At 40.7% G+C, this 144,179-nt stretch overlaps 3 protein-coding genes across 3 annotated transcripts in view; 1 reads left to right on the forward strand and 2 right to left on the reverse strand.

The window, feature by feature from the left end:
* Positions 1 to 25,352: 25,352 nt before the first annotated feature.
* On the reverse strand, positions 25,353 to 73,929 carry LOC122690072 (odorant-binding protein-like). The gene is made up of 8 exons (XM_043897021.1): positions 73,807 to 73,929; positions 38,106 to 38,177; positions 37,494 to 37,633; positions 34,019 to 34,086; positions 30,078 to 30,188; positions 28,409 to 28,510; positions 28,153 to 28,195; positions 25,353 to 25,564 (listed from the first exon to the last, which is right to left on the reverse strand). Exons 3-7 carry the CDS (start codon positions 37,550 to 37,552, stop codon positions 28,176 to 28,178), a joined length of 360 nt encoding a protein of 119 aa, XP_043752956.1. The 5' UTR covers positions 37,553 to 37,633; positions 38,106 to 38,177; positions 73,807 to 73,929; the 3' UTR covers positions 25,353 to 25,564; positions 28,153 to 28,175.
* Positions 73,797 to 85,421, forward strand: LOC122690068 (odorant-binding protein-like). The gene is made up of 7 exons (XM_043897018.1): positions 73,797 to 73,935; positions 74,403 to 74,542; positions 76,616 to 76,683; positions 80,502 to 80,612; positions 82,177 to 82,278; positions 82,518 to 82,562; positions 85,210 to 85,421. The coding sequence occupies exons 1-6, from the start codon at positions 73,858 to 73,860 to the stop codon at positions 82,547 to 82,549; spliced, it is 531 nt and encodes a 176-aa protein (XP_043752953.1). The 5' UTR covers positions 73,797 to 73,857; the 3' UTR covers positions 82,550 to 82,562; positions 85,210 to 85,421.
* Positions 85,422 to 141,628: 56,207 nt separating this feature from the next.
* Positions 141,629 to 144,179, reverse strand: part of LOC122690071 (odorant-binding protein-like) — a 10,809-nt gene continuing 8,258 nt past the window's right edge. Inside the window, exon 7 of the mRNA XM_043897020.1 lies at positions 141,629 to 141,842. The gene's annotated coding sequence lies outside the window, so the exon portion shown is untranslated. The remainder of the gene's footprint in view (positions 141,843 to 144,179) is intronic.

A 144,179-nucleotide genomic window follows, 5' to 3' on the forward strand; every position in this document is an offset into this window, starting at 1 on the left:
ATCTGCAGTTTCATTGTACTGGCCATGCACATTTATACATGGCTTAGTCGTTGAGACAAGCATATGTTACTGGCAGGACCAGGTAGGTAGGGAGAAAAAGATAAATGTTTCCACTTTACTCACAGAAGGCATAACTTACCAAGGTACTAGCTATTTGATGCGGTTTTTCTTATACCTGGAAAACATAGGTTTAAACCAGTAATTTTTTTGGATAGAAACCATAAAAATTATAACCATATTTGCTCATTATTCAGTCCTATGCAACAAATTCTTTATGTTAGCAGCTTTGTGAAGCCATCCGGTTTCCCGTGAGAGTTATTTATTTAATTATTTTTCCTCAGTTCAGCATTATAGTCTGAAAGTCAGCAACTTGCATTTATCCAAAGGCTTTTTTTTTCTTTTCTTTTCTTTTCTTTTTTTTTAAATCAATGTTCTTGAAGAGGAGGCATTTGTAGAAAGATATCAGAGTGGAACTATACCTAAACTTAGTGACAAAAGTCTCAAAAAGGCAAGTTTAAATCCTACTACAATGCAATTTACAAAGAACCTGGTTAGTGAAGTGACATGCAACACTTTCAGATAATAACTAGAAATATGACTAATATTCTACCAGGACATATCATGGTTTTAGGAACCCCATATAATCTCTGGAATATCTCCATCTTTTAGAATATAACTTAAGATCTATTTCTCATCTGAAAACTCCTCCCACCTAATTTATCACACCACATGAAACTAGCTTAATGTCTTTCTTTCAGTTCTTCTAGGGACCCTTCCATGCATCCCAAAGTCAGCTAGAGGTAATTTGATGTTACAAGACTTGTTAAAAGTGCATTCAGAAAAAAATGAAGTGTTTTAAAACACAGTAGATTCCTAGGTCACTGTGAAAAATACTTATTTACTTAGCCAAAATGACAGTACAAAATTTCAAGGCAAAAACAGATCAGCTGAAAAGGGAGAAAAAGTTAAAACACCTTATCAAAGGAAAAATAAATTTTATGAAAGCTTGAGGTTTTTTAAAAGAGACAAAAGTTAAATTTACATTTTGCCTCTGCTTGGTTTAAAGGTTCATTTACTCAGTTAAAGTTGTTTTAGACTCAGTCAGAACTGACTGATCATGTAAAAAACACTTTTTGGGGTCATTTTCTACAAACACTTCATCAGAATGTATTTTATCATAATTTTAACTTTCAAGTTCCAGAATATTTAGAGAGATCCTTAAACACTTAATTATTTCCAAACGTTCAATGAAAGCTCATATCGCATTTGCACTCTTTCCTCACGGGTTTTTTCACACTGAGTTACTATCCTCGTAACAGACATCATAAGATCTTCTTTAGCTTATATTAAACCCCAGTTCAGTTCAGTTCAGTCACTAAGTCGTGTCCAACTCTTTGAGACCCCATGAACCCCAGCACGCCAGGCCTCCCTGTCCATCACCAACTCCCAGAGTTCACCCAAACCCATGTCCATTGAGTCAGTGATGCTATCCAACCACATCATCCTCTGTTGTCCCCTTCTCCTCCTGCCCTCAATCTTTCCCAGCATCAGGGTCTTTTCCAATGAGTCAGCTCTTCACATCAGGTGGCCAAAGTACTGGAGTTTTAGCTTCAGCATCAGTCCTTCCAGTGAATATTCAGGACTGATTTCCTTTAAGATGGACTGGTTGGATTTCCTTGCATTCCAAGGGACCATCAAGAGTCTTCTCCAACACCACAGTTCAAAAGCATTAATTCTTCGGTGCTCAGCTTTCTTTACAGTCCAACCCTCACATCCATTCATGACCACTGGAAAAACCATATCCTTGACAAGAGGGACATTTGTTGACAACATAATGTCTCTGCTTTTCAATATGCTGTCTAGGAAGGTCATCATGTTCCTTACAAGGAGTAAGCGTCTTTTAATTTCATGGCTGCAATCACAACATAGGCACAATGAAAATATTCTGCCTAATATTATGTTTTATGTTGTGACCTAAGGCGTGTATATTACTTGGATCAACAAATTTAAACATTAATACCAGATACTAGTTTAATGCTATTTCCCAGTTCACAGTGAGAGGGTAACAGGCAGGAAGGCCAGGGGTCTCCAAACGGAGGAAATAGGCTGCAAGTGCCAGACATTTTTATCTCTCTTAAGCGGCAGGAGGAAACAAACCAGTGATATGGTTTTCCTTCTCTATACAAATTTAAAAGGAGGTTTCTCTTAAAATGCTGTGTTGCCATGACACCGGGTTTCACCTGAAGCTAACTATTCTCAAACCTTGAGTTAACCAATACATTTTTTAATGGAAATGTTTATCGTAAAGCTATGTTAATTTACTCCAAACTCAGTAAGTTCCGCCAAACAGCCCAACCTACTTACTCAGGTACTGTTCCCCTAATCTATGTAAACGAAACTATTTGTTGGTAATCTGCCCTTCTACAAGATTCAAGTCAATCGTTTTATGGCCAGGGATGAATTATCTGGTGCCATTCTAAATTCTAAGACATTCCTTTCTTTTCATTAACAGACTGTGAGTGACGATATAATTTACAGCTAAAGACTAGGAGGGGGGTACTCTTTTGCCCCCTTCTGATGCCTATGTTAGAAGCTTTCTCTATCTCCTTTATGCTTTAATAAAACTTTATTACACAAAAGCTCTGAGCAATCCAGCCTCGTCTCTGGCCCCAGATTGAATTTGTCTCCTATGGAGGTCAACAATCCCGGCGTCTTATTGTTCAGCAACAACCTTTCAACAGGAACCTGAAATTCATTGAGCTTAATTTCTCTTATATTTCGAATTGTTGAGCTTGTAAGTTTATAAACACTTATTTTTTTAAGCCAATTACATAGAATTCTTCTACAAATCAACCATGGCATTGTAATCCAAAGACAAAGATGCATACAAAGAAACATTCTCATTTCAAGATTTCAGTACTGGCAGGTAAGGCATTGTGAAACACATCAGTTTTCAAACAGGTTGGATTTAAATTGGGTTTCTGACAGGTGGAACAAGTCAAGCTCTCTTGACGAGGCGGCCGGATATTTACAGGAAAAAAAAAAGTTTCTAATTACCTTGGACAAGCCAACATCAAAATTACATTGCACTCTCTAAAATTCACATGTAAAAAAGGCATCACAGATGAGTGTTGCTGAGAAGACCAATAGGAGATTTTCGAATCAAAAATATAAGCGTCTTCTGCCTAGAATGACTCCCCCGCCCCTTTTTTTTTTAATGTTGACAAGCATCTCAAGATAAACAGCTGAGGTTTTTGGAGTCTAAAGAATATTTGGAGCTAATCTTGTGGTGCTATAAAGACTATGGTTGTGAAAAAGCATAGGCTTGTTTCTCTTTTTGAAAGAATTTGGTGCCCACCTCAGTATACGGAAGGACTTGACATACCCGTTTACCTGTGTTGGAAAGCTTCACTTTTCCTCATCTAGCTTAGGAGAGAAGAACTCTTGGGAAGATTCAGAGGCAACACCTTGGCTCCTGTAAGTCAGCCTGAAATGACAGGGAAGGAGGTGAAGGTACCAGGAGAGAGAGACGGAGGAATCTGCCTCTTTCTGCCCCGAGGGGAGCAGCCACGGGACGTGGGCTCAGTGTTCTCCTGAACCAACTTTTACCTAATTTGCCCAGAGAACGTCTGGCCTGTTCCCTTACTCCTTATGAGGTCACAGGAAACTTCAAGTGCTGGATGACCTAATGGCTTTTACTTGCCTCACTCATGCCTGCAGGATACTAGTTGACCAGGTTCTCAGCTCAAGGGAAGAAGCGTAAATGAGAGCCCTCACTTGTTTGGGTGACAGCTCCTACTGGGGCAGAGTGGGCTATATGGCTCCGACATACAAGAGAGAATAACTGTAGCCAGATTTCCTCAATTGCTTCCATAGTCAATAGCTTGTTCGCAGAGGATTCAAGATGAGAGAAACGCAAGAGTGTGGGCAGGGGGACGTTAGAAGAAACACTTCTGATTTCAGCTCGAGCAGTTAGTCAGAAAGGAGGTGATTAATGAATAATTATGGCTGATTTGCATTGTTGTATGGCAGAAGCCAAGAAAACATTGTAAGACATTCTCCACCACTTAAAAGAGAGAATAGAAAGGAAAAACGTTTTCATGCTTAAGGTAATTGATAAAAAAACAAAAAACCTTATAGGTTTTTACTGAAAGGACTCATATGCCCTTTCATGCCAACTCTCATTAATATTGGTCAAAATGTAGGCAATAGAGTAATAAATAAAAGCAGAACCATCTTACAAAAACATTACTGCTCTTCAGTTCAGTTAGGTCGCTTAGTCATTTCCGACTCTTTGCGACCCCATGAATCTCCCTCCAAATAACACTAAGCTCTGCTTGGTACGTCTTCCTGTTTTCCCCTCAAATTTGTTCAGGTTTTTGTAACTGAGAAGTCTCTAACAACAGGTTATTAATTTTGTTTTACTTATTTGTATTTTTTTTTTTTCTGTAACCACTGCTTTTACATCTTAGATTGTGCAACTCCTAACTAAACATTGCAAGGAGGCTATTGATCTTGGCCACTCAAGATTTCAGTTTCCCTCAGTGATTCATGGCAAAGGTTGCAATGATGTTAGAGTCTAAAGTTGAGACAATAAAACACAAGCCCACTATTTTAAAGAAAGTCATTCTGTATATGACAAAAACTTTTATGACAAAAATATATTTTTGTATTTATTTATTAATGCATTTATATATTTGTATGCACTAGGTTTTAGTTGCAGCACACAATATGTTTGTTTCGTCATAGCTGGGATCTTTAGTTATGGCACATGGACTCTCTAGTTGTGTTACTGACAGACCAGTGAATCCGAAAAAGGAGGTGGGGAGGCAAGGAATACGACTTTCTTTGGACATTCCACTGAGAAGATGGCAGACTAATGTCTCAGAGTTAGCATCTTGTCCGGGTCTGGATGGTAGGTTCTTTTATAGGGACAGAGGGAGAGAAATTATGAGAAACAATAGAGAGCTGGAGACAGCGAGGAAGTAAAGTAAAAATGGTCTTCAGTCTTGCAGAACATCTCAGGATGGGCCAGCCTTTGAAATGTCTGTGTTAATTTCTTCTTTTCACAGCTGGACAGGGTCAGATTATCTCCCTGTGAGCTGAGAAAAGGCACTTTAACAGTCAGGCAGGAGGGTAAGGTCTTCTGAGGCAGGTCATTATTTATGATTATAATAACAATGGCAACAAAAAGCAAGTCAAAGAAACAGTTCCAACATGGAGTCAGCTGTGGTTCTTCACTACAGTTCCCCACTGTCAAAGTCCATTCCACAGTCTTATGGAAAAAGAGGGCAGTGACCATTCTGCTTCATGAGAAGGATCATTCTGGGAGTGTTCACCATTGGTGTCAGTGTTTCATAGGCTACGATTTTTCTTCTTGTTTTCCTTTTTGGAATGTGTCTACTCTACACCTACTGTCAACTTGAAATTTCTACACTTGAAATCCAGGAGAAAATAACTCAAGTTAAGGAACTGAGCACTTTTCCATGCATGGGAAGACACAAGAGTCAGGGCTCATTAAAATGACTTCCTTGGTATATACTTCACATCTCTGAGGGCATGGGACCTATATTCTCAGCATTTCTTCAGGGTTCACCATAGGAAGTGGCTGTAGAGTGATGATCCTAGATAACAGATATTCTCCTTCTTCTCTGACCAGCTCATGTTGGAGGGTTGCGATTGCTGGTTCCAATTTTCAGGCTTCCCCTTCTTGGTAATGAATGTGACCAAATATTTGGGCAACATTTCATTATCAACACTTGTCCCATGGCACTGGGAGGCTGCATCCAGTTTAGGCAAAAAATTTTGATGTGCCACTCCAGGTGCTAAGTTTTGGACCAGGCCCCATCAGTAATTAAAAATTCTCTGTGGATTCTGGCTAACTACAATCCAGGAGACATTTTCCCTTATTGCTTCCTCCCATACTTAGAATCTCAATGTTGCAAGTATTTTATGTTATACATGTGATTTTTCTCAATGTTTAGCCATGGAAGTATTGTTGGAGGCCTGATTACCCTTTGGGTACTGCAAGAGGCAACAGTCCTTAAAATGAGACTGTATTTAAGAAATGAAGCTAGTGACATTGACAGTGACATAGTTCAGCACAGAGATACAAAGCACAATTTGAAAACAAAGAACAAATGTAAACAATGATCACTATAACTGATTGTAATCCAGTTGCTGTGCTGCTGGAACAGTGATCGGTGCCTGAATAAGATGGAAATACCAGACCACCTGACCTGCCTCTTGAGAAACCTGCATGCAGGTCAGGAAGTAACAGTTAGAACTGGACATGGAACAACAGACTGGTTCCAAATAGGAAAAAGAGTATGTCAAGGCTGTATACTGTCACCCTGCTTATTTAACTTATATGCAGAGTACATCATAAGAAACGCTGGGCTGGATGAAGCACAAGCTGGAATCAAGATTGCCAGGGGAAATATCAATAACCTCAGCTATGCAGATGACACCAACCTTATGGCAGAATGAAGAAGAACTAAAGAGCCTCTTGAGGACAGTGAAGAACACCTATAGAGCGTCTTGATGAAAATGAAAAAGGAGAGTGAAAAAATTGGCTTAAAATCAACATTCAGAAAACTAAGCTCATGGAATATGCTCCCATCACTTCATGGCAAATAAATTGGGAAACAGTGGCTGAATTTATTTTTGGGTGTTCTAAAATCACTGCAGATGGTGACTGCAGCCATGAAATTAAAAGATGCTTACTCCTGGGAAGGAAAGTTATGACTAAATTAGACAGCATATAAAAAAGCAGACACATAACTTTGCCAACAAAGGTCCATCTAGTCAAAACTATGGTTTCTCCATTAGTCATGTATGGATGTGAGAGTTGGACTGTAAGGACAGTCGAGCACTGAAGAATTGATGTTTTGGAACTGTGGCATTGGAGGAGACTCTTGAGAGTCCCTTGAAATGCAAGGGGATCCAACCAGTCCATCCTAAAGGAGATCAAGCCTGAGTACACATTGGAAGGACTGATGTTGAGGGTGAAAGTCCAATACTTTGGCCACCTGATGCAAAGAGCTGATTCATTTGAAAATACCCTGATGCTAGGAAAGATTGAAGTCAGGAGAAGGGGCCGACAGAGGATGAGATGGTTGGATGGCGTCACTGACTCAATGGACATGAGTTTGGGTAAACTCCAAGAGTTGGTGACGGACAGGGAAGCCTGGCAGCTGTGGCCCATGGGGTCGCCAAGATTTGGACACGACAGAGTGACTGAACTGAACTGTATCGAGTTGTAGTTATCAAGTGACCCTGGGAGGGGAATAACCTATTTAATGAGCCATCTGCAGTTTCATTGTAGTGGCCATGCACAATTATGTATGGCTTAATCTTTGAGACAAGTGTATGTTACTGGTAGGCTCAGGTATGTAGGGAGAAAAAGTTAAATGTTTCCATTTTACTCACAGAAGGCATAACTTACCAAGGTACTAGCTGTCGTCATTAGTTTGATGTGGTTTGTCTTATGCCTGGAAAAGATAGGTTTAAACTAGTCATTTTTTTTGGATAGAAACCATGAAAATTATAACCATATTTGCTCGTTATCCAGTCATATGTAACTAATTCTTAACGTTAGCAGCTTTATGAAGCCATCCGGTTTCCCATTATAATTAATTATTTATTTGTTTTTACTGAGTTCAGCATTTTGGTCTGAACGTCAGCAAGTTGCATTTATCCAAAGGCTTTTTTTTTTGTTTGTTTTTGTTTTTGTTTTAAATCAATCTTCTTGAGGAGGAGGCATTTTTACAAAGTTATCAGAGTGGAACTGAACCTGACCTTAATGACAAAAGTCTCAAGAAGGCAAGTTTAAATCCTACTACAATGCAATTTACAAAGAACTTGGTTAGTGCAGTGACATGCAACACTTTCAGATAATAACTAGAAATATGACTAATATTCTACCAGGACATATCATGGTTTTAGGAACCCCATATAATCTCTAGAATATCTAAAACATTTAGAATATAACTTAAGATCTATTTCTCATCTTAAAATCATCCCACCTAATTTATCATACAACATGAAACTAATTAGCTTAATGTCTTTCATTCAGTTCTCTTAGGGACACTTCCATGCATCCCAAAGTCAGCTAGTGGTAATTTGATTTTATAAGTTTTGTTAAAAGTGCATTCAGGAAAAAAAAATGAAGTGTTTTAAAACAGGAGATTCCTAGGTCACTGTGAAAAATAGTTATTTACTTAGCCAAAATGGCAATACAAAATTTCAAAGGCAAAAACAGATCAGATAAAAGGGAAAACAAGTTAAAAAACCTTATCAAAGGAAAAATATATTTTTTGAAAGCTTGAGATTTTTTAAAAGAGACAAAAGTTAAAATTACATTTTACATTTTACTATGCAATCCAACCATCTCATCCTCTGTTGTCCCCTTCTCCTCCTGCCCTCAATCTTTCCCAACATTAGGGTCTCTTCAAATGAGTCAGTTCTTCACATCAGGTGGCCAAATATTGGAGCTTCAGCTTCAGCATCAGTCCTTCCAATGAACACTCAGGACTGATTTCCTTTAGGATAGACTGGTTGGATCTCCTTGCATTCCAACGGACCATCAAGATGCTTCTTCAACACCATTGTTCAAAAGCATCAATTCTTCGGTGCTCAGCTTTCTTTATAGTTCAACTCTCACATCCATTCATGACCACTGGAAAAACCATAGCCTTGACAAGACGGACACTTGTTGACAACGTAATGTCTCTGCTTTTCAATATGCTGTCTAGGAAGGTCATCATTTTCCTTACAAGGGGTAAGCGTCTTTTAATTTTATGGCTGCAATCACCACATAGGCACAATGAAAATATTCTGCATAATATTATGTTTTATGTTGTGACCTAAGTAGTGTATATTATGCAGATCAACAAATTTAAACATTAATACCAGATACTAGTTTAATGCTATTTCCCAGTTCACAGGAACCTGAAATTCATTGAGCTTAATTTCTCTTATATTTAGAATTGTTGAGTTTATACGTTCATAAGCACTTATTCTTTTTAAGCCAATTAGATAGAATTCTTTTACAAATCAACCACAGCATTGTAATCCAAAGACAAAGATGAATACAAAGAGAGATTCTCATTTCAAGATTTCAGTATTAAGTCAGGTAAGGCACTGTGAAACCCATCAGTTCTCAAAGAGGTTGGACTAAAGTTGGGTTTCTGACAGGTGGAACAAGTCAAGCTCTCTTGACGAAACGGCAGGATATTTGCAGAAAATAGCTTCTAATTACCTCCTAAATTACGTTATACTCTCTAAAATTTGCATGTAAAAAAGGCATCACAGATGAGTGTTGCTGAGAAGACCAACTGGACATTTTCGTCTCAAAAATATAAGTGTGTTTTGCCTAGAATGCGCCCCCCCCCCCCCACCACACACACACACACGCTTTGTTTAATGTTCAAAAGCATCTCAAGATAAACGGGAAAGGTTTTTGGAGTGGTAAAGGATTTCTGGAGCCCCTCTTGTGGTGCTATAAAGACTATGGTTGTGAGACAGGATAGGCTTGTTTTTCTTTTTGAAAGAATTTGGTGGCCACCTCAGTGAAACTGAAGGACTTGACATACCTGTTTATCTGTGTTGGAAAGATTTACTTTTCCTCATCTAGCTTAGGAGAGAACTCTTGGGAAGGCTCAGAGGCAAAACCTTGGCTCCTGTGAGTCAGCCTGAAATGACAGGGAAAGAGGTGAAGGTAATAGGAAAGAGACGGAGGAATCTGCCTCTTTCTGCCCTGAGGGGAGCGGCCAGGGGGAAGTGGGCTCAGCGTTTTCCTGAACCAACATTTACCTAATCTGCCTAGAGGTTGTCCTGCTGGGGGCAGACACTGATAGTCTGGCCTGTTCCCTTACTCTTTATGAGGTCACAGGAAAATTCAACTGGCAGATGGCCTAAGGGCTTTTAAGTGCCTGACTCATGCCCACAAGATACTAGCTGACCTGGTTCTTGGCTCAAGGGAGGGAGAGGAAATGAGGGCCTTAACTTGCTTGGGTGGCAGCTCCTACTGGGGCACAGTGGGCTATGTGGCTCAGAACACAAGAGAGAATAACTGTAGCCAGATTTCCTCAATTGCTTCCATAGTCAATAGCTTGTTCACAGAGGATTCAAGCAGAGAGAAATACAAAGTGTGGGTGTGGGGCGGGGGGGGGGATGTTAGAAGAAACACTTCTCATTTCAGCTCGAGCAGTTAGTACCAGATGCCTGCGTGTTTCCAAAGTAGCCAGAATAAACCCAAACCTAGGCAGCTGAAAAGGAACAGTAACATGATTTCCCAGCCCCTTAAGACCTTTGAACTTTGTCCAAAAGGTTGGAGTTTTCCTTCGCAGGGGGTGCTCCCCAAACTGGAGCTGAAGCTCCCCACTGTCAGGGCTCCTCTAGGGAAATTAGAATCAGACTACTCGATTCTGTGGCACTATGTGGGAGTCCCTGGGCCTCATACATTATGACCAGTGTGTTACTCTTCTTTGAACAGTGCTTCAAATTCCCAGATTCTCAAAGCGGGAGTCATTCAGGGGTCATTGCTCTTTTGGTCTTAACATATGTTATGTACATCCCAAAGAACTTTCCTTTGGAATAAATTTAATGTCTCCCATTTTTATAAGTATAATAACACCAGGACACAAAGGCATGTAAGCTAACTCCAACAAAGAAGGCACAAGCAAAGTCCAACATCAATGCACAGAGGAGCTGTGTTGTGTCAGTCAGTCAGTTGAGTCTGACTCTTTGTGACCCTGTGGACTGCAGCCCACCAGGCTCCCCAGTCCATGGGATACTCCAGGCAAGAACACTGGAGTGGCTTGCCATTCCTTTCTCCAGGAGATCTTCCCAAACTAGTTATTGAACCTGGGTCTTTTGCTTTGCAGGCAGATTCTTTACTGTCTAAGCCACCAAGGAGGCCCTTTTAATAAAGTAAAGTGTTAGTTACTCCGCCGTGCCCCACTCTTTGTGACCCCATGGTCTGTAGTCCACCCATCTCTCCTGTCCGTGGGATCCTCCTGCCAAGAATGCTGGTGTGGGTTGCCAAACCACATCACAAATTATGTAAATAAATTTACCCTACAAAACATGAACTAATTCCAATTAGGCTACCCACCTCCCCTGGCACTAGTTTCCTAATGAACCAGTTCCAATTGAACCAGTTCTCGGGTAAATAAACTTTGCCCTACCAAAACAAATGATGAGGGGAGCCCTCCACTCCTGGGTAACAGATCAGTGTCAGGGTCACCAGGGGCGGCAGTGAGACCAGGGAGCTCTCCACTCCAGGGCGTCCTACAACCGTGGTTCCAGCCTTCCTCACACCCCCTTCGTGGTGACATCAGCAGGGTCTTTGTCCCAGCCTCCAGGCAGCACTTTCATCAACACTCAGTGGCCTGTGAAGCTTTCCAAGCTCAACGAAGACCTGCAGTGGAACATCCAGGGTACCAGGCATGCCGGCTGGCTATGTAGAGTGGCTGAAGGGCATGCCCCTGAGAGTCAGCACCTGACAAGATGTGGTCCACTGGAGGAGGGAATGGCAAACCACTTCAGTATTCAGTCCTTGAGAACCCCATGAACAGTATGAAAAGGCAAAAAGATATGACACTGGAAGATGAGCCTGCCAGGTTAGTAGGTGTCCAATACACTACTAGGGAAGAGTGGAGAAACAAGTTCCATAAGGAATCAAGTTCAGTTCAATTCAGTCGCTCAGTTGTGTCCGACTCTTTGTGACCCCATGAACCGCGGCACGCCAGGGCTCCCTGTCCATCACAAACTCCCAGAGTCCACCCAAACTCATGCCCATTGTGTCGGTGATGCCATCCAATCATCTCATCCTTTGTCATCCCCTCCTCCTTCTGCCCTCAATCTTTCCCAACATCAGGGTCTTTTCAAATGGGTCAGCTCTTCACATCAGGTGGCCAAATATTGGAGCTTCAGCTTCAACATCAGCCCTTCCAATGAACACTCAGGACTGATCTCCTTTAAGATGGAGTGGTTGGATCTCCTTGCAGTCCAAGGGACTCTCAAAAGTCTTCTGCAACACCACAGTTCAAAAGCACCAATTCTTCTGTGCTCAGCTTTCTTTATAGTCCAACTCTCATATCCATATATGACCACTGGGAAAACCATAGCCTTGACTCGACGGACTTATGTTGACAAAGTAATGTCTCTGCTTTTTAATATGCTGTCTAGGTTGGTCATAACTTTCCCTCTAAGGAGTAAGTGTCTTAATTTCATGGTTGCATCACCATGTGCAGTGATTTTGGAGCCACAAAAAAATAAAGTCAGCCACTGTTTCCCCATTAAAGGCCGAGCTAAAGCAGAAACATTGTTCAGTTGTGCATGGGTCTGGTGCTGAAAGTAAATCCCAATTCTGTAAAGAACAATATTGCATTGGAACCTGGAGAATTAAGTCCATGAATCAAGGTAAATTGGGAGTGGTTAAACAAGAGATGACAAGAGTGAACACTGACATTTTAGGAATCAGTGAACTTAAATGGACTGGAATGTGTGAATTTATTCAGATGACATTATATCTATTACTGTGGGCAATAATCCCTTAGAAGAATTGGAACAGTTCTCATAGTCAGCAAGTCCAGTGCTGGGTGGCAAACTCAGAGATGAGAGAATGATCTCTGTTCATTTCCAAGACAATTCAAAATCACAGTTATCCAAGTCTATGGCCGAACAATTAATGTTGAAGAAACTGAAGTTGAATGATTTTATGAAGATCTACAAGACCTTTTAGAACTGAAACCATAAAAGATGTCCTTTTTGTCATACGGGACTAGAATGCAAAAGAAGGAAGTCAAGAGATAACTGGAGTAGAAGACAAGTTTGGCCTTGGAGTACAACACGATGCAGGACAAAGGCTAACATGGTTTTGGCAAGAGAATGCATAGCAAGCAGCTTCTTTTAATAGCACAAGAGGTGACTCTACACATGGATGTCACCAGGTGGTCAGTACCAAAATCAGACTGGTTATATTCTTTGCAGTTGATGAAGAAGAAGCAATATACAGTCAGCAAATGTAAGACCAAGTGCTGACTGTGGCTTAGATCACCAGCACCTTATTGCAAAATTCAGACTTAATTGAAGAAAATAGGGAAAACCACTAGACCATCCAGGTATGACCTAAATCAGAACCCCTATGATTATATAGGGCTTCCATGAGCTGTCAGTTGGTAAAGAATCAGCCTGCATTGCTGGAGACCCTGGACCGATCCTGGGTCGGAAAGATATTCTGGAGAAGGGATAGGCTACCTACTGAAGTATTGTTGGGCTTCCCTTGTGGCTCAGCTGGTAAAGAATCTGCTTGCACTGTGGGAGACTTGAGTTCGATCCCTGGGTTGCAATGATCCCCTGAAGAAGGGAAAGGCTACCCACTCCTGTATTCTCACCTGGAGAATTCCATGGACTCTATAGTCATGGAGTCACACATAGTCAGACACGACTGAGTGGCTTTCACTTTCATAGAATTTTCAGGAAGGGAAAATAGTTTAATATGATTCATACGATCATATATTAATGAATGACTTTCTCCAAGTTTAGTGATATTTCTTGTTTACTTCTTGGGTTTGAATGAAACATTCTTGACCTGCAAATTTATGGAGCATTCTCCTCAGTGCCCTTGATAGAGAAAGGACAGCACAATTTTCCTGCTTTATCATGCATTAGTTGCCGTGACACATCTTTCAAGTAATGTGTCCATTTCAATGGAATGTTAATTTCAATAACATAAATCTGTTTATAGTTTTGTCATGTTCTTTACTTGTGTAATTTGAAGTGATAATCCATTTTTAATACATACAGTTATGAAAAGACATACAAACACATATGTGCAGGTATGTATGTAAATGAGTGTAATTTGCTCAGCTGTATCTGACTCTTTGTGACCCCATAGACCATATAGTCCATGGAATTCTCCAGGCCAGAATACTGGAGTACTGGAGTAGGTAGCCTGTCCTAGTGAGGGAATGCTACCAAATATCAGTCCTTCCGCTCAGTTGCAGAAGTCCTGGTGTGGTGGGAATATGCATGTTTCCTCGGCTGTGGCCCATGGCATCTTCCACTTTCTCTGCATGAACCTGAGAGAGTGGAACACAAGTTCCTTTCCCTGTGATGAATACAATGCTTTCTAGGGACATCTTTGTGGAGCATGTTGCCCTCTCCCACTGCAGTAAGAGGATCCATACCTCTGTCCCATGCCCCATGATGGCTTAGTCTTTTTATTTTTTTCCTTCTCTCCTCAATGCTTCTAGGACATCTCTATTTACCCATCCTCAGAATTGTCTCTGATGGAACACCTATACTTTAAAAGGAAAATGTTTCTGGATGGATAAATTTAGTATGCATATTTGTGTTTTATTTTTTTAAATTTTTTAATTTTTCCCAAATATTTTTATTAGTTGGAGCCCAATTACTTTACAATATTGTAGTGGTTTTTGCCATACATTGACATGAATCAGCCATGGATTTACATGTGTTCCCCATCCTGAATCCCCCTCCCACCTCCCTCCCCATCCCATCCCTCTGGGTCACCCCAGTTCACCAGCCCTGAGCACTTGTCTCATGCATCCAACCTGGACTGGCAATCTGTTTCACACTTGATAATATACATGTTTCGATGCTGTTTTCTCAGATCATCCCACCCTCGCCTTCTCCCATAGAGTCCAAAAGTCTGTTCTATATATCTGTGTCTCTTTTTCTGTCTTGCATATAGGGTCATTGTTACCATCTTTCTAAATTCCATATATATACGTTAGTATACTGTACTGGTGTTTTTCTTTCTGGCCTACTTCACTTTGTATGATGGGCTCCATTTTCATCCACCTCATTAGAACTAATTCAAATGTATTCTTTTTAATGGCTGAGTAATATTCCATTGTGTATATGTACCACAGCTTCCTTATCCATTCATCTGCTGATGGGCATCTAGGTTGCCTCCATGTCCTGGCTATTATAAACAGTGCTGTGATGAACATTGGGGTGCACGTGTCTCTTTCAGATCTGGTTTCCTCGGTGTGTATGCCCAGGAGTGAGATTGCTGGGTCATATGGCAGTTCTATTTCCAGTTTTTTAAGGAATCTCCACACTGTTCTCCATAGCGTCTGTACTAGTTTGCATTCCCACCAACAGTGTAAGAGGGTTCCCTTTTCTCCACACCCTCTCCAGCATTTATTGCTTGTAGACTTTTGGATAGCAGCCATCCTGACTGGCGTGTAATGGTACCTCGTTGTGGTTTTGCTTTGCATTTCTCTGATAATGAGTGATGTTGAGCATCTTTTCATGTGTTTGTTAGCCATCTGTATGTCTTCTTTGGAGAAATGTCTGTTTAGATCTTTGGCCCATTTTTTGATTGGGTCATTTATTTTCCTGGAATTGAGCTGCAGGAGTTGCTTGTATATTTTTGAGATTAATCCTTTGTCTGTTTCTTCATTTGCTATTAGTTTCTCCCAATCTGAGGGCTGTCTTTTCACCTTGCTTATAGTTTCCTTTGTTGTGCAAAAGCTTTTAGATCAATGGAACAAAATAGAAAGCCCAGAGATAAATCCACGTACCTATGGACACCTTATCTTCGACAAAGGAGAAAGAAAAGCAGGTGAGACTTTTCCATTCCCAAATTTTCATACACTTGATTGGATACACTTAAATTGTAATGAAATAAGTACCACTTATGCCATGTAAAATTAGGAATATATTTTGGGGCTGTTATTAAAGACCTAGGGATATAAATGTTAGCCAGCACTCCCAATCTTTCAACAGAAGCTGACTTTGTAGTTGAACTCAGGATGATTTATTTGGATTTAAGTTTATTCACTGAGCCTTGAGTGGATTAAGATGTGTTAATATTGTTTTTTTAAAAAAAGTGAATGATATTGATGTGCAAAATTGACTCTCTTGCAATGTCAGTTCAAAAGGCTGTTGTAAATTATCTGTGAAAACCATATGAAATAGAGTTCTCCACATGCTATATGATTGGGTAACACTCTTAATTGGTTGGAGACCTCTAAGCCATGTGTTTGAACATTTATATCATGACAAAATAAACTGATTGGAGATCTTATAGACTAGAGGCTGCTCACCACTCTGATTGCTCATAGCAGTAGAATTCGGCTGCGTGGGATTTCTGAAGGAAATTGTGCCAAGATTCCCAGCCAAGCATACTCTGACCAGAGAAATACTCATACTTACAGTCAACAGCATAAGCGCCATCATCTTGCTTTATTCCCGTGACTTGTTTATGTTCCCATTTTCCCTTGTGTCTTAAAGACAAAACACATTTAAGCAGATTGATTAAAGTCATGAAAAAATTTTATATGTAATTTGGATTTTCTTTATTTCTCCCCAAAGATTAAGTGTGGCATGTAAGCTTAGTGCCGGTAACAATGTGAACTTGAAAAGAGAAGAAACATGGTCTCTAAGGACAAGTCACTATCAAGTGACAAGGAGGGCTTGTCTATTAAACGTGAGCTGTAGTGCCAAAGATAAACTGCAAATACAAAATAAATCATGTTTAAAGCTGAATATGGAAGAACCTAGAATTTTGGGGAAATAAAAGTATACCTGTTTTTAAGAAATACTTCTTGCAAACAGTGAATTGTGGCCCTCATGACACACCTTGGGGTACTGACAACCCTGGCAATGATTCATTAAGTAATATGATAGGAAAAGAAAATCACCAACTTAGGAAAATAAATATTTAATTTTACCTAAACACATACTCTTCTTCCATCACAGTACCATTAAGAGGATTAAACCCTGAAAGACACAAACATTGAGATGTACACACACACACACAAGGAATCACTCAAGTACACATTTTATGTATATTTGACATACGGAGATTATATCTGTGTCTCTCTTTGCTGTAATGAATTGATGCCAGTGTAGCTTCTGGGACCATCTCTCAAGCAAGGGCTCCAGGATGTTCCCTGGAGTATCAGAGTGGAAGTCCCCCGGTCAGCTGAGAGACCCTGCTCAGTCCCATAACTCAGGGGGTAATGCTCTCGACATCATCTAGAGAGTTCTCTGCAGAAGGGGAAGACACTCTCCCTGAGGCTCGAACTTTACCTGTGCTTTCCTTCTGCATGATTTTTACTTGCTTGACATAAAAGTAGAAGTCTACTCTGTCCTTTTCATCATCAAACAGAGGTTTTGGAAGGTAAACCCTGAATGGTTCATTGGTCTTGATCTTGTCCAGGTTACTGGATGCAATGTATGCGGTTTTCCATTGTCCTGAAAGCTAATAGCAAAATTCCCCTTCAAACGTGTAGTCCTTGTGTTTTTATTTCATCCAGCATCATCCATCATGAGTTTCCCACCATTTGTGCAAATCAGAGATGCTATCAAAATGGACAGTAATGTAAAACTGAAGTCAGAGTGAAAGAAGGAATTGAGATTTCTCTGAGATAACTTGACCTCTGATGTCAAATGCAGGAACCCCAACAACTGTTTGACTGACCCTCTTTCTTTTTTTTCTTTCCATTCATTTTTATTAGTTGGAGGCTAATTACTTTACAACATACACACCGAGGAAACCAGAGTTGAAAGAGACAGGTGCACCTCAATGTTCATCACAGCACTGTTTATAATAGTCAGGACATGGAAGCAACCTAGATGCCCATCAGCAGACGAATGGATAAGGAAGCTGTGGTACATATACACCATGGAATATTACTCAGTCATTAAAAAGAATTCATTTGGATCAGTTCTAATGAGATGGATGAAACTGGAGCCCATTATATGCCTGACCCTCTTTCTATGTCACAAGAGCAGGAAAAATGCAAAAGAGGCAACACAGTAAATGCAAAAGAGGCAACACAGTAAAGATGATACACAGACCAAACAGAACAGGTACAGAGCCAGTAAATGGAGCAGTGTTGAGTTGGAGGGAGATGGATCAGCTCATGGATCCACATAACAAAACCACAAAAGGATTGCACACACACACACACACACACCCATACCTGCTGCCAGATCAGGCCATCCCTGGTACCTCTGAGAGACTTGGCTGAGCTTCCTCTTCTTGGGTGGCACAAACCACAATAAATAGTAAACTCAGGAACACAACCTTCATTTTGACACTCCTGTAGTCTTTCTTTGGTCAAAACTGAGGTTGCCCCAGTAGTTGGAGAGGTTGTGACTTGCCACCTTTTACATGATCATTATGTTGGTGTGATGCATCATGAATCCATGGTTGTTCCTCCTAAACCAAGGTTACACAGACGTCATCTTCAATATCCTGCTTGGCAGGAATCATCTTTCATGTCATTTTGTCATTTTTATCATGGTGATTGTTTTAGAGGAAGCTTGAGGGAATCTGGACATTTGACCTTTAGAGTGAATGAGAAATCACAAAACACATGTGATATTTCCAGGTCAGGAATATTTATTTTCCTTTATATCCTGAAATCAAACTGGGATACACTGTCCAAGTTACATACCCCCCACGTCTGTATTGTTTCCTTAATATTTAGGAGATAGTTTACAATTTATTTTCTAAAAGTGAAGATTCACTGTGTGGATTAGCCAGGGTAAAATGATTTTCTAAGAGACCTTTGGAAAACCTCCTGTTTCCCTGAGGTGATGATGATAAGAGCACAAAGTGTTCACCACCTCCTTCTGCCCCTCAGTGGAATCTGTCCTCCTTGTAACTAAGAGGTGAAAGTGAAGTTGCTAAGTCATGTCTGACTCTTTGCCACCCCACGGACTGACTATAGGCCACCAGGCTCCTCTGTCCATGGGATTTTCCAGACAAGAATACTGAATATATATGTACTGAATTCAGTAAGTTCAGATTTAGTGTTAACGAGAGCCTATTCTCAGAATTCAGCAGGAAGCCGATTGAGTTCATCATACATGGAGCAGTCTTCCTGAGAAAGGAGATAGGAGGGGGTTTTAAACAGAGGGGATATTGGTATACCTATGGCTGACTCGCATCACTGACTTGATGGGCATGAGTTTGAGTAAACTCTGGGAGTTGGTGATGGACAGGGAGGCCTGGCTTGCTGTGATTCTGAGAGGGTAACAGGCAGGAAGGCCAGGGTTCTCCAAACGGAGGAAATAGGCTGCAAGTGTCAGACATTCTTATCTCTCTTAAGCAGCAGGGGGAAACAAACTAGAGATTTTTTTTTTTTTTCCTTCTCTATACAAATTTAAAAGGAGGTTTCTCTTAAAATGCTGTGTTGCCGTGACACCTGGTTTCACCTAAAGCTAACTATCCTCAAAACCTTGAGTTAACCGATACAATTTCTCTTATGGAAATGTGTGTCTTAAGTTATGTTAATGTACCCCAGACTCTGTCTTCAAGTTGGTTCCGTCAAATGGCTCAGAAACTACTTGAAAGACCGTTATATTATACTCAGATGTTGTTCCCCTAATCTATGTAAACGAAACCATTTTGTTTGGTAATCTGCCCTTCTACAAGATTCAAGTCAGTTGTTTTACGGCCTGGAAAGAATTATCTGGTGCCGTTCTGAGTTTTAAGATATTCCTTTCTTTTCATTAACAGACTACCAGTGACTCTATAACATCCAGCTGAAGACTAGCAGGGGGGTACTCTTTCTGCCCCCTTCTGATGCCTATGTTAGGAGCTTCCTCTGTCTCCTTTATACTTGAATAAAAGTTTATTACACAAAAGCTCTGAGCGATCCAGCCTCGTCTCTAGCCCTGGATTGAATTCATCTTCTCCGGAGGCCAAGAATCCTGGCGTCTTATCAGCAACAACCTTTCATCTTGGGGGCTTGTCCAGGATCCTTCAGGACAAGGTAAGGATGCTTGGAGTTCTAGTTCTTTGTTCTCTGAGCGAACACGTTTTCCGATGTACTTTACTAACTCTATGGTGTGCTTGTGTGAATGAATGAAACGCTCTGTTTGAAGCAATTGAGAAGCCCTGCTCTGCGGTTCCATGGCAACCTCATAAGGCTTGTGGCAAAAACCTGTCAAGGGTTTATACCGGCCTGCCAATGCCAAGAGGCAGCCAATGTCTCTTTTCGGAACAGACCAGAAATGGGCAAAGCGTGTGAACCGAACTCCTTTCTTGGTCAAACTTTTCGGTCTCTTTGACCATTTCATAAGTCTTTGGGAATTAGAAGTACAACCTAAACTATCAGATAATACACTTTCAAGGGACTTGTAATCTATGTTGCTATTGTACTGTGGTCTAGGTCCCAAACTGGGATTGGTAGTCAGGAAGCACCTAGCCTCGCTAGGACTCAAAATTCTGGAAGCTAGATGGAGCTCTAACTCTAAGAGCATCTCTGAGGTTAAAGGTTACTCGGATTGAAACTTCAATTTTTTTTTTTTTTTTTCCTTTGATAACACTGGCTGTTAGTGGACCAGAGGAGGTTCTTATACTGGTGTGGTGATGCTTGGAAGAAACATCTCAGTTTAAAGTTTGTGCAGGTCTTATTGTGGTCAGGAATATGCTCAGTGTTGTGCACAGGCACTCAGGTGACGAATGTTTCCCCCAGAGGTCTTAGCTTGGGAGGCATTCTGGAAGGTTACTCTGATTGCACCCCGGGTGGCATCCGAGGCAAGTGAGGTAAAGAGCTGGACGTCGGTCAGGGATGCCATCAGGTCTACCCCTGGGGCATCCCCACCCGATCTCGGTGGTAGAGCTGGGAGGGAGGCGTGTGACACCTGTGTCGGTAAGGGACAGACTAAGTCCAACCAGGAAGGAAAAGCTTTTAGTGTAAAGTTTGTCTACAACCCCATCTAGGGCAGGGAGGGACACCTCCAGTAGAAAAAATGTCTCTGGTCGCTTTTTTTCTCTTACAGATGGGAGCTAACAATTCCAGCCTCACTCCTTTGAACCATATCCTGAAAAACTGGGATAGATTTGATCCCCAGGGCTTAAAGAAGACACACCTGGTCTTCCTATGTGACACTGCATGGCCACAGTACCCACTGGAAGTCAGGCGGTCCCAGCTACAGAACCAGACTGGGACTATAACACTGCTAAAGGAAGCTGGGATCAGAGTCATTTTGTCAGACGCATTCTTGAAGGACTCAGTCATGCACGTTCTAAGCCTTTAAGCTACGGCAAACTGGCAGACATAGAACAGGAGGAGAAGGAATCACCTGGTAAACAGAATCCAACATTTTACAAAGATCATACATCGTGACCAAGTGAGCTTTATCCCAGGGAGGCAAGGATTCTTCAATACTTGCAAAGCAATCAGTGTGACATACCACATTAGCAAATTGAAAGTTACAAACCATATGATTATCTCCATAGATGCACAGAAAGCCTTTGACAAAATTCAACACCCACTTATGATAAAAAGTCCTCAGAAAGCAGGCATCAGAAGAACATACCTCAGCATACTAAATACCATATATGATAAACCCACAACAAACCTTATCCTAAATGGTGAAAAATTGAAATCATTTCCTCTAAAGTCAGGAACAAGACAAGGGTGCCCACTATCACCACTACTATTCGACATACTTTTGGAAGTTTTAGCCACAGCAATCAGAGAAGAAACTGAAATAAAAGGAATCCAGATTGGAAAGGAAGAAATAATACTCTCACCATTTGCAGATAACATGATCCTCTACATAGAAAACCCTAGAGACACCACCAGAAAATTATTAGAGCTAATCAATGAATATAGTGAAGTTGCAGGATATAAAATTAACACACAAAAATCCCTTGCAATCCTATACCCCAACAATGAGAAACAGAAAGAGAATTTAAGGAAACAATTCCTTTCAGCATTGTGATGAAAAGAATAAAATAATCAGGAATAAATCTACCTAAAGAAACAAAAGACATATATATAGAAAACTGTAAAACACTGATGAAAGAAATCAAAGAGGACACAAATAGATGGAGAAATATACAGTGTTCATGGATTGGAAGAATCAATATTGTGAAAATGAGTATACTACGCAAAACAATCTAGAGATTCATTGCAACTCCTATCAAGCTACCGACGGTATTTTTAGAAAACTAGACAAACAATTTCACAATTGGTATGGAAACACACACACAAAAAAACCTCGAATAGCCAAAGTAATTTCAAGAAAGAAGAATGGAATTGGAGGAATAAATCTGCCTGTCTTCAGATGATAGTACAAAGCTACAGTCATCAAAACAGTGTGGTACTTGCACAAAGACAGAAATATAGATCAAAGGAACAAAATAGAAAGCTCAGAGATAAATCCACGCACCTATGGACACCTTATCTTTGACAAAGGAGGCAAAAGTATGCAATAGAGAAAAGACAACCTCTTTAATAAGTGGTACTGGGAAAACTGGTCCACCACCTGTAGAGGAATGAAACTAGAACAGTTTCTAACACCATACAGAAAGATAAGCTCAAAATGGAATAAAAATCTCAATATAAGACAGAAACTATAAAACTCCTAGAGGAATACAGAGGTAGAACACACAACAGAAATCCAGGCAAGATACTCTATGAGTCACCTCCCAGAGCAATGGAGATAAAAGGAAAAATCAACAAATGGGACCTAATTGAACTTAAAAGCTTCTGCACAATGAAGGAAACTCTAAGAAAGGTGAAAAGACAGCCTTCAGGGTGGGAGAAAATAATAGCAAACAAAGCAACAGAGAAAAATTAATCTCAAAAATATACAAGCAGCTCATGAAGCTCAATTCCAGAAAAATCAGCAGACCAATCAAAAAATGGGCCAAAGCACCAAACAGACATTTCTCCAAAGAAGACATAGAAATGGCTAACAAACACATGAAAAGATGCTCAACATCACTCATTATCAGAGAAATGCAAATCAAAACCACAATGAGTACTCTCTCATGCTGGTCAGAATGGCTGCTATCCAAATGTCTACAAACAATAAATGCTGGAAAGGGTGTGGAGCAAAGGAACCCTCGAATACTACTGGTGGGAATGCAAAGTTTTACAGCCTCTGTGGGGAACAGTTTGGAAACTCTTTAAAAAAAAACTGGAGATAGAACAGCCTTTTGACTAGCAATCCCATTGCTGGGCACACACACCAAGGAAACCAGAATTGAAAGAGACACGTGTACCCCAATGTTCATCACAGCACTGTTTCCAATAGCTAGGACATGGAGGCAACCTAGATGTCCATCAGCAGACGAATGCATAAGAAGCTGTGGTACATACAACAATGAAATATTACTAGGCTATTAAAGTTTTAATCAGTTCTAGTGAGGTGGAAGAAACTGGAACCTATTATATAAAGTAGGTCAGAAAGAAAGACACCAATACAGTATATTAATGCATATAAATGGAATTTACAATGGTGAAAACAGTAACCCTATATGAGAGACAGAAAAGAGACACAGATGTAAAGAACAGACTTTTGGAATCTCTGGGTGAAAATAGCGTGGGATGATTTGAGAGAGTAGCACTGGAACATGTATATTACCACGTGTTAAGTAGATGACCAGTCCAAGTTCAATGCATGAGAAAGAGCACTCAAAGCCAGTGCACTGGGACAACCCAGAAGGATGGAATGTGGAGGAAGCTGGGAGGGGTGTTTGGACAGGGGAACACGTGTACACCCATGGGAGATTCATCTCAATATATGGCAAATACCTCAATATCACAAAGTAATTAGCCACCACTTATAAAAATAAATTTAAAAGAAAAATTTTAAGTAAATTTAAAGAAAATAATAAGAGGAAAGAAGAAAAAAATTATTTTTTCTTGTTAATACTAATGTTATAAATATACACAGGAACACATATGTTTGTACTAATATATATATGTGTGTGTGTGTGTACATATGGATGTATACACATACATGTGTATATGATATTTCAGTTTTTGACTTGGTTATGCTAGTTCAAACTTTTAAGTGTTTCTTAAGTTGCTAAGCCTCTTATTTTGTGTGCAATTGTGTCTGTGTGTATCCACCCATCTAATCAAGCATTTGTGGACATTCTGTGAGGACGAGTCAGAACTCCAACTGCATACACTCTGCTATAGAAGGGGGAGAACTTAAACATTGTCCCTGACATCCATGACTCGCCACTAACCCATGGAAACATTCATTGCTGTTGCTTTGTCACTGGCCACCTGTAGCCCATTTGGAGGCCGTGTCTATGTGGGAACTAAGACATTTATTCTGTTACATATCGCTTAGGGCTAGTATTATTTTCCTAGGACTTGGACCAGATGTCTGAGTTTTGGCCCAACCCTTGGAATAAGTTCTACAGCATTTTTTCTTAAAGAGTTATCTGTTTACTTTCGCTATGTTGGGTCTCCTCTCCTAATGCAAACTTTCTCTAATTGTGGCCAGCAGTGCCTACTGTCTAGTTGCCATGTGCGGGCTTCTCATTGCAGTGGCTTCTCTTGTTATGGAGCAGAGGCTCTGGAGCACAAGGTCAGTAGCTCTGTGTCATGGACTCAGCTGCATCCTGGCACGTGGAATCTTCCTGGACCAGGAATCAAAGCCCCATCTCCTGCCCTGGATTGTGGATTCTTAACCCATGGACCACCAGGGAAGCCGCATAACTATCTCTGTATCTTGAGTGTTTGCTAGACCTTTGGATTCAAAACACCCTGAGTACTGTAGGGGTGCTGATCAGCGTGCTCTGCCCATTATCAAGGGAATGGACAGTCCTTGGGAATGCAAGTATCCACTGCCATTTGAAGCATAAGAGGCTGGAAGACCATCTTTAGGTCCAGTGAACTGTGGTTCAGTAACAGCTACCTCATTTGGCTCTCAAGTGTTAGCTGCCACCCAATTTTGATTCCTTCTGTCTCACTTGTTCATAAGTATGAATCCTTCAGCTCAACTGCAGAAGTCCTGGGGATGTCAGACTACACATTTCCCCCCAGTTAAGCTAATGTCATCCTGTGCTTTCCGCACATATGTCTTAGTGAGTGGAACATACATTGCTTTCTCAGGAATGAAGAAAATGCTTTTTAGGGGATTTTTCTTGACCAGACTCCCCCTTCCGTACAGTAGACTGAAAGTGAAAGTGTTAGTTGCTCAGGCGTGTCCAACTCTTTACGATCCTATGGATTGTAGCCAACCAGATTCCTCTGTCATTGGCATTTTTCAGGAAATACTGGAGTGGTTTCATGTTTCCTCATCCAGAGGATCTTCCTGACCCAAGGGTAGAACCTGGGTCTTCTGCATTGCAGGCAGATTTTTTACTTCATGAGTCACCAGGGAAGCCTCTACCATAAGAGGATCCATAATCCTGTCACATGATGGTTTGGTCTATTTTCTTATTCTTCCCTGGACACATGAGGGCACGTCTACCAAATTGTCATAAGGATTGTCACTGATGAACACCTGTCCGATGAAAGGCATAGTTTCCTGTTTACTTATTGTGGACATTTGTGTGTTTTAAATGAAGTGACTTTTGCACAGACATGTGTGTGCAGGGCAAATATTTAATCAATTTATTTAAACCTTCAGAAATCAAGTAACACCAACCAGGACATGATTTAGTCACCAGGAGAGATGAGACAGGAGAGGGAGTATGAATGTGAAGAGAGCACGATCATGTTAATCAGGAACCAGGAGAGTCGTCTTCGTGTTGTTGATCTTGATTCCATTGAGACAAGGATGTGTCTCATCTCAGTTACTCTTTCTGTAGGTGAAGAAAACAGAACAAAAGGTTTAGTAGATTCGACTGTGTGACGGCTGACAGGGGTGAGTCTCTGGCAATAGGCTTCCCAGGGTACAGGGAGCTGGTAGCTGATCCAACGTCCAATTTCAGGTGGACCTCAACACTGCACATCTCTGTGATGGCAGCTTCCCTGTGGAATTGTCCCCAGGATGTCCAATGCTTGGAGATTTCCCACTGGGGATCGATTCTAGGAGTAATGATTTCAGAATGCATGTACATGGTGGTGTTTCATCTAAAGATGAGTTTCAGGCTCTGTAATTGGATCAGGAAACTGTAATAGTCCAACTCATGTCTTCAGGGTCCTCAATAATTTACTTTTTTGCTTTTTTTAAATATTACAGTAGAGTTGATTATCAATGTTGCATGAATTTCAGGTGTACAGCCAAGTGATTATACACACAAAAACTAGTATCTATTCTTTTTCTGACTCTTTTCCCATTTGGGTTTTTACAGAGTATTGCGTATAGTCCCTTGTGCTATGCAGTTGGACCTTGTTCTCTATCCATCTTGTACTTAAGTGTTTGCATCTACTAACCCCAAACTTCTCAGACAGTAAGGAGTCTGCTTGCAATTCAGAGGACCCAGGTTTGATCCCTTTATTGGTAAGATCCTCTATAGAACAGAATGATACCCACACCAGTATTTTTTCCTGGAGAAACCAATGGTCAGAGGAGCCTGTAGGGCTATGGTCCATGGGGTCGCAGAGAGTCGGACCCGACTGAGCAACTAACCTTTTCTTTCACTTTCTCTTTTCAACAGCAAACATCCCAATACTTCTTTTCCACAATCCCCTCCCATTTGTCAACCACAAGTGTGTTCTCCACGTTGTGAGTCTGTTTCTGCTTTGTAAATAAGTCCTTCCGTGTCGTGTTTTAGATTCCATGCAGAAGTGATATCTATGTGAAAGTGAAATTCTCTCCGTCTTGTCCAACTCTTTGTCACCCCATGGACTATAGCCCACCAGGTTTCCCTGTCCATGGAGATGCTCCAGGCAAGAATACTGGAGTGTGTTGCCATTTCTCTCTCCAGGGGATCTTCCCAACCCAGGGATTGAATGCGGGTCTCCTGCATAGTTGGCGGATTCTTTACCATCTGAGCCACAACATTTACCTACACTAAAGTGAGAGTTTGACTATTAAGAAAGCTGAGTGTAAAAAACTTGATGCTTTTGAACTGTGGTGTTGGAGAAGACCCTTGAGTGTCCCTTAGACTGCAAGGAGATCCAACCAGTCCATCCTAAAGGAAATTAGTCCTGCATATTCACTGGAAGGGTTAAGCTGAATCTCCAATCCTTTGGCCACCTGATGTGAAGAACTGACTCACTAGAAAAGATACTGATGCTGGGAAAGATTGAGGACAGGAGGAGAAGGGGACAACAGAGGTCAGATGGTTGGATGGCATCACCAACTCCGTGGACATGAATTTGAGTCAATCCTGGTGTACTACAGCCTTTGGAGTCACAAAGAGTTGGACATGACTGAGCAACTGAACTGAACTGAAAACTCTAAGTGACATTTATGGTATTTGTCTTTCTCATTCTGGCTTATTTTACCTAGCATGACAAATATCTAGGTCCATCCATGTTGCTGCAAAGGAGTTATTTGCTTCTTGTTATGGCTGTACAATGTTCCACAGAATATACGTACCACGTCTTTGTTTTCATATTCACCTGGAAGCCTGTGCTTTTCCTTGCTTTGTTTCTTAATTTTCTTTCTCAACAACAATTTAAAGACCATATTTTGGTCTAGAGCAGTGTCATTTCCTGAGGCTGTCTTAGTTTAGAAAGTTTAAACATCTCACTTTTGGAACATCTTCTGAGTGGGAATGTAAAGCAAATACATGTTTCAGACAGTGTGGTTGGAAGGCACTTAGTGGTTCTGTCAGGATCATATGAGATTAAACTGTGTTCTTGCACAAAGCATGAAAGTGGAAGTTGCTCAGTCGTGTCCAGTTCCTTGTAGTCCCATGGACCATGACAGCCCATGGAATTCTCCAGGCCAGAATAATGGAGAAACTTTTCCCTTCTCCAGGGAATCTTCCCAACCCAGGGATCAAACCCAAGTCTCCCCAGCTGAGCCACAAGGGCAAGAATACTGAAATGGGTAGCCTATTCCTTCTCCAGCAGATCTGTCCAACCCAGGAATTGAACCAGGGTCTCCTGCATTGCAGGCGGATTCTTTAGCAACTGAGCTATCAGAAGCAGGGCTCTCTTTAACACCGATTCTCTTGGAGGAGGAATGTGCGAGGACAACCACGAGGTCCAGACTGACGGGAACACTAACAATTTCCACCAACTCGTGGGGATTCCTGCTTCTCTCCGATAACTCTGGTCTGCAAGATTCCGACAGGATGAGACTCTCTGGCCACAGCTGCTCAGCGTTAACCAAACTGCTTGCAATTTTATATGCCTCAAGGGCAGTGAAATTATGGAACAAAACAATGCTTTAGTGACACATGTAAATGGTTGGGACAAACATTTCACACATATGAAATAACATTGTGTCATTGCTTCATCTGGAAGGGTCATCATTAGGACTGTGTGTACTTACAAAAGTGTCAGAGTCACTTTTTTTCACTCCTCTGGACAGGTATCTGGGGAAAAACAAAATGGGAGAAAGAAAAGAGCCACTGATTACTAACATTCCCGGGAATTTTCAAGGATTCTTTCTTTCTTTCTTTTTTAAAATAACGGTTCTTAAAAGAGATTACTTATGGAAGAAGAAATTTTGAATAAGCTGACTTGTTTCCTGATATTTACACACCAGGTGAATGATATGTCTAGGGAAAAAAGTTTAAGTCCATTACCATTATCGATGATATTCTGGATATTTTCTTCTGGAATCCCTTTTTCTCTCACTGCATTGTTGAACTTCTCTATGTTTTCCGAGTTAACACTATCTCCTGAACCTGTAAAATGAGACCATGCAGAAAGCAGAATTGTTGACCCCTGGGAAGCCACAGAAATGTCTGAATTTACAGAACAAGAAATGCAATGGGCCAATCAGTTGTTCACTTGTATAATCTAAAAGCTTCAAACAATTTCCATGACAAAGACATGTGCTTTCTGTCCTAAGAATTGACCCCAGTCCCACTTGGTGAGTAGGACACTCTACCCCTCAGCATCAGGAGCTGGATCGCAAATACTTGCCAGGATCTCCATGAATTTGGGGTTCATGTCATCTTAATATGCAATCTACTTGCTTCTCACACCTTCCTTGAATATGTAACTGCCACTCATATCTCTTTGTACACCAAGCTTAGTAGTAAAAATCTTTGTTCCCTTCCACGTACACATTCACCTCATCACACGTAATAACCGGGGGTGACTTACTCTTTCATGAACCTACCATTCTACCCAATAACCTTTTCTGAAATAGACTACTGTTGTCTCCATGACACACACACCTCTTAGTGCTTCTCTGTGGTTACTTGAGGGAGTGATGTCAGTGTTCATAAGAACAATTCATTTGAAATACGGAAAAGGACAAAATTTGTCAAATAAGAGTGTATTCCAAGGTTTACAGTGCATCAGAACATTGATATTGAATTCTAATACATACATGTGAAGTCTGCATATATATGGAATCTGGAAAGATGGTACTGATAATGAATTTATTTGCAGGGCATCAGTGGAGAAACAGTCATAGAAAAGAGACTTATGGGCATGGGGAGAGGGGAGGAGATGGTGAGATGTATGGAGGGAGTATCATACAAATGTACATGACCACTTTTAAAATAGATAGCCAATGGGAATTTGCTGTATGTCTCAGGGAACTGAAACAGGGGCTCTGTATTAAACTCGAGGGGTGGGATGGGGAGGGAGATGGGAGGGAGTTTCAAAAGGTAGGGGACATATGTATACCTATAAGCTTCCCTTGTGTCTCTGCTAGTAAAGATACCTCCTGCAATGTGGGAGCCCTGGGCTTGATCCATGGGTTGGGAAGTTACCCTGGGGAAGGGAAAGGCCACCCACTCTGGCCTGGAGAATTCCATGGACTGTATACTCCATGGGGTCACGAAGAGTCAGACACAACTGAGCAACTTTCACACAAGCCTAGGTATAACTATGCCTGATTCATGTTGATGTTTGGCAGAAAACAATACAATCCATAAAGCCATGATCCTTCAATTAAAACAAAATAAAATTTTAAACATGAAATAAAGTCAGCCTCATTTACACATGGCTTGAAATTTGTTGACATACATAAAATAAAAATTCTATTAAAACTTAATTTTTAAAATTTCAGCAGATAGGAATCATTTTGAAATGCCTGATGTGATACTCTGCTCCCTATGTCCTCCTTTTTCTCGGTAGATTACCTTCCAGGTTCATGAATTCAGTGAGCATAAAGATGCAGGGCTTGCACCCTGAATATGGAATCCTGTCAGCACCTCCTGATATTCTGAATGAAAGTCCTGACAGGGGCTGTGTTACATGAGAATGGCAATGGGAACTATAGGATGTCATACCTACCAAACAATTGCACCACTTCTGTCTTCTTGCCATGTTCATCCACATTGATATCATGAGCTATGAGAGCATTGTTGTCTGCATTAACAAGTCGAAATTCAGTGTTACCCGCGTCTACGAGAGAGAGGAAAGATACAAATAGCGCCACCTTAACATATTGTCAGTTAAATGATTGTGGCACACAGTGGGCATGAAGAACAGCCCAACATGTATGGACCCACTCACACCGTGCATGCTCAGAGTACTACCATTAAACACGGCAAGGAGAGGAGACACGATTTTTCCTCATCCTCAACTTTTCCTATTCTTAACCAGTCACTCCTTGCTGTCTTACTAAAATGCTTTCTAGAACGTGTGTTCTGATAAACCTAACAGATTATTTTTTTGCTTTTGAATTTATTTATTTATTTCTGATTTGCTGAGTCTTCCCTGCTGCCCCTGGGCTTTCTCCACTTGTGGTGACTGGGGAGTAGAGTCTAGTTGTGGTGGGCGGGCTTCTCACTGCAGTGGCTTCTCTTGTTGCTGAGCACAGGCTCTGGGGTGTGTGGGCTTCACTAGTTGCAGCACGGGGTTCTAGAGTGCAGGATCAGTAGTTGTGGTACATGAGCTCAGTTACCCCACTGCATGTGGGATCTTCTCGGACTAGGGATTGAACCTATGTCTCCTGCCCTGGCAGGCAGATTCTTATCCCCTGGACCAGCAGGGAAGTCCCTGATATCAATGTGGATGTTTTAAATAGCATGAACATATGATCAAACCCAGGTTCAAAAATTCTTTCTATTTCTCTTACACCAGACATGGAGTTGGCTTCTGGTGACCAAAATCAACCTATATTGTGTTCATTACCTTCTGTTCCTGAGTGCCTATGCTAGGTCAGGCAACCTTTTGAACACTTTAATACTGTGTTTCACGAATCCATCAGACTGGGGTATGACCCAGCCCATTGCTGTATCTGTTGGTGTGAAGACAGCTTACCTGCTGGGACATGTAGGCAGTGACCCCCTAGTGGTGACCTCCTTCCCCACCTGGAGTGCTGTCCCTCCTCTCTGCCCTGCCCGTGTATCTGCACAAGAAGCATTTCTGACCTACTGTGTGTCCCCTCTACATCCATCCTCTCTCTCAGGGCTTCCATCTCACCTTCCTCGAATCACTCAGCAATACAAAATGTGAAACTGCCCATCTGTGTTCCTGAAGCATGCAAACACCACTGCTCCTAGTCTGAAACACTGAAAATTATTAGTGTGCTTGGAAAAAAAGAAAAAGCAGCCAAAGCAGCTTCAGAGGCTCAGAGCCCTGACAAGAATATGCAATTTTCCCAAGGCCATGACACGTCCACCAGCCTTGCTCACGTTGGGACAGCTTCATTCAGACTATGCATCACCTCAGATTATCAGTGACCTCCTGTGGTTAACCATGGCTTCACCAAGGTGGGCATAGCAGCATTACTGAGTTGACTGTGATGTTCATGAACGGATGGGACAGTGAGAGCAAACCTATCTTCTTGGCGTCAGGACACCATCAAGGACACTGCTGGGACTGGGCCTGATGTGGGGACACCTCACAGTCCCCAAGACAAGCCTGAAGGCTGCAATGGCTGTTCCCAAGAGACCTTCCAAGAAGTCTTGCACTTCTGTTTATCTCCCTTGTTTAGTCACTGGGTAAAAATCAAGATAAAAAGGATTGCAAAAATGGTGAAGAGTAAAGACACTGGACGCATTCATGATTCACCCAAAGGAAACCATATAGGAAACCCAAAGAAAATAAGAAAATGAAGGCATAATTTAGAAAACCTCAAATACCAGAAGTTATTGATCCAAGTATGGGGAACTATGTCAGGCATGAATTTTACTAACTTGTGGCTACTGCACATGTGCTGTGTGACTATTTAGTTTAGGCAAGGGTTGTGATCACATATTGATGTGTTTAAATTTTAATCAACCATGTTTCTGTTAGGCCATGTGAAAATAAAAATGTTATTTATGGCCACTATGAAAATTTCAGAGATATAAAGCTTAGCCAGCATCCCCATTCCTTTGTATAGAAGCTGCCTTTATGGTTGAACTCATGATGATTTCCTTGAGTTCAAGTTCATCCATCTCACCTTGAATGGACCAAGATATTATAAGACTGTTTTTAAAAATGAGTGGCACAAATGTGCCATCTCAAGATATACCCCAAGGCCTCAGTTCTTAAGTTTGTTGCAAATTATCTGTGAGAACCCTACCAAATACAAATTCTACACTCATGCTTAGTCACATTGTTCTTGTTGATATTTAATCACTATGTCATGTCTGACTCCCCACGACCTCATGAACCCCACACCAAGTTCCTCTGTCCTGCTCGATCTTCCAGAGTTTGCTCAAATTTACATCCTTTGAGTCGATGATGACATTGACCATCTAATCCTCTGTCATTCCCTTCTCCCACCTTCACACTTTCCCAGCATCAAGGTCTTTTCCAATGAGTCAGTTCTTCGCATTAGGTGGCCAACATACTGGGACTTAAGCTTCAGCATCAGTCCTTCCAATGAATATTCAGGACTGATTGCCTTTACAATGGACTGGTTTGATCTCCTTGCAGTCCAAGGGACTCTCAAGAGTCTTCTACAGCAACACAGTTTAAAAGCATCTGTTCTTTTGTGCTCAGCCTTCTTTATGGTGAAACTCTCAAATCCATACATAACTACTGAAGAAACATCCCTACTGTTGACAGAATGGACATTTGTTGGCAAAGTGGTGTCACTGTATTTTAATAAGCTGTCTTGGGTTGTCATAGCTTTCCTTCCAAATATCAATCATCTTTAATTATGTAGCTGCAGTCACAATCTGCAGAGATTTTTGAACCCAAGAAAATAAAATCTGTCACTTCTTCCACTCTTTCCACTTTATATTTCCCATACAATCAGGGGACCAGATGCCATGATCTTAGTGTTTTTGAATGTTGAGCTTCAGACCAGCTCTTTCAGTCTCCTCTTTCACCATCATCAAGAGACTCTTTATTTCCTCTTTACTTTCTTCCATTAAAGTGGTATCATGTGCATATCTGAAGCTGTTGATATTTCCAGTAGCAATCTTGATTCTAGCTTGTCTGGCATTTAGCATGATGTACTCTGCGTATAAGTTATACAAGCAGCATGACAGTTGATACTATCTTGTACTCGTTTCCCATTTTTGAACCAGTCTGTTGTTCCCCGTCCCGTTCTCCCTGTTACCAACTGATCCTCATACAGGTTTCTCTGGAGACAGTTAAGGCTATCCAGTATTCCCATATCTTTAACAATTTTCCACAGTTTGTTGTGATCAACACTGTCAAAGGCTTTACCACAGTCAATGAAGCAGGAAAAAGTTTTTTTTTTTTTTTTTTTTTCTGGAATTGCCTTGGTTTCTCCATGATCCAGTGAATGTTGACAATTTGATCTGGTTCATCTGCCTTTTCTAAATCATGCCTATGCTTCTGGAAATTGTCGGATCATGTACCGCTGAATCCCAACTTGAAGGATGTTAACTTGCTCACATGTGAAATGAGCACATCAATGCTGTAATTTGAACATTCTCTGTCATTGTCCTTCTAAGGGAATGAAATGGAAACTGACCATTTCCAGTTCCTTGGCCACTGCTGAGTTTTCCAAAGTTGCTGACACATTGCTTGCAGTCCTTCAACAGCATCATTTTTTTTTAGGATTTTAAAGAGCACAGCTTGAACTCTGTCACCTCCATTAGTGTTGTTCATATAGTGTTATTCATAACCTAAAGTCCACTTAAATTCACAGTCTAGGATGTCTGGATCTGGTCTCGGTGAGTAACATTCCATTGAGGGGAGATGTTCCAGTCCCTGACCTCTGATTTTTAGTAGGAGTAGAATTCAAGTGTGTGGGTTAATTGAAGAAAGTTGAGACCAAGATTTCCACCTGCACATACTCTTTCCCGTGAAACATTCATACTTACAGTCAAGAGCATAAAAGTCTTCTTCCTTTGTGCCTGAGACATATTTTTCTATGCATTCTCCATTCTCCCTTAAAAACAAAATATATTCAAGTCGGTTGATTAAGATAATAAAAGCTTGATGGATAATTAGGATTCATGCTGACACCCAAGAATATGTGTCAAGTATCACCTCAGTCCTGATGAACAATTTGACCTTTAAAAGAGACAAAATGTCTTGTCTCAGATCCAGTCACCATCAAGTGACAAGGATGGCTTGTCTACACACTAAATCTGACCAGTAGTTCCAAAGATAACCGGCACATATAAGACAGGTCATGTTTACGGCCAACAAACATAGAGAAATCTAGAATTTTAGGAAAAAAAGAAAAAGAATGAACTTCTCCATTATATATATAGTTTCAGAAAACAGAGAGGCATAGCCGTCATGAAGAACCTTGTGTGCTGTCAGAGCCCTGGCAGTGATTCATTAGACAAAGTGAAAGTGTTTGTCACTCAGTGGTGTCCAACTCTTTGCGACCCCGTGGACCCGCCAGCCTCCTCCTCTGTCCATGGGATTCTCCAGGCAAGAAGAATGGAGTGGGTTGCCATTTCCTTCTCCAGGGGAATTTCCCGACTCAGGAATGGAATCCGCGTCTCCTGCATTACAGGCAGATTCTTTACCCTCTGAGACACCAGGGAAGCCCTTATTAGATAATATGAGAGCCAACAACAGAACCAACAAGAGAGCCATCATTAGACAATCTGAGAGCCTAAAATCACAAAATTTTTTAAAAAAGTTTAATTTTCTCCAAACACACACTCCTCCTCCACCACAGTACCATATGAGGATTAAACTTGAAAGACACATGTCCGTATACAGACACATTTCTCACTCACAGAGACACAAACACAGGCAAACCCTTAAGTACACATGATGTGCCTATATGATATTATGAAGAAATATATGTGTATAATATATGAAAATTATAGATTGTGACAATCTGTAAGCAAAGAGTAAGTGGCTTCTCATATGTCCTCTGTACATACATGTGATAAAAGCTGTATTTGGCACATAGAAAAAAATTTCATGAAACTAATACTAAAAGGGAAATAACCCTACAGGAACTGGATTAATTTTTGAACAGTCACCTTGACAAACAATGCCCACAGTGAAGTGTGGTGAGTGTTCTTGGTCATTGAAAGTGAAACTGCAAGTCACTCAGTCATGTCTGCCTCTTTGTGACCGAATGGACTATACAGTCCATGGAATTCTGCAGGACAGAATACTGGAGTCGATAGCTTATCCCATCTCCAGTGGATCTTCTTGACCCAGGAATTTAAGTGGGGACTCCTGCATTGCAGGTGGATTTTTTACCAACTGAGCTATGAGGGAAGACCGCTTAGTCATTAGGGAATTGAGATGCATTGAAATCACTGAACAGCAACCACAAAGTGGGAACACAACAATTATCAAGTATAACTGCAAATACACAAAGTTTTATCTCAGCAGACAAACTCCTTTCATTTGGCTTGAAAAATGTAACTCCTTTCATTTGTCTTGGAAAACGTGATTCCTTGCATATGCAGACACTGATACCTGTTTTAAGCATTGTGCTGAGTGATGGAAGGTGGGGAAAATGATTCATAGTGCATAATTTTCTCACAGGAAGCACCAGAGAAGTCTAGAATATGCAGATTTGCCCTTACCTATGGCTCTGCTGCTACTGCTGCTAAGTCGCTTCAGTCGTGTCTGACTCTGTGCGACCCCATAGACGGCAGCCCACCAGGCTCCACCGTCCCTGGGATTCTCCAGGCAGGAACACTGGAGTGGGTTGCCATTTCCTTCTCCAATGCATGAAAGTGAAAAGTGAAATTGAAGTCGCTCAGTCGTGTCCAACTCTTAGCGACCCCATGGACTGCAGCCTACTTGGCTTCTCTGTCCATTTTATTTTCCAGGCAAGAGTACTGGAGTGGGGTGCCATTGCCTTCTCCCTGTTCCTGTATGACTGGTTTTAACTAAATTGTAAGTATACTATGAAATGATGAAGCGAGGGTTGGGTGTTTCGAAAGAACAGCATCAAAACATGTATATTATCTATAGTGAAACAGATCACCAGCCCAGGTTGGATGCATGAGACAAGTGCTCGGGCCTGGTGCACTGGGAAGACCCAGAGGAATCGGGTGGAGAGGGAGGTGGGAGGGGGGATCTGGATGGGGAATACATGTAACTCCATGGCTGATTCATATCAATGCATGACAAAACCCACTACAATATTGTAAAGTAATTAGCCTCCAACTATTAAAAATAAATGAAAAAAAAAATGATGAAGCTGAAACTCCAATACTTTGGCCACCTGATGCGAAGAATTGACTCACCAGAAAAGACCCTCATACAAGGATAGATTGAAGCCGCGAGGAGAACGGCATGACAGAGGATGAGATGGTTGGATGGCATAACCAACTCAATGTACATGAGTTTGAGCAAACTCCAGAAGATGGTGACGGACAGGGAAGTCTGGTTTGCTGCAGTCCATGGGGTCTCAAAGAGTCGGGCAAGACTGAGTGACTGAACTGATGCTATGAAACATATGGTTATACATAATATAAAATCAGTTATATGTATTTATAAAGCAATATCCAAGCATAAAACATTTAGTTGCTTCTTTTCTTCATATTTTTCTTCCTGACAAGGCATACCTGACTTTACATATTCTGGTTCGGTTTTTCTCGTGTGGGCTGAGGTGGGGGATAACTGCTGAACAAATGTGTTGATTTCTGCAATACTTGCATGTTCCTAGGAAATCGTCTGTAGTAGAGTGGACATTCCATGAATGGTACTTGGATCAGTGTGTGTGTCCTCCATTGCTCAGTCCTGTCCGATTCTTTGGGACCCCTTGGACTGTAGCCCACCAGGCATCTCTGTCCGTGGGATTCTCCAGGCAAGTATACAGGAGTGGGTGGCCATTCACTCCTCCAGGGGATCTACCTGACCCAGTGATCGAACTCATGTCTCGTGCATTGGCAGCCGCCTGGGAAGGCACCTGGGAAAGTCACTAGGGGCTCTGACGGCTTTGGGAAACTCAGTGGTGATGAAACATCACGTGAGGAAGCCCCGAGGGCAGAGCTCACTGTGTGCTCTCCCCGGGCTCTCCCTTTTGGGCTCAGTGGGAATCATCTCTTACAAATCCGCAGGAAGGGTTCAAGCCCTGGTGGGCTCAAGGACATGAGCCTCTTCCTTCTGCCGTGTCCCTCTTTCCTTTAATGAGCTGATGCCAGTGGAGCTCCTGGGTTCATCCTCTAAGCAGAATTTTCAGGGCATTCCCTGGAGGCTCACAGGGGAACTGCCCTCCCCCCAGCTCAGAAATCCTGCTCAGCCCCACAGCTCAGGGTGTCTTCCTCTCAACATCACCCAGAGATTTCCCTGCAGACAGGGAGGAGACACCCTCAATTAAGCTGGGATTTACGTGTATTTTCCTTTTGGGTGATTTTTACTTACTTGACATAAAAGTGGAACAGTATTGTGCCATTTTCTTCATCAAACTCAATGTAACGCATGAAAGTGTGGAATGCCCCACCCTCGGTGATCGTCTCTACGTTATCAGCGGCATTGTAATGAGATATCCATCTTCCTGTGAACTAAAAGTAAAATTCCCTTCAGAAATCTTAGTCCATCTCTGTCAATTCTGCCCAACATCATCCCGCAGCAGTTTCCCTGCCCTTTCACTTGGGCAGAAGTTACCTATCATTATGAACACAGCCCTAGGAGTAAAATCATGAGAAAACTCATGTCAGATAAAGGAAATAATTGAGGTATTACTGAGATAGCTTGAGCTATCTTGTCAAATGCAAGAGCCCTAATCCAATAGCTATGTGATGTTCCTTCGTTTTTACAAGAGTAGTGAACATACATGAGAGCCAATGAATAGATGGCAGAGGTGACACAGACATCACAGACAGCACATACAGAGCCAGTGAACGGAGCAATTTTAATTCCATGGAGATGGCTAGACTAAGCGATCCACATGACCAGACCTCAAAAGGGACACTCACACGGATATAGGTCAAGACCTCCTCCCAAGCTTGGACCACCGTTCAAATGCCCCAGTACCTGTGAGTTGTCTGTCTGAGCTTCACCTTCACTGGCCACAAGCAGACCAAGGACAAGACTGAAGAGCAGAACCTTCATCTTGTTGACTCTCTAGACGCTTATTCTCCAGAAGCTGAGGGTGTCCCAGTGGTTGGAGAGGATGCAAAATTGCTGCCACATTTATGGTCTGCATCTGTTGGCGTGACACATCATGAACCAATGGTTGTTCCTCATATGACCGCAGTTACAACAGGAGGCATCTTCAGTATCCTGGTTAGCAGAGATAAACGTTTCTGGCATTCTGTCATTTTAATAATGATATTTGTTTTAAGAGAATTGTATGTGGATGTGGGCATTTGACTTTTAAAGTGAGAAATTGCAGTACATCCAATATTGCAAAGGGACAATTGTTTATTTTCCTGTTTATCATGAGATCCAAAATGAAATGAGCTGTCCAAGGCACATATCCCTCACTCCTGCTTAACATTTCTTTTCTAAATGTAAAAATTGACTGTGTGGTTTAGCCAAGGGAATACTATTTTCTAAGAGACCCTTGGAAAGACTCCTGTTATTCTGATGTGAGGAGCAGGTCAGCACTGAGAAATTTCCACCTTCTCCTGCCCCAATGTTGGCTTTTTCCTCTTGTGTACTAAGAGGACAGTCTGGTAAAATGCCACTTAAACTCATCTGGAGAAGGCACATCAGTAGTTTATTTTCAGTAATTTCTTTCCAGACACCCTTTTACCCATTGAATCACTAATATTTTATTTACCCACTAACTCAGTTGTTTCTCCCAGGGAATAAAAAAGCTGGACAGCAGTTGTTACAATTTTTAGAATTTTGAATGGAAAAAAAATTTCCTAACTCAAGGTTAGTTAGGAACTAAGTCACTAAAACAGTGAAAGAGTCAATTTTTTTTTGTATTTTTTAATCAAATTTTACTTACATTCATCTTCATTCATGGTTATTTATCAAACAAATACATTAAAAGATTTATTTTGTTCTAGTATAGAAATTAAGAAGTGAGATTCAGGGTTCCTGTGTCACCTAAGTGAGAACTGACCCAGTGCTGCCTGCTCTTGGGACAGATCAGAGCTCTGAATCCTTCATTTGCATTGAGGTCAGACCTTTGAGGAGAGCTTCTCATCTCAAGGGTGTCTTCAGCTCACATCTTCAGAGAATCACTTCCCTTCATGTTTACGTGGACTGACAATAGTATCTATGTTTTTTTCCCCCCTTTTATTCTCTTTTCTTTCAGCTGAGCTATCATTATTTCTCTTTTGTCCATACATTCCTCTATATATTATCCTGTCATATTTTCAGCTGGAAAGTCTGCGTGATAGAAGGTTTTCATGTCTCCGAATATCCTGAAACAGTTTCCTGTCTTTGGTCTTTGATCCAGATACTAATTTTCTATTTTTGACTGTTTCTTTATCTTGGCTGCACCATGCAGCATGCAGGTTCTTAGTTCTCCAAGGGGGATGAAACACTTACGGGCCCTGTGCAGGGGAAAGGCAAAATCCTACCACTGGACCACCAGAGAAGTCCCTGATTCAGATAATTTCAGTACTCATGTCATCAGAGCTAACAGCCCCTATTATCCCATCATCACCCTTCCACCCCTCCTTTTGTACCTAAAGTATTCCCAGGTTTTCCTTTTGGACTCTTCCCAACATGTGTCCCCAGGAAGCATATCCTAGGACCATCCCATCTTAGGAAGATCTTTCTAACTGCCAATCAAGGGGAGATTAGACACTAGTTCCTCTGAGAGATGATTGCAACAGTTGTAATAATCAAGTTGGCTCCCATTCATCTTAGCACTCTTCTTGCCTCACTGTGTTCACAAGTCTGTTCTCTATATCTGCATCTCTGTTCCTCCCCTGCAAATAATATGTAGCTGGTGAGAAGTCGGTGAAACACAGGGAGCCCAGAGAGGCGCTTTGTGATGACCTGGAGGGGTGAGATGGGGTGAGAGGAGGGGGCTCAAAAAGGAAGTGATTAATGAATAATTATGGCTGATTTGCATTGTTGTATGGCAGAAGCCAAGAAAACATTGCAAAGCATTCTCCACCAATTGAAAGATAGAAGAGAAAAGAAAAAAGTTTTCATCCTTAGGGTAACTGATTTAAAAAAAAAAAAAAAGTCCTATTTCTTTGTACTGAAAGGACTCATATGCCCTTTAATCCCTACTCTTGTTAATATTGCTCAAAATGTAGGCAACAGAGTAATAAATAACAGCAGAACCATCTTACAAAAGCATTACTGCTGTAACTCCCTCCAAATAGCGCTAAACCCTGCTTGGTACATCTTCCTGTTTTCTCCTCAAATTTATTCAGGTTTTGGTAACTGGGAAGTCTCTAGCAACAGGTTATTAATTTTGTTTTACTTGTCTGTTTTCCTCTGAAACCACTGCTTTTACATTTTAGATTGTGCAACTCCTAACTAAACAGTGCAAGGAGGCTACTGATCTTGGCCACTCAAAATTTCAGTTTCCCTCAATGATTCATGACCAAGGTTGCAATGCAGTTAGAGTCTAAACTTGAGACAATAAAACACAAGCCCACTATTTTAAAGAAAATAATTGTCTATATAGCTTTTATGACAAAAATGTATTTTTATATTTATTTATTAATGAATTTATGTATTTGTCAGCACTAGGTCTTAGTTTCCACACACAAAATCTGTTTCATCATAGCTGGGATCTTTAGTTATGGCACATAGACTCTCTAGTTGTGCTACTGACAGACCAGTGAATCTGAAAAAGGAGGCAGGCAGGGAGACAATGAATACGACATTTTTGTTCAGTTGGTTGAGAAGATGGTGGACTAATGTCTCAAAGTAACCATCTTGTCAGGGTTTGGAGGCCACGTTCTTTTACAGAGCCAGAGGGAGAGAAGTTATGACAAACTAAAGTGAAAAGGCAGCATAGAGAGCTAGAGACAGTGAGGAAGTAAAGTAAAAATGGTCTTCAGTCTTGCAGAACATCTCAGGATGGGCCAGCTTTTGGAATGTCTGTGTTAATTTCTTCTTTTCATAGCTGGACAGGGTCAGTTTATCTCCCTGTGAGCTGAGAAAAGGCACTTTAACAGTCAGGCTGAAAGGTAAGGTCTTCTGTGGCAGGCCATAATGTATGTATGATTATAATAACAATGGAAAAAAAGCAAGTCAAAGAAACAGTTGCAACATGGAGTCAGCTGTGGTTCCTCACTACAGTTCCCCACTGTCAAAGTCCATTCCACAGTCTTGTGGAAAAAGAGGGCAGTGACCATTCTGCTTCATGAGAAGGATTGTTGTGGGAGAGTTCACCATTGGCGGCACTGTTTCACATGTTGACCTTTTGCTTCTTGTTTTCCTCTTTGGAAAGTGTCTACTGTATACCTACTGTCAACTTCAAATTTCTACACTTGAAACCCAGGAGACAAAAACTCAAGTCAAGGAATTAAGCACTTTTCCATGTATGGGAAGACACAAGAGTCCGGGCTCATTAAAATGACTTCCTTGGTATATACTTCAGCTCTCTGAGGGCATGGGATCCTATATTCTCAGCATTTCTTCAGGGTTTACCATAGGAAGTGGCTGTAGACTGATGGATCCTAGATAGCAGATATTCTCCTTCGTCTCATCTAAACAGTTCATGTTGGAGGGCTGTGATTGTTGGGTAAAATTTTCAGGCTTCCCCCTCTTGTTCATGAATGTGACCAATATTTGGGAGACATTTTATGATCAACACTTGTCCCACGGCACTGGGAGGCTCCATCCAGTTTAGGCAAAAATTTTTGATGTGCCACTCCAGGTCTTAAATTTTGGATCAGGCCCCATCAGTAATTAAGAATTCTCTGTGGATTCTGGCTAACTAAAATCCAAGAGATATTTTCCCTTATTGCTTCATCCCATGCATAGAATCACAATGTTACAAGTATTTTATGTTATACATGTGATTTTCTCAAGATGTTTAGCCATGGAAGTATTGTTGGAGGCCTTATTACCCTTTGGGTACTGCGAGAGGCAACAGTCCTTAAAATGAGACCATATATAAAACATGAAGCTAATGACATTGACAGTGACATATTTCAGCACAGAGATACAAAGCACAATTTGAAAACAAAACAAAAAAAATGTAAACAATGATTACTATAACTACTTGTAATCCAGTTTCTGTGGTGCTGGAGTGGTGAGCAGTGGCTGAAAGAGATGGGCATACCAGACCACCTGACCTGCTTCTTGAGAAATTTGTATGCAGGTCAGGAAGCAACAGTTAGAACTGGACAGGGAAAAAGAGACTGGTTCCAAACAGGAAAAGGAGTATGTCACGGCTGTGTATTGTCACCCTGCTTATTCAATTTATATCCAGAGTACATCTTAAGAAACGCTGAGCTGGATGAACCACAAGCTGCAATCAAGATTGCTTGGAGAATAACAATAACCTCAGCTATGCAGATGACACCTCCCTTATGGCAGAAAGCAAAGAAGAACTAAAGAGCCTCTTGAGGAAAGTGAAGAAGACCTCTAGAGCCTCTTGATGATAGTCAAAGAGGAGAGTGAAAAAATTGGCTTGAAGCTCAACATTCAGAAAACTAAGCTCATGGAATATGGTCCCATCACTTCATGTCAAATAAACAGTGGCTGACTTTATTTTTGGGGGCTCCAAAATCACTGCAGATGGTGACTGCAGCCATGAAATTAAAAGATGCTTACTGCTGGGAAGGAAAGTTATGACCAACCTAGACAGCAGATGAAAAAGCAGACACGTTACTTTGCTAACAAAGGTCCATCTAGTCAAAGCTCTGGTTTCTCCAGATGTTATGTATGGATGTGAGAGTTGGACTATAAAGAAAGTCGAGCATGGAAGAATTGATGTTTTGGAACTGTGGTGTTGGACGAGACTCTTGAGAGTCCCTTGGAATGCAAGGAGATCCAAACAGTCCATCCTGAAGGAGATAAATCCTGAGTGTTCATAGGAAGGACTGATGTTTAAGGTGAAAGTCCAATATTTTTGCCACCTGGTGCAAAGAGCTGATTCATTTGAAAATATCCTGATGCTAGGAAAGATTGAAGGCAGGAGGAGAAGGGGACGACAGAGGATAAGATGGTTGGATGGCATCACTGACTCAATGGACATGAGTTTGGGTAAACTCCGAGAGTTGGTGATGGACAGGGAGGCCTGGCGTGCTGTGGCCCATGGGGTCGCTAAGAGTCAGACACGACAGAGTGACTGAACTGACCTGTATCGAATTGCAGTTATCAAGTGACCCTGGGAGGGGAATAACCAATTTAATGAGCTATCTGCAGTTTCATTGTACTGGCCATGCACAATTATGTATGGCTTAATCTTTGAGACAAGTGTATGTTACTGGCAGGATCGGGCAGGTAGGGAGTAAAAGATACGTGTTTCAACTTTACTCACAGAAGGCATAACTAACCAGGTTACTAGCAGACATTATTAGTTTGAGTCGGATTCTCTTACACCTGGAAAACAAGTTTAAACCAGTCATTTTTTTGTATAGAAACCATAAAAATTATAATCATATTTGCTAGTTATTCAGTCCTATGCAACTAATTCTTTATGTTAGCAGATTTATGAAGCCATCAGGTTTCCCATTAGAATTATTTTTTTATTTATTTTTACTCAGTTCAGCATTATGGTCTAAAAGTCAGCAACTTGTATTTATTCAAAGGCTTTTATTTTTCTTTTAAATCAGTCTTCTTGAAGAGGAGGCATTTTTACAAAGGGATCAGAGTGGAACTGTACCTATCCTTAATGACAAAAGACTCAAGAAGGCAAGTTTAAACCCGACTACAATGCAATTCACGCAGAACCTGGTTACCGCAGTGACATACAACACATTCGATAATAACTAGAAATATGACTAGGACATATCATGGTTTTAGGGACCCCATATAATCTCTAGAATATCTGCATCATTTAGAATATAACTTAAGACCTATTTCTCATCTGGAAACTCCTCCCACCTGATTTACCATACCACATGAAACTAACTAGATTAAGGGATTTCTCTCAGTTCTTTTAGGGACCCTTTCATGCATCCCAAAGTCAGCTAGAGGTAATTTGATTTCAGAAGTTTAGTTAAAAGAGCATTCAGAAAAAATGAAGTGTTTTAAAACACAGCAGATTCCTAGGTCACTGTGAAAAATAGTTACTTACTTAGCCAAAATGACAATACAAAATTTCAAAGGTAAAAACAGATCAGCTAGAAAGGAAAAAAAAAAGTTAAAACACTTTATCAGAAGGAAAATGCATTTTTTGAAAGCTTGAGTTTTTTAAAAGAGAGAAAAGTTAAATTTACATTTGCCTCTGCTTAGTTTAAAGATCCATTTACTCAGTTGAAGTTGTTTTAGAATCAGTCAGTACTGATTGATCATGTACAGAACACTTCTTGGGGTCATTTTCTACAAAAGTTTCATTGATTAACATAATTTATCACAGTTTTAACTTCCAAGATGTAGAATATTTGAAGAGATCGTTAACACTTATTTCCAAAAATTCACTGAAAACTCATATCTCACTTGCACTTTTTCCTCAGAGGTTTTTTCTGAGTTACTTTCCTTATAACAGACATAATAAGATCTTATTTAGCTTATATTAAAACTCAGTTCCGTTCAGTTTAGTTATTCAGTCGTGTCCGACTTTTTGCGAACCCATGATCCGCAGCACGCCAGGCCTCCCTGTCCATCACCAACACCCGTAGTTCACCTAAACACATGTCCATTGAGTCGGTGATGCCATCCAATCATCTCATTCCCTTTGTCCCCTTCTCCTCTTGTCCTCAATCTTTCCCAGCATCAGGGTCTTTTCTTCCTTTATTTTATTTTATTTATTTATTTTTTGTTTGTTTTTTTATGGTCTTTTCAAATGAGTCAGCTCTTCACATCAAGTGGCCAAAGTGCCAGAGTTTCAGCTTCAGCATCAGTCCTTCCAATGAATATTCAGGGCTGATTTCATTTAGGATGGACTGGTACGATCTCCTTGCATTCCAAGGGACCATTAAGAGTCTTTTCCAACACCACAGTTCAAAAGCATCAATTCTTTGTCACTTAGCTTTCTTTATAGTCCAACTCTCACATCCATGCATGACCACGGGAAAACCATAACCTTGATCTAACCAGTTGATCCTAAAGGAGATCAGTACTGGGTGCTCACTGGAAGGATGATGCTGAAGCTGAAGCTCCAATACTTTGGCCACCTCATGTGATGAGTTGACTCATTGGAAAAGACCCTGATGCTGGGAGGGATTGGGGGCAGGAGGAGAAGGGGACGACAGAGGATGAGATGGCTGGATGGCATCACCGACTGGATGGGCTTGAGTTTGAGTAAACTCCGGGTGTTTGTGATGGACAGGGAGGCCTGGCGTGCTGCAATTCATGGGGTCGCAAAGAGTCGGACCCGACCGAGCGACTGAACTGAACTGAACTGACCAGACAGACCTCTGTTGACAAAGTAATGTCTCTGCTTTTCAATATGCTGTATAGAGTGGTCAAAACTTTCCTTCCAAAAAAGTAAAAATATTTTAATGTCATGGCTGCAATCACCATCTTGGCACAATGAAAATATTCTGCTTAATATTATGTTTTATGTTGGTGACCTAAGGCGTGTATATTACTTAGATCAACAAATTTAAATATTAATACCAGATATTCATTTAATACTATTTCCCAGTTTATGGGAACCTGAAATTCATTTACCTTAATTTCTCTCGTATTTAGAATTGTTGGGTTTGTAAATTTATAAGCACTTATTCTTTTGAAACCAATCAGATAGAATTATTTTACGAACCAACCACGGCATTGTTATCTAAAGACAAAGATCCATGCAAAGAGAGATCTGAATTCTTATTTCAGGATTTCAGTCCTAAGTCAGGTAAGGCATTGTGAAACCCGTGAGTTCTCAAAAGAGGTTGGATTAAAATTGGGTTTCTGACAGGTGGAACAAGTCAAGCTCTCTTGCCGAGATGGCTGGATATTTGCAGAAAAAAGTTTCTAATTATCTTCGACAAGCGAACTTTTAAATTAGGTTACACGCTCTAAAATTTGCATGTAAAAAAGGCATCACATATGAGTGATGCTGAGAAGACCAATAGGGCATTTTCATCTCAAAAACATAAGCATGTTCTGCCTAGAATGACTTGTTTTCCCCTTTGTTTCATGTTCACAAGCATCTCAAGATTAAAGGGGAAGGGTTTTGGAGTGAAATGATTTTTGCAGCCACTCTTGTAGTGTTATAAAGTCTACGGTTGTGAAACAGGATAGGCTTGTTTTTCTTTTGGAAAGAATTTGGTGGCCACCTCAGTGAAACTAAGGACTTGACATACACGTTTACCTATGTTGGAAAGCATTATTTTTCCTCATCTAGCTTACGAGAGGAGAAATCTTGGGAAGGCTCAGAGGCAACACCTTGGCTCCTGTGAGTCAGCCTGAAATGACAGGGAAAGAGGAGAAGGCACCAGTAGAGAAAGACGGAGGGTTCTGCCTCTTTCTGCCTCGAGGGGAGCAACTGGGGTTAAGTGGGCTCAGTGCTTTCCTGAGCCAACATTTACCTCATTTGCCCAGAGGTTGTCCTGCTGGGGGCGGACACTGAGAGTCTGGCCTGTTCCCTTGCTCCTTATGAGGTCACAGGAAGCTACAAGTTGCAGATGGCCTAAGCTTTTACCTGCGTGACTCATGCCCGCAGGAGTCTAGTTGATCTGGTTCTCGGCTCAAGGAAGGAAGCGTAAATGAGAGCCCTCACTTGTTGGGTGGCAGCTCCTACTGGGATACAGTGCCCTATGTGGCTTGGAACACACGAGAGAGTAACCCTGGCCAGATTTCCTCAATTACTTCCATAGTCACAGCCTGTTCAAGGATTCAAGGAGAGAGAAATGCAAGAGTGTGGGCAGGGGGATGTTGGAAGAAACACTTCTCATTTCAGCTCCAGCAGTTAGTACCAGAGGCCTGCCCATTACCAAAGTAGCCAGAAAAAACCAAAGCCTAGGCAGCTGGAAAGTAGCAGTAACATGATTTCCCAGCCCCTTAAAGACCTTGGAACTTTGTCCAAAAGGTTGGAGTTTTCCTTCACAGGGGGTGCTCCCCAAACTGGAGCTGAAGCTCCCCACTGTCAAAGTTACCTGGGGTTCCTCTAGGGAAATTAAAATCAGACTGCTCGATTCCATGGGAGTATGATGGAGTCCCTGGGCCTCATACATTATGACCAGAGTGTTACTCTCTTTTGTAAAGTGCTTCAAACTGCCAGATTCTGAAAAAGGGTGTCATTCAGGGATCATTGCACTTTTGGTCTTAACCGATGTTATGTATGTACCAATAAACTTTCCTTTGGGATAAATTTAATGTCTCCCATTTATATAAGTTTGATAACACCAAGACCAAAGGAATGTAGGCAAACTCCAACAAATAAGACACAAGAAAATTCCAGCATCAATGCACAGAGGAGCATTTGTTGTGTCAGGCAGTTGAGTCTGACTCTTTGTGACCCTGTGGACTGCAGCCCACCAGGCTCCCCAATCCTTGGGATACTCCAGGAAAGAACACTGGAGTGGCTTGCCATTCCCTTCTACAGGAGATCTTCCCAAACTAGGGATTGAACCTGGGTCTTCTGCTATGCACGCAGATTCTTTACTGTCTAAGCCACTAAGGAGGCCCTTCTAATAAAGTGAAGTGTTAGTTACTCAGTCATGTCCCAGTCTCTGTGACCCCATGGTCTGTAGTCCACCCATCTCTCCTGTCCATGGGATCCTCCAGCCAAGAATCCTGGAATGGTTTTTCAAACCACTTCACAAATTATGTAAATAAATTTACCCTACACAACATGAACTAATTCCAACCAGGCTACCCACCTCCACCGGAACTAGTTCCCTAATGAACCAGTTCCAACTGAACCAGTTCTCAGGTAAACAAACGTTGCTCTAATCAAACAAATGATGACGGGAGCCCTCCACTCTTGGGTGACAAATCAGTCTCAGGGTGGCTAGCGGCGACAGTGAGGCCAGTGAGCTCTCCATTCCAGGGCGTCCCAAAACTGTGGTTCCAGCCTTCCTCACACCCCGCTCCTAGTGACACCAGCAGGGCCTTTTCCCCAGCCCCCGGGCAGCACGTTGATCAACACTCAGTGGCCCGTGAAGCTTTCCAAGCTCAACGAAGACCTGCAGTGGAACATCCAGGGTATCAGGCATGTCAGCTGGCTATGTAGAGTGGCTGAAGGGCATGTCCCTGATAGTCAGCACCTGACAAAACATGGTCCACTGGAGGAGGGAATGGCAAACCACTTCAGTATTCAGGTCTTGAGAACCCCATGAACAGTATGAGAAGGCAAAAAGATATGACACTGGAAGATGAGCCTGCCAGGTTAGTAGGTGTCCAATATGTTGCTAGGGAAGAGTGGAGAAACAGCTCCATAAGGAATCAAGTTCAGTTCAATTCAGTCGCTCTGTCGTGTCTGACTCTTTGTGATCCCATGGACTGCAGCATGCCAGGCCTCCCTGTCCATCACCAGCTCCCGGAATCCACCCAAGCTCATGCCCATTGCATTGGTGATGCCATCCAACCATCTCATCCTCTGTTGTCCCCTCCTTCTCCTGCCCTCAATCTTTCACAACATCAGGGTCTGTTCAAATGACTCAGCTCTTTGCATCAGGTGGCCAAAGTATTGGAGCTTCAGCTTCAACATCAGTCCTTCCAATGAACACCCAGGACTGATCTCCTTTAGGATGGACTGGTTGAATCTCCCTGCAGTCCAAAGGACTTTTGAAAGTCTTCTCCAACACCACAGTTCAAAAGCATCAATTCTTCTGTGCTCAGCTTTCTTTTAGTCCAACTCTCACATCCATATATGACCACTGGGAAAACCATAGCCTTGACTTGATGGAATTTTCTTGGAAAAGTAATGTCTCTGCTTTTTCATATGCTGTCTAAGTTGGTCATAACTTTCCTTCTAAGGAATAAGTGTCTTAATTTCATGGCTGCAATCATCATCTGCAGTGATTTTGGAACCCCCCAAAATAAAGTCAGCATAGTCAGATAGATGTTTCCGCATCTATCTTCCCTGGACCACCAGGGAAGCCCTATAACTATCTCTGTATCTTGAGTGTTTGCTAGACCTTTGGAATCGAAACACCCTGAGTACTCGAGGGGTGCTGATCAGCATGCTCTGCCCATTATCAGGGAATGCACAGTCCTTGGGAATGCTCGCGTCCACTGCAGTTTGAACCATAAGAGGCTGGAAGACCATCTTTAGGTCCAGTGACTATGGTTCAGTAACCGCTGCCTTATTTGGCTCTCAAGTGTCAGCTGCTGCCCCATCTTTGATTCCTTCTGTCTCACTTGTTCATAAATATGAACGCTTTAGCTCAACTGCAGAAGTCCTGGGAAGGTCAGCCTACACATTTCCCCTCCTTTATGGTAATGTCATCCTGCGTTTTCCGCGCATAGGCCTTAGTGAGTGGAACATACATTCCTTTCTCAGGAATCAAGAAAATGCTTTTTAGAGACTATTCCTTAGTCAGACTCCCTCTGCTGTACAAGAGACTGAAAGTGAAAGTGTTAGCTGCTCAGGCGTGTCCAACTCTTTACGATCCTATGGATTGTAACCAACCAGGTTCTTCTGTCATTGGCATTCTTCAGGAAATACTGGAGTCGTTGCACGTTTCCTCATCCAGAGGAGCTTCCTGACCCAAGGATAGAACCTGGGCCGTCTGCATTGCAGGCAATGTTTTCAAAGTTTGAGCCACCAGTGAAGCCTCTTCCATAAGAGGATCCATAACCCTGTCCCATGATGATTTGGTCTATTTTCTCCCTCTTCCCTGGACACCTGAGGGCATGTCTACCAAATTGTCATAAGGATTGTCACTGATGAACACCTGTCCGATGAAAGGCACAGTTTCCTGTTTACTTATTGTGGACATTTGTGTGTTTTAAATGAGGTGACTTTTGCACAGACATGCATGAGCAGGGCAAACATTTAATCGATTTATTTAAACCTTAAGAAATCAAGTAACACCAACCAGGACATGATTTAGTCACCAGGAGAGATGAGGCAGGAGAGGGAGTGTGAGTGTGAAGAGAGCACGATCATGTTAATCAGGAACCAGGGGAGTCGTCTTCGTGTTGTTGATCTTGATTCCATTGAGATGAGGACGTGTCTGGTCTCAGTTACTCTTTCTGTAGGTGAAGAATACACAACCAAAGGTTTAGTAAATTCGGCAGTGTGACAGCTGACAGGGGTGAGCCTCAGGCAATAGGCTGTCCAAGGTACAGGGAGCTGGTAGCTGATCCAACGTCCAATTTCAGGTGGACCTCAACACTGCACATCTCTGTGATGGCAGCTTCCCTGTGGAATTGTCCCCAGGATGTCCAATGCTTGGAGATTTACCACTGGGGATCGATTCTAGGAGTGGTGATTTCAGAACGCATGTAAATGGTGGTGTTTCATCTAAACATGAATTTCAGGCTCTGTAATTGGACCAGGAAACTGTACTAGTGCAACTTCTGTCCTCTGGGTCCTCAATAATTAACCTTTTCACCTTTTAAAATACTAGAGTAGAGTTGATTATCAATGTTGCATGAATTTCAGGTGTACAGCCAAGTGATTCTACACACAAAAACTAGTATCTATTCTTTTTCTGACGCTTTTCCCATTTGGGTTTTTACAGAGTATTTCATATAGTGCCCTGTGATATGCAGTTTGATCTTCTTCTCTATCCATCCTGTACATAAGAGTTTGCATCTACTAACCCCAAACTTCTCAGAGAGTAAGGAGTCTGCTTGCAATTCAGGGGACCAAGGCTTGATCCCTTTATTGGTAAGATCCTCTATAGAAGGGAATGGATACTCATGCCAGTATTTTTTCCTGGAGAAACCAATGGACAGAGGAGTCTGTAGGGCTATGGTCCATGGGGTCGCAGAGAGTCGGACACGACTGAGCAACTAACCTTTTATTTCACTTTCTCTTTTCAACAGCAAACAATCCAATACTTCTTTTCCACAATCCCCTCCCATTTGTCAACCACAAGTGTGTTCTTCACATTGCAAGTCTGTTTCTGCTTTGTAAATAAGTTCCTCCATGTCACTTTTTAGATTCCATGCAGAAGTGATATCCATGTGAAAGTGAAAGTCATTCAGTCTTGTCTGACTCTTCCTGACCCCATGGACTACAGCCCACCAGGCTCCTCTGTTGATGGAGATTCTCCAGGCAAGAATACTGGAGTGTCTTACCACTACTATTCAACATAGTATTGGAAGTTTTGGCCACAGCAATCTAAGCAGAAAAAGAAGTAAAAGGAATCCAGATCGGAAAAGAAGTGAAACTTTCACTGTTTGCAGATGACATGATTCTTTACATAGAAAACCCTAAAGACTCTACCAGAAAACTACTAGAGCTAATTAATGAATATAGTAAATTTGCAGGATATAAAATTAACACACAGAAATCCCTTGCATTCCTATACACTAACAATGAGAAAACAGAAAGAGAAATTAAGGAAACAACATTCACCATTGCAACAAAAAGAATAAAATACTTAGGAGTATATCTACCTAAAGAAACAAAAGACCCATACATAGAAAACTATAAAACACTGAAGAAAGAAATCAAAGAGGACACAAACAGATGGAGAAATATACCGTGTTCATGGATTGGAAGAATCAATATTGTCAAAATGGCTACACTACCGAAAGCAATCTATAGATTCAATTCAATCCCTATTAAGTTACCAACGGTATTTTTCACAGAACTAGAACAAATGATTTCACAATTTGTATGGAAATACAAAAAACCTCGAATAGCCAAAATAATCTTGAGAAAGAAGAATGGAACTGGAGGAATCAAAATGCCTGACTTCAGACTCTACTACAAAGCCACAGTCATCAAGACAGTATGGTACTAGCACAAAGACAGAAATATAGATCAATGGAACAGAATAGAAAACCCAGAGATAAATCCACGAACCTATGGACACCTTATTTTTGACAAAGGAGGCAAGGATATACAATGGAAAAAGACAACCTCTTTAACAAGTGGTGCTGGGATAACTGGTCAACCACTTGTAAAAGAATGAAACCAGAACACTTTCTAACACCACACACAAAAATAAACTCAAAATGGATTAAAGATCTAAATGTAAGACCAGAAACTATAAAATTCCTAGATGAGAACAGGCAAAACACTCTCCGACATAAATCACAGCAGGATCCTCTATGACCCACCTCCCAGAATATTGGAAATAAAAGCAAAAATAAACAAATGGGACCTAATGAAACTTAAAGGCTTTTGCACAACAAAGGAAACTATAGGCAAGGTGAAAAGACAGCCGTCAGATTGGGAGAAAATAATAGCAAATGAAGAAACAGACAAAGGATTAATCTCAAAAATATACAAGCAACTCCTGCAGCTCAATTCCAGGAAAATACATGACCCAATCAAAAAATGGTCCAAAGAACTAAACAGACATTTCTCCAAAGAAGACATACAGATGGCTAACAAACACATGAAAAGATGCTCAACATCACTCATTATCAGAGAAATGCAAATCAAAACCACAATGAGGTACCATTACATGCCAGTCAGGATACCTGCTATCCAAAAGTCTACAAGCAATAAATGCTGGAAAGGGTGTGGAGAACAGGGAACCCTCTTACACTGTTGGTGGGAATGCAAACTAGTACAGCCACGATGGAGAACAGTGTGGAGATTTCTTAAAATCCTGGAAATAGAACTGCCATATGATCCAGCAATCCCACTTCTGGGCATACACACTGAGGAAACCAGATCTGAAAGAGACATGTGCACCCCAATGTTCATCACGTCACTGTTTATAATAGCCAGAATATGGAAGCAACCTAGATGCCCATCAGCAGACAAATGGATAAGGAAGCTGTGGTACATATACACAATGGAATATTACTCAGCCATTAAAAAGAATTCATTTGAATCAGTTCTAATGAGATGGATAAAACTGGAGCCCATTATACAGAGTGAAGTAAGCCAGAAAGATAAAGACCATTATAGTATATTAATGCATATATATGGAATTTAGAAAGATGGTAATGATAACCCTATATGCAAAACAGAAAAAGAGACACAGATGTACAGAACAGACATTTGGACTCTGTGGGAGAAGGCGAGGATGGGATGTTTTGAAAGAGAACAGGATCGAAACATGTATATTATCTATGGTGAAACAGATCAAGAGTCCAGGTTGGATGCATGAGACAAGTGCTTGGGCCTGGTGCACTAGGAAGTCCCAGAGGGATTGGGTACAGAGGGAGGTGGGAGGGAGGATTGGGATGGGGAATACATGTAAATCCATGGCTGACTCATGTCAATGTATGACAAAAACCACTACAATATTGTAAAGTAATTAGCCTCCAACTAATAAAAATAAATGAAAAAAAAAATACTGGAGTGTGTTACCATTTCTCTTTCCAGGGGATCTTCACAATCCAGGGATCAAAGGTGGAACTCCTGCATAGTTGGCAGTTTCTTTACTGTCTGAACCACAGCATTTACATACACTAAAGTAAGAGTTGGACAATTTAGAAAGCTGAGTGTCAAAAAATTGATGCTGTTGAACTGTGGTGTTGGAGAAGACCCTTGAGAGTCCCTTGGACTGCAAGATTCAACCAGTCCATATTTTTCTCTTTGTGAAATTACCACACTGTCTTGATGACTGTTGCTTTGTACTATCATCTGAAGACACGCAGGTTGATTTCTTCACTTCCATTCTTCTTTCTTGAAATTACTTTGGCTATTCGAGGTTATTTTGTGTGTGTTTCCATACAAATTGTGAAATCATTTGTTCTAGTTTTCTAAAAATACCATTGGTAGCTTGATAGGAATTGCATTGAATCTCTAGATTGCTTTGGGTAGTATACTCATTTTCACTATATTGTTTCTTCTGATCCATGAACATGGTATATTTCTCCCATTATTTGTGTCCTCTTTGATTTCTTTCATTAGTGTTTTACAGTTTTCTATATATAGGTCTCTTGTTTATTTAGGTAGATTTATTCCTGATTATTTTATTCTTTTCATTGCAATAGTGAAAGGAATTGTTTCCTTAAATTCTCTTTCTGTTTTCTCATTGTTGGGGTATAGGAATGCAAGGGATTTCTGTGTGTTCATTTTATATCCTGCAACTTTACTATATTCATTGATTAGCTCTAGTAATTTTCTAGTGGTGTCTTTAGAGTTTTCTGTGTAGAGGCTCATGTCATCTGCAAATGGTGAGAGTATTATTTCTTCCTTTCCAATCTGGATTCCTTTTATTTTGGTTTCTTCTCTGATTGCTGTGGCTAAAACTTCCAAAAGTATGTTGAATAGTAGTGGTGAGAGTGGGCACCCTGTCTTCTTCCTGACTTTAGAGGAAATGATTTCAATTTTTCCCCCTTGAGGATGAGACTTGTTGTGGGTTTATCATATATGGTATTTAATATGCTGAGGTATGTTCTTCCTATGCCTGCTTTCTGAATACTTTTATCATAAGTGGGTGTTGAATTTTGTCAAAGGCTTTCTGTGCACCTATAAAGATAATTATATGGTTTTCAACTTTCAATTTGCTAATGTGTTGTGTCACATAGATTGATTTGCAAGTATTGAAGAATCCTTGCCTCCGTTGGATACAGCCCACTTGGTCACGATGTATGATTTTGTAAAATGTTGTTGGATTCTGTTTGCTAGAATTTCGTTAAGGATTTTTGCATCTAGTTCATCTTTGATGTTGACATGTAGCTTTTTATTCTGTGGCATCTTTGTCTGGTTGGTATTAGGGTAATGGTCACCTCATTGAATGAGTTTAGCAGTTTCCATTCCACTGCAATTTTCTAGAAGAGTTTGAGTAGGATAGGTGTTAGCTCTTTTCTAAATTTTTGGTAGAAATCAACTGTGAAGCCATCTGGTCCTGGGCATTTGTTGGAAGATTTTTCATTACAGTTTTGATGTCTGTGCTTGTGATGGGTCTGTTAAGATTTTCTATTTCTTTCTGGTTCAGTTTTGGAAGGCTATATTTTTCTAAAAATTCATCCATTTCTTCCAAGTGGTGTACTTTATTGCCATATAGTTGCTGAGAGTAGTCGCTCATGATCCTGTGTATTTTGGTACTGTCTGTTGGGATATCTCCACTTTCATTGGTAATTTTGTTGCTTTGATTCTGCTCCATTTTTTCCTTGATGAGTCTTGTTAATGGTTTGTCTATTTTATTTATCTTCTCAAAGAAACACCTTTTAGTTTTGCTGATATTTGCTATAGTCTCCTTTGTTTCTGCTCTGATTTTTGTGATTTCTTCTCTTCTACTAACTTTCAGGTTCTTCATTTCATCTTTCTCTAGTAGCTTTAAGTGTAAAATTAGTTTATATATTTGATTTTTGTCTTCTTTCTTGAGGTAAGCTTGTATTGCTATGAACCTTCCTCTTGGTAATATTTTTATTGAATCCCATAGGTTTTGGGTGGTCGTGTTTTCATTTTCATATGTTTCTATGCATATTTTGATTTCCTTTTTTATTTCTTCCATGATTTGTTTGTTATTCAGAAACGTGTTGTTTAACCTCCATATGTTTGTATTTTTAATAGTTTTTTTTTGTTGTTGTTCCCGGTAGTTGACATCTTATCTTACCTCATTATGATCAAAGAAGATACTTGAAATGACTTAAATTTTCTCGAATTTACCAAGGCTAGATTTATGGCCCAGATTGTGGTCTATCTTGCAGAAGGTTCCAGGTGCACTTGAGAAAAAGGTGAAATTCATTCTTTTGGGGTGAAATGTCCCATTGATATTAATTCGGTCTAACTGGTCCATTGTATCATTTAAAGTGTGTTTCCTTGCTAATTTTCTCTTTCATTGATCTGTTCATACGTATGAGTGGGCTATTAAATTCTCCCACTATTATTGTGTTACTATTAACTTCCCCTTTCAGAGCTGTTAGCATTTGCCTTACAAATTGTGGTGCTCCTATGTTGGGTGCATATATATTTATAATTGTTATATCTTCTTCTTAGTTTGATCCTTTGATCATTATGTAGTGTCCTTCTTTGTCTCTTTTCATGGTCTTTATTTCAAAGCTTACTTTATCTGATATGAGTATTGCTACTCCTGCTTTCTTTTAGTCTCTATTTCCATGAAATCTCTTTTTCCAGCCCCTTAAATTTCAGTCAGTATGTGTCCCTTGTTTTGAGGTGGGTCTCTTGTAGACAGCATATATAGGGATCTTTGGTTTCTATCCATTCACCCAGTCTTTGTCTTTTGGTTGGAGCATTCAACCCCTTTACATTTAAGGTAATTATTGATAAACATGATCCCATTGCCATTTGCTTTATTGTTTTGGGTTCAATTTTATCAACTTTTTCTGCGTTCCCTGTCTACAGAAGATCCTTTAGCATTTGTTGAAGAGCTGGTTTGTTGATGCTGAATTCTCTCAGCTTTCACTTGTCTGTAAAGCTTTTGATATCTCCTTCTTATCTGAATGAGATCCATGCTATGTATAGTATTCTGGATTACAGATTTTTCTCTTTCATCACTTTAAGCATGTCCTGCCATTACCTTCTGCCCTAAAGGTTTCTATTGAAAGATCAGCTGTTATCCTCATGGGGCTCTCCTTGTGTGTTATTTGTTGCTTTTCCCTTGCTGCTTTTAATATTTGCTCTTTGTGTTTGATCTTTGTTAGTCTGATTAATATGTGTCTTGGGATGTTTCACCTTGGGTTTCTCCTATTTGGGACTTTCTGGATTTCTTGGATTTGGATGGCTATTTCCCTCCTCATTTTAAGGAAGTGTTAAACTATTATCTCTTCAAGTATTTTCTCATGCCCTTTCTTTTTGTCTTCTTCTCTGACACCTATGATTTGAATGTTGGGATATCTAACATTGTGCCAGAGGCCTCTGAGATTGTCCTCATTTCTTTTAAATGTTTTTTCTTTGGAAAAGCACATTTTCACCACAAACCCAACAAATACAGATCATGGGTAGAGTATAAACAGATTTATGTTACTGGAATTAGTACTCCTGATGTAATGTACACATTAGTTGAAAGATGTGTTACTACAATTGACACACAATGGAACAGAAAATTTCACTTGTCCTTTATCTATTAAAGGAATTGATGACAATGTTCCATAAAGATGCAGGTCAAGAAGATTTAATTGAAACTGGAACCTATTATACTGAGTGAAGTAAATCAGAGAAACACCAATACAGGATGTTAAGGCATATGTATGGAATTTAGAAGGATGGTAATGGTGATCCTATCTGCAAGACAGTAAAAGAGACAGAGAAGCAAATGGTAGTCTTTTGGACTATGTCAGAGAAAGTGAGTGTGGGCCGATAAGAGAAAAGCATAGAAACATGACTATTACCATATGGTAAATAGATAACCAGTTCAAGATTGATGCATGAAGCAGGACACTTAAAGCCAGTGCTTTGGGATAACCCAGAGGGATGGGTTCGGGAGGAAGGTGGGAGGGGGTTTCAGGTCACATACACCATGGCCAATTCATGTCAACGTATGGCAAAAACCAACACAAGATTGTAATTAGCCTCCCATTAAAATAAGTTAATTTTTTTTAAAAAGATTTAATTGGAAATTTTCCAAGCAATTTAAAGAAATGTCTCTAGACTGAGGTGAAGCCATCTATAAATACATGATTATATTAAAATATTTAATCCATATTAAGTATTAAATGTTTGTAAAACATTTAATATATGTTCATATTAAAAATTTTCCACCCTAATTTACTCCTTAATCCCCTAGACAGAATTAGTACCTTCTGACAGATTTGTCTAAACTCTGTATATATAAGTGTGCTTTTTCATTAATGCACAAGAATACTAACATAATGGATAGCAGTCTTTGCTTTACACATATATGAGAATTAATACATAAAGAGAATCATATTTCTGCTTGTGTTTATTTGAAGTACTAGTATTTTTACAGATTGTGTTGATTCACAGAGTTGTAGTTTATGAATGCAACTTCTTACATTTTTTACTATGACTGAGTCAAAGCTACTAGACTCTTGACATTATTTCTAAGTGTTTCACATTACAAAGAGCACACCTGTAATTTGTGTGTGTGTGTATGTGTGTGTGTGTGTGTGTGTGTGTATGAATTGTTTCATAATTTCTCTAAATAGAAAGCCTTATCAAAGTGACTGAAATGCTATGGAGTTTGCTGGTGGGCCAGTGTTTATAAGTCCATCTTCCTATACACTTGGGGGTGTCGGTTCAATCCCTGGTCAGGGAACTTAGATCCCACATGCCCCCAGGCCAAAAAACCAAAATATAAAACAGAAGCAATATTGGAGCAAATTTAATGAAAAGCTTTAAAATGGTCCAGATTAAAAAAAAAAAAAAAAAAACTCTAAACAAAAAGTCAATACTCTTCTAGAATTTTGACAGATACAACCAACTAAGGGGACCTTTCAAAACACATTTGCATGTTTTTTTTTCTCAAGTCCTACTGTGTTATCCTCACACATACACACTTAAGACACTCTTCTAACTACCCTCAGAGCATCAATCAAAACTTCTCTATGGAAATATTTCCTCTTTCCAAAAAAGGACTACATATACACACTAAGTTCCCATTGTAATGTTTTACATCACATTTACATTTTATTTGGCAATATTTATGCAGTATTTGAGCTTCCCTCATAGCTCAATCCGTAAAGAAACTGCCTGCAATGTAGGAGACTCGGGTTTGGTTCCTGGGGTGGGAGGATCCCCTGGAGAAGGAAGTGGCAACCCACTCCAGTGTTCTTGTCTGGAGAATTCCATGGACAAAGGAGCCTGGCGGGCTACAGCCCACGGGGTCACAAATAGTCAGACATGACCAAAGCCAGTAACATGCATGTAGAATTTACCTTTTTTGTTTTATTTTTTGAAGGGTAATTGCTTTAAAGAATTGTGTTGTTTTCTGTCAAAAGTCAATGTGAGTCAGCCATCAGTCAGTTCAGTTCAGTTCAGTTCAGTTCAGTCGCTCAGTCGTGTCCAACTCTTTGCGACCCCATGAATCACAGCACGCCAGGCCTCCCTGTCCATCACCAACTCCCAGAGTTTACTCAGACTCATGCCCATTGAGTCTGTGATGCGAATCAGCCATAGGTATACATATATCCCCTCCATTTAAAATACCCTCCTCTCTCCTTTCTCAGGAAGACTGCTCCATGTATGATGAACTCAATTGGCTTCCTGCTGAATTCTGAGAATAGGCTCTCGTTGGCACTAAATCTGAACTTATTGAATTCAGCACAATGTGTGCACAGAAGGAATCTTAACGAACACACGTTCTTTTTGTTGCATGTGTAGGTACAAAGTGACACAGGTTCTTTTTGATGCATGTGTAGGTACAAGGTGACAGCACAAAATTTATTGTCTAGTCTGTTACTGTCAGATAAAGGAGAACTCAAGACTTTCTGCAGGGCAATGAAACTTTTCCAGGTTCGGTGCACACACCTTCCAAATGAAGGGTCTGGAGTTTACCGCCGTGGATGCTGGCTTTGGGTTCCACCCTGGTTATTAGCTCACAGTCACCAGCTATTAGAGTAGGGTGGAGAGACTGAAAACCTCAATTCCTATTTCATTGATAATAAACACTTTGATCTAGGGCTGTGTCCAAACCAACTGAAATACCCACAAAGGAATTGTCCAACATTTCAAGATAAAAAATACAGACATGATGAAATGAAAACAAAGAGCAGGAACACAGTAATATAAAGTCAAAGGTGTCCAGTGAAGATACACAGTGGACCTTTCTCTGTGGGCCTTGTCCTCTCTGAGAGTAGTAGTGTTAGTTGTTCAGTCGTGCCTGACTCTTTGCAATCCCATGGACTGTAGACCACCAAGCTCCTCTGTCCATGGGATTCTCCAGGCAAGAATACTGGAATGGATTGCCATTCCCTTCTCCAGAGGGTTTTTGCAACCTAGGGATTGATCCCTGGTTTCCTGCATTGCAGGCAATTCTTTACAGTTTGAGATACTGGGAAGACCTGTCCTCTCTGAGAGTTGCAGGGAATTTTATCTTGTCCACATCTACCTGCAACATCAAAGTTTACACAAGGATTAGGAAGGTAATGGAGGACCACATAATGTAATACTTTTCTGCAAAAGAAAAATCATGGGCTTGTGGTTTATTATCCAAACTTAGATTCTAAGTACACTGAAACTTTGCTCAGAAATCCTTGAGGGAACCAGCTGTTTTTGTGGTCAAGATCAAAAGATTTACATTGTTTAAAACAGGAGTCTTGTGAGCAAAGTTATAAAACTAATGATCACAGAGAAAATAGAAAATTAAGACACATTTAATGAGCTTGGAAAAAAGAGGTTTAATAGTTACAGAAACCTGAATAAATTCAAGGAGACATCAGGAAGACATTTCCATCACAACATAACATTATTTTGGACCAGTTACAAGACTAATGGTTTTTCAGGAGTGTTCCATTTTTATTTATTATTCTATTATCCACAATTTGATCAACATTTATTTCCTGCTCTTCAGCCACTCTACAGCCACTCTACATAGACAGCCAACATGCCTGGTACCGTGGATGTTCCACCCCAGGTCTTCGTTGACCTTGGAAAGCTTCACCGGCCACTGAGTGTTGATCAACGTGCTGCACAGTGTCTGGGGCAAAGGCCCTGCTGGTGTCACCAGGAACGGGGTGTGAACAAGGCTGGAACCACGGGTGTAGGACGTCCTGGAGTGGAGAGCTCCCTGGCCTCAGTGTTGCCGCTAGCCACCCTGAGACTGATCTGTCACCCAAGAGTGGAGGGCTCCCCCTCATCATTTCTTTTATTAGGGTAACATTTATTTACCTGAGAACTGGTTCAATTGGAACTGGTTCATTAGGAAACTAGTTCCAGTGAAGGTGGGTAGCCTAGTTGGAATTAGTTCATGTTTTGTAGGGTAAATTTATTTACATAATTTCTGAAGTGATTTGGCAATCCACTCCAGGATTCTTGGCTGGAGGATCCCACGGACAGGAAGGATGGGTGGACTACAGACCATGGGGTCACACAGAGTGGGACACTCTCTGAGTAATTAAACTTCCCTTTATTAGAAGGGCCTCCTTGGTGGCTTAGACAGTGAAGAATCTGCGTGCATAGCAGAAGACCCAGGTTCAATCGCTAGTTTGGGAAGATCTCCTGTAGAAGGGAATGGCAAGCCACTCCACTGTTCTTGCCTGGATTATCCCACGGACTGGGGAGCCTGGTGGGCTGCAGTCCACAGGGTCACAAAGAGTCAGACTCAGCTGACTGACTGACACAACACACGCTCCTCTGTGCATTGATGTTGGAGTTCGCTTGTGCCTTCTTTGTTGGAATTTGCCTCCATTCCTTTGTGTCTTGCTGTTCTCAAACTTATAAAAATGGGAGACATTAAATGTATTCCAAAGGAAAGTTCTTTGGGATGTACATAACATAGGGTAAGACCAAAAGAGCTATGACCCCTGAATGACTCCCGTTTTGAGAATCTGGCAGTTTGAAGCACTTTTCAAAAAAGAGGAACACGCTGGTCATAAATGAAGAGGCCCAGAGTCTCCCACATACTCCCACAGAATCGAGTAGTCTGATTCTAATTTCCCTAGAGGAGCCCTTACAGTGGGGAGCTTCAGTTCCAGTCTGGGGAGCACCCGCTGCGAAGGAAAACTCCAACCTTTTGGACAAGGTTCAAAGGTCTTACGGGGCTGGGAAATCATGTTACTGTTCCTTTCCAGCTGCCTAGGTTTGGGTTTATTCTGGCTACATTCGTAACACGCAGGCATCTGGTACTAACTGCTCGAGCTGAAATGAGAAGTGTTTCTTCTAACGTCCCCCTGCCCACACTCTTGCCTTTCTCTCTTCTTGAATCCTCTGCGAATAAGCTATGGACATTGGAAGCAACTGAGGAAATCTGGCTACAGTTATTCTCTCTTGTATGTCCGAGCCATATAGCCCACTCTGCCCCAGTAGGAGCTGTCTCCCAAACAAGTGAGGGCTCTCATTTCCGCTTCCTCCCGTGAGCTGAGAACCTGGTCAACTAGTATCCTGCGGGCATGAGTCAGGCACGTGAAAGCCATTAGGTCATCCGCCACTTGAAGTTTCCTGTGACCTCATAAGGAGTAAGGGAACAGGCCAGATGTTCTCTGGGCAAATTAGGTAAAAGTTGGTTCAGGAGAACACTGAGCCCACGTCCCGTGGCTGCTCCCCTCGGGGCAGAAAGAGGCAGATTCCTCCGTCTCTCTCTCCTGGTACCTTCACCTCCTTCCCTGTCATTTCAGGCTGACTTACAGGAGCCAAGGTGTTGCCTCTGAATCTTCCCAAGAGTTCTTCTCTCCTAAGCTAGATGAGGAAAAGTGAAGCTTTCCAACACAGGTAAACGGGTATGTCAAGTCCTTCCGTATCACTGAGGTGGGCACCAAATTCTTTCAAAAAGAGAAACGAGCCTATGCTCTTTCACAACCATAGTCTTTATAGCACCACAAGATTAGCTCCAAATATCCTTTACACTCCAAAAACCTCTGCTGTTTATCTTGAGATGCTTGTCAACATTAAAAAAAAAAGTGGGGGGGGAGTCATTCTAGGCAGAAGACGCTTATATTTTTTATGCGAAAATCTCCTATTGGTCTTCTCAGCAACACTCATCTGTGATGCCTTTTTTACATGTGAATTTTAGAGAGTGTAATGTAATTCAGATGTTGGCTTGTCCAAGGTAATTAGAAACTTTTTTTTTTTCCTGTAAATATCTGGCTGCCTCGTCAAGAGAGCTTGACTTGTTCCACCTGTCAGAAACCCAACTTAAATCCAACCTGTTTGAAAACTGATGTGTTTCACAATGCCTTACCTGACAGTACTGAAATCTTGAAATGAGAACGTTTCTTTGTATGCATCTTTTTCTTTGGATTACAATGCCATGGTTGATTTGTAGAAGAATTCTATGTAATTGGCTTAAAAAATAAGTGTTTATAAACTTACAAACTCAACAATTTGAAATATAAGAGAAATTAAGCTCAATGAATTTCAGGTTCCTGTTGAACAGTTGTTGCTGAACAATAAGACGCCGGGATTGTTGACCTCCATAGGAGACAAATTCAATCCGGGGCCAGAGATGAGGCTGGATTGCTCAGAGCTTTTGTGTAATAAAGTTTTATTGAAGCATAAAGGAGATAGAGAAAGCTTCTGACATAGGCATCAGAAGGGGGCCGAAAGAGTACCCCCTTCCTAGTCTTTAGCTGTAAGTTATATAGTCACTCACAGTCTGTTAATGAAAAGAAAGGAATGTTTTAGAATTTAGAATGGCACCAGATAATTCATCCCTGGCCATAAAACGATTGACTTGAATCTTGTAGAAGGGCAGATTACTAACAAATAGTTTTGTTTACACAGAAGAGGGGAACAATACCTGAGTGAGTAGGTTGGGCCGTTTGGCCAAACTTACTGAGTTTGGGGTAAATTAACATAGCTTTATGATAAACATTTCCATAAAAAAATGTATTGGTTAACTCAAGGTTTGAGAATAGTTAGCTTCAGGTGAAACCCGGTGTCATGGCAACACAGCATTTTAAGAGAAACCTCCTTTTAAATTTGTATAGAGAAGGAAAACCATATCGCTGGTTTGTTTCCTCCTGCCGCTTAAGAGAGATAAAAATGTCTGGCACTTGCAGCCTATTTCCTCCGTTTGGAGACCCCTGGTCTTCCTGCCTGTTACCCTCTCACTGTGAACTGGGAAATAGCATTAAACTAGTATCTGGTATTAATGTTTAATTTTCTTGATCCAAGTAATATACACGCCTTAAGTCACAACATAAAACATAATATTAGGCTGAATATTTTCATTGTACCTATGCGGTGATTGTAGCCATGAAATTAAAAGACGCTTACTCCCTGTAAGGAAAATGATGACCTTCCTACACAGCATATTGAAAAGCAGAGACATTACGTTGTCAACAAATGTCCCTCTTGTCAAGGCTATGGTTTTTCCAGTGGTCATGAATGGATGTGAGGGTTGGAGTGTAAAGAAAGCTGAGCACCGAAGAATTGATGCTTTTGAACTGTGGTGTTGGAGAAGACTCCTGATGGTCCCTTGGAATGCAAGGAAATCCAACCAGTCTGTCCTAAAGGAAATCAGTCCTGAATATTCATTGGAAGGACTGATGCTGAGGCTAAAACTCCAGTACTTTGGCCACCTGATGTGAAGAGCTGTCTCATTGGAAAAGACCCTGATGCTGGGAAAGCGTGAGGGCAGGAGGAGAAGGGGACAACAGAGGATGATGTGGTTGGATAGCATCACTGACTCAATGGACATGGGTTTGGGTGAACTCTGGGAGTTGGTGATGGACAGGGAAGCCTGGCGTGCTGGGGTTCATGGGGTCTCAAAGAGTTGGACACGACTTAGTGACTGAACTGAACTGAACTGAGGTTTAATATAAGCTAAAGAAGATCTTATTATGTCTGTTACAAGGAAAGTAACTCTGTGAAAAAACCCGTGAGGAAAGAGTGCAAATGTGATATGAGTTTTCATTGAATGTTTGGAAATAATTAAGTGTTTAAGGATCTCTCTAAATATCCTGCAACTTGAAAGTTAAAATTGTGATAAAATATATTCTGATGAAGTGTTTGTAGAAAATGACCCCAAAAAGTGTTTTTTACATGATCAGTCAGTACTGACTGAGTCTAAAACAACTTTAACTGAGTAAATGAACCTTTAAACCAAGCAGAGGCAAAATGTAAGTTTAACTTTTGTCTCTTTTAAAAAAATTCAAGCTTTCATAAAATTTATTTTTCCTTTGATAAGGTGTTTTAACTTTTTCTCCCTTTTCAGCTGATCTGTTTTTCCCTTGAAATTTTGTGCAGTCATTTTGCCTAAGTAAATAAGTATTTTTCACAGTGACCTAGGAATCTACTATGTTTTAAAACACTTCATTTTTTCCTGAATGCTCTTTTAACAAATCTTGTAAAATCAAATTCCCTCTAGCTGACTTTGGGATGCATGGAAGGGTCCCTAGAAGAACTGAATGAAAGACATTAAGCGAGTTTCATGTGGTGTGATAAATTAGGTGGGAGGAGTTTTCAGATGAGAAAGACATCTGAAGTTATTTTCTAAAAGATGCAGATATTCTAGAGATTATATGGGGTTTCTAAATCAATGATATGTGCTGGTAGAATATTAATCATATTTCTAGTTATTATCTGAAAGTGTTGCATGTCACTTCACTAACCAGGTTCTTTGTAAATTGCATTGTAATAGGATTTAAAGTTGCCTTCTTGAGACTTTTGTCATTAAGGTTAGGTATAGTTCCACTCTGATATCTTTGTAAAAATGCCTCCTCTTCAAGAAGATTGACTTAAAAAAAAAGAAAAGAAAAAAAAAAGCCTTTGGATAAATGCAAGTTGCTGACTTTCAGACTATAATGCTGAACTGAGGAAAAATACATAAATAAATAATTCTCACGGGAAACCGGATGGCTTCACAAAGCTGCTAACATAAAGAACTTGTTGCATAGGACTGAATAACTAGCAAATATGGTTATAATTTTTATGGTTTCTATCCAAAAAAATTACTGGTTTAAACCTATGTTTTCCAGGTATAAGAAAAACCGCATCAAATAGCTAGTACCTTGGTAAGTTATGCCTTCTGTGAGTAAAGTGGAAACATTTATCTTTTTCTCCCTACCTACCTGATCCTGTCAGTAACATATGCTTGTCTCAAAGACTAAGCCATGTATAAATGCGCATGGCCAGTACAATGAAACTGCAGATAGCTCATTATCAATAACTCAGTTATTCCCCTCCCAGGGTCACTTGATTACTGCAACTCGATATAGTTCAGTTCAGTCGCTCTGTCGTGTCCGACTCTTTGCGACCTCATGGGCTGCAGCACGCCAGGCCTTCCTGTCTGTCACCAACTCTCGGAGTTTACCCAAACTCATGTCCACTGAGTCAGTGATGCCATCCAACCATCTCATCCTCTGTTGGCCCCTTCTCCTCCTGCCTTCTACCTTTCCTAGCATCAGGGTATTTTCAAATGAATCAGCTTTCTGCATCAGGTGGCCAAAGTACTGGACTTTCATCTTCAACATCAGTCCTTCACTCAGGATTGATCTCCTTTAAGATGGATTGTTTGAACCTCTGTGCATTCCAAGGGACTCTCAAGAGTCTCCTCCAATGCCACAGTTCCAAAACATCAATTCTTCCGTGCTCAACTTTCTTTATAGTCCAACTCTCACATCCATACATGACTAATGGAGAAACCATAGTTTTGACTAGATGGACCTTTGTTGGCAAAGTTGTATGTCTGCTTCTTCATCTGCTGTCTAGGTTTGTCATAACTTTCCTTCCCAGGAGTAAGCATCTTTTAATTTCATGGCTGCAGTCACCATCTGCAGTGATTCTGGAGCCCCCCAAAATAAATTCAGCCACTGTTTCCCTATTTATTTGACATGAAGTGATGGGACCATATTCCATGAGCTTAGTTTTCTGAATGTTGATCTTTAAGCCAATTTTTTCACTCTCCTTTTTCACTTTCATCAAGATGCTCTATAGGTGTTCTTCACTGTCCTCAAGAGGCTCTTTAGTTCTTTGCTTTCTGCCATAAGGTTGGTGTCATCTGCATAGCTGAGGTTACTGATATTTCTCCTGGCAATCTTGATTCCAGCTTGTGCTTCATCCAGCCCAGCATTTCTTATGATGTACTCTACATATAAGTTAAATAAGCAGGGTGACAGTATACAGCTTTGACATACTCCTTTTCCTATTTGGATCCAGTCTGTTGTTCCTTGTCCAGTTCTAACTGTTACTTCCTGACCTGCATACAAATTTCTCAAGAAGCAGGTCAGGTGGTCTGGTATTTCCATCTCATTCAGGCGCCGCTCACCACTCCAGCACCACAGAAACTGGATTACAAGTAGTTATAGTGATCATTGTTTACATTTGTTCTTTGTTTTCAAATTGTGCTTTGTATCTCTGTGTTGAACTACATCATTGTCAATGTCACTAGCTTCATTTCTTAAATACAGTCTGATTTTAAGGACTGTTGCCTCTTGCAGTACCCAAAAGGAAATCAGGCCTCTAACAATACTTTCATGGCTAAACATCTTGAGAAAATCACATGTATAACATAAAATACTTGCAACACTGAGATTCTAAATATGGGAAGAAGCAATGAGGGAAAATGTCTCCTGGATTGTAGTTAGCCAGAATCCACAGAGAATTTTTAATTACTGATGGGGCCTGGTCCAAAACTTAGCACCTGGAGTGGCACATCAAAATTTTTTGCCTAAACTGGATGGAGCCTCCCAGTGCCGTGGGACAAGTGTTGACAATGAAATATCGCCCAAATATTGGTCACATTCATGAACAAGAGGGGGAAGCCTGAAAATTGGAACCAGCAATCGCAGCCCTCCAACATGAGCTGGTCAGACGAGAAGAAGGAGAATATCTGTTATCTAGGATCACCACTCTACAGCCACTTCCTATGGTGAACCCTGAAGAAATGCTGAGAATATAGGATACCATGCCCTCAGAGAGCTGAAGTATATACCAAAAAAGTCATTTTACTGAGCCCTGACTCTTGTGTCTTCCCATGCATGGAAAAGTGCTCAGTTCCGTAACTTGAGTCATTCTCTCCTGGATTTCAAGTGCAGAATTTTGAAGGTGACAGTAGGTGTAGAGTAGACACTTTCCAAAGAGGAAAACAAGAAGCAAAATCTCAACCTATGAAACACGGACACCAATGGTGAACACTCCCAGAATGATCCTTCTCATGAAGCAGAATGGTCACTGCCCTCTTTTTCCACAAGACAGTGGAATGGACTTTCACAGCGGAGAACTGTAGTGAGGAACCACAGCTGACTCCGTGTTGGAACTGTTTCTTTGACTTGCATTTTGTTGCCATTGTTATTATAATCACACATAATGGCCTGCCTCAGAAGACCCTACCCTTCAGCCTGACTGTTAAAGTGCCTTTTCTCAGCTCACAGGGAGATAATCTGACCCTGCCCAGCTATGAAAAGAAGAAATTAACACACGCATTCCAAAGGCTGGCCCATCCTGAGATGTTCTGCAAGACTCAAGACCATTTTTACTTTACTTCCTCACTGTCTCTAGCTCTCTCTTCTGCCTTTTCACTTTAGTTTCTCACAACTTCTCTCCCTCTTGCCCGGAGCCAACACAGGAGACCCTACCCACGACAAGGCCATGAGGGAGAAAACCTGACAGGCAAGTCGGATCAGGTTTTCAGGGGTTTCGAAAAGGCCAGCTCATGAGATCCCACCCATGACAAGGTCACGGGGAGAAAGCCTGACAGGCAAGGCAGATCAGGTTTTCAGGGATTTCGAAAAGCTGCCCCTGGCGCTCACCTTACAGATGATATCTGTCTTTCTGATGCCTGCCTCAATGGACTACTCCCTAATTTCTGTGACACAGGCAGAAGGCCTTCCTTCCCCGACACATGCACCCCAATGTTCATCGCAGCACTGTTTATAATAGCCAGGACATGGAAGCAACCTAGATGCCCATCAGCAGATGAATGGATAAGGAAGCTGTGGTACATATACACCATGGAATATTACTCAGCCATTAAAAAGAATTCATTTGAATCAGTCCTAATGAGATGGATGAAACTGGAGCCCCTTATGCAGAGTGAAGTAAGCCAGAAAGATAAAGAACATTACAGCATACTAACACATATATATGGAATTTAGAAAGATGGTAACGATAACCCTATATACAAAACGGAAAAAGAGACACAGAAATACAGAACAGACTTTTGAACTCTGTGGGAGAATGTGAGGGTGGGATATTTCAAAAGAACAGCATGTATACTATTTATGGTGAAACAGATCACCAGCTCAGGTGGGATGCATGAGACAAGTGCTCGGGCCTGGTACACTGGGAAGACCCAGAGGAATCGGGTGGAGAGGGAGGTGGGAGGGGGGATCGGGATGGGGAATACATGTAAATCTATGGCAAAAGAAAAAAAAAATAAAAAAAAAATAAAGAGTAACAGCAAAAAATTAAAAAAAATTGCATTGGTCAATAATCAAAAAAAATAAAATAAAATAAAAAACACTGAATTAAAAAAAAAAAAAGGAATCAATTTAGAACTTTAATCAATAAGTTTCCCAGGTGCTGGTATTTTATGAGATTATCCAGGGTGAAAGGAATGTTTTAATTTAAACTCCTTTGCTGGTAGTTTGTTAGCCAAATGCATTTATGCCCTTGGTACTAATATGAATGATTGCTTATAATATCCTAATCATAAAAAAAGCATAAAGAACCTGATTATATAAAAGCCCTAATAGACATAGAGCCTTTTTAAGGGGTAAAGGAGTCCTATTAGAAAACATAGGAAAAATTATTCTATAGGTGGTTATTGGGTTCAGATTTGGTTGCTGTGTTTTGCTTGCTGTGTTTTGCTTTTAATGTGCTAAGGTAGTGTATTAGAAACCATTGTTAATATAGTTTAAGATTTAGAGAAATAAGGACTTAGCCCTAGTGTGGTAACAATGAGATGGTTGTTAATTGTCAGCCAGGAGTGCTAGGCAGAGGGTGCCTCACTGAAGCCGTAGAGTCTGTATGGGGTAAACTTCTTAGATAAACACAACTGACAACTTTTGCAGAAAGATTAATTTTTGTATTAACAAGGATATAATTCTACTCTGTACTATTTCCCTATGAGACTGCTACCATTCAGTTAAGGTCACCATAAAAACGGAAAACAGGTTTACATTCACCTGATCTGCATAAAATGTTAATGACCCCAAGGCCAGAAGATCATGTGCTAAGAATTACTATAGAATTAGAAAGCAAAAAAAAAAATCCTATTTTTCCTAAAAACCAAAATGATGTAATACTTATCCTGTGTAATCATGAGTAAGCTTCTTGTACCTTGAAAACGTTCTGTGAAAGGGTGTAAAACCGGTTGTCAAAAAGTAAAACACAGTCTTGGCCCTATCAAGGCTGGTCTCACGTGTCTTCTCTCTCCCTCCCTCCCTCCCTCTCTCTCTCACTGACGCCGTTCATCCTGGATCCTTCCAAGGCTGGACCCCGGCACCCTCTGGCTCTGTAAAATAACATGGCCTCCCAACCCTGACAAGATGGTTACTTTGAGACATTAGTCTACAATCTTCTCAGCCATCTGTCCAAATAAAGTCATATTCCTTGGCTCCCTGCCTCCTTTTTCACATTCACTGGTCTGTCAGTAGCACAACTAGAGAGTCCATGTGCCATAACTAAAGACCCAGCTGTGATGAAACAAAGATTTTGTGGGTTGCAACTAAGACCTAGTACAGACAAATATATTAATTCATTAATAAATAAGTATAAAAATACATTTTTGTCATAAAAGCTATATACACACTTTCTTTAAAATAGTGGGCTTGTGTTTGATTGTCTCAACTTTAAACTCTAAATGCATTGCAACCTTGGTCATGAATCATTGAGGGAAACTGAAATTTTGAGTGGCCAAGATCAATAGCCTCCTTGCAACGTTTAGTTAAGTGTTGTTCAATCTAACATGTAAAAGCAGTGGTTACAGAAAAAAACAGACAAGTAAAACAAAATTAATAACTTTTTGTCAGAGACTTCTCAGCTACAAAAACCTGAATAAATTTGAGGAAACCACAGGAAGATGTACCAAGAAGGGCTTAGAGTTATTTGGAGGGAGATTCATGGGGTTACAAAGAGTTGGACACGATTGAGCAACTGAACGGAACTGAATATCAGTAATGTTTTTGTAAGATGGTTCTTCTTTTATTTATTACTCTATTGCCTACATTTTGACCAATATTAATGAAAGTTGACATTAAAGGGCATATGAGTCCTTTCAGTAAAAAGCAACAGGATTTTTTTTTAATCAATTACCTTAAGGATGAAAACCTTTTCCATTTCTATTCTCTCTTTTAATTGGTGGAGAATGTCTTACAATGTTTTCTTGGCTTTTCCATACAACAGTGCAATTCAGCCATAATTATTCATTAATCACCTCTTTTTTGAGTCCCCTCCCCTCACCCCGTCTCACCCCTCCAGTTCATCACTGCGCTCCCTGTGTTTCACCAACTTCTCACCAGCTACATATTATTTGCAGGGAAGGAACAGAGATGCAGATATAGAGAACAGACTTGTGAACACAGTGAGGCAAGAAGAGTGCTAAGATGAATGGAAACCAACATGATTATTAGAACTATTGCACTAATCTCTTAGAAGAACTAGTGTCTACTCTCCCCTTGATTGGCAGTCAGAAAGATCTTCCTAAGATGGGATGGTCCTAGGATATGCTCCTAGGGGACACGTGTTGGTAAGAGTCCAAAACAGAAACCTGGGAATGCTGGAGGTACAAAAGTACAGATGGAAGAGTGATGATTGTATGGTAAGGGGTGTTAGCTAGGATCACGTGACTACTCAAATTTATCTGAATCCGGGACTTCTCTGGTGGTCCAGTGGTAGGATTCTGCACTTTCCCTGCACAGAATACAGGGGCCATATGTGTTTCATCCCCATTGGAGAACTAAGAACTTGCATGGTGCATGGTGCAGCCAAAATAAACAAATAGAAAAAAAAAAATTCATATCTGGATCAAAGACCAAAGACAGGAAACGGTTTCAGGATATTCTGAGATATGAAAACATTCTATCATGCAGATTTCACAGCTGAAAATATGACAGGGTAATATACAGAGGAATGTATGAACAAAAGAGATAACATGATATTGCAACTGAAAGAAAAGGGAATAAAAGGAAAATAATATAGATACTATTGTCAGTCCATGTGAACATGAAGGGAAGCGATCCTCTGAAGACATGAGCTGAAGACACACTTGAGACAACAAGCTCTCCTCAAAGGTCTGACTTCAATATAAATGAAGGGTTCAGAGCTCTGATCTGTCCCAGGAGCAGGCAGCACTGGGTCCGTTCTCACTTAGGTGACTTAGGAACCCTGAATCTCATTTCTTAATTTCTATACTAGTGAGAGGGTAACAGGCAGGAAGGCCAGGGGTCTCCAAATGGAGGAAAGAGGCTGCAAGTGCCAGACATTTTTATCTCTCTTAAGCGGCAGGAGGAAACAAGCCAGCGATATTATTTTCTTCTCTATACAAATTTAAAAGGAGGTTTCTCTTAAAATGCTGTGTTGCCATGATACCTGGTTTCACCTGAGCTAACCTTGAGTTAACTCAAACCTTGAATTAACCAATACGTTTCTTTGTCTTATGGAAATGTTGTCTTAAGCTATGACTCTGTCTTCAAGTTGGCTCCGCCCAATGGCCCAACCTACTTACTCAGGTATCCTTCCCCTAATCTATGTAAATGAAACTATTTGTTGGTAATCTGCCCTTCTACAAGATTCAAGTCAATCCTTTTATGGCCAGGGATGAATTATCTGGTGCCATTCTAAGCTTTATGACATTCCTTTCTTTTCATTAACAGATTGTGAGTGACTATATAACAATAATGTATCCTGCCTGAGGACAGTCTTTGGATTAAACCCTCTGGCTATTTCTGTTATCTTAAAACATAAATTATGGGAGTAGGTCTGGGCTTTACAAGGATGTATCCTGCCGGAGGACAATCTTTGCATTAAACCTTCTGGCCAACTCTGTTATCTTAAAATGTAAATTATGGGAGTAGGCCTCGTGAGGTCTTTACAACCTCCAGACAGTCTTTGGAGAGTATATAACTCCATTGCTAACACTAACAAAGGGGGTACTCTTTTGCCCCCTTCTGATGCCTATGTCAGAAGCTTTCTCTATCTCCTTTATACTTTAATAAAACTTTATTACACAAAAGCTCTGAGCAGTCCAGCCTCGTCTCTGGCCCCGGATAGAATCCGTCTCCTCCAGAGGCCAAGAATCCCGTGTCTTATCATTCAGCAAAAACCTCTCACTGGAACACAATTAATCTTTTAATGTATTTATTTGATAAATTACCAGGAATGAAGATGGACATAAGTGAAATTTGATTAAAAAAATAAAAATAAACAAGAAAAAATGACTCTTTCACTGTTTCAGTGACCTTGAGTGAGGAAATTTATTTTTTCCTGTCAAAATTCTAAAAATTGCAAGAACTGCTGTCCAGTTTTTTGCTCACTGGGAGAAACAGCTGAGTTAGTGAGTACATATTATATTACAGATTAAATGGGTAAAAGGGTGTCTGGAAAGAAATCACTGAAAATAAACTACTGATGTGCCCTCTCCAGATGAGTTTAAGTGGCATTTTACCTGACCCTCCTCTTAGTACTTAGGAGAAAAAAGCCCACATTGGGGCAGGAGAAGGCGATAACTGCTTTGCGCTGACCTGGTCCTCACCTCAGAGTAATAGGAGCCTTTCCAAGGGTCTCTTAAGAAATAGTATTCCCTTGGCTAAACCACACAGTCAATCTTTACTTTTAGAAAGTAAACATTAAACTATCTCCTCCATGTTAAGGAAACAATATGGGAGTGAAGGATATGTACCTTGGACAGCTCATCTCACTTTGGATCTCATGATAAACAGGAAACTAAATAATTTTCCCCTTGCTATATTGGATGTGCTACAATTTCTCACTTTAAAGGTTAAATCCCCACATCCACCTATGCTTCTCTTAAAACGAATATCATTATTAAAATGACAGAATGCCAGAAAAGCTCTCTCTGCCAACCAGGATACTGAAGGTGCCTCCTGTGGTAACTGCGGTCATATGAGGAACAACCATTGGTTCATGATGTGTCACGCCAACAGATGCCGACCATAAAAGTGGCAGCAATTTTGCACCCTCTCCAACCACTGGGACACCCTCAGCTTCTAGAGAATAAGGGTCCTTCGAGTCAACAAGATGAAGTTTCTGCTCTTCAGTTTTCTCCTTGGTCTGCTTGTGGCCAGTCAAGGTGAAGCTCAGACAGATGCCTCACAGGTACTGGGGCATTTGAATGGTGGCCCAAGCTTGGGAGGAGGTCTTGATGTGCATCCGTGTGAGTGTCGAGGTTTGGTCATGTAGATCGTTAACTCTAGCCATCTCCCTGCAATTCAAAATTGCTCCATTCACTGGCTCTTCACCTGCTATTTGTGATGTCTGTATCATCTCTACCATCTCTTCGTTGGCTCTCATATATGTTCACTGCTGTTGTAAAACTGAAGGAAGATCTCACAGCTGTTGGATTAGGGCTCTTGCATTTGACAAGATAGCTCAAGCTATCTCAATAATACCTCAATTGTTTCCTTTATCTGACATGAGTTTTCCCATGATTTTATACCTAGGGCTGTGTTCATAAAGATAGGTAACTTCTGCTCAAGTGAAAGGGCAGGGAAAGTGCTGAGAGTTTATGTTGGGCAGAATTTACAGAGATGGACTAAGATTTCTGAAGGGAATTTTATCTGTAGCTCACAGGAAGATGGAAATCCCATTACGTGGCAGCTGATAACATAGAGAAGATCACCGAGGGCGGGCCATTCCATGCTTTCATGCGTTACATGAAGTTTGATGAAAAAAATGGCACAGCACTCTTCCAATTTTATTTCAAGTAAGTAAAAATCACCCAAAAGGAAAACACTTGTAAACCCCGGCCAAGGAGAGGGTGTCTCCTCCCTGTCTGCAGGGAGCTCTCTGGGAGATGTTGAGAGGAAGACACCCTGAGCTGTGGGGCTGAGCAGGGTCTCTGAGCTGGGGGGAGGGCAGCTCCCCTGTGAGCCTCCAGGGAATGCCCTGAAAATTCTGCCTAGAGGGGGAATCCAGAAGCTCCACTGGCATCAGCTCATTAAAGGAGAGAGGGACACGGCAGCGGGAAGAGGCTCATGTCCTTGAGCCCACAGTCCCCACCAGGGCTTGAGCCCTTCCTGCGGACTTGTAAGAAACGATTCCCACTCAGCCCAGAAGTGACAGCCTGGGGAGAGCACACAGTGAGCTCTGCCCTCGGGGCTTCCTCACAGGACATTTCATCACCACTGAGTTTCCCAAAGCCGTCAGAGCCCCTAGTGACTTTCCCAGGAGCCTTCCCAGACGCCTGCCAATGCACGTGACATGAGTTCAAACACTGGGTCAGGTAGATCCCCTGGAGGAGGAAATGGCTACCCACTCCTGTATACTTGCCTGGAGAATCCCACGGACAGAGATGCCTGGTGGACTACAGTCCAAGCGGTCCCAAGGAATCGGACAGGACTGAGCAACGGAGGACACACACACAGATCCAAGTACCATCCTTGGAATGTCCACTCTACCGCAGACCATTTCCTAGGAACATGCAAGTATTGCAGAAACCAACACGTTTCTTCAGCAATTATCCTCCACCTCACCCCATCCAAAAAACAAAAAAACAAAAAAAACCCAAACCAGAACATGTAAACTCAGGTATGCATTGGGAGGAGTAAAAATATGAAGAAAAAAAAACAACTAAATGTTTACCTATAAAACATTTACTTGTTTCTTTTCTTTATAATTTTACTCCTCACACTTGATGAAAGTGAAAGAGGAGAGTGAAAAAGTTGGCTTAAAGCTTCACATTCAGAAACCTGAGTTCATGGCATCTGGTCCAATCACCTCATGGGAAATAGATGGGGAGACAGTGGAAACAGTGTCAGATTTTATTTTTCGGCTCCAAAATCACTGCAGATGGTGACTGCAGCCATGAAATTAAATGAAGTTTAATTATCATCTATTATACACATCTATATTATGCACATCTATTATCTATTATCATCTATTATACACATACATTTCTTCATAATATCATATAAGCACATCATGTGTACTTAAGTGTTTGCTTGTGCTTGTGTCTTTGTGAGTGAGAAATGTGTCTGTATACGGACATGTGTCTTTCAAGTTTAATCCTCATGTGGTATTGTGATGGAGGAAGAGTGTGTGTTTGGAGAAAATTAAACTTTTTTTTTTAAATTTTGTGATTTTAGGCTCTCAGATTGTCTAATGATGGCTCTGTTGTTGGTTCTGTTGTTGGCTTTCATATTATCTAATAAGGGCTTCCCTGGTGTCTCAGAGGGTAAAGAATCTGCCTGTAATGCAGGAGACGCGGATTTGATCTCTGGTTCTGGAAATTCCCCTGGAGAAGGAAATGGCAACCCTCTCCATTCTTCTTGCCTGGAGAATCCCATTGACAGAGGAGGAGACTGGCGGGTCCACAGGGTCGCAAAGAGTTGGACACCACTGAGTGACAAACACTTTCACTTTCATTGTCTAATGAATCACTGCCAGGGCTGTGACAGCACATAAGGTTCGTCATGATGACTACGCCTCTCCGTTCTCAGAAACTATATATACATAAAATGGAAAATTCCATTCTATTTCTTTTTTCCTAAAATTCTAGATTTCTCTATGTTTATTGGATTTAAACATGACCTGTTTTATATCTGCAGGCTATCTTTGGAACTACTGGTCAGATTTAGTGTGTAGACAAGCCATCCTTGTCACTTGATGGTGACTGGATCTGAGACAAGACATTTTGTCTCTTTTAAAGGTCAAATTGTTCATCCGCACTGAGGTGATACTTGACACATATTCTTGGGTGTCATACAGAAAGAATCCTAATTATCCATCAAATTTTTATTATCTGAGTTAACTAACTTAAATATGTTTTGTTTTTAAGGGAGGATGGAGAATGCAGAGGAGAATATACCACAGGCACAAAGGATGGAGACGTTTATTCTTTTCAGTGTAAGTATGAATGCTTCACTGGAAACAGTATGTTCAGGTAGAAATCTTGGTCTCAACTTTCTTCAATAACCTGATACACTTGAATTCACCTCCTACGAAAACTCAGAGGTCAGGGACAGGAACATCTCCCCTCAATGGAGTGTTACTCAACGAGACCAGAACTAGACATCCTAGACGGTGAAGTTGAGTGGGCTTTAGGAAGCATTATATGAAAAATACTGGTGGAGGTGACAGAATTCAAGCTGTGCTCTTTAAAATCCTAAAAGATGATGCTGTTGAAGGACTGCAAGCAATGTGCCAGCAACTGTGGAAAACTCAGCAGTGGTCACAGAACTGGAAAAGGTCAGTTTCCACTTCAATCCCAAAGAAGGACAGTAACAAAGAATGTTCAGACTACTGCACTGTTGTGCTCATTTCACATGTGAGCAAGGTAGTGCTCAACATCTTTCAAGTTAGGATTCAGCGGGACATGATCCGACAACTTCCAGAAATATACGCATGATTTAGAAAAGGGAGATGAGCCAGATCAAATTGTCAACATTCAATGGATCATGGAGAAATAAGGGAATTCAAGAAAAAAAAAATTTTTTTTTCTGCTTCATTGACTATGGTAAAGCCTTTGACTGTGTGGATCACTACAAACTGTGGAAAATTCTTCAGGATATGGGAATACTGGATTGCTTTCCCTGTCTCCAGATAAACCTGTATGTGGATCAGTCAGCAACAGTGAGAATTGGGTGTGGAACAACAGACTGGTTCAAAATTAGGAAAAGAATACAAGATAGTATTAACTATCATGCTGCTTGTATAACTTACATGCAGAGTTATCATGCTAAATGCCAGGCTGGGTGAATGAGAAGCTAGATTCAAGATTGCTGCCAGAAATATCAACAGCCTCAGATATGCAGATGACACCATTTTAATGGAAGAAAATGAAGACGAAATAAAGAGTCTCTTGACGATGGTGAAAGACGAGACTGAAACAGCTGGTCTGAATCTCAACATTCAAAAACACTAAGATCATGGCATCTGGTCCCCTCACGTTATGAGAAATAGAAAGTGGAAAGAGTAGAAGAAGTGAGAGACTATTTTCTTGGGCTCGAAAATATCTGCGGATTGTGACTGCAGCTATGTAATTAAAGATAATTGATATTTGGAAGGAAAGCTATGACAACCCAAGACAGCTTATTAAAATACATTGATACCACTTTGCCAACACAGGTCCGTTCTGTCAACAGTATGGTTGTTGCTTCAGTAATTATGAATGGATTTGAGAGGTGTAGCATAAAGAAGGCTGAGCAGCACAGAGCTGATGCTTCTGAATTGTGGTACTGGGGAAGACTCTTGAGAGTCTGTTGGACTGCAAGGAGATCAAACCAGTCCATTGTAAAGCAAATCAGTCCTGAATACTCATTGGAAGGACTGATGCTGAAGCTAAAGTCCCAGTATGTTGGCCACCTGATGCAAAGAACTGACTCATGGAAAATACCCTGATGCTGGGAAAGTTTGAAGGCAGGAGAAGAAGGGAATGACAGGGGATTAGATGATCAGATGGCATCATCGACTCAAAGGACATGAATTTGAGCATACTCTGGCAGATGGTGGAGGACAGAGGAACTTGGTGTGGTGCAGTACATAGGATCATGGAGAGTCAGACATATCATAGCGATTAAATATCAACAAGAACAATGTGACTAAGCATGAGTGTAGAATCTGTATTCCATAGGGTTCTCACAGTCAATTTGCAACAGGCTTAAGAACTGAGGTCTCGGGGTCTATCTTGAGATTACACACTCGTGCCATTCACTTTTTAAAAACAATCTTATAAAATCTTGGTCCACTCAAGGTGAGACGGTTGAACTTGAACTCAAGGAGATCATTGTGATTTCAACCATCAAGGCAGCTTCTGTACAAAGCAATGGGGCTGCTGGCTAAGCTTTGTATCTCTGAGCTCTTAATAATGGCCCTAAATAACATTCTTATTTTCACATGGCCTAAGGGAAACATGTTTGATTAAAATTTAAACACATCAATATGTGATCACAACCCTTGCCTCAACTAAGTAGTCCCACAGTACATAAGCGATAGCCACAAATTAGTAAAATTCATGCCTGAAATATTTCCCCATACTTTGATCGATAACTTCTGGTATTTGATGTTTTCTAAAGTATGCCTTCCTTTTTTCTTATTCCCACTATATGGTTTTCTTTGGCCGAATCATGAATGTTTTCACTATGTTTACTCGTCTCCATTTTTGTAACCCTTTTTTAGCTTGATTTTTACCCAATGACTAAACAGGGAGACAAACAGAAGTGCAAGACTTCTTGGAACGTCTCTTGGGGACCAGCCATTGCAGCCTTCAGGTTCGTCTTGGGGACTGTGAGGTGTTCCCACATCAGGCCCTGTACCAGCAGTGGCTTTGATAGTGTCCTGACGCCCAGAAGAAAGGTTTACACACACTGTCCCATCCTTTCATGAACTATACAGTCAACTCAGTGATGCTGGTATGCCCACCTGGGTGAAGCCATGGTTAACCACAGGTGGTCACTGATAATCTGAGGACACACATAATCTGACTTAAGCTGTCTCAGTGTGAGCAATGCTGCTGGACTTGGCGTGGCCTTGGGAAAATCGCATATTTTTGTCAGGGCTCTGAGACTCTGAAGATGCTTTGGCTGCTTTTTTTTTTTCCCAAGCTCACTAACAATTTTCAGTGTTTCAGACATGGGGCAGTGGTGTTTGCATGCTTCAGGGTCACTGATGGGCAGTTTTACATTTCATGTTGCTGAGTAATTGCAGCAAGGTGAGACGGAGGCCAGGAGAGAGAGGATGGATGTAGAGGGTGTAGAGGGGACACACAGTAGGTCAGGGATGCTTCTTGTGCAGACACACGGGCAAGGCAGAGAGGAGGGGCAGCAGTCCAGGTGGAGACGGAGGTCACCACTAGGTGGTCACTGCCTACACGTCCCAACAGGTAAGCTGTATTCACACCAACACAGCAGTGGGCTAGGTCACACCCCAGTCTGAGGGGCTCGGGAAATAGAATCCTTAAAGGGTTCAAAACATTGCCTGGCATGGAGCAGGCACTCAGGAACAGAAGGTGATGAATGGTAATTTGCTTTTGGTCAAGAGAAACCAATTCCACAGCTGGAGTAACAGAAATACAAAGAACTTTTGAACCTGGATTTGATCATATGTTCATGCTATTTAAAACACTGTCGGGGTATTCCCTGGTGCTCCAGGGGATAAGAATCTGCCTGCCAGGGCAGGAGACATAGGTTCAATCCTTAGTCCGAGAAATTACACATGACGTGGGGCAATAAGCTCATGTACCACAACTACTGATCCTGCACTCTAGAACCCCGTGCTGCAACTAGTGAAGCCCACGCACCCCAGAGCCTGTGCTCAGCAACAAGAGAAGCCACTGCAATGAGAAGCCCGCACACCACAACTAGACTCTACTCCCCAGTCACCACAAGTGGAGAAAGCCCAGGGGCAGCAGGGAAGACTCAGAAAATCAAAAATAAATACATTAATTCAAAAGCCAAAAAATAATCTGCTAGGTTTATCAGAACATACGTTCTAGAAAGCATTTTAGTAAGACAGCAAGGAGTGACTGGTTAAGTATAGGAAAAAGTTGAGGATGAGGACAAGTCATGTCTCCTCTCCTTGCCATGGTTAACGGTACCACTCTGAGCACCCATGGCCTGAGTGGGGCCATGCATGAAGGGCCGTTCTTCATGCCCGCCGTCTGTCACAATTATCTAACTGACAATACGTTAAGGTGGCACTATTTGAATCTTTTCTCTCTCTCATAGACGCGGGTCACACTGAATTTCGGGTCGTTAGAGTGGAAAACAATGCTCTCTTAGCCGATGTTATCAATGTGGATGGACATGGCAAGAAGACACAACTGGTACCATTGTTTGGTAGGTATGACATCCTATAATTCCCATTGCCACTCTCATGTAACACGTCCCCTGTCAGGACTTTCATTCAGAATATCAGGAGGTGCTGACAGGATTCCATATCCAGGGTGCGAGGCCTGCGTCTTTATGCTCACCAAATTCATGATCATGGAAGGTAATCTACCAAGAAACAGGAGGTCATAGGTTGCAGAATATCACATCATTAGATATTTCAAAATGATTTCTTACTGTTGAAATTTTAAAATTGAAATTTTACTAGATTATTTTATATATGTCAACAAATTTCAAGCCATGTCTATAATGAGGCTGACTTTATTTCATGTTGAAAATTTTATTTAATTTTTAATTCAAGGATCACTGCTTTATCGATTGTGTTGTTTTCTGCCAAACATCAACATGAATCAGCCATAGATAACCATATGCTTGTGTGAAAGTTGCTCAGTCGTGTCTGACTCTTTGTGACCCCAGGGACTATACAGTCCATGAAATTCTTCAGGCCAGAATATTGGAGTGGGTACCCTTTCCCTTCTCCAGGGTAACTTCCCAACTCACGGATCAACCCAGGGCTCCCACATTGCAGGAGGGATCTTTACTAGCAGAGCTACAATGGAAGCTCATAGGTATATATATGTCCCCTCCCTTTTGAAACTCCCTTGCATCTCCCTCCCCATCCCACCCCTCGAGGTTAATGCAGAGCCCCTGTTTGAGTTCCCTGAGACATAGAGCAAATTCCCATTGGCTATCTATTTTAAATATGGTCATGTAAGTTTGCATGTTACTCCCTCCTTACATCTCACCCTCTCCTCCCCTCTCCCCATGTCCATAAGTCTCTTCTCTATGTTTCTCCACTGATGCCCTGAAAATAAATTTATTATCAGTGCCTTGTTTCTAGCTTCCATATATATGCAGATTGTATGTGTACGTGTTAGTATACAGTGTCAGTTTTCTGATGCATTGCAAGCCTTGGAACAGACACTTGTACGATAAATCTTTCTCCTGTTCCATGATTCAAATGCATTGTTCTTATGAACACTGACATCACCCCATCAAGTAACCAACCACACGGACGCACTAAGAGGTGTGTGTGCCATGGAGACAACAGGGGTCTATTTCAGAAAAGGCGATGGGGTAGAGTGGTAGGTTCATGAAAGAGTAAGTCACCCCCGGTCATTATGTGTGATGAGGTGAATGGAAACGGAGAAAGTTGTTTCCTACTAAGCTTGGTGTACAAACAGATATGTGTGGCACGTACATATATGGTGAAGGCGGGAGAAGCACATAGACTCCATATTAGGATGGACTGGGCTCCAAGTTCATGGAGATCCTGGCAAGTCTTTGTGGTCCAGCTCCTGATGGTGAGGAGTAGGGTGCCCTGCTCACCAAGTTGGACTGGGGTCAATTCTTAAGACAGAAAGCACTTGTTTGTGTTGTGGGAACTGTTTGAAGCTCTTAGATTATACAAGTGAACATCTAATTGCACGTTCCATTTCTTTTCTGTAGATTGAGAGATTTCTGTGGGTTTCCAGGGGTCGATAATTCTGCTTTTTGCATGGTGATTTTATAGGCATAGGAGATGATGTTGGACTAAAATGCAAAGAAGAGTTCTACAACACGGTGAGAGAAAAAGGGATTCCAGAAGAAAATATCCTGAACTTCATCGATCAGGGTAAAGGAATTATACTTTTTCCCCTGACCATACCATTCACCTGGCATAGCAATATAAGAAAACAAATCAACTTATTCAAAATTTCTTCTTCCACAAGTAATATCTTTTTAAACATCCGTTATTACAAGAAAGAAAGGAAGGAAGGAGGGAAGAAAGGATGAAAGAAAGAAAACTTGGAAATGCTGGGGAATGTTAGTTACCAGCAGCTCTTTTATTTCTCCCATTTTGTTTTCCCCCAGATGACTGTCCAGAGGAGTGGGAAAAAAAGTGACTCTGACACTTTTGTAAGTAAACACAGTCCATTATTAATGCCGCCCCTTCCAGATGAAGTAATAAGGTCATACTGTCTTTTCATATGTGTGAAATGTTTGTTCCAACAATTTAATTATGTCACTAAAGAATTTTTTGTTACATAATTTTGCTCCTCTTGAGTCATATTATTGCAAACAGTTTGGTTGATTAATGCCAAGAAGCTGTAGTGAGAGAGTCTTATCCTGCAGGAATCTTGCAGACCAGAGTCATCAAAGAGAAGCAGAAATCCCCACAAGCTGGTGGAAATTATTAGTGTTCCCATCAGTCCTCACCTTGTGGTTGTACACACACATTCATCCTCTGAGAAAATCGGTGTTAAAGAGAGCTCTGCTTCCCTGATAGCTCAGTTGGTAAAGAATCAGCCTGCAATGCAGGAGACACAGGTTCGATTCCTTGGTTGGGAAGATCTGCTGGAGAAGGGCTAGGCTACCCACTCCAATATTCTTGGGCTTCCTTTGTGGCTCAGCTGGGGAGACCTGGGTTTGATCCCTGGGTTGAGAAGATCCCCTGTAGAAGGGAAAGTCTTCTCCAGTATTCTGGCCTGGAGAATTCCGTGGACTGTCATGGTCCATGGGATTACAAGGAATTGGACACGACTGAGAGACTTCCACTTGCATGCTTTCTGCAAGACCAGTGTTTGATTTCATATGATTCTGACAGAACCAGTAAATGGCTTCCAACCACACTGTCTGAAACATGCATTTGCAATATATTCCTAAGCACAAGATGTTCCAAATGTGAGATATTTAAACTTTCTAAACTAATACAGTCTCCAGAAATGACACTGATCACTGATCTAAAGTATGGTTTTTAATGTTCTGTCAAGAAAGAATCTTAACAAAAAGAACGACTGAAAGCACTACCGTGCAGGTGAATGTGAGAACAAAGAGGTGGTACATATATTCAATGGAACATTACTCAGCCAGGAAAAGAAGGAAATAGGTCTACTTACAGCAACATGGATAGACCTAGATAGTGTCATGCTGGGTGAAATAAGTCAGAAAGAGAAAGACAAATACCATAAATATCACTTATAGTTTTCAGTTCATTTCACTGGTTGTCATACCCAACTCTTTGTGACCCTATGGAGTGCGATATGCTAGATTTCCATGTCCATCATGAACTCCCAGAGCTTGTTCTAACTCATGTCCATTGAGTCGGTGATGTCATCCAACCATCTGATGCGCTCTCATCCCCTTCTCCTCCCGCCTTCACTCATTTCCAGCATCAGGATCTTTCAAAATGGGTCCTTTTTTGCATCAGGTGGCCAAAGTATTGGAGTTTCAGCTTCAGCATCAGTCCTTCCAATGAATATTCAGAGCTGATTTCCTTTAGGATGAACTGGTTGAATCTCCTTGCAGTCCAAGGGACTCTCAAAAGTCTTCTCCAACACCACAGTTCAAAAGCATCAATTCTTCAGCACTCAGCTTTCCTGATAGTCCACCTCTCACTTTAGTGGAGGTAAAACGCCATGGTTCAGATGGTCATGAACCTGCCAAGAGTGCAGGAGACCTGCATTCGATCTTTGGGTCAGGAAGATCCCCTGGAGAGTGAAATCACAACACACTCCAGTATTCTTGCCTGGAGCATCTCCATGGACAGAGGAACTTGGTGGGCTATAGTCCATGGGGTCACGAAGAGTCAGGCATGACACAGTGACTTTCACTTTCACATAGATATCACTTCTCCATGGAATTTAAAAAATGACATGTAGGAACTTATTTACAGACAGAAACAGACTCACAGACGTGGAAAACAGACTTGTGGGTGCCAAGTCGGAGGGTGTTGGGAAGAGAAGGGTTGGGAGGTTTGTGGTTGAAAAGTGAATGTGAAAGAAAGGTTAGTTGCTCATCCATGTCTGACTCTGTGCAACCAAATGGAACATAGCCCTCCAGGCTCCTCTGTCCATGGGATTCTCCAGGCAAAATTACTGACAAGAGCAGCCATTTCCTCCTATAGAGGATCTCACCAACACAGGGATGAAAACTGGGTCTCCTGAATTGCAGGCAGATCCTTACTATCTGAGAAGTTTGGGGTTCGTAGATGCAAACTATTATATACAAGATGGTTAGAGAACAAAGTCCAACTGCATAGCACAGGAGACTAGACACAATAATCTGTAAAGACCTAAATAGGAAAAGAATCTGAAAAAGAATAGATACTAACTTTTGCATGTGTAATCACTTGGCTGTACACCTGAAATTAATGTAACTTTGGTAAGCAACTATGCTCTAACATTTTGAAAAGTAAAAAAAAAAAAAAATAATAATTCTTGAGGACCAAAATGACAAAAGTTGCAGGATTAGAGTTGCTTGCTCCAGTTACAGAGCCTAATAATCATCTTTAGATGAAGCACCAGCATGTACATGCATTGTGAAATCATTACTCATAGACTCAATGCCCAAGGGTAAATCTCCAACCATATGTACATCCTGGGGACAATACCACAGGGAACCTGCCAACCCAGAGATGTGCAGTGTTGAGGTCCACCTGGAATCGGACATTGGATCAGCTAACAGCTCCCTGTACCCTGGACAGCCTATTGCCTGAGGTTCACCCCTGTCAGCCATCACACAGTCGAATCTACTAAACCTTTGGTTCTGTTTTATTCACCTACAGAAAGAGTCACTGACCAGACACATCCTTATCTCCATGGAATCAAGATCAGCAACACGAAGATGACTTTCCTGCTTCCTGAGTAACATGATCCTTCTCTTTTCACACTCACATTCCCTCTCCCATCTCATCTCTCCTCGTCACTAAATCATGTCCTGGTTGGTGTTACTTGACTTCTGAAGGTTTAAATAAATCGATTAAATGTTTGCCCTGCACACGCATGTCTGTGCAAAAGTCGCCTCATTTAAAATACACAAATGTCCACATTAAGTAAACAGGAAACTGTGCCTTTCGTAGGTCAGGTGTTCATCAGTGACAATCCTTATGAAAATTTGATCAACATGCCCTCAGGTGTCCAGAGAAGAGAGAGAAAATAGACTAAACCATCATGGGACAGGGTTATGGATCCTCTTATGGTAGAGGCTTCCCTGGTGGCTCATAAGGTAAAAAATCTGCCTGCAATGCAGAAGACCCAGGTTCTACCCTTGGGTCAGGAAGATCCTCTGGATGAGGAAATGTTAACCCACTCCAGTATTTCCTGAAGAATGCCACTGACAGAGGAACCTGGTTGGCTACAATCCGTAGGATAATAAAGAGTTGGACACGCCTCAGCAACTGACACTTTCACTTTCAGTCTCCTGTACGGAAAGGGGAGTCTGATCAAGGAAAAGTCCCTAAAAAGCATTTTCTTCACTCCTGAGAAGGGAATGTATGTTCCACTCAGTAAGGTGTACGCATGGAGAGCACAGGATGACATTAGCTTACCTGGGGGGAAATGTGTAGTCTGACATCCCCAGGACTTCTGCAGTTGAGCTGAAGGGCTCATATTTATGAACAAGTGAGCCAGAAGGAATCAAAGATGGGGCGGCAGCTGACACTTGAGAGCCAAATGAGGCACCAGTAGCTGAACCACACTTCACTGGACGTAAAGATGGTCTTCCAGCCTCATATGCTTCAAACGGCAGTGGATGCGTGCATTTCCAAGGACTGTCCATTCCCTTGGTAATGGGCAGAGCACGCTGGTCAGCAGCCCTACAGTACTCAGGGTGTTTCAAATCCAACAGTCTAGCAAACGCTCAAGATACAGAGATAGTTATAGGGCTTCCCTGGTGGTCCAGGGGTTAAGAATTCACAATCCAGGGCAGGGGATGGGGCTTTGATTCGTGGTCCAAGAAGATTCCATGTGCCAGGATACAGCTGAGCCCTTGAGACAGAGCTACTGACCTTGTGCTCCAGAGCCTCTGCCCCATAACAAGAGAATCCAATGCAATGAGAAGCCCGCACATGGCAACTGGGGAGTAGCCACTGCTTGCCACAGCTAGAGAAAGTTTGCACGTAGCAGAGAAGACCCAATATAGCAAAAACAGATAACTCTTTAAGAAAAATGATGTAGAACTTATTCCAGGGGCTGGGAAAAACTCAGACATTTGGTCCAAGTCCTTGGAATGTAATACTAGCCCTAAGCAATATGTAACAGAATAAATGTTTTAGTTTCTTATAGACACAGCCTCCAAATAGGCTACAGATGGCCATTGACAAGGCAACAACAATGAATGTTTCCATGGGTTATTTGGGACTCATGGGTGTTAGGGACAATGTTTAAGTTCTCCCCCTTCTATAGCAGAGTGTATGCAGTTGGAGTTCTAACTCGTCCTCACTGAATGTCCACAAGTGCTTGATTAGATGGGTGGATACACACAGATGCAACTGCACAGAAATTAAGAGGCTGAGCAAGTTAAGAAACACTGAAAAGGTTGAGCTAGCATAACCACGTCAAAAACCGTGAAATATCTTATACACATATATGTGTATACATCCATACACACAGACACACATATATGTGTGTGTATATATATATATAAATACAAACGTGTTTCTGTGTATAACATCAATATTAACAAGAAAAAACAATTTTTTCTTCTTTCCTCTTACTATTTTCTTTAAATTTATTAAAAAAATTAATTTATTTTTATAAGTGGAGGCTGATTACTTTGCAATATTGAAGTATTTGCCATGTATTGAAATGAATCACCCATGGGTGTACACGTTCCCCCTCTCCCAAAACCCCTCCCACCTTCCTCCACATTCCATCCCTCCGGGTTGTCCCAGTGCACTGGCTATGAATGCTCTTTCTCATGCATTGAACTTGGACTGGACATCTACTTCACACATGGTAATATACATGTTCCAATGCAACTCTCTCAAATCATCCCACCCTACCTTCGCCCACAGATTCCAAAAGTCTGTTCTTTACATCTGTGTCTCTTTTCTGTCTCTCATACAGGGTCCCTGTTATCATCATTGTAAATTCCATATATATGCATTAATATACTGTATTGGTGTCTTTCTTTCTGACCTACTTTACTCTATATAATAGGCTCCAGTTTCTTCCACATCACTAGAACTGATTCAAACTTTAATAGCTTAGTAACATTTCATTGTTTGTATGTACCACAGCTTCTTATGCATTCGTCTGCTGATGGACATCTAGGTTGCTTCCATGTCCTAGCTATTGGAAACAGTGCTGTGATGAACATTGGGGTACACATGTCTCTTTCAATTCTGGTTTCCTTGGTGTGTGTGCCCAGCAATGGGATTGCTGGTCAAAAGTCTGTTCTATCTCCAGTTTTTTTTAAAGGAATTTCCACACTGTTCTTATAGTGGCTGTACTACTTTGCATTCCCACCAACAGTATTAGAGGGTTCCCTTCACTCCACACCCTTTCCAGCATTTATTTGTAGACTTTTGGATAGCAGCCATTCTGACCAGCGTGAGATAGTACCTCATTGCAGTTTTGATTTGCATTTCTCTGATAATGAGTGATGTTGAGCATCTTATCATGTGTTTGTTAGCCATGTCTATGTCTTCTTTAGAGAAATGTCTGCTTAGTGCTTTGGCCCATTTTTTGATCGGGCCACTTATTTTTCTGGAATTGAGCTTCATGAGCTTCTTGTGTATTTTTGAGATTAATTTTTTTCCATTAATTTTTATTAGTGGAGGCTAATTACTTTACAATATTGTAGTGGTTTTTTGACATATATTGACATGAATCAGCCATGGATTTACATATATTCCCCATCCCGATCCCCCCTCCCTCCTCCCTCTCCACCTGATCCCTCTGGGTCTTCCCAGTGCACCAGCCCCTAGCACTTGTCTCATGCATCCAACAATGGCTGGTGATCTGTTTCACCCTTGATAATATACATGTTTCGATGCTGTTCTCTCCAAACATCCTACCCTCGCCTTCTCCCACAGAGTCCAAAAGTCTGTTCTGTTCTTCTGTGTCTCTTTCTGTTTTGCATATATTCTGTTTTGTTTACCATCTTTCTAAATTCCATATATATGCGTTAGAATACTGTATTGGTCTTTATCTTTCTGGCTTACTTCACTCTGTATAATGGGCTCCAGTTTCATCCATCTCATTAGAACGGATTCAAGTGAATTCTTTTCAATAGCTGAATAATATTCCATGGTGTATATGGACCACAGCTTCCTTATCCACTCGTCTGCTGATGGGCATCTAGGTTGTTTCCATGTCCTGGCAATAATAAACAGTGCTGTGTTGAACATTGTGGTGCACGTGTCTCTTTCAGATCTGGTTTCCTCGGTGTGTATGCCCAGGAGTGGGGTTTCTGGGTCATATGGCAGTTCTATTTTCAGTTTTGTAAGGAATTGCCACACTGTTCTCCATAGCGGCTGTACTAGTTTGCATTCCCACCAACAGTGTAAGAGGGTTCCCTTTTCTCCACACCCTCTCCAGCATTTATTGCCTGTAGACTTTTGGATAGCAGCTATCCTGACTGACGTGTAATGGTACCTTGTTGTGGTTTTGATTTGCATTTCTCTGATAATGAGTGATGTTGAGCATCTTTTCATGTGTTTGTTAGCCATCTGTATGTCTTCTTTGGGGAAACGTCTGTTTAGTTCTTTGGCCCATTTTTTGATTGGGTCATTTATTTTCCTGGAATTGAGCTTCAGGAGTTGCTTGTATATTTTTGAGATTAATCCTTTGTCTGTTGCTTCGTTTGCTATTATTTTCTCCCAATCTGAGGGCTGTCTTTTCACCTTGCTTATAGTTTCCTTTGTGGTGCAAAAGCTTTTAAGTTTCATTAGGTCCCATTTGTTTATTTTTGCTTTTATTTCCAATATTCTGGGAGGTGTGTCATAGAGGATCCTGCTGTGATTTATGTTGTTGAGTGTTCTACCTATATATTCCTCTAGTAGGTTCATAGTTTCTGTCTTATGTTGAGATCTTTAATCCATTTTGAGTATATTTTTGTGTATGGTGTTAGAAAGTTTTGTAGTTTCATTCTTTTAGAAGTGGCTGGCCAGTTTTCCCAGCACCACTTGTTAAAGAGGTTGTCTTTTTTCCATTGTATATTCTTGCCTCCTTTGTCGAAGATAACGTGTCCATAGGTTCGTGGATTTATCTCTGAAAGAAAACTACAGGCCAATATCACTGATGAACATAGATGCAAAAATCCTTAACAAAATTCTAGCAAACAGAATCCAACAACATATTAAAAAAATCATACATAATGACCAAGTGGGCTTTATCCCAGCAATGCAAGGGTTCTTTAATATTCACAAATCAATCAAAGTAATACCCCACATGAAAGATAAAAACAAACTGAAAGATAAAAACCATATGATTATCTCAATAGATGGAGAAAAAGCCTTTGACAAAATTCAACATCCATTTATGATTAAAATTCTCCAGAAAGCAGGAATAGAAGGAACAAAACTCAACATAATAAAAGCTATATATGTCAAACGCACAGCAAGCATTACCCTCAATGGTTAAAAATTTAAAGCATTTCCCCTATAATCAGGAACAAGACAGGGGTGTGCACTCTCACCACTACTATTCAACATAGTTTTGGAAGTTTTGGCCACAGCATTCGGAGCAGAAAAAGAAGTAAAAGGAATCCAGATAGGAAAAGAAGAAATGAAACTCTCTCTGTTTGCAGATGACATGATCCTCTACCTAGAAAACCCTAAAGACTCTACCAGAAAACTACTAGAGCTAATCAACAAATAGAGTAAAGTTGCAGGATATAAAATTAACACACAGAAATCCCTTGCATTCCTATACATTAACATGAGGAAACAGAAAAAGAAATTAAGGAAACAATACCATTCACCATTGCAACAAAAGGCATAAAATACTTTGAAGTATATGTACCTAAAGAAACAAAAGACTTATACATAGAAAACTATAAAATGCTGATGAACGAAATCAAAGAGGACACAAACAGATGGAGAAATATACCATGTTCATGGATTGGAAGAATTAATATTGTCAAAATTGCTAAAGCAATCTATAGATTCAATGCAATCCCTATCGAGCTACCAACGGTATCTTTCAGAGAACTAGAACAAATAATTTCACAATTTGTATGGAAATACAAAAAACCTCGAATAGCCAAAGTAATCTTGAGAAAGAAGAATGGAACCAGAGGAATAAACCTGCCTGACTTCAGACTATACTACAAAGCTACAGTCATCAAGACAGTATGGTACTGGCACAAAAACAGAAATATAGATCAATGGAATGAGATTAATTTTTTGTCCGTTTCTTTGTTTGCTATGATTTCCTCCCAAGCTGAACGCTGTCTTTTCACCTTTCTTATAGTTTCCTTCATTGTGCAAAAGCATTTAAGTTTACGTAGACCCAATTTGTTTATTTTTCCTTTTATCTCCATTGCTCTGGGAGGTGACTCATAGAGGATCTTGCCTGGATTTCTGTTATTGTGTGTTCTACCTATATATTCCTCTAGGAGTTTTATAGCTTCTGTCTTACATTGAGATTTTTATTCCATTTTGATTTTATCTTTCTGTATGGTGTTAGAAACTGTTCTAGTTTCATTCCTCTACAGGTGGTGGACCAGTTTTCCCAGTACCACTGATTAAAGAGGTTGTCTTTTCTCTATTGTATATTTTTGCCTCCGTTGTCAAAGATAAGGTATCCATTATTGCGTGGATTTATCTCTCCACTTTCTATTTTGTTCCTGTGATCTATATTTTTGTCTTTGTGACAGTACCACACTGTCTTGATGACTGTAGCTTTGTACTATCATCTGAAGACAGGCAGGTTGATTCCTTTACTTCCATGCTTCTTTCTTGAAATTTCTTTGGCTATTCGAGGTTATTTTGTGTGTGTTTCCATACACATTGTGAAATGATTTGTTATAGTTTTCTAAAAATATCATTGGTAGAGTAATAGGAATTGCATTGAATCTCTAGATTGCTTTGGATAGTATACTCATTTTCACTATATTGTTTCTTCTGATCCATGAACATGGTATATTTCTCCATCTATTTGTGTCCTCTTTGATTTCTTTTATTAGTGTTTTACTGTTTTCTATATATAGGTCTCTTGTTTATTTAGGTAGATTTATTCCTGATTATTTTATTCTTTTCATTGCAATAGTGAAAGGAATTGTTTCCTTAAATTCTCTTTCTGTTTTCTCATTGTTGGGGTAAAGGAATGCAAGGGATTTCTGTGTGTTCATTTTATATCCTGCAACTTTACTATATTCATTGATTAGCTCTAGTAATTTTCTAGTGGTGTCTTTAGAGTTTTCTGTGTAGAGGCTCATGTCATCTGCAAATGGTGAGAGTATTATTTCTTCCTTTCCAATCTGGATTCCTTTTATTTTGGTTTCTTCTCTGATTGCTGTGGCTAAAACTTCCAAAAGTATGTTGAATAGTAGTGGTGAGAGTGGGCACCCTTGTCTTGTTCCTGGCTTTAGAGGAAATGATTTCAATTTTTCCCCCTTGAGGATGAGACTTGTTGTGGGTTTATCATATATGGTATTTAATATGCTGAGGTATGTTCTTCCTATGCCTACTTTCTGAAGACTTTTATCATAAGTGGGTGTTGAATTTTGTCAAAGGCTTTCTGTGCACCTATAAAGATAATTATATGGTTTTCAACTTTCAATTTGCTAATGTGTTGTGTCACAGTGATTGATTTGCAAGTATTGAAGAATCCTTGCCTCCGTTGGATACAGCCCACTTGGTCACGATGTATGATCTTTGTAAAATGTTGTTGGATTCTGTTTGCTAGAATTTCGTTAAGGATTTTTGCATCTAGTTCATCTTTGATGTTGACCTGCAGCTTTTTTTTTTCTGTGGCATCTTTGTCTGGTTGGTATTAGGGTAATGGTCACCTCATTGAATGGGTTTAGCAGTTTCCATTCCACTGCAATTTTCTAGAAGAGTTTGAGTAGGATAGGTGTTAGCTCTTTTCGAAATTTTTGGTAGAAATCACCTGTGAAGCCATCTAGTCCTGGGCATTTGTTGGAAGATTTTTCATTACAGTTTTGATGTCTGTGCTTGTGATGGGTCTGTTAAGATTTTCTATTTCTTTCTGGTTCAATTTTGAAAGGTTATACTTTTCTAAAAATTCATCCATTTCTTCCAAGTGGTCTATTTTATTGCCATATAGTTGCTGAGAGTAGTCTCTCATGATCCTGTGTATTTTAGTACTGCTGTTGTGATATCTCCACTTTCATTGGTAACTTTGTTGATTTGATTCTGCTCCATTTTTTTCTTGATGAGTCTGGTTAATGGTTTGTCTATTTTATTTATCTTCTCAAAGAAACACCTTTTAGTTTTGTTGATATTTGCTATAGTCTCCTTTGTTTCTGCTCTGATTTTTGTGATTTCTTCTCTTCTACTAACTTTGGGGTTCTTCATTTCTTCTTTCTCTAGTAGCTTTAAGTATAAAATTAGTTTATGTATTTGATTTTTGTCTTCTTTCTTGAGGTAAGCTTGTATTGCTATGAACCTTCCTCTTGGTAATACTTTTACTGAATCCCATAGGTTTTGGGTGGTCGTGTTTTCAGTTTCATTTGTTTCTATGCATATTTTGATTTCCTTTTTTATTTATTCCATGCTTTGTTTGTTATTCAGAAGCGTGTTGTTTAACCTCTATATGTTTGTATTTTTAATAGTTTTTTTTGTTGTTGTTCCCGGTAGTTGACATCTTATCTTACCTCATTATGATCAAAGAAGATACTTGAAATGACTTAAATTTTCTCGAATTTACCAAGGCTAGATTTATGGCCCAGATTGTGGTCTATCTTGCAGAAGGTTCCAGGTGCACTTGAGAAAAAGGTGAAATTCATTCTTTTGGGGTGAAATGTCCCATTGATATTAATTCGGTCTAACTGGTCCATTGTATCATTTAAAGTGTGTTTCCTTGCTAATTTTCTCTTTCATTGATCTGTTCATACGTATGAGTGGGCTATTAAATTCTCCCACTATTATTGTGTTACTGTTAACTTCCCCTTTCAGAGCTGTTAGCATTTGCCTTACAAATTGTGGTGCTCCTATGTTGGGTGCATATATATTTATAATTGTTATATCTTCTTCTTAGTTTGATCCTTTGATCATTATGTAGTGTCCTTCTTTGTCTCTTTTCATGGTCTTTATTTCAAAGCTTACTTTATCTGATATGAGCATTTCTACTCCTGCTTTCTTTTAGTCTCTATTTCCATGAAATCTCTTTTTCCAGCCCGTTAAATTTCAGTCTGTATGTGTCCCTTCTTTTGAGGTGGGTCTCTTGTAGACAGCATATATAGGGATCTTTGGTTTCTATCCATTCACCCAGTCTTTGTCTTTTGGTTGGAGCATTCAACCCCTTTACATTTAAGGTAATTATTGATAAGTATGATCCCATTGCCATTTGCTTTATTGTTTTGGGTTCAATTTTATCAACTTTTTCTGCATTCCCTGTCTACAGAAGATCCTTTAGCATTTGTTGAAGAGCTGGTTTGTTGATGCTGAATTCTCTCAGCTTTCACTTGTCTGTAAAGCTTTTGATGATATCTCCTTCCTATCTGAATGAGATCCATGCTATGTATAGTATTCTGGATTACAGATTTTTCTCTTTCATCACTTTAAGCATGTCCTGCCATTACCTTCTGCCCTAAAGGTTTCTATTGAAAGATCAGCTGTTATCCTCATGGGGCTCTCCTTGTGTGTTATTTGTTGCTTTTCCCTTGCTGCTTTTAATATTTGCTCTTTGTGTTTGATCTTTGTTAGTCTGATTAATATGTGTCTTGGGATGTTTCACCTTGGGTTTCTCCTATTTGGGACTTTCTGGATTTCTTGGATTTGGATGGCTATTTCCCTCCTCATTTTAGGGAAGTGTTAAACTATTATCTCCTCAAGTATTTTCTCATGCCCTTTCTTTTTGTCTTCTTCTCTGACACCTATGATTTGAATGTTGGGATATCTAACATTGTGCCAGAGGCCTCTGAGATTGTCCTCATTTCTTTTAAATGTTTTTTCTTTGGAAAAGCACATTTTCACCACAAACCCAACAAATACAGATCATGGGTAGAGTATAAACAGATTTATGTTACTGGAATTAGTACTCCTGATGTAATGTACACATTAGTTGAAAGATGTGTTACTACAATTGACACACAATGGAACAGAAAATTTCACTTGTCCTTTATCTATTAAAGGAATTGATGACAATGTTCCATAAAGATGCAGGTCAAGAAGATTTAATTGAAACTGGAACCTATTATACTGAGTGAAGTAAATCAGAGAAACACCAATACAGGATGTTAAGGCATATGTATGGAATTTAGAAGGATGGTAATGGTGATCCTATCTGCAAGACAGTAAAAGAGACAGAGAAGCAAATGGTAGTCTTTTGGACTATGTCAGAGAAAGTGAGTGTGGGCCGATAAGAGAAAAGCAGAGAAACATGACTATTACCATATGGTAAATAGATGACCAGTTCAAGATTGATGCATGAAGCAGGACACTTAAAGCCAGTGCTTTGGGATAACCCAGAGGGATGGGTTCGGGAGGAAGGTGGGAGGAGGGTTCAGGTCACATACACCATGGCCAATTCATGTCAACGTATGGCAAAAACCAACACAAGATTGTAATTAGCCTCCAATTAAAATAAGTTAATTTTTTTAAAAAAGATTTAATTGGAAATTTTCCAAGCAATTAAAAGAAATGTCTCTAGACCGAGGTGAAGCCATCTATAAATACATGATTATATTAAAATATTTAATCCATATTAAGTATTAAATGTTTATAAAACATTTAATATATGTTCATATTAAAAATTTTCCACCCTAATTTACTCCTTAATCCCCTAGACAGAATTAGTACCTTCTGACAGATTTGTCTAAACTCTGTATATATAAGTGTGCTTTTTCATTAATGCACAAGAATACTAACATAATGGAGAGCAGTCTTTGCTTTACACATATATGAGAATTAATACATAAAGAGAATCATATTTCTGCTTGTGTTTATTTGAAGTACTAGTATTTTTACAGATTGTGTTGATTCACAGAGTTGTAGTTTATGAATGCAACTTCTGACATTTTTTACTATGACTGAGTCAAAGCTACTAGACTCTTGACATTATTTCTAAGTGTTTCACATTACAAAGAGCACACCTGTAATTTGTGTGTGTGTGTATGTGTGTGTGTGTGTGTGTGTGTATGAATTGTTTCATAATTTCTCTAAATAGAAAGCCTTATCAAAGTGACTGAAATGCTATGAAGCTTACAGTTGGGCCAGTGTTTATAACTCCACCTTCCTATACACTTGGGGGTGTCGGTTCAATCCCTGGTCAGGGAACTATGATCCCACATGCCACCAGACCCAAAAACCAAAATATAAAACAGAAGCAATATTGGAGCAAATTTAATGAAAAGCTTTAAAATGGTCCAGATTAAAAAAAAAAAAATCTCTAAACAAAAAGTCAATACTCTTCTAGAATTTTGACAGATACAACCAACTAAGGGGATCTTTCAAAGCACACTTGCATTTTTTTTTTCCTCAAGTCCTATTGTGTTATGCTCACACATACACACTTAAGACACTCTTCTAAGTACCCTCAGAGCATCACTCAAAACTTCTCTATGGAAATATTTCCTCTTTCCAAAACAGGACTACATATACACTCTAAGTTCCCATTGTAATGTTTTACATCACATTTACATTTTATTTGGCAATATTTATGCAGTATTTGAGCTTCCCTCATAGCTCAATCCGTAAAGAAACTGCCTGCAATGTAGGAGACTCGGGTTTGGTTCCTGGGGTGGGAGGATCCCCTGGAGAAGGAAGTGGCAACCCACTCCAGTGTTCTTGTCTGGAGAATTCCATGGACAAAGGAGCCTGGCGGGCTACAGCCCACGGGGTCACAAATAGTCAGACATGACCAAAGCCAGTAACATGCATGTAGAATTTACCTTTTTGTTTTATTTTTTGAAGGGTAATTGCTTTAAAGAATTGTGTTGTTTTCTGTCAAAAGTCAATGTGAGTCAGCCATCAGTCAGTTCAGTTCAGTTCAGTTCAGTTCAGTCGCTCAGTCGTGTCCAACTCTTTGCGACCCCATGAATCACAGCACGCCAGGCCTCCCTGTCCATCACCAACTCCCAGAGTTTACTCAGACTCATGCCCATTGAGTCTGTGATGCGAGTCAGCCATAGGTATACATATATCCCCTCCGTTTAAAATACCCTCCTCTCTCCTTTCTCAGGAAGACTGCTCCATGTATGATGAACTCAATTGGCTTCCTGCTGAATTCTGAGAATAGGCTCTCGTTGGCACTAAATCTGAACTTATTGAATTCAGCACAATGTGTGCACAGAAGGAATCTTAATGAACACACGTTCTTTTTGTTGCATGTGTAGGTACAAAGTGACACAGGTTCTTTTTGATGCATGTGTAGGTACAAGGTGACAGCACAAAATTTATTGTCTAGCCTGTTACTGGCAGATAAAGGAGAACTCAAGACTTTCTGCAGGGCAATGAAACTTTTCCAGGTTCGGTGCACACACCTTCAGAATGAAGGGTCTGGAGTTTACTGCCGTGGATGCTGGCTTTGGGTTCCAACCTGGTTATTAGCTCACAGTCACCAGCTATTAGAGTAGGGTGGAGAGACTGAAAACCTCAATTCCTATTTCATTGATAATAAACACTTTGATCTAGGGCTGTGTCCAAACCAACTGAAATACCCACAAAGGAATTGTCCAACATTTAAAGAAAAAAATACAGGCGTGATGAAATGAAAACAAAGAGCAGGAACACAGTAATATAAAGTCAGAGGTGTCCAGTGAAGATACACAGTGGACCTTTCTCTGTGGGCCTTGTCCTCTCTGAGAGTAGTAGTGTTAGTTGTTCAGTCGTGCCTGACTCTTTGCAATCCCATGGACTGTAGACCACCAAGCTCCTCTGTCCATGGGATTCTCCAGGCAAGAATACTGGAATGGATCGCCATTCCCTTCTCCAGAGGGTTTTTGCAACCTAGGGATTGATCCCTGGTCTCCTGCATTGCAGGCAATTCTTTACAGTTTGAGATACTGGGAAGACCTGTCCTCTCTGAGAGTTGCAGGGAATTTTATCTTGTCCACATCTACCTGCAACATCAAAGTTTCCACAAGGATTAGGAAGGTAATGGAGGACCACATAATGTAATACTTTTCTGCAAAGGAAAAATCATGGGCTTGTGGTTTATTATCCAAACTTAGATTCTAAGTACACTGAAACTTTGCTCAGAAATCCTTGAGGGAACCAGCTGTTTTTGTGGTCAAGATCAAAAGATTTACATTGTTTAAAACAGGAGTCTTGTGAGCAAAGTTATAAAACTAATGATCACAGAGAAAATAGAAAATTAAGACACATTTAATGAGCTTGGAAAAAAGAGGTTTAATAGTTACAGAAACCTGAATAAATTCAAGGAGACATCAGGAAGACATTTCCATCACAACATAACATTATTTTGGACCAGTTACAAGACTAATGGTTTTTCAGGAGTGTTCCATTTTTATTTATTATTCTATTATCCACAATTTGATCAACATTTATTTCCTGCTCTTCAGCCACTCTACAGCCACTCTACATAGACAGCCAACATGCCTGGTACCGTGGATGTTCCACCCCAGGTCTTCGTTGACCTTGGAAAGCTTCACCGGCCACTGAGTGTTGATCAACGTGCTGCACAGTGTCTGGGGCAAAGGCCCTGCTGGTGTCACCAGGAACGGGGTGTGAACAAGGCTGGAACCACGGGTGTAGGACGTCCTGGAGTGGAGAGCTCCCTTGCCTCAGTGTTGCCGCTAGCCACCCTGAGACTGATCTGTCACCCAAGAGTGGAGGGCTCCCCCTCATCATTTCTTTTATTAGGGTAACATTTATTTACCTGAGAACTGGTTCAATTGGAACTGGTTCATTAGGAAACTAGTTCCAGTGAAGGTGGGTAGCCTAGTTGGAATTAGTTCATGTTTTGTAGGGTAAATTTATTTACATAATTTCTGAAGTGATTTGGCAATCCACTCCAGGATTCTTGGCTGGAGGATCCCACGGACAGGAAGGATGGGTGGACTACAGACCATGGGGTCGCAGAGAGTGGGACACGACTGAGTAATTAAACTTCCCTTTATTAGAAGGGCCTCCTTGGTGGCTTAGACAGTGAAGAATCTGCGTGCATAGCAGAAGACCCAGGTTCAATCGCTAGTTTGGGAAGATCTCCTGTAGAAGGGAATGGCAAGCCACTCCACTGTTCTTGCCTGGATTATCCCACGGACTGGGGAGCCTGGTGGGCTGCAGTCCACAGGGTCACAAAGAGTCAGACTCAGCTGACTGACTGACACAACACACGCTCCTCTGTGCATTGATGTTGGAGTTCGCTTGTGCCTTCTTTGTTGGAATTTGCCTCCATTCCTTTGTGTCTTGCTGTTCTCAAACTTATAAAAATGGGAGACATTAAATGTATTCCAAAGGAAAGTTCTTTGGGATGTACATAACATAGGGTAAGACCAAAAGAGCTATGACCCCTGAATGACTCCCGTTTTGAGAATCTGGCAGTTTGAAGCACTTTTCAAAAAAGAGGAACACGCTGGTCATAAATGAAGAGGCCCAGAGTCTCCCACATACTCCCACAGAATCGAGTAGTCTGATTCTAATTTCCCTAGAGGAGCCCTTACAGTGGGGAGCTTCAGTTCCAGTCTGGGGAGCACCCGCTGCGAAGGAAAACTCCAACCTTTTGGACAAGGTTCAAAGGTCTTACGGGGCTGGGAAATCATGTTACTGTTCCTTTCCAGCTGCCTAGGTTTGGGTTTATTCTGGCTACATTCGTAACACGCAGGCATCTGGTACTAACTGCTCGAGCTGAAATGAGAAGTGTTTCTTCTAACGTCCCCCTGCCCACACTCTTGCCTTTCTCTCTTCTTGAATCCTCTGCGAATAAGCTATGGACATTGGAAGCAACTGAGGAAATCTGGCTACAGTTATTCTCTCTTGTATGTCGGAGCCATATAGCCCACTCTGCCCCAGTAGGAGCTGTCTCCCAAACAAGTGAGGGCTCTCATTTCCGCTTCCTCCCTTGAGCTGAGAACCTGGTCAACTAGTATCCTGCGGGCATGAGTCAGGCACGTGAAAGCCATTAGGTCATCCGCCACTTGAAGTTTCCTGTGACCTCATAAGGAGTAAGGGAACAGGCCAGATGTTCTCTGGGCAAATTAGGTAAAAGTTGGTTCAGGAGAACACTGAGCCCACGTCCCGTGGCTGCTCCCCTCGGGGCAGAAAGAGGCAGATTCCTCCGTCTCTCTCTCCTGGTACCTTCACCTCCTTCCCTGTCATTTCAGGCTGACTTACAGGAGCCAAGGTGTTGCCTCTGAATCTTCCCAAGAGTTCTTCTCTCCTAAGCTAGATGAGGAAAAGTGAAGCTTTCCAACACAGGTAAACGGGTATGTCAAGTCCTTCCGTATCACTGAGGTGGGCACCAAATTCTTTCAAAAAGAGAAACGAGCCTATCCTCTTTCACAACCATAGTCTTTATAGCACCACAAGATTAGCTCCAAATATCCTTTACACTCCAAAAACCTCTGCTGTTTATCTTGAGATGCTTGTCAACATTAAAAAAAAAAGTGGGGGGGGAGTCATTCTAGGCAGAAGACGCTTATATTTTTTATGCGAAAATCTCCTATTGGTCTTCTCAGCAACACTCATCTGTGATGCCTTTTTTACATGTGAATTTTAGAGAGTGTAATGTAATTCAGATGTTGGCTTGTCCAAGGTAATTAGAAACTTTTTTTTTTTTTTCCTGTAAATATCTGGCTGCCTCGTCAAGAGAGCTTGACTTGTTCCACCTGTCAGAAACCCAACTTAAATCCAACCTGTTTGAAAACTGATGTGTTTCACAATGCCTTACCTGACAGTACTGAAATCTTGAAATGAGAACGTTTCTTTGTATGCATCTTTTTCTTTGGATTACAATGCCATGGTTGATTTGTAGAAGAATTCTATGTAATTGGCTTAAAAAATAAGTGTTTATAAACTTACAAACTCAACAATTTGAAATATAAGAGAAATTAAGCTCAATGAATTTCAGGTTCCTGTTGAACGGTTGTTGCTGAACAATAAGACGCCGGGATTGTTGACCTCCATAGGAGACAAATTCAATCCGGGGCCAGAGATGAGGCTGGATTGCTCAGAGCTTTTGTGTAATAAAGTTTTATTGAAGCATAAAGGAGATAGAGAAAGCTTCTGACATAGGCATCAGAAGGGGGCCGAAAGAGTACCCCCTTCCTAGTCTTTAGCTGTAAGTTATATAGTCACTCACAGTCTGTTAATGAAAAGAAAGGAATGTTTTAGAATTTAGAATGGCACCAGATAATTCATCCCTGGCCATAAAACGATTGACTTGAATCTTGTAGAAGGGCAGATTACTAACAAATAGTTTTGTTTACACAGAAGAGGGGAACAATACCTGAGTGAGTAGGTTGGGCCGTTTGGCCAAACTTACTGAGTTTGGGGTAAATTAACATAGCTTTATGATAAACATTTCCATAAAAAAATGTATTGGTTAACTCAAGGTTTGAGAATAGTTAGCTTCAGGTGAAACCCGGTGTCATGGCAACACAGCATTTTAAGAGAAACCTCCTTTTAAATTTGTATAGAGAAGGAAAAACATATCGCTGGTTTGTTTCCTCCTGCCGCTTAAGAGAGATAAAAATGTCTGGCACTTGCAGCCTATTTCCTCCGTTTGGAGACCCCTGGTCTTCCTGCCTGTTACCCTCTCACTGTGAACTGGGAAATAGCATTAAACTAGTATCTGGTATTAATGTTTAATTTTCTTGATCCAAGTAATATACACGCCTTAAGTCACAACATAAAACATAATATTAGGCTGAATATTTTCATTGTACCTATGCGGTGATTGTAGCCATGAAATTAAAAGACGCTTACTCCCTGTAAGGAAAATGATGACCTTCCTACACAGCATATTGAAAAGCAGAGACATTACGTTGTCAACAAATGTCCCTCTTGTCAAGGCTATGGTTTTTCCAGTGGTCATGAATGGATGTGAGGGTTGGAGTGTAAAGAAAGCTGAGCACCGAAGAATTGATGCTTTTGAACTGTGGTGTTGGAGAAGACTCCTGATGGTCCCTTGGAATGCAAGGAAATCCAACCAGTCTGTCCTAAAGGAAATCAGTCCTGAATATTCATTGGAAGGACTGATGCTGAGGCTAAAACTCCAGTACTTTGGCCACCTGATGTGAAGAGCTGTCTCATTGGAAAAGACCCTGATGCTGGGAAAGCGTGAGGGCAGGAGGAGAAGGGGACAACAGAGGATGATGTGGTTGGATAGCATCACTGACTCAATGGACATGGGTTTGGGTGAACTCTGGGAGTTGGTGATGGACAGGGAGGCCTGGCATGCTGTGGTTCATGGGGTCTCAAAGAGTTGGACACGACTTAGTGACTGAACTGAACTGAACTGAGGTTTAATATAAGCTAAAGAAGATCTTATTATGTCTGTTACAAGGAAAGTAACTCTGTGAAAAAACCCGTGAGGAAAGAGTGCAAATGTGATATGAGTTTTCATTGAATGTTTGGAAATAATTAAGTGTTTAAGGATCTCTCTAAATATCCTGCAACTTGAAAGTTAAAATTGTGATAAAATATATTCTGATGAAGTGTTTGTAGAAAATGACCCCAAAAAGTGTTTTTTACATGATCAGTCAGTACTGACTGAGTCTAAAACAACTTTAACTGAGTAAATGAACCTTTAAACCAAGCAGAGGCAAAATGTAAATTTAACTTTTGTCTCTTTTAAAAAAATTCAAGCTTTCATAAAATTTATTTTTCCTTTGATAAGGTGTTTTAACTTTTTCTCCCTTTTCAGCTGATCTGTTTTTCCCTTGAAATTTTGTGCAGTCATTTTGCCTAAGTAAATAAGTATTTTTCACAGTGACCTAGGAATCTACTATGTTTTAAAACACTTCATTTTTTCCTGAATGCTCTTTTAACAAATCTTGTAAAATCAAATTCCCTCTAGCTGACTTTGGGATGCATGGAAGGGTCCCTAGAAGAACTGAATGAAAGACATTAAGCGAGTTTCATGTGGTGTGATAAATTAGGTGGGAGGAGTTTTCAGATGAGAAAGACATCTGAAGTTATTTTCTAAAAGATGCAGATATTCTAGAGATTATATGGGGTTTCTAAATCAATGATATGTGCTGGTAGAATATTAATCATATTTCTAGTTATTATCTGAAAGTGTTGCATGTCACTTCACTAACCAGGTTCTTTGTAAATTGCATTGTAATAGGATTTAAAGTTGCCTTCTTGAGACTTTTGTCATTAAGGTTAGGTATAGTTCCACTCTGATATCTTTGTAAAAATGCCTCCTCTTCAAGAAGATTGACTTAAAAAAAAAGAAAAGAAAAAAAAAAAGCCTTTGGATAAATGCAAGTTGCTGACTTTCAGACTATAATGCTGAACTGAGGAAAAATACATAAATAAATAATTCTCACGGGAAACCGGATGGCTTCACAAAGCTGCTAACATAAAGAACTTGTTGCATAGGACTGAATAACTAGCAAATATGGTTATAATTTTTATGGTTTCTATCGAAAAAAATTACTGGTTTAAACCTATGTTTTCCAGGTATAAGAAAAACTGCATCAAATAGCTAGTACCTTGATAAGTTATGCCTTCTGTGAGTAAAGTGGAAACATATATCTTTTTCTCCCTACCTACCTGATCCTGCCAGTAACATATGCTTGTCTCAAAGACTAAGCCATGTATAAATGTGCATGGCCAGTACAATGAAACTGCAGATAGCTCATTATCAATAACTCAGTTATTCCCCTCCCAGGGTCACTTGATTACTGAAACTCGATACAGTTCAGTTCAGTCACTCTGTCGTGTCCGACTCTTTGCGACCCCATGGGCTGCAGCACGCCAGGCCTTCCTATCTGTCACCAACTCTCGGAGTTTACCCAAACTCATGTCCACTGAGTCAGTGATGCCATCCAACCATCTCATCCTCTGTTGGCCCCTTCTCCTCCTGCCTTCTACCTTTCCTAGCATCAGGGTATTTTCAAATGAATCAGCTTTCTGCATCAGGTGGCCAAAGTACTGGACTTTCATCTTCAACATTAGTCCTTCACTCAGGATTGATCTCCTTTAAGATGGATTGTTTGAATCTCCATGCATTCCAAGGGACTCTCAAGAGTATCCTCCAATGCCACAGTTCCAAAACATCAATTCTTCCGTGCTCAACTTTCTTTATAGTCCAACTCTCACATCCATACATGACTAATGGAGAAACCATAGCTTTGACTAGATGGACCTTTGTTGGCAAAGGTATATGTCTGCTTCTTCATCTGCTGTCTAGGTTTGTCATAACTTTCCTTCCCAGGAGTAAGCATCTTTTAATTTCATGGCTGCAGTCACCATCTGCAGTGATTCTGGAGCCCCCCAAAATAAATTCAGCCACTGTTTCCCTATTTATTTGACATGAAGTGATGGGACCATATTCCATGAGCTTAGTTTTCTGAATATTGATCTTTAAGCCAATTTTTTCACTCTCCTTTTTCACTTTCATCAAGATGCTCTATAGGTGTTCTTCACTGTCCTCAAGAGGCTCTTTAGTTCTTTGCTTTCTGCCATAAGGTTGGTGTCATCTGCATAGCTGAGGTTATTGATATTTCTCCTGGCAATCTTGATTCCAGCTTGTGCTTCATCCAGCCCAGCATTTCTTATGATGATGTACTCTACATATAAGTTAAATAAGTAGGGTGACAGTATACAGCTTTGACATACTCCTTATCCTATTTGGATCCAGTCTGTTGTTCCTTGTCCAGTTCTAACTGTTACTTCCTGACCTGCATACAAATTTCTCAAGAAGAAGGTCAGGTGGTCTGGTATTCCCATCTCTTTCAGCCGCTGCTCACCCCTCCAGCACCGCAGAAACTGGATTACAAGTAGTTATAGTGATCATTGTTTACATTTGTTCTTTGTTTTCAAATTGTGCTTTGTATCTCTGTGTTGAACTACATCATTGTCAATGTCACTAGCTTCATTTCTTAAATACAGTCTGATTTTAAGGATCATTCCCTCTTGCAGTACCCAAAAGGTAATCAGGCCTCTACCAATACTTCCATGGCTAAACATCTTGAGAAAATCACATGTATAACATAAAATACTTGCAACACTGAGATTCTAAGTATGGGAAGAAGCAATGAGGGAAAATGTCTCCTGGACTGTAGTTAGCCAGAATCCACAGAGAATTTTTAATTACTGATGGGGCCTGGTCCAAAACTTAGCACCTGGAGTGGCACATCAAAATTTTTTGCCTAAACTGGATGGAGCCTCCCAATGCCGTGGGACAAGTGTTGACAATGAAATGTTGCCCAAATCTTGGGCACATTCATGACTAAGAGGGGGAAGCCTGAAAATTGGAACCAGCAATTGCAGCCCTCCAACATGAGCTGGTCAGACGAGAAGAAGGAGAATATCTGTTATCCAGGATCATCACTCTACAGCCACTTCCTATGGTGAGCCCTGAAGAAATGCTGAGAATATAGGATCCCATGCCCCCAGAGAGCTGAAGTATATACCAAAAAAGTCATTTTACTGAGCCCTGACTCTTGTGTCTTCCCATGCATGGAAAAGTGCTCAGTTCCTTAACTTGAGTCATTCTCTCCTGGATTTCAAGTGCAGAATTTTGAAGGTGACAGTAGGTGTAGAGTAGATACTTTCCAAAGAGGAAAACAAGAAGCAAAACCTCAACCTATGAAACACGGACACCAATGGTGAACACTCCCAGAGTGATCCTTCTCATGAAGCAGAATGGTCACTGCCCTCTTTTTCCACAAGACTGTGGAATGGACTTTGACAGTGGGGAACTGTAGTGAAGAACCACAGCTGACTCCGTGTTGGAACTGTTTCTTTGACTTGCTTTTTGTTGCCATTGTTATTATAATCACACATAATGACCTGCCTCAGAAACACTACCCTCCTGCCTGACTGTTAAAGTGCCTTTTCTCAGCTCACAGGGAGATAATCTGACCCTGCCCAGCTATGAAAAGAAGAAATTAACACACGCATTCCAAAGGCTGGCCCATCCTGAGATGTCCTGCAAGACTCAAGACCATTTTTACTTTACTTCCTCACTGTCTCTAGCTCTCTATTCTGCCTTTTCACTTTAGTTTCTCACAACTTCTCTCCCTCTTGCCCAGAGCCAACACACGAGACCCTACCCACGACTAGGCCATGAGGGAGAAAACCTGACAGGCAAGGCGGATCAGGTTTTCAGGGGTTTTGAAAAGGCCAGCTCACGAGATCCCACCCATGACAAGGTCACGAGGAGAAAGCCTGACAGGCAAGGCAGATCAGGTTTTCAGGGGTTTCAAAAAGCTGCCCCTGGCGCTCACCTTAAAGATGATATCTGTCTTTCTGATGCCTGCCTCAATGGACTACTCCCTAATTTCTGTGACACAGGCAGAAGGCCTTCCCCGATCTCTTCCCAAATAAGAATCAATTTAGAACTTTAATCAATAAGTTTCCCAGGTGCTGGTATTTTATGAGATTATCCAGGGTGAAAGGAGTGTTTTAATTTAAACTCCTTTGCTGGTAGTTTGTTAGCCAAATGCATTTATGCCCTTGGTATTAATATGAATGATTGCTTATAATATCCTAATCATAAAAAAGCATAAAGAACCTGATCATATAAAAACCCTAATAGACATAGAGCCTTTTTAAGGGGTAAAGGAATCCTATTAGAAAAGATAAGAAAAATTATTCTATAGGTGGTTATTTGGTTGAGATTTGCTTGCTGTGTTTTGCTTGCTGTGTTTTGCTTTTAATGTGCTAAGGTAGTGTATTAGAAACCATTGTTAATATAGTTTAAGATCTAGAGAAATAAGGACTTAGTCCTAGTGTGGTAACAATGAGATGGTTGTTAATTGTCAGCCAGGAGTGCTAGGCAGAGGCGGCCTCACTGAAGCCGCAGAGTCTGTATGGGGTAAACTTCTTAGATAAACACAACTGACAACTTTTGCAGAAGGATTAATTTTTGTATTAACAAGTATATAATTCTACTCTGTACTATTTCCCTATGAGACTGCTACCATTCAGTTAAGGTCACCATAAAACCGGAAAACAGGTTTACATTCACCTGACCTGCATAAAATGTTAATGGCCCCAAGGCCAGAAGATCATGTGCTAAGAATTACCATAGAATTAGAAAGCAAAAAAAATCCTGCTTTTCCTAAAAAACAAAATGATGTAATACTTATCCTATGTAATCATGAGTAAGCATCTTGTACCTTGAAATAGTTCTGTGAAAGGGTGTAAAACCGGTTGTCAAAAAGTAAAACACAGACTTGGCCCTATCAAGGCTGGTCTCACGTGTCTTCTCTCTCTCTCTCTCTCTCCCTCTCTCTCTCCCTCTCTCTCACTGAGACTGTTCATCCTGAGGGTATCCCCTGGATCCTGCCAAGGCCGGACCCCGGCACCCTCTGGCTCTGTAAAATAACATGGCCTCCCAACCCTGACAAGATGGTTACTTTGAGACATTAGTCTACAATCTTCTCAGCCATCTGTCCAAATAAAGTCATATTCCTTGGCTCCCTGCCTCCTTTTTCACATTCACTGGTCTGTCAGTAGCACAACTAGAGAGTCCATGTGCCATAACTAAAGATCCCAGCTATGAGGAAACAAAGATTTTGTGTGTTGCAACTAAAACCTAGTACAGAGAAATATATAAATTCATTAATAAATAAATATAAAAATACATTTTTGTCATAAAAGCTATATACACAGTTACTTTCTTTAAAATAGTGGGCTTGTGTCTGATTGTCTCAACTTTAAATGCATTGCAACCTTGGTCATGAATCATTGAGGGAAACTGAAATTTTGAGTGGCCAAGATCAATAGCCTCCTTGCAATGTTTAGTTAAGAGTTGTGCAATCTAACATGTAAAAGCAGTGGTTACAGAAAAAAACAGACAAGTAAAACAAAATTAGTAACTTTTTGTTAGAGATTTCTCAGCTAAAAAACCGGAATAAATTTGAGGAAACCACAGGAAGATGTACCAAGAAGGGCTTAGCGTTATTTGGAGGGAGATTCATGGGGTCACAAAGAGTTGGACACGACTGAGTGACTGAACTGAACTGAACATCAGTAATGTTTTTGTAAGATGGTTCTGCTTTTGTGTATTACTCTATTGCCTACATTTTGACCAACATTAATGAGAGTTGGCATTAAAGGGCATATGAGTCCTTTCAGTAAAAAGCAATAGGATTTTTTTTTTTAATCAATTACCTTAAGGATGAACACTTTTTCCCTTTCTATTCTCTCTTTTAATTGGTGGAGAATGTCTTATAATATTTTCTTGGCTTCTGCCATACAACAATGCAAATCAGCCATAATTATTCATTAATCACCTCCTTTCTGATCCCCCTCCCCTCACCCCATCTCACCCCTCCAGTTCATCACAGAATACATCTCTGCGCTCCCTGTGTTTCACCAGCTTCTCACCAGCTACATATTATTTGCAGGGAAGGAACAGAGATGCAGACATAGAGAACAGACTTGTGAACACAGTGAGGCAAGAAGAGTGCTAAGATGAATGGAAACCAACATGATTATTACAACTATTGCACTAATCTCTTAGAAGAACTAGTGTCTAATCTACCCCTTGATTTGCAGTTAGAAAGATCTTCCTAAGATGGGATAGTCCTAGAATATACTCCTAGGGGACACATGTTGGTAAGAATCCAAAACGGAAACCTGGGAATGCTGGAGGTTCAAAAGTATAGATGGAAGAGTGATGATTTTATGGTAAGGGGTGTTAGCTGGGATCACGTGACTACTCAAATTTATCTGAATCCGGGACTTCTCTGGTGGCCCAGTGGTAGGATTCTGCACTTTCCCTACACAGAATACAGGGCCCATATGTGTTTCATCCCCATTGGAGAACTAAGAACCTACATGCTGCATGGTGCAGCCAAGATAAACAAATAGACAAAAAAATAGAAAATCCATATCTGGATCAAAGACCAAAGACAGGAAACGGTTTCAGGATATTCTGAGATATGAAAACATTCTATTATGCAGATTTCACAGCTGAAAATATGACAGGATAATATACAGATGAATGTATGAACAAAAGAGATAACATGATATTGCAACTGAAAGAAAAGAGAATAAAAGAAAAATAATATAGATACTATTGTCAGTCCACGTGAACATGAAGGGAAGCGATCCTCTGAAGACGTGAGCTGAAGACACACTTGAGATAACAAGCTCTCCTTGTTATGCCCGATGTCCGAATCCTCGAGTGGGAATAGAGAAGGCCTCCAAGACAATGCAACTCGCAGAAAGGGAAGTTTATTACTGACTCGAGCCAGGACTCTCTGCCACAACCAACGCAGTGGTGCGGGTCAGAGAGCCCCGAGCCCAAGCTGTTACACAAATTTATAGGGTGAGAAGCGGATTGGTTACACGTTTGCAAAGCAATTTCATTGGTCAAAACTTTCACATGCCTGGGACTTTCCTGGGGGTTTCCGCCCCGTTCCTAATTTCCTAATTGGCAAACAGCAGTCAGTATTAAGTGAAAGCTAATTGGTCCTAATTGGCAAACAGCAGTCAGTGTTAAGCGAAAGCTAATTGGTTGTATCCAGGTGGCCTGATAATCTTACCAAGTAGGAAGGCCTACTCCTAATCTAAACTGCGTTACTTCTGCTCGCCTCACATTTCCCCCCTGTCTGTTGTTCAAGTAGAGGAATCTTCCTCTTTTTCATCTTGGGCCACTGGCACTATAAGTGGACCCAGGAGGGTGGAAATTAAGGTAGTCAGCCAGGGGGAGTGTTGAAACCAAGACTCAAACCATCTCTGCTGGGCTTCCCATTCTCTCTTTCGTTGTGCATGTCCCTCTCTCACTTTTACCGCGGCTCATAGGGAGGAAAGCCCTTGGCCTTGCAGAGATAGTGAAGCTTGGTTAAATTGCACCCATATCTGAGGTACTTGGCCCTGTGGATTGCGCCACACTCGGGGCTACCAAATCTCTGTTTCCCATGTCCCATTCCCAGGGCCCATCACAAGAGGTTACACAGCTTTAGCTCCCGCAATAATCAGCAAGAGAATTAGGAGACCTCCCGGCGGATGAGTCAAAGGATTTGACGGGTGAGGACTTGCCTTCCATTCTGCTCCTGTTCTTCCGGTGTGGCTTGCTGCACGTGATTGCAGTGAACCCAGGGTCCAATCCCGTCGACCTTGACAGCAGCAGGAGTGGTAAGGAGAACAACATAAGGGCCTTTCCATCTAGGTTCTAATACACACAGGAGGGGGTCTTCCATACAGAATCTCTTATAAGGGGTGTTACACCCCCGAAAGAGTGCGAAGGGAAGGAGGGTCACCCAGTCTCCACCAGTCTCTATTGCCAACTTTGTCAGAGTTTCTTTTAGGGTCCGATTCATTCCCTCAACCTGTCCTGAGCTCTATGGATTATCCATTTCATCCCCAGAGCTTGGGCCAGCCCTTGTACAATCTGGCTCACAAAGGCAGGTCCGCTATCAGAGCCCATAGTCACTGGCAACCCGTACCTAGGCACTATCTCCTCTAAGATCTTTTCAGCAACCACTATTGCTGTCTCTCCCTTAGCGGGGAAGGCTTCCACCCACACTGAGAAGGTATCTACCAGAACCAACAGATAGTGATACCCATACTTGCCTGGCCTTACCTCAGTGAAATCTATCTCCCAGTGTTGCCCTGGCTCTTCCCCTCAGTACCTCGTTCCCGTGTGTTGCTTTTTCCCTGTCCTCATCAGCTGGCACACTTTGCAAGCCTGGATTATCTCTTGTCCAGTTGCATTTTCCTCAAACACTGATCAACACGCAGATTCAGTCCATATTTGCTTTCATTTATCTACTGAGTGTACCCAAGCTTCTTCTTCAGAGACTCTGGCATCTCAGGGGGAGGAGGGCGAGGGTGCCTGAAGTAGACCTTCACAGAATCATAGATAAACCACTGTAGTGCAGTCAGAGTGCCGATCAAGATGATGCAGGCAAAGAGTCCCTTCCATATACCTCTAAATCCAAGTCTCTTGAGGACCTGAGAGGCACTGTTACCCTTCTCTTTATTCAACACAGACACCACGGAATTGGCAACAGTATGTTCAAAGCAGGAACCTTAGCAGCTTCCATAGGAGCCAGAGCAATGTCAACAAAGAATTCAGCACAGGCAGAAGCAGCCAAATACAGTGATGTGTGCCACAGATAGTCATTCTCCTCTCCAAGCATGTTGCTGTACAAAACCTTGAAGACTTCATAAAAGCCAAACTTGCAGAGCCCCTGCAGGGAGTAGCCAGTGAAGGTCGGGGCCCATCCTTTGGCCAAACCATGGAAATCATCCTCTTTGAGTGTAACTGAAAATCCATTAAAAATGCCCGTGTACTTCTGTGGGTCCACCTGCATACGGCATTTCACTAAATCCAGAGGAACAACAGCAGTGTGTGTCAGACCACAACTTAAGACCCCACCAAAGCCACACAGTGCATGAAACTTCGCGGAGCCATAATCACAACTGTACTCTTCTATCACGGCGGCTCCCGCTTTCCTTTGCCCATCTTTTACATAGCTGCTCCCATCAGTGAACCATACTAGCTCACTGTTGTCTAGGGGTACATCAGTTAAATCTTTTCATGCCGCCAGGGCCTCAGCCAGTATCTCGCTGCAATCATGGAGCTACAAACGGCTGGAATGGCTTATTTGGGTTAGGCAGGGCAAGGGCTGGGGCTTCTAGTAGGGCCCGTCTGAGTGTCTGGAAAGCCTGTTTCATTGGCTCAGTCCAAGTCCAGTTTGGGGTCTCTTTACTTCCCTCATACAAGGGCCGGGCCTTCTCAGCAAACCCCATGATCCACAGTCTGCAATATCCAACAGTCCCCAGAAACTCTCTCACCTGGCGGGGAGTCTTGGGCTCTGGTATCTGCAATATTGTTTCCTTCATGGCCTGGGTTAGCCACCTTTGCCCTTGCCTGATCTTATACCCCAAACAGGTGACCTCTTGCCGGGCTATTTGTGTAGCAGAAGGACCTCTGGGTGGCAAGTAACTTTCTGAGTCTGATCTCCACCATAGAGAGGTACAAAGCCTACATTTGACAGGCTAATAGGAAAACATTCTAGATTTTCAGGGTCCCCACACCTCAGATCTAACATGTAATCTTCAGCAGAATTTTCCAGTTCCTCATGACTGCAATTATACTTCATATACCCAGGACTCGGGGAGGGGTGCCAAGTCTTGACTCCCCTAGTCACTGTCTTTCCCCGCATATAGAACTCGAGTTCCAGGGGAGATTCTCTCTCTCTGGGTCGTTCCTCTCCTCGGGTCCCTCTTAGGGCACTCGTTTTTCCAGTGCCCCTGTTCTTTGCAGTAGGCACACTGATCTTTCTTTAGGGCCTGCCTTTTTGGCTTCTGTTTTTCTCCCGTCCAGGGGTCTCGAGGTTCCCTCAATTCTGTTCCGGCTTTTATCCCCACAAAAAGAATCTGGGCTAGCTCCCTCTGGTTCTTCCAGTTTTCCCTCATTCTATATTCTTTATCTTCCTTCCTGATCTTCTCAGCTAATTCCCTTTCCTCCCGTCGAATTTGTTCTTCCCTTTCTTCTGGGGTCTCCCTATTATTAAATACTTTTTCAGCTGCTTTCAATAAATCCTGTATCATCTGTTCTCCCAATCTCTCTATCTTTTGTAATTTCTTCCTAATATTTGGGGCTGCCTGATTTACAAACGCTAACAGAACTGCAGCGCGTGACTCCTCAGCCTGGGGGTCCATAGGTGTATATTGCCTGAAAGCTTCCATCAGCCTCTCTAGGAAGGCTGCTGGGCTCTCAGTGGGACTAAATTTACCTTTGCCAAATTTGTCGGCTTTCTTGCTGCGGCCCGCAGGCCTGCCATCAGAGTCTGGCGGTACACTCGAAGACACTCCCTTCCTTCCGCTTGCTCAAAATCCCAGTTAGGCCGCAACAGAGGAAACCCCTCGTCCACGAGATGAGGCTGGGCGGTTGGCCTCCCATCGGCCCCTGGGACCTGTTTCAGCGCTTCTGCCAGAATTCATTTCCGTTCTTCTGTGGTGCAACAGCTGCTGACAATCGTAGTGAAAGGAGGGTTTCACCTGGTCGGGCTTCTAGTTACTGAGGCTCACTTATTGTAGGACCTTCAGGGCCTGCCAGAGTGTAGCCCTGGCCGGGACTCATCAATTGCCCCCACAACCATTCGCCTGTTCACTGAAACTCCTGAACGAGACCAGAGACAATGCGGGCACACACACACAAACACAGACAAACACGGAGAGCCGAAGACAACCACACGGACAGACAAACGTCGGCCGACAACACAGCACTGAGTTTTTGGGCCCCCTGAGTTTTCTCACCAGATAGAAAGCTTTCTCCTGTGCCAGATACCTTCCTGCTTCACAGCAGGGCCCCGGATTTACACTGGACTTCCTGTGCCAGACACCTTCCTGCTTCACAGCAGGGCCCCGGATTTACACTGGGCTTTTCCTGTCCTCCTGAGACAATGCCAGCACACACACAAACACAGAGAGCCAAAGACAAACACACGGACAGCTGACAACACAGCGCTGGGTTTTCGGGCCCCCTGAGTTTTCCTGAGCACCGGTGCTATTGTCTATCCTTCCCCTCTGTCCTGGAAGTGTTCTCTTCCCCCGATAAAGGGATCCTGGACGAGCCCCCAAATGTTATGCCCGAAGTCCAAATCCCTGAGTGGGAATAGAGAAGGCCTCCAAGACAATGCAACTCACAGAAAGGGAAGTTTATTACTGACTCGAGCCAGGACTCTCTGCCACAACCAACGCAGTGGCGCGGGTCAGAGAGCCCCGAGCCCAAGCTGTTACACAAATTTATAGGGTGAGAAGCGGATTGGTTACATGTTTGCAAAGCAATTTCATTGGTCAAAACTTTCGCATGCCTGGGACTTTCCTGGGGGTTTCCGCCCCGTTCCTAATTTCCTAATTGGCAAACAGCAGTCAGTATTAAGTGAAAGCTAATTGGTCCTAATTGGCAAACAGCAGTCAGTGTTAAGCGAAAGCTAATTGGTTGTATCCAGGTGGCCTGATAATCTTACCAAGTAGGAAGGCCTACTCCTAATCTAAGCTGCATTACTTCTGCTCGCCTCACACTCCTCAAAGGTCTGACTTCAATGCAAATGAAGGGTTCAGAGCTCTGATCTGTCCCAGGAGCAGGCAGCACTGGGTCAGTTCTCACTTAGGTGACTCAGGAACCCTGAATCTCGTTTCTTAATTTCTATACTAGTGAGAGGGTAACAGGCAGGAAGGCCAGGGGTCTTCAAATGGAGGAAAGAGGCTGCAAGTGCCAGACATTTTTATCTCTCTTAAGCGGCAGGAGGAAACAAACCAGAGATATTATTTTCTTTTCTATACAAATTTAAAAGAAGGTTTCTCTTAAAATGCTGTGTTGCCATGACACTGGGTTTCACCTGAAGCTAACTACTCTCAAACCTTGAGTTAACCAATACATTTATTTGTCTTATGGAAATGTTGTCTTAAGCTATGGCTCTATCTTCAAGTTGGCTCCACCAAATGGCCCAACCTACTTACTCAGGTATCCTTCCCCTAATCTATGTAAATGAAACTATTTGTTGGTAATCTGCCCTTCTACAAGATTCAAGTCAATCCTTTTATGGCCAGGGATGAATTATCTGGTGCCATTCTAAGCTTTATGACATTCCTTTCTTTTCATTAACAGATTGTGAGTGACTACATAACAATAATGTATCCTGCCTGAGGACAGTCTTTGGATTAAACCCTCTGGCTAATTCTGTTATCTTAAAACATAAATTATGGGAGTAGGTCTGGTCTTTACAAGGATGTATCCTGCCTGAGGACAATCTTTGGATTAAACCTTCTGGCCAACTCTGTTATCTTAAAATGTAAATTATGGGAGTAGATCTGGTGAGGTCTTTACAACCTCCAGACATTCTTTGGATTCATTGGAGAGCATATAACTCCATTGCTAACACTAGCAAAGGGGTACTCTTTTGCCCCCTTCTGATGCCTATGTCAGAAGCTTTCTCTATCTCCTTTATACTTTAATAAAACTTTATTACACAAAAGCTCTGAGCGATCCAGCCTCATCTCTGGCCCCAGATTGAGTTTGTCTCCTCCTGAGGCCAAGAATCCTGCATCTTATCGTTCAGCAACAACCTTTCACAACCACTAATGCTGAAGAAGATGAAGGTGAATGATTTTATGAAGATCTACAAGACCTTTTAGAACTAAAACCATAAAAGATGTCCTTTTCGTCATAGGGGACTAAAATGCAAAAGTAGGAAGTGAAGAGATACCTGGAGTAGCAGACAAGTTTGGCCCTGGAGTACAAAATGAAGCAGGACAAAGGCGAACATAGTTTTGGCAAGAGAATGCATAGCAAGCAGCTTCTTTTAACAACACAAGAGGTGACTCTACACATGGATGTCACCAGATGGTCAGTACCAACATCAGACTGGTTATATTCTTTGCAGTTGATGAAGGAGAAGCAATATACAGTCAGCAAACATAAGATCTAGTGCTGACTGTGGCTCAGATCACCAGCTCCTTATTGCAAAATTCAGACTTCATTGAAGAAAGAAGGGAAAACAATTAGACCATTCAGGTATGACCTAAATCAAAATCCTTATGATTATATAGGTCTTCCATGAGCTGTCAGTTGGTAAAGAATCAGCCTGCATTGCTGGAGACCCTGGACCGATCCTGGGTCGGGAAGATATTCTGGAGGAGTGATAGGCTACCCACTCCAGTATCATTGGGCTTTCCTTGTGACTCAGCTGGTAAAGAATCTGCTTACAGTGCAGGAGACATGAGTTCAATCCCTGGGTTGCAATGATCCCCTGAAGAAGGGAAAGTCTACCCACTCCTGTATTCTCACCTGGAGAATTCCATGGACTCTATAGTCATAGAGTCACACATAATCAGACATGACTGAGCGGCTTTCACTTTCATAGAATTTTCAGGAAGGGAAAATAGTTTAATATGAGTCATATCATCATATATCAATGGATGACTTTCTCCAAGTTTAGTAATATTTCTAGTTTACTTATTGGGTTTGAATTAAACATTCTTGATCTGCAACTTTATGGAGCATTCTACTCAATGCCCTTGATAGATAAAGGGAAGTACAATTTTTCTGCTTTATCATGCATTAATTGTTGTGACACATCTTTCAAGTAATGTGTCCATTTCAATGGAATGTTAATTTCAATAACATAAATCTCTTTATAGTTTTGTCATGTTCTTTCTTTGTGTAATTTGTGGTGACAATCCATTTTAATATATAGAGTTATGAAAAGACACAGTCAAACACATATGTGCAGGTATGTATGTAAATGAGTGTAATTCGCTCACCTGTATCCAACTCTTTGTGACCCCAAAGACCATATAGTCCATGGAATTCTCCAGGCCAGAATACTGGAGTACTGGAGTGGGTGGCCTGTCCTAGTGAGGGAATGCTACCAAATATCAGTCCTTCCGCTCAATTGCAGAAGTGCTGGTGTGGTCAGAATATGCATGTTTCCTCAGATGTGGTCCATGGCATCTTCCACGTTCTCTGTATGAACCTTAGACAGTGGAACAGCAGTTCCTTTCCCTGTGATGAATATGATGCTTTCTAGGGACATCTTTGTGGAACAGATTGCCCACTCCCACTGCAGTAGGAGAATCCATACTTCTGTCCCTGTCCCATGATGGTTTAGTCTTTTTTCTCCTTCTCACCTCAATACTTATAGGACATCTCTATTAACCCATCCTCAGAATTGTCTTTGATGAAACACCTATCCCTTAAAAGGAATACGTTTCTGGATGGGTATTTTTAATATGAGTATTTGTATGTTTTGAAAGGGAGACTTTCAGTAAAGACACAAGTAAGTCTATTGTATATTAACCTAATTTATCTAAACCCTCAGAAATCAAATGCCACCAGACAACACGTGATTAGTGGCCAGGAGAGATGAGATCCGAGTGGAAGTGTGGGTGTGAAGAAAGAAGGATCATGTTAATCAAGAACCAGGAAAGTCATCTTCTGGTTATTGGTCTTGATTCCAGGGATACGACGTTGTGTCTGGTCTCAGTGACTCCTTTGTAGGTGAATAAAACAAAAACAAGTAATTAGTAGAGTCGACTTTGTGATGGTCACCAAGGGTGAGGCTCAGGCAGTAGGCTGTCCAGGGTACAGGAGCTGGTAACCGATCCAATGTCAGAATCCTGGTGGACCTCACTAGTCCACATCTCTCTGATGTGGGTGGGGGTCCCTGTGGAATTTTCACCAGGAGATACATATGGGGTGACCTTTCCCATTTCAGATCGATTCTAGGAGGGATGGTTTCTGAATTGAGGTTCATGGGAAAGGTTCATTTCAAGATGGTTTCCTCGATCTGTGATTGGAACAAGCTCCCCTAATTCCACGGTTTTGTCTTTGGGGTCTTCAAGAATCAATGCTTAAATTTTTATTTTGTATTCGAGTATGGTTGATTAACAGAGTTGTATTAGTGCAGCAGTAGTGCAAGGTTCAGAGAAGGTAATGGCAGCCCACTCCAGTACTCTTGCCTGGAAAATCTCATGGACGGCAGGGCCTGGTGGGCTACCGTCCATGGGGTCGCACAGAGTCGGACACAACTGAAGCTACTTAGCAGCAGCAGCAGTGGAAGGTTAATAATCTACATATGCATATGTTAATATCTATTTTTTTTTTCAGATTCTTTTCCCGTTTAAGCTTTTTACAGAATATTGTGTTTAGGTCTCTGTGGTGTATAGTATGACTTTCTCGTGTACCCATCTTGTATATAGTAGTTTACACCTGCTAATCCCAAACTTCCAGTGCTCTTCTTGCCCAGCCTCCTTCTCCTTGAGGACTGCAAGTGTGTTCTCTACGTCGGTGATTCCATTTTGTTTTGTAAATAAAGTCTTCATTTTATATTTTAGATTCCACATTCAAGTAATACCTTGTAATCTTTCTCTTCTCCTGCTGACTCACTTCACTTAGTATGATAATCTAGTTGCATCCATATTTCTGCAATTGGCATGATTTCCTTCTTTTATGACCAATACTCTATTGGATATATGCAGCACATATTTTGTATCATGTTCACCTGGAAGCTAAAGTTTTCCTTTGCTTTTTATCTTTCATCTTTTTTTTCTCTACAGAAATTGAAAAGCCACGCTTTAGTCTAGATGAGTGTAATTTTCAAATCTCTCTGAGGCTTAATTTAGAAAGTTTAAAGATTTCATTTTAAGAAAGTCTTCTTCTAAGGGGGGATATATTTCAAAGGCATGTTTCAGTGTGGTTGGAGGGCCTTTACTGATTCTATCAAAATCGTGTGTGATATAACACTGGTGTTGCAGGAACTATGAGCTCTATTTAATCTATTTCTCCTAGAGAAGGGATGTGTGTGGACAGCCATGAAGTCAGGACTGATGAGAACATGAATTAGTTTCTACCAGCTTGTGGTATTGCTGCTTCTCTCTGACACCGTTGGTCTGCAGAATTCCTGAAGGATAAGGTTCTCTCACCAAAAATGCTCAGCACTAATCAACCAACAAATTTGCAATTTAATATGGCTCAGGAAAAGAAAAATAACCTAATGTAACCTAGTTCTCTAGTGATAGAATGTAAGCTGTTGGGACAAAAAACCATTACCTACAAAATTTGGCAGGTACAGAATCACCAAGTTTCCTTTTGAATTATTTAATGGGAATAGACATAGTAACAGACGTTTTTCACTTACACTGAGGATACTTTGAAATATGTAGTTTTCCTCAGGGAAGCTAGTTCTCGGGGAAGATGAAAAGGACAGAAAAAAAAAATTGCACAAGATTACTACCATTCCCCAGAATTTCCAGGGCTTTTTTTCTTTTCTTTCTTTTTTTAAAATAAGACATTATATAAAAGATTATTTATGGATATAGAAATTTTGAATAAATTGATTTGTTTCCTAATGATTCACCTATTGGGTGAATGATACATTTAGGGAAAAGTATAATTCCATTACCACTTTCAATGAAATTCACGATATTATTCTCATCAATCCCTTTCTCTTCCATCAGCTTCCTGAACTTTTGCAAGCCTTTTTTTTTCAATATTTGGTTTAACCGAAAACTACCGTGCAGAGAACAGAATTTTTACGTCTTAGAGAAATTTACGTCCCAAAGAAATTTCTGAACACAGAAAAAGAGGTTGAGCATGCAAGTTACCAATAAGCATCAAACAGTTTCCATTTCCCACGACACAGATATTTTCTGTCTGTCTTAAGAATTAATCTCCATCCAACTCTGTAACTTATTCCCGCCAGCATAGGCAGCAAGACCCAAAGACTCACAGGAGCTCCATGGATTTTGGGCTCCATTCATTACAGGATAGAACCTCCTTGCTTTTTTTTTTAAAACAAATTCCTAGTTGCTATATCTACCACTCCTGTCTTGTATTGGTCCCAAAACAATAGGAACAGGGTTCTCCCCTGAGAGAGATATGTTCACTACATCAGACATGACAACGGGAGATTTTTTTTTTTCTGGTGGTGTTAAATTAGCCCGCTGTTGTCAGATCATGTTTCTGTAATAGACCCGTGTTGTTCCAGTGGTGTTCACACCTCTCAGTGCTTCTATATGGTTATTTGGGCTGATGTCAATGTTCATAGGAGAAGGCAATGGCAGCCCACTCCAGTACTCTTGCCTGGAAAATCCCATGGATGGAGGAGTTGCTAGGCTACAGTCCATGGGGTCACCAAGAGTCAGACACGACTGAGCGACTTCACTTTCACTTTTCACTTTCATGCATTGAAGAAGGGAATGGCAACCCACTCCAGTGATCTTGCCTGGAGAATCCCAGGGATGGTGGAGCCTGGTGGGCTGCCGTCTATGGGGTCGCACAGAATTGGACACGACTGAAGCAACTTAGCAGCAGCAGCAACAATATTCATAAAAACAATGATTTGAAAAATTGAACAGGATGAATATCTATTCTAAATTTTCTATTCCAAGGTTTCGAGTGTACTATGCAACTGGTATCAACTGAAGAAATTGAGAGTAGCCTCATTATAGACATGGCTTGAAATACATTGTGGTGTTAAAAAGAAAAAAAAAAAAAGGAAAAGTAGACACAAATGCAGCATCTTAATTGCCCTCCCATTGAAAGTTTTTAAAAAACTAAGCATATTTAGTGAAGTCAGCTTATCTTTAAATTACCACAGGTCAGATAATTTTAAATTTCTGATGATCTGACCCCCTCTACCCCTATGAGCTCCTCTTTCTTGGTAGATTATTTTCCAGAGTTCTTAATTCTGTGAACAAAAAGACCTAGGCCTTGTAGACTGAGCAATGGATACCGTCATCATGCAATGATTCTATGGATAAAAATAGTGAGGATGGAAATGTTACATGATCTTGTCCTTGTGAATCGGATGATGTCATACAAACCAAATAGTCCTGTCAGTACTGTCTTCTCGACATTGTTGTGTGCTACCAGAACGTTTTTGGATTCATCAGCAATTTCAAATACATGTTTACCCTCCTCTGTGTGAGAGAGAAAAGACACATATATACAACCTTGCCATAATTTATTGTCAGTTGAATATATTGTGACATTTTTAGTGTAGTAGCAACCGTATATGCGATATTGATCTGTGTCTGACACCATGGATGGACTAAAGGCAATGGTTGCTATGACAGAAAGAAAAGCAGGCAAGACTTCCATTCCCAAATTTTCATACACTTGATTAGATACACTTAATTGTGATGAAATATGTACCACTTATTCCATGTAAAATTAGGAATATATTTTGGGGCTGTTATTAAAAAACCTAGGGATATAAATGTTAGACAGCATCCCCATGGCTTTCAACAGAAGCTGACTTTGTAGTTGAACTCAGGATGATTTCTTTGGATTTAAGTTCATTCACAGACCCTTGAGTGGATTAAGATGTTTTAACATATATTTTTTTAAAGTGAATGACACTGATGTGCAAAATTTAGTCTCCTGCAATGTCAGTTCAAAAGGCTGTTGTAAATTATCTGTGAAAACCATATGAAATAGAGTTCTCCACATGCTATATGATTGGGTAACACTCATAATTGGTTGGAGACCTCTAAGACATGTGTTTGAACATTTATATCATGACAAAATAAACTGATTGGAGATCTTAGGGACTAGAGGCTGCTGACCCCTCTGATTGCTCATAGCAGTAGAATTCGGCTGTGTGGGATTTCTGGAGGAAGTTGTGCCAAGATTCCCACCCAAGCATACTCTGACAGTGAAATACTCATACTTACAGTCAACAGCATAAGCGCCATCATCTTGCTTTATTCCCATGATGTGTTTATGCTCCCATTTCCCTTGTGTCTTAAAAACAAAACACATTTAAGCAGGTTGATTTAAGTCATGAAAAAATTTTATATGTAATTTGGATTTTCTTTATTTCTCCCCAAAGATTAAGTGTGGCATGTAAGCTTAGTGCCGGTCACAATGTGACCTTGAAAAGAGAAGAAACATGGTCTCTAAGGTCAAGTCACTGTCAAGGGACAAGGAGGGCTTGTCTATTAAATGTGAGCTGTAGTGCAAAAGATAAACAACAACCACAAAATAAATCACGTTTAAAGCCGAATATGGAAGAACCTAGAATTTTGGGGAAAAAAAAGTATACCTGTTTTTAAAAAAATACTTCTTGCAAACAGTGAGTTGTGCCCATCATGACACACCTTGGGGGTACTCACAACCCTGGAAATGAGTCATTAAAAATATGATGGGAAAAAAATCACCAACTTAGGAAAATAAATATTAAATTTTATCAAAACACAAACTCTTCTTCCATCACAGTGTCATTAAGAGGATTAAATCCTGAAAGACACAAACGTTGAGACACACACACACACACACACACACACACACACACACACACACACACACACACAAGGAAACACTCAAGTACACATTTTATGCTTCTTTGACATATGGAGATCATATCTGTGTCCCTCTTTCCTGTAATGAATTGATGCCAGTGGAGCTTCTGGGACCATCTCTCAAGCAAAGGCTCCAGGACGTTCCCTGGAGGATCAGAGGGGAACTCCCAGCGACAGCTCAGAGACCCTCCTCAGCCCCATAACTCAGGGGGTCATGCTCTCAGCATCATCTAGAGAGGCTTGGGCTTTACCTGTGTTTTCCTTCTGGGTGATTTTTACTTGCTTGGCATAAAAGTAGAAGTCTACTGTGTCCTTTTTATCATCAAATAGAAGTTTCTGAGGTAAACTCTGAATGGTCCATTGGGCTTGATCTTCTCCAGGTTACTAGAGGCAATATATGCAGTTTTCCATTGCCCTGAAAGCTAATAGCAAAATTCCCCTTCAGATGTGTAGTCCTTCTCTTTATATTTCATCCAGCATCATCAGTCATGAGTTTTCCATCACTTGTGCAAATCAGAGACGCTATCAAAATTGACAGTAATGTAAAACTGAAGTCAGAGTGAAGGAAGGAATTGACACTTTTCTGAGATAGCTTGAGCTCAGATGTCAAATGCAAGAACTCCAAAAGCTGTTTGACTGACCCTCTTTCTATGTTACAAGGGCTGGAAAAATGCAAGAGAGGCAACTAATACACAGTAAAGAGGATACACAGATCAAACAGAACAGGTATAGAGCCAGTAAATGGAGAAGTGTTGAGTTGGAGGGACATGGCTCAGCTCATGGATCCACATAACAAAACCACAAAAGAAACACACACATACCCAAGACCTCCTCCCAGATCAGACCATCCCTGGTACCTCTGAGAGACTTGGCTGAGCTTCCTCTTCTTGGGCGGCACAAACCACAACAAATAGTAAACTCAGGAACACAACCTTCACTTTGACGCTCCTGTAGTCTTTCTTTGGTCAAAACGGAGGTTGCCCCAGTAGTGAAGAGGCTGTGATTTGCCATCTTTTACATGATCATTATGTTGGTGTGATGCATCTTGAACCAATAGCTGTTCCTCCTAAGACCAAGGTTACACAGAAGTCATCTTCAGTATCCTGCTTGGCAGGAATCATCTTTCATGTCATTTTGTCATTTTTATCATGATGAATGTTTTAGAGGGAGCTTGAGGGAATCTGAACATTTGACCTTTAGAGTGAATGAGAAATCACAAAGCATATGTTTTATTTCAAGGTCAAGAGTATTTATTTTCCTTTATATCCTGAGATCAAACTGGGATACACTGTCCAAGTTACATATCCCCCACTCCTGTATTGTTTCTTTAACATTTAGGAGAAAGTTTACAATTTATTTTCTAAAAGTAAAGATTGACTGTATGGATTAGCCAGGGTAAAATGATTTTCTAAGAGACCTTTGGAGAACCTCCTATTTCCCTGAGGTGATGATGATAAGAGCACAAAGTGTTCACCACCTCCTCTTGCCCCTCAGCGGGATCAGTCCTCCTTGTAACTAAGAGTCAGATCCGTTCAAATGCCCCTTAACCTTGTCTGAAGAAGTCATGCACACAGCCCAATTCCACCGCTCATTTTCCACACACCTGTTCACCCATCTAATCTGTAGCATATTATCTACTCACTTACTCAGTTTTCTCTCAGGCCAGCGAGAAAGCAGGACAGTAGTTCTTGTCTTTTGTTTAGAATTTTGAAGGAAAACCCAATTTTCCTTACTCTATACACATACTTATATCCAAGGTTAGAATGGCAAAGAATCTATTCTTTCTGTTTCTTAAATCTAATTTTACTTAACTTCATCTTCATTCCCGGTAACTTTTCAAATAGATACCCTACAGATTTATCTTGATCTGAGTATAGAAATGAGGGAACTAGAAAGGGGAACCCTCTTACACTGTTGGTGGGAATGCAAATTATTACAGCCACTATGGAGAACAGTGTGGAGATGCCTTAAAAAACTGGAAATAGAACTGCCATATGATCCAGCAATCCCACTTCTGGGCATATACACCGAGGAAACCAGATATGAAAGAGACACGTGCACCCCAGTGTTCATCACAGTACTGTTTATAATAGCCAGGATATGGAAGCAACCTAGATGCCATTCAGCAGACAAATGGATAAGAAAGCTGTGGTACGTATACACAATGAAATGTTACTCAGCCATTAAAAAGAATTCATTTGAATCAGTTCTAATGAGGTGGATGAAACTGGAGCCCATTATACAGAGTGAAGTAATCCAGAAAGAAAAACACCAATACTAATGCATATATATGGAATTTAGAAAGATAGTAACAATAACTCTATATGCAAGACAGAAAAAGAGACACAGATGTACAGAACAAACTTTTGGACTCTATGGGAGAAGGCAAGGGTGGGATGATCTGAGAGAAGAGCATTGAAACGTGTATATTATCAAGTTTGAAACAGATCACCCAGTCAAGGTTGGAAGCATGAGACAAGTGCTCGGGGCTGGTGCACTGGGATGACCCAGAGAGATGGGATGGGGAGGGAGGTGGGATGGGAGTTCAGGAAGGGGAACACACGTATATCCATGGCTGATTCACGTCAATGTATGGCAAAACCCACTACAATATTGTAAAGTAATTAGTCTCCAACTAATAAAAATAATTGGAGAAAAAGAAAAGAAAGAAATGAGGGAACTGTGAGAGTCAGAATTCTTGAGTCAGCTGAGAGACAACAGCCAGAGTCCTGACCAGTACTGGCTGCTCCTGGGACAGATCAGAACTCAGAATCTTTGCTTTATATTGAAGTCAGACCTTTGAGGAGAGCTTGGATCAAGGCTGTCTTCAACTCACATCTTCAGTTGGCCACTTCCCTTCATGCTCAGATGGACCAAAAATATTACTTTTTTTTTGCTTTTCATTGCAATATCACATTTTCTCTTTCGTTCACACATTCCTTTGTATGCTGTCCTTTCTAAACTTCTGCTGTGAAGTCTATGTGCTAGAAGGTTCTCATTTCTTAAAACACCCTGAACTTTTCTCTCTCTTAAGTCTCTGATTCAGATAATCATTTGATTGTTTTTTCCCGCCATGAGTCACTGCAGGCTCTTAGTTCCCCAACCCATGCTCCCTGCAGTGAAAGGGCAGAGTCTTCACTGCTGGAACTACAGGGTCAGCCTGATAAAGATATTTTCAAGTAGGGATGTGATCCAGCTAACGACTCTTATCCACCTGCCATCACCCTTCTGTCCCTCCTTAGGCACCTCCAACATCCCCAGGTTTTCCTTTTGGATTCTTACCAACATGTGTCCCCTGGGAATGTGTCCTAGGACTACCCCATCTTAGGAAGACCTTTCTAACTACTAATCAAGGGGATATTAAGCAGAGTTACTCTAAGAGTAACAGGTTGTGACAGTTCTGTCATTTTGTAACTGAAGCAAGGCGTGGGGCTTTTAATCCCAGCTAAAATATGAATTATTTCATAATTCATTATTATCAAATAAATGCTAATCAAATTGTGGGTAGAGGAATAAAAAATAAAAATGGAGCACTGCTGAAAAAACTTTAGTCTTGTAACTCGTCCAAAATAATGTTAAGTTGTGATGGAAATGTCTTCCTGGTGTCTCCTTGAATTTATCCATGTTTCTGTAACTATTAAACCTCCTTCTCCAAGCTTATTAAATGTGTCTTAATTTTCTATTTTCTCTGTGATCATTAGTTTTATATCTTTACTCACATGACTCCTGTCTTAAACAATGTGGTGAATCTTTTGACCTTTACCACCAAAAGCACCTGGTTCCCTCCAGGACTTGTGAGCAAAATTTCAGTGTAGTTAAAATTGAAGATTGGATAATAAACCACAAGCCCATCATTTTACTTTTTAAGAAAATGACTATATTATGTGATCCTCCATGACCTTCCTAATCCTTGTGAAAACTTTGATGTTTGCAGGTAGATGTGGACAAGATAGAATTCCCTGCAACTATCAGAGAGGCCAGGTCTTCCTGGTAGCTCAAATGGTGAAGAATCTGCCTGCAATGCAGGAGACCAGGGTTCAATCCCTGGGTTGGGAAGATCCTCTGGAGAAGGGAATGGCAATCCACTCCAGTATTCTTGCCTGGAGAATCCCATGGACAGAGGAGCCTGGTGGGCTACAGTCCATGGGATTGCAAAGAGTCAGGCACAACTGAACGACTAACACTACTACTCTCAGAGAGGACAAGTCCCACAGAGAAAGGTCCACTGTGTATCCTCACTGTACACCATTGGCTTTGTATTATTGTGTTCTTGCTATTTGTTTTCATTTCCTCATGCCTGTATTTTTTTCTTTAAATGTTGGACAATTCCTTTGTGGGTATTTCAGTTGGTTTGGACACAGCCCTAGATCAAAGTGTTTATTATCAATGAAATAGAAATTGAAGTTTTCAATCTCTCCACCCTACTCTAATAGCTGGTGACTGTGAGCTAATAACCAGGGTGGAACCCAAAGCCAGCATCCACGGCAGTAAACTCCAGACCCTTCATTCTGAAGGTGTGTGCACCGAACCTGGAAAAGTTTCATTGCCCTGCAGAAAGTCTTGAGTTCTCCTTTATCCGCCAGTAACAGACTAGACAATAAATTTTGTGCTGTCACCTTGTACCTACACATGCATCAAAAAGAACCTGTGTCACTTTGTACCTACACATGAATCAAAAAGAACGTGTGTTTGGTAAGATTCCTTCTGTGCACGCATTGTGCTGAATTCAGTAAGGTCAGATTACTAAATCCAATGAGAGCCTAATTCCTAGAACTCAACAGGAAGCAGACAGACTGAGTTCATCATCCAGGTATAAGTCTTCCTGGGAAAGGAGATAGAATATACAGAAGTTAATGCACAATTGCCAAATCAATGCCACTTTCTAAGTTATAGGATGAAAATAGAGAAATGTAGGAAGTGGTACAGATGAACCGGTTTGGAGGGCAGGAATGGAGATGCAGACGTAGAGAATGGACACACGGACACAGCAGGGGAAGGAGAGGGTGGGAAGAATCGAGAGAGCAGCTCTGACATCTATACCCCACCGTGTGTAAAGTAGACAGCTGGTGTGAACCTACTATATAGCACAGGGAACTCAGCTCGGTGCTCTGTGATGACCTAGAGGGGAGGGATGGCTGTGGGGTAGGGAGGCTTAAGAGTGAGGGGATACGTGTACACATCTGGCTGACTCATGTTGCTGTACAGTGGAAACTAACATAGCGTTGTGAAACTATTATGCTCCAATTACGGAAACGCAAACAGGGACTCTGTTTCAACCTAGAGGGGTGGGATGGGGAGGGAGATGGGAGGGAGTTTTAAAGGGAGGGGGTACATGTATACCTATGGCTGATTCATGCTGAGGTTTGACAGAAAGCAACAAAATACTGTAAAAAAATTACCCTTCAATTAAAAATAAATAAAAAATGGTAAATTGTACATGCATGCTACTGGCTTTTGTTGTGTCTGATTCTTTGTGACCCCATGGGCTGTAGCCCGCCAGGCTCCTCTGTCCATGGGATTCTCCAGGCAAGAACACTGGAGTGGGTTGCCACTTCCTTCTCCAGGGGATCCTCCCACCCCAGGAATCAAACCCGAGTCTCCTACATTGCAGGCAGTTTCTTTACGGATTGAGCTATGAGGTAAGCCCAAATACTACATAAATATTGCCAAATAAAACGTAAATGTGATGTAAAACATTAAAATGGGAACTTAGAGTATATATGTAGTCCTGTTTTGGAAAGAAGAAATATTTCCATAGAGAAGTTTTGATTGATGCTCTGAGGGTACTTAGAAGAGAATGTTAAGTGTGTACGTGTGATGATAACACAGTAGGACTTGAGAAAAAAACATGCAAATGTGTTTTGAAAGGTCCCCTTAGCTGGTTGTATCTGTCAAAATTCTAGAAGTGTATTGACTTTTTGTTTAGAGAATTTTTTTGTTTGTTTTAATCTGGACCATTTTTAAACTTTTCATTAAATTTGCTCCAATATTGCTTCTGTTTTATATTTTGGTTTTTTGGCCTGGAGGCATGTGGGATCTTAGTTCCTCGACCAGGGATTGAACTCACACCCCCATGTGTATAGGAAGGTGGAGTTCTAAACACTGGCCCACCAGCAAACTCCATAGCATTTCAGTCACTTTGATAAGGCTTTCTATTTAGAGACATTATGAAACAATTCATACACACACAAAAAGAAAAATTTGCTGGTTTGCTGTTTGTAAAGTGAAACACTTAGAAATAATTTCAAGAGTCTAGTAGCTTTGACACATTCATAGTGAAAAATGTAAGAAATTGCATTCATAAATTAGAACTCTGTGAATCAACACAATCTGTAAAAATACTAGTACTTCAAACAAACACAAGTAGAAATATGATTCTCTTTATGTTTTAATTTTCACATATGTATAAAGCAGACTGCTGTCTGTTATGTTAGTATGCTTGTGCATTAATGAAAAAGCACACTTACGTATAGAGTTTAAACAAATCTGTCAGAGGGAACTAACTCTGTCTAGGGGATTAAGGAGTAAATTAGGGTGGATAAACTTTAATATGAACATTCAATATGAAATGTTTATTAAACATTTAATATTTAATATGAATTAAATATTTTAATATAATTATGTATTTGTGGATGGCTTCATCTCAGTCTAGTGACGTTTCTTTTAATTTCTTGGAAATTTTTCAACTAAATCTTTTTTAAAAATTAATTTATTTTAATTGGAGGTTAATTACAATCTTGTGTTGGTTTTTGCCATACGTTGACATGAATCAGCCATGGGTGTATATGTGCCCCCAACCCCATCCTGAACCCCACTCCCACCTTCCTCCCGAACCCATCCCTCTGGGTTATCCCAAAGCATGGCTTTAAGTGTCCTGCTTCATGCATCAATCTTGAACTGGTCATCTATTTACCATGTGGTAATATTCATGTTTCTCTGCTTTTCTCTTATCATCCCACACTCACTTCCGCCAACATAGTCCAAAAGTCTATTATTTGCTTCTCTGTCTCTTTTGCTGTCTTGCATATACGGCCATCATTACTGTCCTTCTAAATTCCATATATATGCCTTAACATCCTGTATTGGTGTTTCTCTGACTTATTTCACTCGGTATAATAGGCTCCAGTTTCAATTAAATCCTCTTGACCTGCATTTTTATGGAACATTGTTATCAATTCCTTTAACAGATAAGGACAGGTGAAATTTTCTGTTCCATTGTGTGTCAATTGTAGTAACACATCTTTCAATTAATGTGTACATTACATCAGGAGTACTAATTCCAGCAACACAAATCTGTTTATACTTTACCCATGATCTGTATTTGTTGGGTTTGTGGTGAAAATTTTTTTTTTCCAGAGAAAAAAGAATTTAAAAAATGAGGACAATCTCAGAGGCCTCTGGGACAATGTTAAATGACCCAGCATTCAAATCATAGGTGTCGCAGAAGAAGAAGACAAAAAGAAAGGGCATGAGAATATACTTGAGGAGATAATAGTTTAAAACTTCCCTAAAATGAGGAAGGAAATAGCCACCCAAATCCAAGAAATCCAGAAAGTCCCAAATAGGAAAAACATCCCAAGGCACATTTTAATCAAATTAACAAAGATCAAACACAAAAAGCAAATATTAAAAGCAGCAAGGGAAAAGCAACAAATAACACACAAGGAGATCCCCATAAGAATAACAGCTGATCTTTCAATAGAAACTTTTAGGGTGGAAGGAAATGGCAGGACATGCTTAAAGTGATGAAAGAGAAAAATATATAATCCAGAATATTATACACAACAAGGATCTCATTCAGATATGAAGGAGAAATCAAAAACTTTACAGACAAGTGAAAGCTGAGAGAATTCAGCATCAACAAACCAGCTCTTCAACAAATGCTAAAGGATCTTCTCTAGACAGGAAACACAGAGAAGGTTGAAAGAATTGAACCCAAAACAATAAAGTAAATGGCAATGGGATCATACTTATCAATAATTACCTTAACTGTAAAGGGGTTGAATGCTCCAACCAAAAGACAAAGACTGGGTGAATGGATACAAAACGAAGATCCCTATATATACCGTCTACAAGAGACCCACCTCAAAACAAGGGACACATATAGACTGAAAGTTAAGGGACTGGAAAAAGAGATTTCATGCAAATGAAGACTAAAAGAAAGCAGGAGTAGCAATACTCATATCAGATAAAGTAAGCTTTGAAATAAAGCTCTTGAAAAGAGACAAAAGACACTACATAATGATCAAAGGATCAAACTAAGAAGAAGATATAACAATTATAAATACATATGCATCCAACATAGGAGTGCCACAATTTGTAAGGCAAATGCTAACAGCTATGAAAGGGGAAGTTAACTGTAACACAATAATAGCGGGAGACTTTAATACCCCACTCACACGTAGGGACAGATCAATGAAACAGAAAATTAGCAAGGGAACACAAACTTTAAATGATACAATGGACCAGTTAGATTAATATATATATATATATAATATTAATATGTAAATATATATAATTAATATAGATAATATATATGTAATTATATAGTTAATATATTAATATCTAGTTAATATCAATAGGACAATTCACCCAAAAACAATGAATTTCACCTTTTTCTCAAGTGTACCCAGAACCTTCTCCAAGATAGACCACATTCTGGGACATAAGTCTAGCCTTGGTAAATTCAAGAAAATTTGAATCATTTCAAGTATCTTTTCTGATCACAATGAGGTAAGATTAGATGTCAACTACAGGGAAAAAAAAACTTTTAAAAATACAAATACATGGAGGCTAAACAACATGCTTCTGAGTAACAAACAAATCATGGAAGAAATAAAAAAGGAAATCAAAATAGGCATAGAAATAAATGAAAATGAAAACACGACCATCCAAAACCTATGGGATTCAGTAAAAACATTACTAAGAGGAAGGTTCATAGCAATACAAGCTTACCTCAAGAAACAAGAGAAAAATCAAATATATAAGCTAACTTTACACCTAAAGCAACTAGAAAAAGAAGAAATGAAGAACCCCAAAGTCAGTAGAAGAGAAGAAATCATAAAAATCAGAGCAGAAACAAATGAAAAAGAAACAAAGGAGACTATAGCAAAAATCAGCAAAACTAAAAGGTGTCTCTTTGAGAAGATAAATAAAATAGACAAACCATTAGCCAGAGTCATCAAGACAAAAATGAGAGCAGAATAAAATTAACAAAATTAGAAATGAATGTGGAGAAATCACAAAGACAACACAGAATTACTAAGGATCATAAGAGACTACTATTAGCAAATATATGCCAATAAAATGGACAACTTAGGTGAAATGGATGAACTCTGAGAAAAGCATAACCTTCCAAAACTGAACCAGAAAGAAATAGAAAATCTTAACAGACCCATCACAAGAACAGAAACCGATACTGTAATAAAAAATCTCCCAACAAACGAAATCCCATGACCAGATGGCTTCACAGGTGAATTCTACCAAAAATTTAGAGAAGAGCTAACACCTATCCTACTCAAAATCTTCCAGAAGACTGCAGAGGAAGGTAAACTGCCAAACTATGAGGCCACCATCACCCTACTATCAAAAACAGGCAAAGATGCCACAGATAAAGAAAACCACAGGCCAACACCACTGATGAGCATGGTTGCAAAATCCTCAACAAAGTTCTAGCAAACAGAATCCAACAACATATTACAATGGTCACACATTATGACCAAGTGGGCTTTATGCCAGAGATGCAAGGATTCTTCAATATTTGCAAATCAATCAATGTGATATACCACATTAACAAATTTAAAGTTAAAAGCTATATGATTATCTGAATCGATACAGAGAAAGCCTTTGACAGAATTTAACACCCATTTATGATAAAAAAAAAATCCACAGAAAGCATGCATAGAAGGAAAACACCTCAACATAATAAAAGCCACATATGATAAACCTACAGCAAACATTACCCTCAATGGGGAAAAATTGAAAGCATTTCTCCTAAAGTCAGGAATGAGACAAGTGTTCCCACTCTCACCACTACTATTGAACATTGTTTTGGAAGTTTTAACCACAGCAATCAGAGAAGAAAAATAAATAAATAAATAAATAAATAAAAGGAATCCAAATTGGAAAAGCAGAAATGAAACTCTCACCATTTGTAGATGACATGATCCTCGACATAGAAAACCCTAAAGACACCACCAGAAAATTACTAGAGCTAATCAATGAATATAGTACATTCGCAGGGTATAAAATTAATACACAGAAATCCCTTGCATTCCTATACACTAACAAAGTGAAAACAGAGAATTTAAGAAAATAATCCCATCCACCATTGTGACGAAAAGAATAAAATACTTAGGAACAAATCTATCTAAAGAAACAAAAGACTTATATATAGAATACTATAAAACACTGATGAAAGAAATCAAAGATGACACAAAGAGATGGAGAAATATACCATGTTCATGGATCAGAAGAATCAATAGAATGAAGATGAGTATACTACCCAAAGCAATCTTTAGAGTCAATGCAATCCCTATCAAGCCACCAATTGTATTTTTCAGAGAAATAGAACAAATAATTTCACAGTTTGTATGGAAACACAAAAAACCTTCACTAGCCAAAGAAATCTTAAGAAAGAAGAATGAAAGTGGAGGAATCGAGGAGGAGCCAAGATGGCGGAGGAATAGGATGGGGAGACCACATTCTCTCCTACAAATTCATCAAAACAACAACTGAATGCAGAGCAATCTTCACAAAACAACTTCTGATCACTAGCTGAGGTCATCAGGCGCCCAGAAAAGCAACCCATTGTCTTCAAAAGGAGGTAGGACAAAATATAAAAGATAATAAGAGAGACAAAAGAGCTAAGGACGGAGATCCGTCCCGGGAAGGGACTCTTAATAGAAGAAGCTCTCAAACACCAGGAAACCCTTGCCCTGGTGGGTCTGGGGGAAGTTTTTGAATCTCAGAGGTCAACCTGACTGGGAGGGGAAGAATAAATAAAACTCACAGATTACGTGCGTGGAAGCAGCTCCCAGCAGAAAAGTACCCCAGACACCCACATCCACCACCAGCAAGTGGGGGCAGAACGGAGAGCAGCGGGCACCATTGCTTAGGGTGAGGACCGGGTCTGAGTGCCCTGAGGACAATCAGAGGGAGCTTTTGTGAGTTACCAACTTAAACTGTGGGACAGTAAAAGAGAGAGAGAAAATTGACCAGCCCGAACACACTGCCGGCAGTTCGCAGGACAAAGGGACCGAGCAAGTCCAGAGAAGAGCTCGCAGGTTGCGGACTGGCCCAGCCCCACAGGAGGCAGAAGGCAGGGGGGAGGAGAAAGGGGCAGGCTCAGCCCCAAGGACCGCATCCCCTACTGCACTGCAAACAGGCCTCCACTTTCTAATCAAAGACCTCCTGAGCGGGGAGGGCCACAGCAAAACACAGGGCGCAGGCACCCGACCGGCGTGGGTGGGGACTGGGGCTGGGGACATGGAGGGCAGAAGGCACGCTGCACCCGGGGAGAGTGCGCCCGTCAAGCTCTTGGCTGCCTGAGCCACTCGGACGGTGTAGGCACAAAATGCAGGCGCGGCTGTTTGTTCCACGCTTTTGTGGAACACCTGAGGGCTCGAATCGTGCGCAGCGCAGGGCACACTCCATATAGAACAGCCAGAAGCCTGAGCAGTGTAGACGGGAAAGCAGAGCCAGCCCCTCCCCGCAGCACGACGGAACTAGCAACCTGAATAAGAGACCACCTCCGCCCGCCTGTGTCAGGCCGGAAATTAGGCACTGAAGAGACCGGCAAACAAAAGCCAAATAAACAAAGGGAACAGCTTCAGAACGGACTGATGCAACAGATTAAAATCCCTGTAGGTAATACCGACTACACTGGAACGGGCCTGTAGATATCGAGAAGTGCAAGCTGGAACGAGGAGCTATCTGAAACAGAACTGAACCCACACTGACCACAACAGCTCCAGAGAAATTCCTAGATATATTTTTACTTTTTTTTTTTTTTTAAAGTAAAGGAAAAAAAAATTTATTTTTTATTTTTTATTTTTTCTCTTTTATTTTCTTTTAAAATTCCCTATTACTCCCCCATTACTCCTTAACTTTCATTTTCATAGATTTTTACGATTTTCTTAATTAGGAAAAAATTTTTTTTCTTGTGTTTTTTTTTCTTTTTTTTTTTATTCCTTTTTCTCTTCTATTTTCTATTTTTCGTTTTCTCTTATTTCTTTTTAAAGTCCTCTATTACTCCTCTACTACTCCTTAATTTTCATTTTCATTACACTATAACCTTACAAAAAAAAAGAGAGAAGCCCTATTTTTAAACTGAACGTCATATATATTTCTAAAATTTTTGTGTGTGTTTTTGTTTTTGTTTTGAATATAGCATTTTTAAGAGTCTAACCTCTACTCTTGACTTTTAATCTTCGTTTTTCAGCATATGATATAAATTGTGGACATTTAAGAGTCCAGTATTCAGTTCCCATTTTTATACAGGAGTGTGTTGATTATTCTCTCCCAATCTTGACTCTCCTTTTTCTACCTCAGAACACCTCTATTTCCTCTTTTCCCCTTCTCTTCCCAATCCAATTCAGTGAATCTTGGTGGGTGTCTGGGCTATGGAGAACACTCTGGGAACAGACAACTGCATATCGGTCTCTCTCCTCTTGAGTCCCCCTTTTCTCCTCCTGCTCCTCTCTATCTCCCTCCTCCCTCTCCTCTTCTTCATGTAACTCTGTGAACCTCTCTGGGCATCCCTCAAGGGGGAGAATCTTTAGTCATTAACCTAGAAGGTTTATTAGCAGTGCTGTATAGTAGGAGAAGTCTTGACACTACTGGAAGAATAAAACTGAAATCCAGAGGCAGGAGACTTAAGCCCAAAACCTGAGAACACCAGAAAACTCCTGACTACACAGAACATTAAGTAATAAGAGACCATCCAAAAGCCTCCATACCTACACTGAAACCAACCACCACCCAAGAGCCAATAAGTTCCAGAGCAAGACATACCATGCAAATTCTCCAGCAACGCAGGAATATAGCCCTGAACACCAACATACAGGCTGCCCAACACCTAACACATAGACACATCTCAAAACTCATCACTGGGCACTCCATTGCACTCCAGAGAGAAGAAATCTAGTTCCATGCACCAGAACACCGACACAAGCTTCCCCAACCAGGAAACCTTGACAAGCCAATTGTCCAACCCCACCCACTGGGTAAAACCTCCACAATAAAAAGGAACCACAGACCTCCAGAACACAGAAAGCCCAGTCCAGACACAGCAATCTAAACAAGATGAAAAGGCAGAGAAATACCCAGCAGGTAAAGGAGCATGAAAAATGCCCACCAAGTCAAACAAAAGAGGAGGAGATAGGGAATCTACCTGAAAAAGAATTTAGAATAATGATAATAAAAATGATCTAAAATCTTGAAAACAAAATGGAGTTACAGATAAATAGCCTGGAGACAAAGATTGAAAAGATGCAAGAAATGTTTAATAAAGACCTAGAAGAAATAAAAAAGAGTCAATTAAAAGTGAATAATGCAATAAATGAGATCAAAAACACTCTGGAGGGAACCAAGAGTAGAATAACGGAGACAGAAGATAGGATAAGTGAGGTAGAAGATAAAATGGTGGAAATAAATGAAGCAGAGAGGAAAGAAGAAAAAAGAATCAAAAGAAATGAGGACAACCTCAGGGATCTCTGGGACAATGTGAAACACCCCAACATTCGAATCATAGGAGTCAAAGAAGAAGAAGACAAAAAGAAAGGCCATGCAAAAATACTCGAGGAGATAATAGCTGAAAACATCCCTCAAATGGGGAAGGAAATAGGCACCCAAGTCCAAGAAACCCAGAGAGCCCCAAACAGGATAAACCCAAGGCAAAACACCCCAAGACACATATTAATCAAAGTAACAAAGATCAAACACAAAGAACAAATATTAAAAGCAGCAAGGGAGAAACAACAAATAACACACAAAGGGATTCCCATAAGGATAACAGCTGATCTATCAATAGAAACCCTCCAGGCCAGAAGGGAATGGCAGGACATACTTAAGGTAATAAAAGAGAATAACGTACAACCTAGATTACTATACCCAGCAAGGATCTCATTCAGATATGAAGGAGAATTCAAAAGCTTTACAGACAAGCAAAAGTGGAGAGAATTCAGCACCACCAAACCAGCTCTTCAACAAATGCTAAAGGATCTTCTCTAGACAGGAAATGCAGAAAGGTTGTATAAACATGAACCCAAAACAACAAAGTAAATGGCAACGGGACCAGACCTATCAATAATTACCTTAAATGTAAATGGGTTGAATTCCCCAACCAAAAGACAAAGACTGGCTGAATGGATACAAAAACAAGACCACTATATATGCTGTCTACAAGAGACCCACCTCAAAACACGAGACACATTCAGACTAAAAGTGAAGGGCTGGAAAAAAATATTTCACGCAAGTGGAGAACAAAAGAAAGCAGGAGTCGCAATACTCATATCAGATAAAATAGACTTTCAAATAAAGGATGTGAAAAGAGACAAAGAAGGACACTACATAATGATCAAAGGATCAATCCAAGAAGAGGATATAACAATTATAAATATATATGCACCCAACATAGGAGCACCGCAATAGGTACGGCAAATGCTACCGAGTATGAAAAAGGAAATTAATAGTAACACAATAACAGTGGGAGACTTTAATACCCCACTAACAACTATGGATAGATCAACTAAACAGAAAATTAACATGGAAGCACAAACTTTAAATGACACAATGGACCAGCTAGACCTAATGGATATCTATAGGACATTTCACCCCAAAACAATCAATTTCAACTTTTTCTCAAGTGCACATGGAACCTTCTCCAGAATAGATCACATCCTGGGCCATAAATCTAGCCTTGGGAAATTCAGAAAAATTGAAATCATTCCAGTCATCTTTTCTGACCACAGTGCAGTAAGATTAGATTTCAATTACAGGAAAAAAAAAATTGTTAAAAATTCAAACATATGGAGGCTAAATAACATGCTTCTGAATAACCAACAAATCATAGAAGAAATCAAAAAAGAAATCAAAATATGCATAGAAATGAATGAAAATGAAAACACAACAACCCAAAACATATGGGACACTGTAAAAGCAGTGCTAAGGCGAAGGTTCATAGCATTACAGGCTTACATCAAGAAACAAGAAGAAAGCCAAATAAATAACCTAACTCTACACCTAAAGCAATTAGAGAAGGAAGAAATGAAGAACCCCAGGGTTAGTAGAAGGAAAGAAATCTTAAAAATTAGGGCAGAAATAAATGCAAAAAAACTAAAGAGACCATAGCAAAAATCAACAAAGCTAAAAGCTGGTTTTTTGAAAAAATAAACAAAATTGACAAACCGTTAGCAAGACTCCTTAAGAAACAAAGAGAGAAGAACCAAATTAACAAAATTAGAAATGAAAATGGAGAGATCACAACAGACAACACTGAAATACAAAGGATCATAAGAGACTACTACCAGCAGCTCTATGCCAATAAAATGGACAACTTGGATGAAATGGACAAATTCTTAGAAAAGTATAACTTTCCAAAACTGAACCAGGAAGAAATAGAAGATCTTAACAGAGCCATCACAAGCAAGGAAATCGAAACTGTAATCAGAAATCTTCCAGCAAACAAAAGCCCAGGACCAGATGGCTTCACAGCTGAATTCTACCAAAAATTTAGAGAAGAGCTAACACCTATCTTACTCAAACTCTTCCAGAAAATTGCAGAAGAAGGTAAACTTCCAAACTCATCCTATGAGGCCACCATCACCCTAATTCCAAAACCAGACAAAGATTCCACAAAAAAGGAAAACTACAGGCCAATATCACTGATGAACATAGATGCAAAAATCCTTAACAAAATTCTAGCAAACAGAATCCAACAACATATTAAAAAAATCATACACCATGACCAAGTGGGCTTTATCCCAGGAATGCAAGGGTTCTTTAATATCCACAAATCAATCAATGTAATACACCACATTAACAAATTGAAAGATAAAAACCATATGATTATCTCAAAAGATGCAGAAAAAGCCTTTGACAAAATTCAACACCATTTATGATTAAAACTCTCCAGAAAGCAGGAATAGAAGGAACATACCTCAACATAATAAAAGCTATATATGACAAACCCACAGCAAGCCTTACACTCAATGGTGAAAAATTGAAAGCATTTCCCCTGAAATCAGGAACAAGACAAGGGTGCCCACTCTCACCACTACTATTCAACATAGTGTTGGAAGTTTTGGCCACAGCAATCAGAGCAGAAAAAGAAGTAAAAGGAATCCAGATAGGAAAAGAAGAAGTGAAACTCTTGCTGTTTGCAGATGACATGATCCTCTACATAGAAAACCCTAAAGACTACCAGAAAATTACTAGAGCTAATCAACGAATATAGTAAAGTTGCAGGGTAAAAAATTAACACACAGAAACCCCTTGCATCCCTATACACTAACAATGAGAAAACAGAAAGAGAAATTAAGGAAACAATAACATTCACCATTGCAACAAAAAGAATAAAATACTTAGGAGTACATCTACCTAAAGAAACAAAAGTCCTATACATAGAAAACTATAAAACACTGATGAAAGAAATCAAAGAGGACACAAACAGATGGAGAAACATACCGTGTTCATGGATTGGAAGAATCAATATTGTCAAAATGGCTATTCTACCCAAAGCAATCTATAGATTCAATGCAATCCGTATCAAGCTACCAGTGGTATTTTCCACAGAACTAGAGCAAATAATTTCACAATTTGTATGGAAATACAAAAAAACCTTGAATAGCCAAAGCAATCTTGAGAAACAAGAATGGAACTGGAGGAATCAACCTGCCTGACTTCAGACTCTACTACAAAGCCACAGTCATCAAGACAGTATGGTTTTGGCACAAAGACAGAAATATAGATCAATTGTACAGAATAGAAAGCCCAGAGATAAATCCACGAACCTATGGACACCTTATCTTTGACAAAGGAGGCAAGGATATACAATGGAAAAAAGACAACCTCTTTAACAAGTGGTGCTGGGATAACTGGTCAACCACTTGTAAAAGAATGAAACTAGAACACTTTCTAACACCATACACAAAAATAAACTCAAAATGGATTAAAGATCTAAATGTCAGACCAGAAACTATAAAACTCCTAGAGGAGAACATAGGCAAAACACTCTCCGACATGAATCACAGCAGGATCCTCTATGACCCACCTCCCAGAATATTGGAAATAAAAGCAAAAATAAGCAAATGGGACCTAATGAAACTTAAAAGCTTTTGCACAACAAAGGAAACTATAAGCAAGGTGAAAAGACAGCCCTCAGATTGGGAGAAAATAATAGCAAATGAAGAAACAGACAAAGGATTAATCTCAAAAATATACAAGCAACTCCTGCAGCTCAATTCCAGAAAAATAAATGACCCAATCAAAAAATAGGCAAAGAACTAAACAGACATTTCTCCAAAGAAGACATACAGATGGCTAACAAACACATGAAAAGATGCTCAACATCACTCATTATCAGAGAAATGCAAATTATAACTACAATGAGGTACCATTACACGCCAGTCAGGATGGCTGCTATCCAAAAGTCTACAAGCAATAAATGCTGGAGAGGGTGTGGAGAAAAGGGAACCCTCTTACACTGTTGGTGGGAATGCAAACTACTACAGCCACTATGGAGAACAGTGTGGAAATTCCATAAAAAACTGGAAATAGAACTGCCATATGACCCAGCAATCCCACTCCTGTTACACACACTGAGGATACCAGAATTGAAAGAGACATGTGTACCCCAATGTTCATCACAGCACTATTTATAATAGCTAGGACATGGAAGCAACCTAGATGTCCATCAGCAGACAAATGTATAAGAAAGTTGTGGTACATATACACAATGAAATATTACTCAGTTATTAAAATTTGAATCAGTTCTAGTGAGGTGGATGAAACTGGAGCCTATTATACAAAGTGAAGTAAGTGAGAAAGAAAAACACCAATATAGTATATTAATGCATATATATGAAATTTGGAAAGGTGATAATGATCACCCTATATGAGAGACAGCAAAAGAGACACAGATGTAAAGAACAAAGTTTTGGACTCTGTGGGTGAAAGTAAGGTGGGATTATTTGAGAGAGTAGCATTGAAACATGTATATTACCATATGTGAAGTAGATAACCAGCCCTAGATCAATGCATGAGATGGAGCACTCAAAACCATTGCTCTGGGACAAATCACAGGGATGGAATGTGGAGGAAGGTGGGAGGGGTTTGGGGACAGGAGAACACATGTACACCCATGGGTGATTCATGTCAATGTATGGCAAAAAGCACTGCAATATTGTAAAGTGATTAGCCTCCAATTATTTAAAAAAAAATTAAAAACTAATAAGAGGAAAGACGGAAACTTTTTTGTTTTTTCTTATTAATGTTGCTGTTATGAATATACACAGGAACACATATGTTTGTATTAATATATGTATATATATGTGCGTGTGTACATAGGGATGTATACACATACATGTGTATATGATAATTTACAGTTTTTGACTTGGTTATGCTAGCTCTACCTTTTCAGTGTTTCTTAAGATGTTCAGCCTCTTACTCTGGTGCAGTTGTATCTGTGTGTATCCACCCATCCAATCCAGCATTTCCAGACATTCCATGAGGACCAGAGTTAGAACTCCAACTGCATACAAGGGGGAGAATTTAAACATTGTCCCTGACATCCATGACTCCCAACCAACCCATGGAAATATTCATTGTGGTTGCCTTGTCAATGGCCAGCTGTAGCCCATTTGGAGGCCGTGTCTATGTAGGAACTAAAACATGTATTCTCTTACATATTGCTTGGGGCTGGTATTATTTTCCTAGGACTTGGACCAAATGTCTGAGTTTTGATCCAACCCTTGGAATAAGTTCTACATCATTTTTTCTTAAAGAGTTATCTGTTTATTTTTGCTATGTTGGGTCTTCTCTGCTACATGAAATCTTTCTCTAGTTGTGGCAAGTGGTGGCTACTCACCAGTTGCCATGTGTGGGCTTCTCATTTCAGTGGCTTCTCTTGTTATGGAGCAGAGGCTCTGGAGCGCAGGTTCAGTAGTTCTGTCTCATGGGCTCAGCTGCATCCTGGCATGTGGAATCTTCCTGGACCAGGAATCAAAGCCCTGTCCCCTGTCCTGGCTTGTGGATTTGTAACCCCTGGGCCACCATGGAAGTCCCATAACTATCTCTGTATCTTGAGTGCTTGATAGAACTTTTGGATTCTAACCACTCTGAGTACTGTAGGGGTGCTGATCAGCGTGCTCTGCCCATTATCGAGGGAATGGACAGTCCTTGGAAATGCTCGCGTCCACTGCTGTTTGAAGCATAATAGGCTGGAAGACCATCTTTAGGTCCAGTGAACTGTGGTTCAGTAACCGCTGCCTCATTTGGCTCTCAAGTGTCAGCTGCCGCCCCATCTTTGATTCCTTCTCTTTCACCTGTTCAGAAATATGAGTCCTTCAGCTCAACTACAGGTCCTGGTGATGTCAGACTACACACTTCCCCTCAGCTAGGGTAACGTCATCCTGCGTTTTCCTTGAGTAAACCTTAGTGAGTGGAACGTACGTTCCTTTCTTGGGAATAAATAAGATCCTTCTGAGGGACTTTTCCCTGATCAGACTGCCCCTTCCATACAGTAGACTAAAGTGAAAGTGTTAGTTGCTCAGGTGTGTGCAACTCTTTAGGATCCTATGGACTTTAGCCAACCAGGCTCCTCTGCCCATGGCATTCTTCAGGAAATATTGGAGTGGGTTACCATTTCCTTCTCCAGAGGATCTTCATGATCCAAGGATAGAATCTGGGTCTTCTGCCTTGCAGGCAGATTTTTGACCATCTGAGCCACCAGATAAGCCCATATGGTGAGAGGATCCATAACCTTGTCCCATGACACTTTAGTCTATTTTCTCCCTCTTCCCTGGACACCTGAGGGCATGTCTACCAAATCTACGTAAGCATTGTCTCTGATGAACACCAGTCCTATGAAAGGCACAGTTTTCTGGGTACTTAATATGGACATTTATGTGTTTTAAGTGAGGTGACTTTTACATAGACATGCGTGTGCAGGGCAGATATTAAATTGATTTATTTAAGCCCTTAGCAATCAAATAACACCAACCAGGACATGATTTGGTGACTGGGAGAGATGAGATGGGATAAGGAGTGTGAGTGTGAAGAGAGCAGGATCATGTTAATCAGGAACCAGGAAAGTTGTCTTCATGTTGTTGATCTTGAGTCCATGGAGATGAGGATGTGTCTGGTCTCTGTGACTCTTTCTGCAGGTTGGAAAAAACAGAACCAAAGGTTTAGTAGAGTCGACTGTGTGACAGTTGACTGAGGTGAGCCTCAGGCAGTAGGCTGTCCAGGAAATAGGGAATTGGTAGCTGATTCAATATCCAATTCCAGGTGGACCTCAACACTCCACATCTCTGTGATGACAGTTTCCCTGTGGAGTTGTCCCCAGGATGTACATATGGTTGGAGATTTCCCACTGGGGATTGATTCTATGAGTAATGATTTCACAATGCATGTACATGGTGGTGCTTCATCTAAAGATGATTTTCAGGCTCTGTAATTGGAGCAGACAATTCTAACCCTGCAACTTTTGTCTTTTGCATTAATTTCAGGGGTACAGCCAAGTGATTATACATACAATAGTTAGTATCTATTCTTTTTCAGACTCTTTTCCCATTTAAGTTTTACAGAGTATTGCATATAGTCCACTGTGCTATGAAGTTGGACCTTGTTCTCTATCCTTCCTGTATATAACAGTTTGCATCTACTAACCTCAAACTTCTCAGACGGTACGGATCTGCCTATGATTCAGGGGACCCAGGTTTGATCCCTGTGTTGGTAAGATCCTCTATAGAAGGGAATGGACCCAGGCCAGGATTTTTGCCTGGAGAATCCAGGCAACCGTATGGACAGAGGAGATTGGAGGGCTATGTTCCATGGCGTCGCTGAGAGTCCGACATGACAGCAAGGAACCTTTCTTTCACTTTCGCTTTTCAACTACAAACCTCCCAATCCTTCTCTTCCCCAGCCCCCTCCCACTTGGCAACCACAGCTCTGTTCTCCACCTCTGTGCGTCTGTTTTTGTTTTGTAAATAAGTTCCTCCATGTCATGTTTTGATTCCATGCAAAAGTGATATATATGTGAAAGTCAAAGTCACTCTGTCACGTCTGACTCTCTGTGACCCCGTAGACTGTCACCCAAAATGTTCTTCTGTCTTGGAGATGCTCCAGGCAAGAATACTGGAGTGTGTTGCCATTTCCCTCTCCAGGGGATCATCCTGACCCAGGGATCGAATGCGTGTCTCCTGCATTGTTGGCAGATTCATTACCATCTGAATAAACCATGGCTTTTATCTCCACTGAAGTGAGAGGTGGACTATAAGGAAAGCTGAGCACCAAAGAATTGATGTCTTTGAACTGTGGTGTTGGGAAAGACCCTTGATACCTTGATAGGCCCTTGGACTGCAAGGAGATCCAACCAGTCCATCCTAATGGAAATCAGTCCTGAATATTCATTGGAAGAACTGATGCTGAAGCTGAAACTCCATTACGTTGGCCACCTGATGCAAAGAGATGACTCATTTGAAAAGACCCTGATGCTGGGAATGATTGAAGGTGGGAGAAGAAGGGATTGACAGAGGATGAGATGGTTGGATGTCATCACTGACTCAATGGACATGAGTTTGAGCAAGGTCTGGGAGTTCATGATGGACAGGGAAACCTGACATACTGCAGTCCATGGGGTCACAAAGAGTCAGATATGACTGAAAGACTGAACTGAACTGCAAACTATAAGCGACATTTATGGTATTTGTCTTTCTCTTTTTGACATATTTCACTCAGCGTGACAAATCTCCTGGTCCATCCAAGTTGCTGTAAATGGAGTTATTTGTTTCTTCTTATGGCAGAGTAATGTTCCATTGAATATACATACCACTTCTTTGTTATCATATTCACCTGAAAGCTAGTGCTTTTAGTATTTTTTTTTTTCCTTAAGTTTCTTTCTCGGCAGAACATTAAAAGCCATAGTTTAGCCTAGATCAGTGTCATTCTCTGAGGTTGTCTTATTTTAGAAAGTTCAAGCATCTCACTTTTGGAACATCTTCTGAGTAGGAATATAAAGCAAATGCAGATTTCAGAGAATGCAGTTGGAAGGCCTTTACTTGTTCTGTCAGAATGATATGAGATTAAACACTGGTCTTGCAGAAACCCTGAAAGTGAAAGTCACTCAGTCATGTCCAACTCTTTGCAATCCCTTGGACCATGACAGTGCATGGAATTCTCTAGGCCAGAATACTGGAGAAGCTTTCCCCTTTTCCAAAGCATCTTCCCAACTCAGGAATCAATCCCAGGTCTCCCCAGTTGAGCCATAAGGGAAGCCTAAGAATACTGGAGTGGGTAGCCTATCCATTCTCCAGCAGATTTTCCCAACCTAGGAATCGAATTGGGTTCTCTTACATTCCAGGCAGATTCTATACCAACTGAGTTATCAGGGAAGCCCAGGGCTCTCTTTAATACTGATTCTCCTGGAGGAGGTATGTGTGGGGATAACCATGAGGTCTGGATTGACTATTAACACGTGGTTAATAGTTTCCACC

This window comes from Cervus elaphus, chromosome X, assembly GCF_910594005.1.
Source record: "Cervus elaphus chromosome X, mCerEla1.1, whole genome shotgun sequence".
NCBI lineage: Eukaryota > Metazoa > Chordata > Mammalia > Artiodactyla > Cervidae > Cervus > Cervus elaphus.

Excerpts from the sequence above, each read along its gene's own strand:
- LOC122690072 (XM_043897021.1), bottom strand. The coding sequence starts at position 37,552 with ATGCGTTACATTGAGTTTGATGAAGAAAATGGCACAATACTGTTCCAC. Across the intron at positions 34,087-37,493 it reads CTGTTCCACTTTTATGTCAA|GGAGAATGGAGAATGCATAG; the intron begins GTAAGTAAAAAT and ends TTTGTTTTTAAG. Across the intron at positions 28,196-28,408 it reads CCAGAATATCATCGATAATG|ATACCTGTCCAGAGGAGTGA; the intron begins GTAATGGACTTA and ends GTTTTTCCCCAG.
- LOC122690068 (XM_043897018.1), top strand. The coding sequence starts at position 73,858 with ATGAAGTTTCTGCTCTTCAGTTTTCTCCTTGGTCTGCTTGTGGCCAGT. Across the intron at positions 76,684-80,501 it reads AGACGTTTATTCTTTTCAGT|ACGCGGGTCACACTGAATTT; the intron begins GTAAGTATGAAT and ends TCTCTCTCATAG. Across the intron at positions 80,613-82,176 it reads ACAACTGGTACCATTGTTTG|GCATAGGAGATGATGTTGGA; the intron begins GTAGGTATGACA and ends GTGATTTTATAG.